This window comes from Siphateles boraxobius, unplaced genomic scaffold, assembly GCF_051911475.1.
Source record: "Siphateles boraxobius isolate OS27281-9 unplaced genomic scaffold, OSU_SipBor_1 9, whole genome shotgun sequence".
Classification (NCBI taxonomy): domain Eukaryota; kingdom Metazoa; phylum Chordata; class Actinopteri; order Cypriniformes; family Leuciscidae; genus Siphateles; species Siphateles boraxobius.
The window spans coordinates 7503513-7610524 of record NW_027509219.1 but is presented as its reverse complement, the minus strand read 5'-3'; the positions used below and the strand labels follow the sequence as shown (position 1 = coordinate 7610524).

The 107012-nt window shown below is 40.4% G+C and overlaps 2 protein-coding genes and 1 long non-coding RNA gene across 10 annotated transcripts; 2 read left to right on the top strand and 1 right to left on the bottom strand.

Annotated features, from left to right (window-relative positions):
• Window positions 1–371: 371 nt before the first annotated feature.
• On the bottom strand, window positions 372–7822 carry LOC143732315 (uncharacterized). The gene is made up of 4 exons (XR_013201091.1): window positions 7672–7822; window positions 7358–7468; window positions 7088–7172; window positions 372–1421 (listed from the first exon to the last, which is right to left on the bottom strand). It is a non-coding gene; the product is annotated as an uncharacterized LOC143732315 (long non-coding RNA).
• Window positions 7823–10857: 3035 nt separating this feature from the next.
• slc18a1 (solute carrier family 18 member A1) lies at window positions 10858–62502 on the top strand. Its single transcript, XM_077223247.1, has 16 exons — window positions 10858–10970; window positions 20960–21089; window positions 21482–21821; window positions 21944–22002; window positions 50001–50084; window positions 56048–56140; window positions 56611–56700; window positions 56791–56834; window positions 56944–57004; window positions 57241–57336; window positions 57681–57759; window positions 57844–57895; window positions 58696–58759; window positions 59408–59527; window positions 61937–62070; window positions 62160–62502. The coding sequence occupies exons 2-16, from the start codon at window positions 20975–20977 to the stop codon at window positions 62265–62267; spliced, it is 1539 nt and encodes a 512-aa protein (XP_077079362.1). The 5' UTR covers window positions 10858–10970; window positions 20960–20974; the 3' UTR covers window positions 62268–62502.
• Window positions 62503–71018: 8516 nt separating this feature from the next.
• On the top strand, window positions 71019–82662 carry LOC143732989 (uncharacterized). Of its 8 annotated transcripts, none has more exons than XM_077224496.1 (23): window positions 71030–71347; window positions 72208–72540; window positions 74332–74799; window positions 74899–75038; window positions 75260–75464; window positions 75572–75676; window positions 76203–76393; window positions 76559–76700; window positions 76890–77537; window positions 77631–77720; window positions 77808–77926; window positions 78006–78125; window positions 78214–78261; window positions 78649–78732; window positions 78819–78881; window positions 79429–79489; window positions 79585–79635; window positions 79725–79769; window positions 79837–79898; window positions 80182–80234; window positions 80319–80359; window positions 80459–80612; window positions 81703–82662. In XM_077224496.1, exons 14-23 carry the CDS (start codon window positions 78656–78658, stop codon window positions 81930–81932), a joined length of 837 nt encoding a protein of 278 aa, XP_077080611.1. In that variant the 5' UTR covers window positions 71030–71347; window positions 72208–72540; window positions 74332–74799; window positions 74899–75038; window positions 75260–75464; window positions 75572–75676; window positions 76203–76393; window positions 76559–76700; window positions 76890–77537; window positions 77631–77720; window positions 77808–77926; window positions 78006–78125; window positions 78214–78261; window positions 78649–78655; the 3' UTR covers window positions 81933–82662. The 8 variants fall into 8 exon arrangements, with proteins under 8 accessions (XP_077080609.1, XP_077080611.1, XP_077080610.1 ...); XM_077224495.1 differs by having other exon boundaries at window positions 75556–75676; XM_077224492.1 differs by having other exon boundaries at window positions 71036–71347; window positions 75623–75676.
• Window positions 82663–107012: the final 24350 nt, after the last annotated feature.

Genomic DNA, 107012 nt, shown 5'->3' with positions numbered 1-107012 from the left:
ATAGTCTCTTTTGATTTCATGATGACTTTATGGATGTAACCTGATCCTTTATTTCTTATAAAGATATAATAACATTATGCTGAATGACATTTAATAAGTATTGATGACGGCTGGCAAATGTGAAATCTTAGCAGTGAACATCCAATGCCAAATTAAAGTAACCTCAATGAACATGTAACAATCACCAGAGCTTGCTTGGCCATATCAAGGCAAATGCATATTTGTCATTGTGTTGCATTATTTGTCTTTGTGCAAATGTTCAGATTTTTAGTTAGATGGATACAAAACGACATTATTAAGGACCTTCAAAATGTTTTGACTTCATCTGCTTATTCAAATAGCAAAGGTGTAAGGACTACTGTATCGTTGAATTATGTTTAAGTACAGTAGGAATTTATTAAAAATCAATAGGAGTGGGTTAGATTTGTACATTTCTCAATAAACCTGCTCATGGAGGCCATTCAACAATCTACAATCTGTCTCCCTTATGTTTAACAGCTCATTCGGTGAGTGCTACATGGCTTAAAATGAGCTGCTCTGTATTGTCTAGTATTGAATACTCTCTGTATTATCTAGTATTGAATACTCTCAATATTCAAGCAAGCAATGGTTTCAGGTCCAACTCACCTCAACACCAGTAACAAAAATATAGTTTGTAATTGCTGTAAAAATGCTTTTATGCCACCTCTGAACAACAATAAACATTGTATAAAAACATCTAAATGACACTTCAGAAGTACTTTAGAGTAAATTTGACAAAAGACACAGGAGAGGTGCAGTACTGATAGACTTCCAGGAGGAGTGTTTGGAAACGCCATAGACGAAGACAAGGATCAGCAAACCTATTCACCCTACAGAGGGCGCCCGAATAAAACTTTTGTACAGATTTCAAGGCACAGGAAAAGAAAACCATAAAGCCATTGTGCACTGTGCACTTCAGCATGTTTGCGTTATTTATTTATTTATTTTACTTCAACACATTTTAAAAGCAAATTAACTATAGTAGTAACCCTAATAATTTGACCTCGTAATTATTACTTCAAAAATACTGACCATATCCCCGTGTCCGTTATATCTGGCTAAATTCTCATTCAGAACACGTAACAGTTAATATTAAAAAGTTCAGAAAAGTAATATTTCACGTTCCGTTCCATATATGTCTGTGAAGAACCAGTCCCTTTAGGACCTCTGATCGGGATGGCACAATCCCTGTCCGCGAGGGCCGTCGGGTTGCGCGCGGCAGGACAAGCTCTTCTCGCAGTCGCAGCGGTCCAGTCTCCGGCGGATTTTGGCGCGTCCCCGCAGCAGGCAGACCTCGCCCAGAGCGGGCACGCGCTGACATCTCCTGCCAGTCAAATACAAGGCGCAGCACAGACCCTCCTGACAGTCGCGCGAGCGCAAACACGGGGACATCTCGGGCACTGCAGGCAAAATAATATATATATATATATATATATATATATATATATATATATATATATATATATATATATAATTAGGGGTAGTAAGGAAACTACATGAACTATACATTTAAATTATATGTTTATCTATGTTTAATTGCCATTGTAGCAGAACTTCACCTGCTGTTAGCATTCCATTGACTCCCATCAAAGAGTATAGAAGACTATATTCTTCTATACGCTTTGCTCCCATTAATTTTGGCGTTACTTTGACAGCGAATAACTTTACATCTGAGGCGTTCAAAGACTTCATTTGTCCATTATTTATTTCTAAATAATCACGACAATGTATAAAAGGCTCCATTACTTTGTGTCTTACGTTATGGCCCCGTAGAAGCCGTTTTTGTTAAAAACAGGCTAACGATTGCGTCATAACCACAAGACTTTATGTCGCACAATAGAGACATTACCGTATAGACAGGAGGAGAAGCTCGCAGGCAATCTTTTACTGTCTATGAGGCAATCGGGGGGACATAGAGGCATAAAGTCATGGGAGAAGCCCATAGATAGAGAGTCCATAAAAACAACGGGACAAAATATTTCAACAACGTTTCTGAGAAATTAGGTGATTCAGATTTGTTTTGGCACAGCTACTAGAAGATGTACAACTGTCAGACTGTCAGTTCTGCTCAGTTTGAGCCTGCTCAGTCGCTCAGCCATCAGACAGAAAGTGCAATAATCGGGCTCCAGTCTTCCCCGTTGAAATCAATGGGGTCGCTGTGTCCATTTCTTTTACTGTCTATGTCCACTGTACAGCCTATGGTTCCACCAGAAAATGTCTAATATGTTCTGAACTGGTTGCAGTTTCACTCTGGTTCCATATGAGGACGCTCACAGGACGAGTGCAGAATGAATGGTCTACGGAGATATACCCCTAAAATCCACTTTTCTCAGGATGTAATTTTTTGTCTAGTAATTTGAATGTTGTTTTCGAAAGGAGATGCAAAGAAATTACAGATTACTGGGTGTTAGATTTTTAGAGTCACTTATTTGCTTTAAAAAGTCTTTTAAAATGTCAATGACGTCATACACATCGTACGACCAGAGAACTGCTTTACGGCAATCCTTGAGTCACTTTGGTGCTTTCGCGATCTGCACTTTCTTTTCTCTCGAGGCATCGACAACACCGCTGACACAGGTAAATACACGTGCTAGAAGAGTTTTTGGTTTGTTGTTTTAAAAGACCACGCCGAAAATACTTCGGATGCCACGATGCCATCAAGCAGTATCTCTGGACGTAATCAGTCCTTCACTGACCAAAGTCCATTAGCAGAATGCTAGCGTGTTATGGGCAACCACAACTCAACCTGCAAGAAATCGAAAGGACATAAGTACTTGTTCATTCAACTTTCGACCTATAACCCATGTTAAACTTGCAAAACCTACATTCAAATCTGAGATTTCGGTAATCGGGTGAAAGAGACAAATTTAGCCGTCTAGCTCCATAGACTCCCATTCATTTTGCACTCGGACGATCGCCCCCCCAGTGGAACTCTGGTGGAACTACAACCCAAATTCGGTACAACAGTTGACCAACTGACTTCCCACGGGACTTCAGCGCGAGACTAGTTAGCTGTCTAAAACACTATTTAGGTGAATTTAAACAATGGCTAAGTTGCTAAACGCACCTTGTTCACATGTAAGGGCCCTGCTCATGTTGGACAGACATTTTAATTGCATTTTGTGTCTGTTTAGTGGCACAAAGACACTCTTTATGTATATGCCCCCATAACTGCCGTTTTAGCTGAGTTGGAGCTAGGGCATTTGTGGGAACAGCTCCGTGTTGCAAGCACCAATCCGGTTCGTTTTTTTTCCTATAGACAGTACTCACAAAGATATAACGAACAAGATTAACTTAAAAATTGCCCGGAGTTCTCCTTTAATAGGGAGTGGTCAGGCTTTCCTTTTAGACGGCTTTGGTCCCACTCAGTGCCATAGAGAGAAAGAGTTGCGACACTCCCATGGACCGCCATAGGAACTTTGGAATGCGGAAGTAACGCGTGTCGTGGAGCAGCCAATAGTTCCAAACACTGATAGTTCCAGCATTGAACCCCATTCATTTTCAGTGTTTCCGAATTACGCTCGCTGGTAATTTAATGAAATTACTTTATTTTTTTACTTTTAAAAACATTAGCCGACCTCTCGTGAATCTAGTCAGTAGTTATATTTTATGTAGCCAGTTTTAGATAATGTTTATTGGAAGATAATAGGTTAATTGCAGCTATAGCTTACGTGACACTAATGTTAGCTAACTTACGGTAACCTGATGTATATAATATATAATATTATTAATAATCATAAATATATATATATGTATATATATATATATATATATATATATATATGAATGCATGTGTATTTATGTAGGCCTAAATGTATTACACAAACACACATTGACAAATATGCATATATACACACATAAACCTAACCCATTTAAATAAATGAATTGTGTGTGTGTGTATATATATATATATATATATATATATATATATATACACACACAATTCATACTGAAATGAATCTTGTTAACAGTTATTTAGCTACATATTTAGGAACATAGTTAATTCACTCATTAACTATCTCTCTGGTTTCATTTTATGAAGTTAATATTTACCGAACATTGCTGCAAATATAGTCGTTGCTTTCTACCTTATGGGAGCAGTCCATTTCCCTCCTAAATCATTCATTTGTACATGCACAGCGTAATTATTTATATTTTATGTTGGTTGGAATTCTGAACGGACCGCCACTGCAGACCTCTTTCCGGGGTCACGAAGGTAGGCTAATGGCTGAATTGGAATTTATAAGCAAGATCACGATCAATAGCCTAATACAGCCCAGTTGTGCTAAAACAAATATCATGAGACGTCCATCATCAGATGAAAGCCGCTAAAGCCAGTGCTACTACCCATGCGAACATGAACACTAAGCTTTTCCCTCCAAAAAACCCATAAAACTTATCTAAGTAATATATAGTATTTCGTTGTCACCTTGCCTCTCCAAACGCGAAACTGACATTAACTAAATGCAATAATGCAGTAACAGCTGAAAAAGTTCTTGGGTGTGTGTTTTATTTTATATTTACCGTTCAATAATGTAATCGCTGCTGTCTGTGCCATAGAAGAACATGACAGCCAGCGTATGTTTTGGAACTATTGGGGCTTACATGAACCACGTGACAGCCATAGCGGCGACATCAAAGCGTGTCGCAACTCTTTCTCTCTATGGCTCTGGTTCCACTCAAGCGGCAACCTCCCCGTCTCTCTCTTGAAACCAACACGGAAATGAATTAAACTGCAATTCATCGACTGGCCGCTTGAGGCAGGCTGCAGTGAAGGGGGTGAATTTTTTTACAACTCATCCGTTTAAATTATATTAAGCCTTAAAGTTCTGCATAATTAAGGGCGTGGCCACTTGAGTGACGTGGGTGGAGCTGAGGTGCTAATGCTATGCTACTGGCCTCATGCTAAAGTGACAGCAGAATGTAGAAGTAAACCTGTTTTTGCCCTTCGAAATACTATAATAATTAAAAGACGTAACTACAAGTGAGACTGTGTATCATAATGCATTATTATTCTGCTAGTTAAAAATGTATTATCATGCAGTAACTTACAATATTGCTCTGAGCTTGTGCGTTTGACAGTGATTCATGCGCATACATGTCAGTCAGCACGGCATCGCACGTCAAGTTCGTAAAGAGCTTTATTCAGTTCAGTCGATTTTAAAATCTGATTTTGGCCACCGATCAATTTCTCAAATGGGTTAAACCAAAAATATTACCTCAGAAGTTCAAGTAAATGCCCTAGAGATCCGCGCTCATTCAAGGGTGGTCATCTATTGCATGGACGGAGAGAAAGCACTGACACCTGCAGGATTTCATCTCACGGTACTTTTTATTCAACACAGTTAAATAAACATATCTGTTCCGTGAGAGCAACGGTACCGCATAACGAGTGTAGCCTGTATACTCCAAAAAGCAACGAAATTGTCAGACATCCATTAGTGCATGCGAGGAAACAGCGCTGGTTGTTCTCTCCATACTCGACAACGACGGATTCCAACGGCTTGGGCAAAGGTATAATGCGTGTATTAAATTGTATGAAATAATCCTGAAAAAAGCACAAAAACTGCAGAGATGGTAAGTACAGCAGCTGCTGGAATTAGCTGAGGGTGACATTAACAGATTGACAAACGTCGGCTAGCAGTTACAGCAGCCTCAATCCACTCAAGTGGATTTCGAAAAAGGGCAAAAACATGAACTTTAACTATTGGCTTTACTTCTACATTCAGCTGTCACTTTAGCGCGAGGCCAGTAGCCAGGGGCGTGGTAGCGGGGGGGAAAAGGGTACAGAGTACCCAGGGCCCGAGGCAGGGGGGGGGGGCCCTTAGAAGTCGCCGAGCTCAAGTCAAAAGTTTTGTTTGTTTGTTTGTAAAGAATGTCACTTTTATTTATTTTTATTTTGTATATATTTTTATTTTTTGTGTTTTGAATAGGGATTCAATTTAAAGGATTTAGAGTGAGGGGAAGTAAAATACATGTTTACAGTGTTTAGAGTTAGGTTAACGTTTCATTTTATTTACCAGTAGGGGCCTATTTTACATTATTTCTGAATCTAATAAAATGCGACTTACACCTATGCAACTTATTTTCTGGAAAATACATTAAATAATGAAATTGAACTGTTGCCTTTTATTAAAAAGTAGGCTACATTTACAATGGGGAATGTTTGCACCAATAAATCCTTAACTTTGGGTTTAATCACGGTTATAATTATGAAGGGGTCCTTGGAAAAAATTTTACCCAAGGGTTCCTCCCTGATTCCAAAAAGTTTGAAAACCCCTGCTCACTGGACACGCACATTGACAAACTTTGAATCCTTGATTTAAAGCTATGCTGCCTATATCCAGTTGGTCGCTCCATGTTGTATGTCCGGAAAATTAGCGCTACTTTGTCTTTATTTGAAATAATATTATTCCCAGTGCATACAGACTTACCGTCAGATGAACTGTTGCTTACAATGTTTACTAATAGCATGTAATAGGATATATATATATATATATATATATATATATATATATATATATATATGGGCCTATTATATATTTTTTATCAAGTTCAAATATTTTTTTCATATTCATGTTCAAATGATGATTAATTTCCAATTGAGTAAATATTATGTAAAATAAAATATACATTTAATTTCAGCAATTGTTGTGCGTGCTTGTAGGCTACTATCTTTAATATATTGTGATAATGGCCATCATCCAATTTTATTAGGCTAAATGTCAAACTTAATATGAAAATTGATAACCAGCCATAGCATTGTCCTAGTTTATAAATGCACTCTTCGGAACTGTTCATTTTGAGTTAACAGTTTAATAATTTGTCTTTTTAACCTTTGTTGTTCTGTAGATATATACTGTAGATATATCCTATTGTTGACACAGCAATGTTCACCCGTGAAGAGTTTTTACAGAAATATTATGTCTGTCCCCGCTTGCAAGAATGGGGAAAATGTCTAATAGTAGGCTAATCAATACCTGACCAAAAGTATATAATCAAAAACATGACTTTAAGTTATCACGCACACCAAAAAAAGCAAGAATAAATAAATCTCTCTCCTCACCTTTTTGACTTCCTCGCCCATCCAACTGAATCTTTGTCTTGGCAGCATTTTGCTGTTTTTTCTTGGAGCTTTTGCATTCAGGTGCCTTGTGAAGACAATAATTTTAATCAGCCTTTAATTTCTGAAAGAATGTCCATTTAATGAACTTGAATATACTGACAGAGAAATTGGGATTGTAAATTTGATATCAATGATATTAAGCTATCCAATGAGGCACGGTCAGACATAACTTCAATATAGTGCTGAATCAAATTGGAATGAATATCTTACTTGTGAATCGGTGCATTCTTGTAAAGCTTCTCTGATTCCTTGGAGGCCTGAGGTTCTTCTAACAGAATTATGGGAATTTGCAACTGTGTCACTGCGTAAATGCAATATTGACTGGAAGAGATTGTTGAGCTCATGTCAAATAGACTTTAAAAAAAGCAATTCAAAGTTTTGAAAATGCAAACAAGTAATGACAATAAGCATATAAATCTTCTTTTATGACACTAATAGCTTTGTGTGTTCATTAGTTGTATGATATTGTTCCAACATAAAAGCACATAAAAACATTTTGAGGGTTTGAGAATGTATATTCTTACCTCTTGAGAGTTTGTCATTTCTCTGGAGGAGTGGATAATGTTGGAATCCAGGCACTGTACTGCAGAAATAACAGACAGCCAAAACATAGCAATAATTGTCTGCATTGTTGAATCAAAACTGTCCTGACCACAATGAGCCTGTGTGTAAGAGCAAGACCTTGAGCTCTAGTGTGGAAGAGCAACATCACCCGTGTTTTAATGGACCTGTGGCAATTACCCAAATTAAACGTTGAGGGGAAAAAAAGAAGAGAAGAAAGAAAGGGTCTTTCATTAGTGGTTACTTTCTGAGTGTTCTAATGTTTATAGTCTCAGCTCATGTAGGAAGTGTGTAGTGCATTGCAGTGGCAATTAAGGCAAATTATGGCCTGTACGCATAACAAACATGAAAGCTTGGATGTACCTTTCATGGCACGTGAATCCACATAGACCCTTTACACATGTAACACCTTTGAAACTTGTTATGATGAAAAATTTGACATCCTTTAAATGACAGCCATCATGTAACCGCATCAGTAGACTCGGATGTAAGTTGCTTCCTGCAACGGAACAGGTGATTATCTACGCCTTGAATGCTGGCTTAGAGGGGGAAACTCAAAATCCATGTTTCTCACCGGACTAGGAGCTAGATGATAATAACAGTGCCGATCTGAATATGTTTAGTCACTAAATAAAAATGTTGTCTTGTTCAGCTAAAACATTTATGTCATGTCAACTACAGATTTATTGTTCAACAAATTATCAATTAGTAACAAGTTGCTTTAATTTGTTATAACCTAATTCTTACATACAGCTTTACATGACTCACCTATGTGTTTATCTATCCATCTGTGTCTGCCCGTCTTTCTCTCTGTCTGTCTATCTGTGTATGTCTTTCTGTCTGTCTGGTGACTCGAAACAAAAAAAAACAACTATGACCAAATTTATTAAACACACAAAATAGAACTAAACATTATTCATTCCGAATAACAAATATGTACTCATACAAATATGTCCTCATAATGGTTTTACTAAAGGACATTTTTCTGTAGTTCAATGAACAAAATACAACTTGTCTGAATTTGTTGGATTTTTGTTTCACATTGTATGTCTTTTTTTTTTTTTTACTTTTCCAAGAAACGTCACCTATATTCCTACACTATTACTGCTATCTATACGAAGCCTTCCATTCTAAACCAATAATACAATTCCCTTTCAGTACGTTAAATGATTCCTGTCAAAACTGGTTGTATGTTATGGGGACCAAATGTCCCCACAAGGATAGTAATACCATTCATTTTTGACCTTGTGGTGTGGGGACATCTTTTAGTTTTTTGGTCACCATGAGAAAAAAGGCTTAACATTTGAAAATGTCACAATGCTGAATGTTTTCTGTGAGGGTTGTGTTTAGGGGTAGGACTAGGGGATAGAATATACAGTTTGTACAGTATAAAAGCCATTATGTTAATGGAAGGTCCCCATAAAAGATGGAAACCAAACATGTGTGTGTGTGCATGTGTGTGCGTGTTTGTGCGTGCATGTGTGTGTGTGTGCATGCATGTGTGTCTGTGTGTGTGTGTGTGTGTGTGCGTGTGTATTTGTGCTGAACATAGGACAGGTGATGGAAGATCACCCACCAGTCTTCAAACCCTCAGGCTGATTTATAAAAGCCAGCCATGTTCAGATGGACAGAGCAGAAGCAGACTCCAAGCCCTTTGGCATAAGCACATTCTTCAAGCTCATATTCATCTCAGTGTTATTTTAGTATCATAAATATACTATTATAGTTTTTGTTAATATTTTGAATTATTTATTTTTACATTTTCTGTTATTTTTAATTTTAGTAAAAGTTGAATTAATTTAGTTGTGTGTTTTTTGTCATTAGTTTAAAAAAAAAAAAATATGCCTGTATAGTTTTTATTAAGTTTTAGTTTTTAGTTTATTTATACATTTTCTGTTATTTTTAATTTTAGTAAAAGTTGAATTAATTTAGGTGTGTGTTATTTGTCATTAGTTTTTTTTAAAAAATATGCCTGTATAGTTTTTATTAAGTTTTAGTTTTTAGTTTATTTAGTTTGAGTTATTTTAGTACTTCAACGTAAACTAAATGAAAATGAAAAATGCAACTATAGCTGAAAAAGGTTATATTTTATTACAGTTCAGTTAATGTTCTTTTTATTTCAAGTCATGACATTTTTTTTATGGTTTTAGTTCAATTAAAAACCTGATTATGTGTGTGTGATCTTGTTTTAACCTACATTGTGAGGACCAAATGTCCCCTCAAAGATAGTACAACGTGACATTTATTATCCTGTTGGTAAGGCCCTGCAAGGAAAACAGCTTATAAAACATAGTAGTGGTTTTTGAAAATGTAAAAATGCAGAAAGATTTTCTTTGTGATGGGTAGGTTTAGGGGTAGAATTAGGGGATATACAGTTTGTACAGAATACAAATAATTATGTCTGTGTAAAGTCTACATAATGATATAAAAACAAGTTTGTGTGTGTGTGTGTGTGTGTGTACCTGCTTAACTATATTTTGAGTGACAAATTTGTACCCAGAAGTGACCTGACGAAATCTCCAAAAACCTCCCTTTAGGGACGTTTTTGTAAATCTGGTATAAAGTAATTAGTTTTTTTTTTTTAAATGTAAAAATGCAGAATGTTTTGTGTGATGGCTAGGTTTAGGATAGTGTTATAGGGGGATCAAATCTATGGAATGTCCCCATTTAGATATCTAAGTAAACGTGTGTGTGTGCGTGCGTGCGTTTACAGGGCAGAGGTAAAATCTGTTGAGTCATTTAACATTTTCCATAGATGTTCTGTGGCTGAGCGAACGTTACACAGGAATGAAACTGACACAGGTTACGATGGATCTGTAATCTGCAATTGTCACTGACTCTTGATATTATTGGTAAGACTTTTGTGTGGCAAATATACTGAACAATCACCGTTGGTTTCATATTCCAACAATTAGGTTTCTGTTTATACCTGACTGTATTCACAAGTGAAAAGTAGCAGCTGATTGTGTGGGTTGTGGCTGGATGAGAGATCACAGATAAAAGCTCATTGTGATGAAAAGAAGCCTGCAGGTCATTCACCTACCCAATAAAGAGCAGCAGATGCACACAATTACTCTTGGTATGACGCAGTGTTTGTTTGTGTGTGCGTGTACAAGTCTGTATATTTCCCTCAACAAATCCCATGCAACAGTGGACACAGCCTCCACCCTTCCTTTAGCAACACCCACAAATCCAACAACTGACCCCTGCATCACGCACACCTGAATACACTCCTGCACTGGAGAAGAGAATGCATCCAAAGGTAAAACTAACTTTAAAAGTAATGATTAAGATATTAATTTATATAAGGCAGTGACCAGAGACTGATTATGGATTACATTTTGTTTTATGATGTCAGAAAAGTATTATTTTTGTGTTTTATGATGGATTTTCTTGTATTTCTTTTCAGCCTCGTACCAAAAAACATGATTCGTAGTTACCAAAATACTAATGGTTAAGTAAAAAAAACACAAAAAAAACAGAAACCCCTCTCTTTAATAACTTGAATGTTTTGGAACACAAAATGGTAATGTGGAGAGGTTGAGTGATAGCTGGATAAAACATCAATGTTGCAAGCATGGTCTCAGTTAACAAGTATTGACATAGGTGTTGACTTTTGGATCTGCTCTTTGTTGTATGTGCGTATGGCTGTGAACAGGAGTCTTATGTTCACCAAGGATGCATTTGTTTGACCAAAAACTACTATAAAAACAGCAATATTGTGAAATAGTATTGCAATTTAATTTATTTTATTTTATAATGTAATTTATTCTTGTGATGGCAAAGCTAAATTTTTAGCATCAGTACTCCAGTTTTCACTGTGTAATGCTGATTTGCTGCACAAGAAACATTTATTATTATTATAAATATTGAAAACAGTTGCGCTGCTTAACATTTTTGAATGGTCTTTAGGTCTTTACAAATTCTCTAATGAATGGAAAGTTCCAAAGAAAATCATTTATTTGAAATATAATTTTTTGTAATAATATTTTTTTACAGTCACTTTTGCGCAATTTATTGTATCCTCCTTTCTGAATAAAAGGATTACATTACTTAAATATATAAATGTTTTATTTTTGAAGTATAGTGAATACAATGGGATAAAGCTATAGATGTAGTATTCATCACAGCATATGACAGAGGCATATTATCTTTGAGTTATGCATGTACACAAGACAAGAAAAAGTCAAAAACACAAAATACTGTCCATTTTTCAAAGGGCAATATTGATAAGACATTGAAAGATAAAAGGAGTGTTTTAGAAACACTGAGTCTGTTCCTCATGTGCCCTACAGCAGCTGTAATCATATTGTTGAAACTCAATCACACAGCACGTAATTCCTGCCCTGGCTCTATCTTTTGGCTGTACAGCAGCTCTTGAAGAAAGTCATTGTCTAGCTTAAGTTTTTAATTGAGTCATTTCCATTGTAAAAATCATTATATATTAACTTAATTAAAAACTATAAATTCAGTAATTGCTCCATATACTATGTTTCATCTGTTTGTCCAATTTGACAGGGATCTGCAAAAACAATTGGTTTCAGCATGTTCTGCAGATTTAAAGTTTTTTTTTAATCTATTAATGAAATTTGTACATATTCTAATATTCAGGCCCTCAATCATACTGTTCTCTATGATAGGATATAATGGAGTTCCATGCTCAAAGCATTCAGCATTCATATTCGAAAAGCAAAATACCTAAATTGTTGGAAAATATGAGAAATGTATCAGTTTTCACAAAAAAATATAAAGCAACACAACTGTTTCATTGAAAATAATAAGAAATCAGCATATCAGAATAACTTCCATTTCAAACATTAAAATAGAAAACTTGTTTAGAGGGAGTTCAACTGCTGTTCCGTTACACCCCATACAGTGGAACTCTTTGATAACACTGGGAAAGCGTGCCTTTCCACGGGAGAGGGACGATGTGGAAGCCACATCCTGTGGAGAATACACATATGGACTGGCCGGAAGGGGCAGTGCAACATATGGAATGTCACTGGGGTGGCTCCAGCCTGAGAAGGGGGAGGCTACACCAGACAGTGACGACAAAGCGGACTCTGCCAAGGGAAAGACACTGGCTCACCACAGGGAGCTGGTCGTGAAAGAATATGCATATGGGATCACCGCAGGGAACACAATATATAGAACCCAGCCTAGCACAAGTTACACTAGCATACTAGCACTAGGCCTGGCGTCGAACGCTCCGCAACGTCCGACTGCCGAAGGGGTTCCCTTTCGAGAGGTCTCTCCTATTGCTTACGCTATGGGAAAACTCCTTTTCTCGAGAATATTGAAGTCTTTATGTAAAACGCATTGCAGCTGCACAGCTGACAGCAATGAACGAAGGCAGCTCGGTCATTGGCTGTGCTGCGGCAACTTGCTCGAACCAATGACGGGGCGACTCTGAATGCGCGACCAATGAGCGCGCTTCGCGCCCGCGCGCGTCAGAGCCCGCCAAGATGGGCGTGGCCAAGAGCTATATATTGGGCGCCCCGTCATGAGAGTTCTTTAGATTTAATCTCCTTCAGCGAACACCTTCTTCGCTGGATCCTCCGGATTATTGAAGCTTTGCCGTCGAAAAGCATACCAGCGGGATTTGCTACGAGGACGTCGGCACCTTCAGCCGCCTTCTAACGCGATCCTACTGAGCCATCCGGCGTACTGCTCACGCAAGTATTTACATCTGTTCGCTCTGCGACACTTGTAAAAGAGCAATTTTTCCAAGGCGTTGTTTCAAATGCCTTCCTGCGCGTCGTGCAGAGACCTTCTCCCGGACGGGGATCGTCACATCATCTGCGCTCGCTGCCTGGGCCGGGACCACGCAGAAGCTGCTTTGACCAAGGGCGGATGCCCCGAATGTGACGACCTGGGTCTCTCCGCACTGCGGGCTCGCCTCGCCGCTTTCGCCGTGAGCGAGCCCATCGCCGCCATCCCTCTGTTCGAGCCGCGCACTAAGAAAAAGCGCCGCTCACAGAGGCTTCCTGAACCTGAGCTCAGTGACGTCACGCCGAGCCAGTCTCCGCGTGCTTCACCGCCGCTCTTGCCTTCCCCACCGCCGGTTCAGTTCACCCAGCCGGACCCACACCCCTCTAGCAGAGCGGTGGGCCTTGTGACTTTCAGCGCGTCCGAGGACTACGGGGGAAGGGATGACAGCTTGTCAATCGACGCTGCATCGGACGACTGGCCGGGCTCCACTCTCGACCCCGCCCCGTCGACGCTAGCTAGCGCGAGCGGGGGCTCCACCATGGATAGCGAGATTATCCGTGTTCTCTCTAAGGCCGTGGAAGACCTCGGGCTCGATTGGTCTTCTCCCGAAGAACCAACACGGAGCCGACTGGATGAGTGGTTTCTGCAGGGGCGCCAGCAGGCCCCTCGGCAAAGGCCTTCTCCCTTCTTCCCGGAAGTTCACGACGAACTCACCAAGTCGTGGAAAGCCCCCCACTCTGCGCGCCTAAAGCCTTCTTTTTCTTCCTCGCTCTCCTCTGTGGACGGCGCGAAGGAAAGAGGCTACGAGGGAACACCGCCCCTCGAGGAGGCCGTGGCCAATCATCTCTGCCCGCCCTCCACCACCGGATGGAAAGCCAAAGCTTCCCACCCCTCAAAGCCCTGCCGCACTACTTCAGCTCTCGCCGGTCGCGCCTACGCCGCCGCCGGCCAAGCTGCATCAGCGCTTCACTCTATGGCGGTACTTCAAGTGTTCCAAGCCAAGCTTCTCCGCTCTATGGACGAGTCTGGCCCCGAACCCGAAGCCTTTAAGGACCTACGACTGACATAGCCCTGCGAGCCACGAAGGCCACCGCCCAGTCTATCGGCCGTGCCATGGCTAATTTGACTGTTCTCGAGCGCCATCTGTGGTTGACTCTGACTGAGATGAAGGACGCGGATAAGGCGCCATTTCTCGACGCGCCTATCTCCACCAGCGGGCTGTTTGGACCGGCGGTTAAGGGTTTCGCCGAACGCTTCACTGAGGCCCAGAATGCTTCACAAGCTATGCGGCATTTCCTGCCCAAGCGCTCCAGCTCATCGCAGAGCAGACAGAGGCCGCCGCAGCCGCAGCGGGCTAGAACAGCCCCCACCGCCTCTCAGCCCGCGCCTCAGGCTGACGCTCGACGCCGCTCGCGCTCTCACAACCGCAAGCCGCCTTCTGAGCGACGGGGTCCTCGGCCCAAGATTGTGCTGAACCCCGAGCCTCGAAAGCCGTCCTAGCCACAAGAATGAAAAGAGAGAGTGCGTGTCTCGCAAAAGCCGGACCACTCTCTCTGCAAAAGCTCAAGCATTACCCAGTCCCCTTACAGGCGGCTGGATATGTTCATACAGCAGTCAATGGGCCAGTCACAGAGCTCGCTCACCTGCAAACAAACGCCGTTTTTACGGCGACGCACAGAAAACACAAAAAGAGTCTTTTTCTGCCTGTGTCACTAAGGGTTCACATGTCCACAAAGTGTGGATTCCCAGATACTGTCAAAACAGTGCCAAATTCATTCCCAGCTCAAGCTGCGCACCCCATGAATGTAGATCACGTGCCTACGGTCATGTACGCACCACTACACACAAGCACTGTTCACACAGTTATAAATTCATCCCCAGTAAAAGCGGGAAACATTATAAAAGTGACGCGTGTGCCTACCACTGTTTATGCACCCCCACTTATAAACACTGTCCTTACAGTGTCAAACACAACCCCAGCCCAGGCTGCGAGTTTTACAGACACAGCGCGCGATGCTGTAATCACACACGCGCCCATTCACTCAGCTGCTCAGCGCGCGCCCGCGCCTCTGAGAGCTATGAGCTCAGGCGATTCGCTGGCCGGGTCCCTGCGTCACAGCGGCCCGCCCCTAGCCTGTATTCAGCCCATATCTGTACACGCAGCGGCATGGGAAAATATTCCAGATATGCCGAAATGGGTATTGAATATAGTAAAGCACGGATACTCGCTCCAGTTCGCTCGCAGACCACCACGTTTTACGACTGTGGTCGAGACGAAAGTGAGAAAAGAGTGCTCACATGTTCTACGCACCGAGGTGTGCAAACTAATAGAAAAGGGCGCTGTGGAAACTGTTCCCCCCTCTCTGAGCGAGGCAGGTTTTTACAGCCGCTATTTTCTCGTCCCGAAAAAGGATGGCGGTCTCCGCCCCATCCTAGATCTCAGACACCTGAACAAAGCACTAATGATTCGCTCGTTCAGAATGTTAACAACCAAGCATATCCTCGCGCAAGTACGCCCAGGAGATTGGTTTCTCTCAGTGGATCTGAAAGATGCTTACTTTCACATTCCAATAGCGCCTCATCACAGGCCGTTTCTGAGATTCGCTTTCGAGGGACAGTCGTACCAGTACACAGTACTTCCGTTCGGCCTGTCCCTGGCTCCCCGTACATTCACGAAATGTATGGATGCAGCACTTTCCCCCCTAAGGCGAAGGGGAGTGCGAATACTGAATTATCTCGACGATTGGCTGATTCTAGCACAATCAGAGAGTCAGTTAATAACACACAGATCTTGGATTATCAGCCATTTAGAATGCCTGGGTCTAAGAATCAATTTTGCAAAAAGCATACTATCTCCCAGCCAGAGGATTTCTTTCCTGGGAATAGTTCTAGAGTCGATGCAAATGACAGCGCGTCTCTCATCAGAGCGCGCGCTCACCATCCGGCGCCTTGCAACATCATTCAGGGCGGGCGCGCTCGCCCCCGTCAAGCGGTTTCAGAGGATGCTCGGTCTCATGGCCTCAGCATCGGCCGTACTCCAGCTAGGATTGTTGCATATGCGCCCTCTCCAACGCTGGCTCAAGAGCCGCGTCCCTACTCACGCGTGGCGTTCGGGCCACCTTTTAATCAGAGCGAACCACGGCTGTATAAAAGCCCTGACGCACTGGAAAGCCGCCGACTGGTACCAGTCAGGCGTGAGTCTGGGTGTGAACACAAGGAGAAAGATGATAACGACAGATGCCTCCAAAATAGGTTGGGGGGCCCTTTACGAGGGCAGGCCTGTCTCCGGCTTTTGGTCAAACCCGGAGAAGCGCCTACACATAAACTGTCTGGAAATGAAAGCGGTCGCTTTGGCTCTCAGAGCCCTGCTCCCACAGCTGAGAAACGAACACGTCTTGGTCCGAACGGACAACATGACGGTAGTATCGTACATAAATCGCCAGGGTGGACTCAGGTCGAGCTCCATGCATTCAATGGCCAGGAGACTCATTTTATGGTCCCAGCACAACTTGCGCTCGCTGAGAGCAGCGCATGTGCCAGGTGCCCTGAACCAGGGGGCGGACATGCTATCCAGAGACAAAATTCTCCCAGGAGAATGGGCTCTCAACCCGCTGACGATTCACTGGTTATGGAAAACCTTTGGCAAAGCGGAGATCGACCTCTTCGCCTCCAAGGAGAACGCGCACTGCCCTCTTTTCTTCACGAAAAGCATGGATGCGCTCGCCCAGAGCTGGCCGAGCCGTCCCTTATATGCCTTTCCCCCGATCGCGATGCTACCGCAGGTCATCAGTCGGGTCAGAGAGGAGAAAAACGCAGTGCTGCTGATAGCCCCACTCTGGAAGAACCAAACATGGTTTCCAGATCTGATGCAAATGCAATCTGCACCACGGCCGATTCCACTGAGGCCAGACCTCCTCAGTCAGGCCAACGGGATGATATTTCATCCCCGCCCCGATCTGTGGGCCCTTCATGCATGGCCCCTCAACGGGTTCCCAGGAACCTCACGAGCGGAGCACTAAAAACCATCGCTGAGGCGCGGGCGCCCTACACGAGACGCTTATATGCCCAGAAATGGAAAGTGTTCAGTGTCTGGTGTAATGCCAAGGGCCTGAACCCTGAAACATGCGAGATTACGAACGTACTCGTTTTTCTACAAGGGCTTCTGGAGGCGGGCCGCGCCCCCTCCACGCTCAAAGTATATGTGGCGGCCATCACAGCATCACACGACCCTGTAATGGAACGTCCATTGGGAAGAAACGACCTAATTATTCGTTTCCTAAGGGGCGCTAGGAGGATGAACCCTTCATGCCCCCCCTCAGTGCCGATCTGGGACCTAGCTACTGTCCTAGACGCTCTTAAAGGGCCTCCGTTCGAACCACTCCGAACCGTGCACCTTAAACAGCTCTCGCTCAAGACTGCGCTCTTGCTGGCACTCGCCTCGGTCAAGAGAGTGGGCGACCTGCACGCGCTTTCGACAAGCGCTGCCTGCCTAGAATTCGGACCTAACGACTGCAGGGTCGTCCTTAGACCGAAACATGGGTATATTCCTAAAGTGCTCACCACTCCCTTCAGAGCACAGGTTATCTCCCTAACTGCGCTATCGTCCCCAGCAGACGAACACGACGCTAATCTACTCTGCCCCGTTAGGGCTCTCAGAGTGTATTTGGAGCGTTCTGCCCTATTCAGACAGACAGAACAACTGTTTGTATGCTTTGGCGGCCGTACGAAAGGTTCCGCCGTTTCAAAGCAGAGAATCTCTCACTGGATAGTTGAAGCTATAGCGCTGGCTTATGAAGCTAAGGGACTTCAATGCCCCTGGGGAGTCAAAGCACACTCCACCAGGAGTGTGGCTTCTTCCTGGGCATGGTCGAGCGGGATACCGATCGAGGATATTTGTGCGGCGGCAGGCTGGGCCTCACCGTCCACATTTATCAGGTTCTACAACCTACAGGTCCCGACACTGCATTCCAATGTACTATCAGCATGATGCTAGTTGAACTACGAGTTCGTATCTAGATTATGTATGTGCTTGTGTCACACTGAGCGCCTTCTAGCCGCTCTGTATTCTTTCCCACATATAAAGCTCGCCTCTGCCGGCTAGTTGGATGATAACTTTGCTTTTTTAGCTCAGGCACCTGCCTCTGGCTATCATAAGGCGAAGTTCAGCACGCACGGCGTTTTGCATGGTGTTCCCATAGCGTAAGCTACTTACGCAATAGGAGAAACCTCTCGAAAGGGAACGACTCGGTTACTAACGTAACCTCGGTTCCCTGAGAGGAGGGAACGAGTATTGCGTAAGCTGCCGTGCTTGTGCTTGGTTAGTTCGCTTCAGTCGTTTTAACCTAAATAACTCTCATGACGGGGCGCCCAATATATAGCTCTTGGCCACGCCCATCTTGGCGGGCTCTGACGCGCGCGGGCGCGAAGCGCGCTCATTGGTCGCGCATTCAGAGTCGCCCCGTCATTGGTTCGAGCAAGTTGCCGCAGCACAGCCAATGACCGAGCTGCCTTCGTTCATTGCTGTCAGCTGTGCAGCTGCAATGCGTTTTACATAAAGACTTCAATATTCTCGAGAAAAGGAGTTTTCCCATAGCGTAAGCTACTTACGCAATACTCGTTCCCTCCTCTCAGGGAACCGAGGTTACGTTAGTAACCGAGTCGTTCTCTAGGGTTCGCCTGAGTGGGGAACTCGACTGGAGCAAAAAAACGCACACGTATCCGCTCCATGTGGAGGGGAGTGGCGCAGCAAGCCGACACTACAGCGCGGAACTTCAGGGTTACTGGCTGGTTGAAGCGAGCACACAGGAAGAAACTGGCCCAACACATAGGCTATAAAACCTAGCAAAAGTGTTAGGTGTCGCCCGGCCCGCAGCTCTACAGATATCTGTCAACGAGGCGCCGTGTGCCAGCGCCCAAGAAGAATTGACACTCCTAGTGGAGTGGGCTGTGAACCCGGGCAGGCAAGGCATGCCTTGGGCTTAGTAAGCCAAGGCGATGGCATCCACTATCCAGTGGGCCATCCTCTGCTTGGAGACAGCCTTTCCCTTCTGCTGGCCTCCATTACAGACGAAGAGCTGATCTGAGGTCCTGAGGCTTTGCGTTCTGTCCACGTCTTTACGTGAAATATAAAGACACAGAGCACGAAAGGGACAGAGAAAAGCAAGGGCTGGGTCTGCCTCCTCCGAAGGCAGCGCTTGCAGGTTCACCACTTGGTCCCGGAAGGGAGTGGTGGAAACCTTGGGCACGTATCCGGGCCAGGGTCTCAGGATCACGTGAGAGTTAGCCAGGCTGAATTCTAGGCATGATTCGTCGACCAAAAATGCATGCAGGTCCCCTGCCCTCTTAATGGAGGCCAATGCAACCAGGAGTACTGTTTTACAGGACAGAATTTTTAATTCAGCTGAATGAAAATGCTCAAAGGGTGGTCTCTTAAGTGGCGAAAGGACCAGAGACAAATCCAAAGAGGGTATTGAGAGAGGGCGAGGCGGATTTATTCTCCTCGCCCCCCTCAGGAGCCTGACGATCAGGTTGTGCTTTCCCAGCGACTTACCTTCAACTGCATCGTGATGTGCAGTGATAATGGCAACATACACTTTAAGGGTGGAGGGAGACAGCCTTCACTCCAACCCATCTTGCAGGAAGGAAAGCACAGCTCTGATCGAGCAAATTCGGGGTTCTCCTCGTGAGAAGAACGCCACTCAACGAACAGGTTCCACTTAAACGCATAGAGACGCCTCGTAGAGGGGGCTCTAGCGGAAGTGATGGTGTCAACTACCACTGGGGGTGGGTCACCTAGAACCTCTGCGTCCCGTCCAGGGACTAGACGTGGAGTTTCCAGAGGTATGGACACACGTGCCATAGGGTGCCCCGTCTCTGAGAGGCAACTATTGTGGCCATCTGCTAGCGCCAGGGAATGACTGCATCCAGAAACGCACAAGCGGAATGACATCCTGCAAAGGACGCAGTGTCACGCCTGTGTTGCTCTCTTAGTAGAAAATAAAAAACAGAATAAAAAACTGTTTCAGTGCTGAGGCACCCAGGGATAGCCATGGTGTAACGAGGTTTACACAGTCAGTATGAACACCCACCGAAACTGACACACACACACAGACACACAATGCAGGGCTGTGAAAACAGCAGTTGTGAGCTGTAATGCCAACACTGAGGGAGAGAATCTGTAGAGTCTTCAACGTTGTTAGAGTCTTGTAGATCTGAAGTCAAACAGTAAGCTCGGCTCCGAGGTGAAAGACAATGTGCGCGTGCGTCCGCTTCCTGTTTATACCCTCGCTGTGGGGCGGGGCGCGTGACATGATTCATGCACGTTCATTGGCTTGTTCTGTAGACACTCGAAGTTGATAGGGCTCCCTGAAGTGATCCCAATTACGTTGTCACGTCGACGTTATGTCGAATGTGAGCAACTGATAGGGAACATACTTATATTACATGTTGTCTCTAAATTAATTTGAGGTTATTGCAAGTATGATAATTAACAAACGTGAAAATACACACTGTTAATTCGACCAATAATTGTGTTTCCAGTGACAGAGGTCAATTATGGCTATGCTGAACCCTATGGACTGGATCAGTGAGAGCAGGGGCTCTCCTCGTCTGGTGCTTGTAGTTGTGTGTGTAGCCCTACTACTGGATAACATGCTACTAACAGTTGTTGGTAAGTAAACCGCAATGTTAAACAAATGATAGATGGATGAAGGGTTTTGCTGCCATTTAATGTAGCCTACATATTTTATGTACCTGTTTGTGTAGCTGACCTTTCTGATTACAAGAAGGTGTCCATAGTTTTGACCATTTGTTTCCCTTTGAGTCTAATCTGTATCTGCAAAAAGTCAAAACATTAGAGGAAATGTAAAGCAGGATGAGTGTATGCTGGACAAGCGACTCTGCTCTCAACAAGCCCATGACATTTACCAGCTTGCATCGGTTTGACCTCTGCCGCATACAAGACCGCAGCAGGCAGAGGGGAAGGGCTATTCGCAAACACACGCTCGGGCACATACCAGCTGTTCCTCTTCCCATCCTCATGTCACCTCTCATTCTCCCCAGTTCCCATCATCCCAACCTACCTGTATGCCACAGAGCACCAGACACAAGAGAGCCCGTCTGCCACCCCGTCTGAGGCTCAGCCCACCTATACCTCCATCATATCTCTGTACGACAACACCACCTACACCATCACAGTCACCACTGCCAACCTCACCATCTCCTCCAGTGCATTGAGCACTAATGGAAGTTCAGGGGTCAACAGAAGTCCTGCTGACCGACATGGGTGTAAAGAGGACAGTGAGTTTTTGGAAGAGGAGAATGTGAGGGTTGGGCTGCTGTTTGCTTCCAAAGCCCTGGTGCAACTCATGGTCAACCCGTTTGTAGGCCCACTCACTAACAGGTATACACAACATGCTTAGATCAGAAAATCTAAAATGACTGTTATTTATCTTAAGTTAGTATATTATGAAAATAGAGGACTGAATGAATTAAACTGACATCTGACGCTTACCTTTTTTATAGGATTGGATATCACATACCAATGTTTGCTGGGTTTGTCATCGTGTTTGTCTCCACAATAAGTAAGTTATATGATGTGAGCAATAAATGATGACAGGTGGTACAGTGGTTCTCAGGGCCACGATCATGAACAGTTCAGTGTGCTTGCCGAACCTAGCCAAAGTGATTCCACTGGCTGAAAAAACTTTTAATTGGCACTCTAGTCAGTGCCTGTTTATATTATATTAAGTCCTGCAAATTGCCTTATGTGTATCATCTGAACTATGTTATTTTGACAGTTAAAGTCAGCTTGAAATGGAAATTCGTCTATTTCTATCTATTTATCTAAAATCCATTTTCAAAATGCATTTTTTTTGAGTTTGTCTATTTCTATCTATTTATCTAAAATCCATTTTCACAATGCATTTTTTTTTAGCTCGTAAAATTTCATATAAATGCATAAATTCCTGTGAAATTACAGAACTCAGGATCAAAAACAGAACAACCGACCTAACCGTTGTCGTCGTGTCCATGTGATGGTCCTTCATCAGATCTGGATATGGCCTGGATCCGGCGGTTTGCGGTAAACCACGGGATAAACAGAGAGACTAATATTAGCGTAGACGCCATCCTTCATATGATGTACAAAGTACATCAGGATTTATGGGAAGTGTTCTTGGTTCCGCTGATCTAAACTATGCAGCCTAACATTGAATTATAGCAATCTATAATGTGTTATGTGTATGCTAAACCAAAGAGATGTGTTTTTAGTCTAGATTTGAACTGACAGACTGTGTCTGCTTCCCGTACAATGTAAGGAAGATTGTTCCAAAGTTTTGGTGCCAAGTAGGAAAAGGATCTACTGCCAGCAGTTGATTTTGATATTCTAGGTATTATCAACTGGCCAGAATTTTGAGTTTGCAATAGACGTGAAGGACTATAATGGGTTAAGAGCTCGCTCAAGTACTGCGGAGCTAAACCATTTAGTGCTTTGTAAGCAGCAATATTTTAAAATGTATACAATGTTTAATAGGGAGCCAATGCAGTGTTGACAGAACCAGGCTAATATGGTCATACTTCCTGGTTCTGGTAAGAACTCTAGCAGCTGCGTTTTGGACCAGCTGTAGTTTGTTTATTAATTGTGCAGGGCAACCACCCAGTAGACCATTAATCTAGCCTTGAGGTCATGAACGCATGAACTAATTGTTCTGCATTTGTCAATGAGAGCATATGACGTCATTTAGATATATTTTTAAGATGGAAAAATGCACTTTTACAGATACTAGACACGTGACTTTCAAATGAGAGATTGGTATCAAAGAGCACACCCAGGTTCCTAACTGACGACGAAGACTTGACAGAGCAGCCAACAAGTGTTAAACAGTATTCTAGGTTATTGCGTGTGGAAGTTTTTTGTCCAATAATTAGAAACTCTGTTTTTTCAGAATTTAGTAGTAGGAAATTACTAGTCATCCAATTTTTTATATCAGCTATGCATTCCGTTAATTTTGTGAATTGGTAAGTTTCGTTAGGTTTTGAGGAAATATAGGGCTGAGTATCATCAGCATAACAGTGAAAACTAATTCCATGTTTCCTAATGATATCTCCTAATGGTAGCATGTACAGAGTGAACAGCAGCGGTCCTAGTACTGAGCCTTGTGGTAGGCCATACTGAACTTTTGACCGATAAGACATCTCTTAATTTACTGCTACAAACTGATAACGGTCAGATAAGTATGATTTAAACCATGCTAGTGCAATTCCACTACTGCCAACATAGTTTTCTAGTCTATTTAATAGAATGTTGTGGTCAATGGTGTCAAATGCAGCACTAAGATCAAGTAACACTAATAGAGAGATACAACCACGATTGGATGATAAGAGCAAATCATTTGTGACTTTAATGAGAGCAGTCTCAGTACTATGGTACGGTCTAAATCCGGACTGAAAATCCTCGCAGATAGCCTTTCCTTCAAGAAAGGAACACAGTTGTGAGGATACTGCCTTTTCTAATATCTTTGAAAAAAAAGGTAAATTCGAGATCGTCCTGCAATTGACTAATTCTGTAGGATCAAGTTGCGTTTCTTTAATAAGCGGTTTATGGGTGGGAGACATATAAGACTGAAAAAAGTTTTTATTTTTTACTTCAAATATTAGGCATAAAAAATATTGAGTTGTGTTGTACTGACTCTTGCATTTCCCAAAATATATGTGGTCTTATAGATTTTGTATTTGAAATTGGATTTATTCACCAATTTGTTACATTCGTGCCTAAAATTGTCATATGGTGTGACATAAGTTATTTTATATAAAATGAAAATTGGATATACTCTCCCTAAGTAACTAACTTCAACATAAATCGTTATTATTACTATTTTAAGATTTAACGTTTCTTTTGTGCAGATTCATTAGATTTTGTATAGTTTTTCTAAATCATCATGCAAAGTAAGTCCTCTCTCCTCAGCCTTTCCAAATATTTTAGATTAATTATGTTAAACCCGGTTTTAAATCTATGAAAATGCTTGTGACTCTTGCTGATACTATTTCTCTTGTGTTCCGTTGACTTTTTTATGATTTATAAATAAGAAAGTATTTTTACTGGCACAATTCTCAGTGTCACACCAAATTATATAGTGTCACGCTATATGATGAACTGCACCACTCCACAATTTGTCAATGCAAAAAACTGTATTCATCAGCATTATCTTCATTTAGTGATGCTTTAAGAGATGGAGGGGTCAGGTTCATAATGCCATTCACTTCTTTTTTCCTTTTTCTGTATTTCTTTGGTGCATCTCTCCACATCTCTCTCATTTTTTTCTTGTCTTGAAGGAGGAACAGACTGAATGCCTTGAGTTTTCACTTTTGTTTCTTCTCTTTACACCTGGTAATGATAAATATGTAATTAAAATATTTTCGTTCCTTTCAGTTTCACCATCTTGATAATACAGGTGCTGGTCATATAATTAGAATATCATCAAAAAGTTGATTTATTTCAGCAAATCCATTCAAAAAGTGAAATTTGGATATTATATTCATTCATTACACACAGACTAATATATTTCAAGTGTTTATTTCATTTAATTGTGATGATTAAAATTGACAACTAATGAAAATCCCAAATTCAGTATCTCCGAAAATTAGAATATTACTTAAGACCAATACAAAAAAAGGATTTTTAGAAATGTTGGCCAACTGAAAAGTATGAGCATGAAAAGTATGAGCATGTAAGGCACTCAATACTTAGTTGGTTCTCCTTTTGCCTGAATTACTGCAGCAATGCGGCGTGGCATGGAGTCGGTCAGTCTGTGCCACTGCTCAGGTGTAATGAGAGCCCAGGTTGCTCTGATAGTGGCCTTCAGCTCTTCTACATTGTTGGGTCTGGCGTATCGCATTTTCCTCTTCACAATACCCCCTAGATTTTCTATAGGGTTAAGGTCAGGCGAGTTTGCTGGCCAATTAAGAACAGGGATACCATGGTCCTTAAACCAGGTACTTGTAGCTTTGGCACTGTGTGCAGGTGCCAAGTGCTGTTGGAAAATGAAATCTGCATCTCCATAAAGTTGGTCAGCAGCAGGAAGTATGAAGTGCTCTAAAACTTCCTGGTAGACGGCTGTGTTGACCTTAGACCTCAGAAAACACAGTGGACCAACACCAGCAGATGACATGGCACCCCAAACCATCACTGACTGTGGAAACTTTACATTGGACTTCAAGCAACGTGGATTCTGTGCCTCTCCTCTCTTCCTCCAGAGTCTGTGACCTTGATTTCCAAAGGAATTGCAAAATTTACTTTCATTAGAGAACATAACTTTGGATCACTCAGCAGCAGTCCAGTCCTTTTTGTCTTTAGACGTTTCTGACGCTGTGTCTTGTTCAAGAGTGGCTTGACACAAGGAATGCGACAGCTGAAACCCATGTCTTGCGTACGTCTGTGGGTGGTGGTTCTTGAAGCACTGACTCCAGCTGCAGTCCACTCTCGGTGAATCTCCCCAACATTTTTGAATGGGTTTTGTTTCACAATCCTCTCCAGGGTGCGGTTATCCCTATTGCTTGTACACTTTTTTCTTACACATCCTTTCCTTCCCTGCGCCTCTCTATTAATGTGCTTGGACACAAAGCTGTCTGAAAAGCCAGCCTCTTTAGCAATGACCTTTTGTCAGTTTTGTCAGTGCCACAGACTGATCGACTGCATGCCACGCCGCATTGCTGCAGTAATTCAGGCAAAAGGAGCCCCAACTAAGTATTGAGTGCTGTACATGCTCATACTTTTCATGTTCATACTTTTCAGTTGGCCAACATTTCAAAAAATCCTTTTTTTGTATTGGTCTTAAGTAGGCTAATATTCTAATTTGGGATTTTCATTAGTTGTCCGTTTTAATCATCACAATTAAATGAAATAAACATTTGAAATATATCACTGTGTGTAATGAATGAATATAATGTCCAAATTTCACTTTTTGAATTACTGAAATAAATCAACTTTTTGATGATATTCTAATTATATGACCAGCACCTGTAGTATCATGTGTTTAAGTTACACTATCTTGTGGCCTAGACTTTCATCCCTATAGTAGGTGTCTGTTCTGTGTGAACTGGCATGATCTCTTTACTTTTTCATCCTTTCCCCCAGTACCTCCTCTCTCCTTGCATGGTCAGCATTGAGTCTTTCCCTGTATTTTTGTGTCATCTCTTTACTTAAAATTTCTGCCTGACAGACAAAACATTGCATCTTTTAATAGGTAAAGCATTGCAAATATGGTGAAACATGGTTAAATTAAGTATAAATTTGAAAAGAAGTACATTAATTGTATAGGTAATTTAATGTTCACTATTAAATTCATTGAATATGTTTTGAATAGTTATTTATTTATCATTAAAAAGGTGTATGTAATATTGTGTGACAAATATATCATATGGTGTGACTTAGAAAAACAGTCACACCATATGATACAGTGTGTCACACCATATGACGTTTTGTTCAGTTAAGCTAATCTCTTGGTTAACTAAAAACAGCTAGCTTATACTTAGCATGTAAATTGCCACATGGCAGGAATGATTTTTAAGAATTAATAAGTACAATTCGTAAAAAAAAGTGTTTAATTTGTATGTAAATAATGTCACACCATAAGACACAAAACATTGACCACCAGGGAGCATATCAGATACAGAGCTTTTTAATTAAAAATTAAAAAGCCAGAACTCACATCTTGACCTTGCAAACCACTCCAGAGATGACACTGCAACTTCCTGGTTGAGTGTGGACCTCTTCATCATAATGATGTCCAAATTATTGCTCGTTCAAAATATAAATTGCAGTGTCACACCATATGATGCCCATTTTACGGACAAAATGCATTTGGCCAGAACTTGCTTTAAAATCATACACAGACATCAACACTTTCTGTGTCTGTTGAAATAGCCTAATTCTGTTACTTAAACTGTAAATCTATCAATTATTTATACTTTGCTGATATATATTGTCATATTAGTAAGGTCACACATATCCCGGACAATCACACCACATGACAATTTTGATGTTTAGATAAAAATTTGATGTAGAGGTCTTTATACACCAACTACAGCTGTGGTATGCTGTAATAATGTCTTGTCAGAGGAACAACATGAAGATATATATTTTTAACAAATACCCATTTTTATCAGGCTATGACATCATGGACGGGTAGAATTGCATGTCATGTCTCCCACCCTTAATCATAGCCAGCTTAAAGGGTTTTGGTACGTATCCAAAGACGAATTAATGGTATTGAGAAGAGGATCTATGACCTCTTGGAAGCATCTCTTTCAATAGTTTAGTCGGTATAGGGTCTATCATACAAGTTGTCGATTTAGATGAGTTAACGATTTTGCTAGATTCTACTTCTCCTATAACAACAAATGAATCAAATTTTTCCTCAGGGAGACAACAAAGCACTCCCTGATGCGATACTGTAGTAGACGGTTGCATATTTATAATTTTGTCCCTGATATTATCGATCTTATAAGTGAAGAAGTTCATAAAGTCATTACTGCTGTGTTTCTTGGAAACTTCTAAGCTTTAAGCTTTCTTTTTCGTTAGTTTAGCCACTTTTTCAAATAAATACCTAGGATTATGTTTATTTTCTTCTAATAGGGTTGAAAAATAAGCAGATCTAGCAGCTTTTAAAGCCTCTCTGTAAGCAATCGAGCTCTCCTTCCACGAAATCCGAAATACCTCTAGTTTTGTTGTCTTCCAGTTGCGTCTATTTTTCTGGCTGCTCTCTTAAGGGCCTGAGTGTGCTCGTTGTAACACGGCGTTGGACTATTTTCTTTAATCTTCTTTAAGCGGAGCGGAGAAACTGTGTCTAAAGTGCTGGAAAAGAGAGAGTTAAAAGTTTCTGTTGCAATATCGAGTTCTTCTAAGCTATCTGGGATGCTGAGATGATGAAACTGATCAGGAAGATTATTGATAAAGCAATCTTTTGTGGCAGAAGTGATAGGTCTAACATATTTATAACACGGAATCAGCTTTGCAGCCTTGGCTAAATGTAATTTACATGAGACTGGATAATGATCTGAGATGTCGTCGCTCCGCTGCAGTATTTCAACGGCATCAACATCTATTCCATGTGATAATATTAGATCTAGAGTATGATTACGACAATGAGTAGGTCTTGACACGTGTTGTCTAACTCCAATTCAGTTTACAATGTCTTTAAATGTCAATCCCAATGCATCTTTTTCATTATCTACATGTATATTAAAATCACCAACAATTAGTACTTTATCTGCAGCCAATACTAATTCTGATAGAAAGTCAGCAAATTCTTTGATAAAGTCTTTATGGTGCCCTGGTGGCCTGTATACAGTAGCCAGCAGACATCTGAAACGTGATTTATCGTTTACACTATATATTTTTACATTAAGCACCAACACTTCAAAAGAAGTATATTTAAAACTAGATTTTTTTAGTGGTTTTGAAAATATTACTATAAACTACAGCAACACCTCCCCCTTTGCCTTTCGGACGAGGTTCATGTTTATAACAGTAATCTTGCGGGGTGGACTCATTTAAAGTAATGAAATCGTTTGGTTTTAGCCAGGTTTCTGTCAAACACATCACATCTAGGTTATAATCTGAAATCATATCATTAACAATAAGTGCTTTTGAAGTAAGGGATCGAATATTCAGCAACCCAAGCTTTATCTTTTGCTCATCTGTATTATATCTGTTTTTTATTTGTTGAACATCAATTAAATTTTTAACCTTAGATCGGTTTGGAAGTTTTTTGTATTTCCAAATTCGGGGAACAGACACAGGATAGTCTCTATATGATGATATCTAGGTGAAAGAGCCTCTATGTGATGGGATTTATCTGACCTTGGTGACGCGAGGCCGCTAGCAGACGGTCGGTTTAGCCAGTCTGTCTGCTTCCTGACCTGAGCCCGAGATTGTCATTTTTTATTTCTAAGACTATGAGCCAAATTACTAGAGAGAAGAGCAGCACCATCCCAGGAGGGATGAGTACCATCTCTTTTCAACAGGCCAGGTTTGCCCCAAAAACTTTTCCAATTGTCTACGAATTCTATATTATTTTGCAGACACCACTTAGACAGCCAGCCATTGAGTGAACACAATCTACTAACTATCTCATCACTCCTTTGAACAGGAAGGGGGACAGAGCAAATTACAGTGCCTGACATCGTACTTGCGAGTTCAAACACCTCTTTAATGTTAATTTTGGTGATCGCCGACTGGCGAAGTTGAACATCATTAGTGCCGACGTGAATAATAATCTTAGAGAATTTACGATTAGCATTTTAGCAAAAAAAAAAAACGTACAATGGCTGCAGAATTTCACATAGGCCTAGATACATTTTTTATTTATTTATTTTTTAAATTCGCAAAGCCTCATTCACTTCCATTCGTGCACCGAACGTGAAAGTCAATAAGGAAAGGGCAAACTGTTTACGTGGCTGCAGCGCTGCACGCGACCGGTGCGTAAGACCCCACAAATTACTTAAGGCCCCGCCTCCATCTCGTGTCATAGCGTGTCAGTAATGTGTACAACATCCATGACAAAATGAAGCGAAACTATCCTTCTGGTCACGAAAAGAGGAAGAAGAAAAAACCCATGAGAGTGAATTGCGGGAACAACAATCAGGTAAACTTGTGTTCTCTCCTCTCTAAGTTTGATGTCAGCAAAGTTTGATGTTTTTCGGTCTTGCTAACCTAGCTGGGCAGGCAGTGCATCTCTAGCATCACTTTGTGCCTGACAAAAGTGAGAGTAAAATAAAAAAAATTATTACGTTTGTTTTTGATAAACGACAAAGTGCAACGGTGTTTGTTTACTGCAGCTCGGAAAACATAACCGCGTCGCGTGTGTTATCGTGCGTTCATATGCGCGTGCACGAAATGAAACTCGCATTTTTCAAGCAGAAATATGTGGAGACCAGACATACTGTACAATACATGCACGTGAATGATGGCACTCCCAATCAAAGACACATTTATAAAACAAGAAACTGATTATCTAGTCTCAGTGTAGTTAAAAACTCTAAACAACTGCAATAATTATGCAAGATAGAAAGCAATGTATTGACAATTTGACATTGATTGACTATTGATTTATAGGCTATATTGAATTTAAAATGTTGATTAGCTGGACATACTGGTCAATATGGATGCACATCCCTCGGTAAATAATAACCATAAATCAAGAATTGCTTCAACATGCATAATAATAAATAAAAAAAATCATACTGATGCCGAAAATACCCAGGCTGTAGAGAGAACCAAAGTTAATCCCAAAAGCCAAAGCTCAGGGTTATAATTTATTATTTTCTTCTTATTTATGTTTACGTTAATATTCACTTGTTATGTTTAAGGGGACATATCATGCTAAATCCACTTTTTTAGCCTGTAAATGCAGTTTTTTGTATATTTGGAGTGTTTATAAGTACAGATAATGTGAAATTAGTCTCTTCAGGTGCTTCATTGATATCTTTATATTCAGTTTTGGTCATATTTTTCAACCTGTTCCGATTTTTCTATTATCTATGACGTTTTTTGAACTATTACGTCACAGTATTTGCAGCGGAACTGCCAAATAAGGACATCGACTTCCGGTCAAACACTTCGAGCAATCCGCCATTTGTATTTCTCGCTGCGATTTTGTAGTCCAAGCTCAAGGATGCAGAAGTTACGAGAGAGTAATTCAAAATGTTAGGTTGTTGGATGTAAGTTAGTAACCCACACGCTTCATTACACCATAATAGCTGTACCTTTGTCTTTTCTTTTTTTTAAGTACACGTCTGTAGCAGTATTACTGTTGTTGAGTATAATTATATGGTCATTTAGCTGCTGTGTTTTCTGATGCTTTTCTAAACGTAGCATATTATCAATACAGATTTTTAGTGGTAAAATTAGGCCGTAGTCATTTGTCTTGTTAGTGTGCTTGTTTTAACAAGAGAAATAATCGACTTTGACTTTATTTAGAGGGCTAAACCAACAAGGCACAGACCAACATTTGCTGACAAAGGCTGTTAAACAAAACCCCAGATGTGCTCATTTGCTTTCTTTGAAAACTCTATGTTACCTCATGTCAAAAGTGCAGATTCGTCGTCTTCATTTCCATTTCGCTCCGGGTCCGACTCTGGCTCGAACATGTAAGGCTTGATGGACAAGTCTTCCGTTGTTGACATTTTGTTAATAACATGTGAATAAAAAGTTTCTGTGCCGCTAGATAATCATATCTCTGCTATCAAACTACAAAAATGGCCGAACAGGGTGGAGTTGAACCGAGTGTCACCTCTGCAGCCTGGAGAGGGGGCGGGGTATGAAGTGTCTCATTTGCATTTAAAGAGACCGCACCAAAACGAGTTGCTCTCAGACGCACATAAGAAAAGGGGTAGAAAAGGGGCCTGTGGAGCTATAATAATGAGGAATTCAGACCCAAGCATTGCATTTCTGCTTTATATAGACCACAAATGTATGATTTATATGTAAAAAGGAACGATTTAAAAGCATGATATGGCCCCTTTAACATTCGAAAATACTCTATTCAATAAATATTGTTTGTTTGAACCTCATTCTGTTCTATATTGTTGTACTTATTCTTTGACTGTTTTGTTTAAAGGAGGGAGGATTGTATTGGGAGCACTGAAGTGTCAGGTGTGATTGTGTGGCAATGGCAAATGGTTTACATAGCTCACGGCGTCACAGGTCAGGTAGAGGGCCCCTTTTGCTTAGGGCCCCAGGGGGAGTTCAGGATCGGCCCTGGGTTTAGCAGTCGATTCTGTTGCCTACCGGAATTCCTGTTCCCTTTACGCAATCATACCTCAAATCATGCGTAGTTGCCCGTAGCCTACCATCAGAACTGAATACGAGCAAGAAGCACAACTGAATGTAGGGGAAGCCCTTTTTTCAGGTCAGAGCAACTGCCCCTCATAATTCCTGTGCACGTCCCTGATATGTAGAATATATTTAGTTGCTCAAGCAAGTGGTAAAATATTTAACCATGTATTTATATTTAAATCTGATTCGCAAACATTTTAGATTAAAACTTAAAATTGACAAAAACAGCAGACTCATACCTTTTCTTTTGCATTTAAATTTTAATACAATAAATCCTGCATTTCACAAAGAACTTGTTTTTCCACCTCCACGAATGAGACTAGTATCGTTCATTATGTCGCCTTGTTGAGGTAAATTGTAGTCTTCCTTGCTTTACCCCGGTCTTAAAGTAAAAAGATGACTGTGAAAAATATAAGTATGCAATTAAATACATCTATCTAAGTCTATTTTGACTATAGATCTCAAAACTCCTCCAGTAAAAAAAAAAACAGCCCTTAAAGGGTAACTAAACACTAAAACAACTTTTTTTAGTTAATTATCTGTAAGAATGGAGCTTCATAAATGCTGTTCATTGATTCGAGTACATTTTTTGACATTTGGGTATAAAGTGTTTTAATTTTCAAATATATGGTGTAAAAACGTCTGAGTGCTGCCCTCTTCAGGTTAAACGGAAAGCTCCTGCAGTAGGGGTACTCTCTGACGTAGAATACTCTCTGACGTCACTCGGTCACGCCCTTGGTGCGAGCTCACCACGCCCTGGTATAAAATCATCTGGTTCCGTCAAAACTACTGTAGCGAGTCAGGAGTTGGAATTACAAGTATTGAAAACGATCAGGATAGATACTGTATATATTAGCATCTAGTTAGCATAGCATTTATATAGTTATTTATATTATTTCGTGTAGCCTAGGTAGTTAATCTCGCCTATCGCTCCAGTGTGCAACCTGCATTTTACGTGGGGTTGCTTCTCCAACGCAATGGCTCGCGCTGCCAAACGCTGCTCTTCTTGCATGGACTCCACCACCGCAGCGGCGTCATGATGTGAGTGAGCATATATTTTTAATCACAATTTATGTTCCTTCTTACTAGGCTAAAGTTAATCCTCTGGTGTCGACAAACGCGCCGGCGCGATTTGCTGGTTATTTTTTTCACATAGCAGCAAAATATTGAACGTAATAGTAATAATAATCCTGTAAAAAATTACCTCAAATTGACTGAATATAAGAATAATCGGATGCCGATTGCGATGCGGGAGTCAAGACCGCAGTTTGAGCTGGTGTCCACAGACAATTCATTCTTCACCCTCCTCCACTTCAGGTGAACGTGGGGGAGAAAAGTTCTCGACTTCAAATGACCGCTCTGTTGCAAAGCTACTTGCGTCACTCCATTTTAGCTAGTTTGACAGCAGCTGTCACTGCGGGTCTCAGGTGCACGCCCCCCCCGCGCAGCCCGCCCTCGGTTCGTCGCCTCTATCTCCGCTGGGCTCTGCCCACTTTTCCAGCATTTTTCAAATATTGTCAGTGGGTGGAGTCAGGCTTTGACCAGGGTTTTAGTTACCCTTTAAATAACAGAGCAAATAAATAAGTCACAGCTTGTTCTTGTGTTATAACTTAAATCTAGACTGTCACACTATATTTCACACACGGGTTGGCCAAAAATATAACATTAGCTCTATTGAACACACACATCTGCAAAAAAAACACCCTCAAGTCTTCAGTCCAGAAAATAGCATTCCATGGCGGTGTAACGAGTGGAAATAAGGTGTGGCCCCTTTAAGAGCTGCGCGCGCGCCCTCTTCAACTGTCTGCACTCTGCACTCTTAACTTGGTTTGCAGGCTGCTAAGCTAGCTAGTACAGTGTAGTTCGAATTTTTCAGTTTTCCTACACATTCAGAGGGAACTACTATATAACTAAACATTAAATTACCATACCTCTCAATCTACAGATTCCAGCGTTTTTATCATTGTTGCTGTTGTAACTGTGACAGACCGTCCTCCTGTTTCACGGAGCAGCAGCAGCAGCCAGCGCGCTCATCTCATGGGTCACCTGACCTGCATGGCCAAACGTCCGCTGAGCAGAAATAAGCTCTCACAGCCTCAGTACGACCATTACGGTGTTAGTTAAAAATGTAAAACTGGCCCTAAATCAGTTGATCAGCTGTCATCATTGATTGACAGCATTTCTCTAGTTTCTTGTGTTGACGAACTTGACCAACTACCTATCAGATCTGGGGTGGCCACAGGGGTGGCCAATGAGCTTTCAGGGCTTATACGCTGAGTTTCGTTGATTAATAAGACGCGCTCCAGTTCACGCGCCCGCGCCTCCGTGTCCTGTATGTCTACTATTTGTGCTTCTTATTTATTATTCCAGGCAATTTCTTGATAAAACATTGATAAAAATGAAGATACAATTTATACTAAACGAAATTCACTTTAAAGAAAGGCTTTCTACAAAACAAAACTTGATAAGTGGTCAAAATCATGTCTGAGCCATTCCAAATGTTTTCCGATATAGGCTATTGGGCATCTTATGATCATATCTGACTCATCTTTTGCGGTTCCCTTTTCATATAATCAACATAGATGAAATAAATTAAAAAAAAACATTATATTGTGAAACTTAAATATAAAACGTATGTTTAGTTGTTTTTTGTTTAACTTATATTTAAGCGTCACACTGCTCCGCTTTGCTCATGTGCTCTGGTGTGTAGCCTATGCATGTGTGCGTGATGTGATGGAGGGGTGCGATTCTCGAATATTAATTGCATAATACCCAGCGATCTTCGAATATTATTTCTGCTTGAAATGCCCATCCCTACTGGTAACGTATAACACCTTTTTCGTTGGATGCTTCAGTTTTAGCGCAGCTAACCAAAAACGTCTACTCTCTGGTATTGAATGTAGCTGATACGAACCGGACATAGGCATTCTCTCCTTTTTATCTTATGCTCAAAGCACCCAGTTTCTAAAAAGTTTTTTATCTTCTTTGAATTGTTAAAACAACCAACAACAGCACATGTAGAGCCTGAACTCATTCTCTCACTGCTAATACAGTACGAACCGGAAGTAGGCAACCGGAGTCGTCGTCATGGCGGCGCCCATTGTTTAGAGCAGAATAAGGTGGATATGTAGGCTAGTTAAATTTTTCACATTTATTGTATGTCATTATGTCAGTATCAGTATTTGCTTTCAACCATGCACAAATAAAAATGTCACTGAACTTTTGCTGTGTAATTGAAACAATGACCACTCAAACACACCAAACCAACAATTACTAAAAACACAAGCAAAAACTGATTTTGCACATACATACTGTCAAATCGATTAATCGCGATTAAAAATATACAAAACACACACACACACACATATATATAATATACAGTATATATAAATACAATATAGCCTATACACAGACACGCATCTATTTATAAATTACATAACATCTGTCTGTGTGTCTGTTATTCGGATATCTCAGTAAAAGAAGCACACATTGAAGATGTTTAGATGATGTTTAGAAGGTTGTGATTTAAAAATAAACATTCGGACATTTGGAGTTTTGGTTTAAAAATATCTGAATATTATATTTTATTCAAGGCCATCTTTTGTAGCAGCCTATTCACAAACTGTTTGCTCAAGCGTAGCTTTTTCTCGAAGTTCACTGTGTAGCTGCTACCTGAATCGTCACGCTTATTCATTTGTGGATGTTAACGGAATCTGTAAGTCAGCTACACTGTTTAATTCTGAATATTATATTTTATTCTGGTGCGCTTAACATTATCGCTAATGTGTAATAGTAGCCTATGCTATTCACCAACTAAACATAAAAGACGCTAACTGCCTTTCATTGTCTCTATAATTGTAATCTGCACAATGACAACAAAGTTGACACTAATGTAAATCTAATCTAATTTAAACTCCTGCTACCTGTACACAGATACCCAAATACATGTCACCTAATATCACCATTATAAATTGTTTTGCAACCATGAAGTTCAATCTTCCATATTTATTGTATGTTATTATGTCAGTATCAGTATTTGCTTTCTACCATGCTCAAATAAAATTGTCACTGAACTTTTGCTGTGTAATTGTAACAATAAGCACTCAAACACACCAAACCAACAATTACTAAAAACACGCACAAAAACTGATTTTGAACATGCATATATGTTATTTGCATATCTCTCGAACCGTTTGTCCGATGGATTTCAAACTTGACGGGTGTCTTGCTACGGGTACGAGTAAGTGCAGTGCCAAGTTTGGCGTTGTTTGGACTAGAAATGCAAAATATATCGTTAAATAATATCTAGCCGCTGGCCACTCTGGCTCACACTGCACACTCAGTGGCCACTCCACAAAATAAACATTCTTACATTAGAGGGTTGTGGTTTAAAAATATCTGAATATTATATTTTATTCACGGCCATCATTTGTAGTAGCCTATTCACAAACTGTTTGCTCAAGCGTAGCGTTTTCTCTGAGTTCACTGTGTAGCTGCTCCCTGAATCGTTGCGCTTATTCATTTGTGGATGTTAACTGAATCTTTAAGTCAGCTACACTGTTTAATTCTGAATATTATATTTTATTCTGGTGCGCTTAACGTTATCATTTTCTCAGAGTTTAGGCCAGCAACTCAAACATACCAAACCAACAATTACTAAAAACAGACACAAAAACACGGGCATTGCACTAGTTGATTAAATTCATCATCATGCATTTAATTTTCATTTCACTTCAGTTCATTTGAAGTGCATTTCTTCTTTTTTAAATTTTTAGTTTGAACGCACTGCTCACACTATTTATACTACAAAATGGCATAGAATAGTACATAAGTACACAAATTGAGGACCCGCTCTCTTTCTGTGATCCTAAAGAATATTTTTATGCACCCACTGTACTTACCTTTTAAATCAGTTTTCCTTTTATTTCCACTCAACATAACTAAATATCTTACACAACATAACATTAACTGTCAGAACATAAATCTGCCTGCTTGACTTGACCTCTATGGCCGTGACGAGGAAGCTTGACTCGGCCACTGTGGCTGGGGACTGTGGCCCCTTCCCCCAAATTTTCTTGGGAGGAGCTACGGAGGTGTGTGCTGCCCAATGGCTGTAGCCATCAAGGACAGCGTTGCATGCTCTGGGCTTAGTTCTGGAGCTTTAGCGGCCTCCTGGCCAAGCTCTGGAACTTAAGCGGGCTCCGGTGCAGACTCAGGGGCTGGAGTGGGCTCGTGGACTGGAGTTGACTCAGGAGAGAAGAGATGTGTGGCCCAGATGCACATATTAACAGCAACATCAAGTGCAAAAACCACCTCTTCGATCTCGCCAGAGCCGACAGGAAGAGCAGGCACTAGAATTTAACTCACTGGAACCTACTCTGAGATTTTACTCTCCTGAATGGACTCAGGAATTTCAGTCTCTGAAACAGACTTTGAAATTTGCTCAGGGGCTTGAACAACAGTTAGAAGCTTGGAACTGCTTTCTCAAGAGCGGGCTAGAGAATTTTTGTCCCTGGAACTGACTTGGGAATTAATTTCTCTGGACTTGGGAGTGTCGAACCATTAGCAGAAAACACAAATTTAACAAAATTAATAAAGCTCTCTGGAGGATCATTAGCAGAATTAGAAATCCTGTTTCTTAACTGTTCATTTAGCCCAGCATCATAAAAGGAAATTAAATCATCGTCAGACGGTCAGAATAATATGTCTTAGAAGCAAGTTCCAAAAAGTCTGCAGTATGGGCCTCGAGGAGACAGTCATCTTGGGTGAGGAGTATTAAATTATATTGTAAATTACATATTTACATATTTTAATTATATTAAAAAACGTGCAATTGTTAAATGGAGAATTTGATGAGTAACTGAGGTTCCAGCTGGTCCATTTTAGTTGGTCCTGTATTCTGTCTCGGTATGGTGACTGTAGTGAAAGCGCAAGACAAAGGGATCAACTAAATATTCTTTAATTATAACTTCCAAAACAATAAATAGGAGAATAACATGAAGGAACACAACTACGCATACATAGACAATACAGGGAAAAGAACTGATTACATTTTATGCATTTGACAGAAGCTTTTTTCCAAAGCGACTTACATTGCATTTCATTCTTATCAGTTCTTGCTTTCCCTGGGAAACGAACCCATGACCTTGGCGTTGCAAGCGCCAATGATCTACTGTTTGAGGTACAGGAAAGGAAATTGAAAATGAGGGCTTAAATACACAGGGCAAACAAAGGAGCTAATGATACAAATAACAGGAACATAGTTGCAATGGGATCAATCAACGGAACACACTGGAAAAATAGGTCAAAGGCAAACAGCAACTGAACACAATGAAAACTAAGACAAAACAGAATATAACCCTGACACTCATAGAACTCGTAATTTCAACTCGTAAACTCAAAATTTTATGAGAGATCAGTCTTTTACCACGATTAGTCTTTTACATGACAACTCAGAATATTTTTGATAGTGTTGCCATATAGAAGCCTGAGGACGTGAAAAGCTCTGAGTTGAACTTCACTGATTGTCATCTCATAATTACAGTAATAATTACCACATGGTGTGAATGCAGCATATGACTCCATTCTGTTTTAAAAGTTTTCTATTCTGTTTAGTTTAATAATTAGGTCAAAAAGAAGAGTGACAGTTTTTTTTACCTTTGCGAGTATATGACACTGCTTTCACAGTTTGCTGGCTTGTGGTTTAGCAGATTCAATATTATGAACCAAGCCGCTTTGAAAAACGGTATGCTGCTGCACCTGTAAATGATCACAGTGGCGCTCTTAACTCCGAAAACATGCTGCACAACTGGTTATATACCAGTGGCGAGTGGTGAATTATTTTACTGGGTATGCTGAGATTAATATATAGAATTGTTGTATTATACTATAAGTATTATACTACTGACATTATAATATAATAAATATATTATAGGGCTGTGCAAATAATAAATGCATTATACTTATGTAATAAATATTGTATAATATCATACATACAAGTAACCTATTATAAATAAAAAATCTAAGTTTAATATAATTAATTATAATAAATATAATTATTTTAAGTAAATAATATTTTTTAAGTATTATTTAAAAAATAATTGGAAATAACACAAATTGTTGACTTTAAGAAACACATACTTTATACTATCGATCATATGGAGAAAATGAAATACTATAAAAACAGTTTCAGTTATAACTTTATCCTCCTGTCTGCCTGTCTGCCTGCTGCTGCTGCTGAGTTTGTTTGCGTCTGTAATATCTTTGTATATCTTTCTGTTTTGAATCATTATTTACTATCATTTCCTATTGTTTATACTGCTTAAAGGGGTCATATAATGCCATTTTTGTACAAGCTAATATGATTCTTTAGGGTCTAAATTAAAAGTTTGTAATATACTTTATTTAAAAAATCTCATTAGTATTGTAAGAAAACACTTATTTTACCTGGTCAAAAACAGCTCTGTTGTAGCACGCCGTTTCAGTGCATATGCCTTTAAATGATAATGAGCTTTGCTCACTCCGCCCCTCTGTTCTGTGCGTACACCGTTTGTAACACAATAACCATAACTCGTTGTTGGATCGGATTTAGGAACATTAAAATGATTGCTGTGTTCCTTATTGCACCCAAGAACAGAACACCACTTCGCTTAGACTCCATTCTGCTCTGTGACAGTGCTCAGGCGTACGTTGAGGCACAACACCGGTCCGCGCGCACTATGATTGACAGCTCGATCACGAGCGAGGGCGGGTCTGTGTTGAAACGCTGCTGTCAATCAACAATCGTGGGAGGGGCGTGCGAGCCTGTGACGTCACAAAAACGAACGGCTCGATTTGAGGCAGGGGAAAACATATAAGGAGATTAAAACAAAATCACTGGATGGATTTTTATCATTATATGATGGATGTGTACAGGCACTGCCAACACACATTTTACTACAATCAACTTGTAAAAGTGCATGTACCATTATATGACCCCTTTAATATAAGTTCCTCAACATCACATATTAACCTTAAGCCTGGTTCACACGGGACGATTTTGAAATCGTCGGCCGATTTTCCAAACCTGACAGACCCCACACACGGTGATAAAAAATCACGGGTCTAACAGTTTTGGTCGTACAGTGTGTGGTGCGCAGCCACACGGCAAAATCAGCACATCATACACAGACCGATTTGACTCCCGAGCATTCCCAGGTCAGACGAAAAATCTCGCAAAATCCCTCAAGATCAAACGTGACTTCAGAGTAAACAATCATGGCGGACGAAGAGGATGCAGTGGCGATAGTTTGTAGTTTGTTTTTAATTGAATCCATCTCCGACGTCCCCCGGACTTTCTGGTGCGCCATGCCGCCGGCTGTTTTGATTTTGTTTCCCGGTGCTTCCTCTGCGCCTCGTCACCTCGCTTTCTGATTGGCTACACGCCAAAGTCCACAGGCTGCGTGCTCGTTTGTCCCCGGGGGACACCACACACGAGGAGAAATCGGGCCAAAAAAATCCAACATGTTGGATATCCCCGATTTGAGATCGGAGCGGCCCCGACGTCCTTCCGAGCAGACGAGAGCAGTCTTAACACACCACACACGGCAGGAATATCTGATCAGATTATTTTACGATAATCGGAGCATCCTTAAGATTGTCGGAAGGGGTAAATCGGGGCTAAAATCGGCCTAATTATCCTGCCGTGTGAACCAGGCTTTACATCACTAGCTTCAATCTAAATCGCTGCTGCTAGCACAACACACTAGAAATTCACTAGCCTGTTAGCGTGACATCAGTGTGCTCTTTATTTATTTATTTTGCTCGTGCATTAGCGCCTTTTAGAAATCCGTCAAACAACTGTGGTGAGTATCAGTCAGTCAAACAAACACGGTGAGTCATGTCATCTCCTCTTATTGTCACTTTCACTTCATGTAACATGTATAGCATAGCCTTCTCTGTCAGCACAGGATTTACATGTGATAAATGCAGGGAGATAATCAGGCTGACGTAGAAGATTTTAGAACTAGAGACACGCATCCAAACTTTAATTGAGGTTAATTGTACGAGTGCAAGGGCTTTAGATACTACTTTGGAATCAATTAGCTTAGAGAACACTGTACATTGTTCAGTTCCGGCTGTAGTAGAGCCCGTGCAGCAGGGCAACTGGGTGGCGGTGAGACGCTGTAGTCGCGGGACAAAACACCGCTCTTCCGTTCCTATTACAACATCAAATAGATTCTCCTCACTCAGTGAAACAACTACGGAGAATCCTGTTGAAAGTGCCCTAGTTATTGGTGATTCTATTACACGGAACTTGAAAATAGAGACACCAGCCACCATAGTCACATGTTTGCCGGGAGCCAGAGCGCCTGACATCAAAGCAAATTTAAAAGTGCTGGCTAATGCTAATCATAAATTGTCTAAGATTATTATTCACGTTGGCACTAATGATGTTCGACTTCGCCAGTCGGAGATCACTAAAATTAACGTTAAAGAGGTGTGTGAACTCGCAAGTACGATATCAGGCATTGTAATAACCTAGATGTGCTGTATTTGACAGAAACCTGGCTAAAACCAAACAATTACATTACTTTAAATGAATCAACCCCCGAGATTACGGTTATAAACATAAACCTCGTATGAAAGGCAAAGGGGGAGGAGTTGCTGTGATTTATAGTACTATTTTCAGAATTACTAAGGAGTCTAGATTCAAATATAATTATTTTGAAGTGTTGGTGCTTAATGTAACAATATCTAGTGTAAATGATAAATCACATTTGAGATGTGTGCTGGCTACTGTGGCCACCAGGGCACCATACAGACTTTATCAAAGAATTTGCTGACTTTCTATCAGAGTTAGTACTGGCTGCAGATAAAGTCCTAATTGTTGGTGATTTTAATATACATGTAGATAACGAAAAAGATGCATTGTTTTTTACTTACAAGATTGATAATATCAGGGAGAAAATGATAACTATGCAACCGGCTACTACAGTATCGCATCAGACAGTGCATTGTAGTCTCCCTGACGAAAAATTTGATTCATTCAGTGCTATAGGCGAGGGTGAATTTTATAAACTCGTTAAATCATTTAAATCAACAACATGTATGTTAGACCCTATACCGACTAAACTATTGAAAGTGATGCTTCCAGAGTTCATAGATCCTGTTTTTAGTATCATTAATTCATCTTTGTTATTAGGGATACGTACCAAAAAAACTTAAGCTGGCTATGATTAAATTGCTTGTTTAAAAAACGCAACTTGATCCTACAGAATTAGTCAATTACAGGGCGATCTCATCAACTATGTTCATTTTTAGAAAGAAATGGTATCTGCAAGGATATTCAAACAGGATTCAGACCGTATCATAGTACTGAGACAGCTCTCATTAGAGTCACAAATGATTTGCTCTTATCATCCGATCGTGGTTGTGTCTCTCTATTAGTGTTACTCGATCTTAGTGCTGAATTTGACTCTATCAACCACAACATTCTTTTGAATAGACTCGAAAATTATGTTGCCATTAGTGGAATAGGTTGGTTTCACGTGACGTCACGCTGCTGCATCGCGAGAGCGCGAAAATTCAGATGGAGGGCAGGAAGTGAAATAGCTGAGGATCTGCCATCAATGTTTTGTGTAGTTTACGACTGCTCCAATCGCTCTGATCGAGAAAAGGGAAAGGGTTTTTATAGAGTACCAAATATTGTCATTCATAAAGGTGAGAAATGTAAAAAGCTCACAGAACAACTCCGTAAAAAGTGGATTTTTAACGTAACGTTACGTCTGCGGTTTGGGAGGAGCAGAGTCTGTTAATGCTGTGTCTGCAGCGACGGTATGTTAGCTAGCCAACGTGTTTTTTTTTGTGTCTGTGTTTATATAGCATTAGGTTGTCGTTCAGGGGATCAGTGGGAATGGGACATTAAATGATCAGTGTTTGTGGCCGGCCGTCTGGTGCAGAGCAAATTATTCGTGATTTTATTGCTTGTGTCACTGTTTATGCAATGTATTGACTCTCTGCTGGTTTATGATCGTCAAACGCTGATCGATTTCCGCCTCGCGTTGGAGAAGTCGCCTAAGTGTGACTGGGATGGTCAGAAACCTTTTCTCCCTCCCCCCTTGCTAAACATACCTGCTCATCTTGTACGCAATCCGGCTTCCCTTGTCCGGAGTGGACGCTCGAGACGCCGTGGGAAGCGCAGCGGCCAGCTGGTGAAGTTGAAAGCTTACCTTGCGGACTATTCTGCCTGTGGAGCCCGGCGTCACTTTGCTTTGCCTTTGGCTTACTATGTATCCTGGCGTGCTATGGATCCTACCGGGACCTGGTTGATACCAATTGCCTGCTCAGACATGGAGTATTCTCGCCAACACTCACCTCGTCCCAGGAAAGGCGGTGTTAACCATGGAAACCTTCGGTCTTTGAGTTATGTAACTCGTATGGCCAGATCCCCTGCTCCTGTCAGAGCTGCCCTGGTCAACGCTAGATCGCTGGTGAATAAGACCTTTATTTTAAAGGAGTTTTTTTCCCAGCATAACTTGGATTTTCCATTTGTGACTGAAACTTGGTTAAATGTTGGTGAGTCGAGCCCTTTTTCTGAACTTCTACCGCTGGACTGCACATATTTTAACTCCCCGAGGACTACTGGTCGAGGAGGAGGTCTTGCTGTTATTTTTAAGGAAAAATACAACTGCAGGCAGTTGTCAATGATAGCATTTTCGAGCTTTGAGTTAACAATGTTTGAATTGGGCAAATTTCAGCCCGTTCTGTGTGCTCTTATCTATCTACCTCCTAACTATAACAAGCATTTTATCAGGGACTTTACTGAATTATTGTCTGAAATTATGCCAAAATATGACCGGATCTTAATTATAGGAGATATGAATATTCATGTATGCTGTCCCACGAATCTGTTGGCTAAAGATTTTTTAAAACTAATCGATTCTTTTAACCTTACACAGTTTGTAAGTGGTCCAACACAGATTCATGGCCACACATTAGATCTTGTCTTGTCATGCAGTTTGCCTATTTTAAATATTGAGATACAAAAGGCTGTTTTTTCTGACCATGCACCAATTTTATTTGATGTTTCCCTTCCAAACAATACTGTTAAGCAATCTGCTCCACCTCGTATCCGCAGGATGATTAAACCTGCTACTGCTGCACAATTTTCCGAAGCATTTAGTAATGTTACAGAGACTATAGAGTCATCTGCTTTCCTATGTACAGATGAGCTCATTTCCTGTTTTTCATCCACCTGTATAAATATTCTTGATAAAATTGCACCACTAAAGCCCAGGCGCTCCAAACCTAATTCTGAACCATGGATTAATGACTTAACTCGAGCGGCTAGGCAAAAGTGTAGGAAAGCTGAACGCCAATGGAAAAAACATAAATTGCAAGTTTTTTATGATATCCTAAAGGATTGTTGGCGTAATTATCAGAGAATTGTTAAAACTGAAAAGGCTAAATACCTCTCTGATGTTATCGATAAAAATGGCCATAAACCTCATTTTCTTTTTAGAACAATTAATTCTGTTCTTCATACCCCCCAATATATAATGCAGGAAGAATCTACTTTGGCCTGTGAAAAATTCCTCCACTTTTTTGTGGAAAAGATTACCACTATTAGAGCCAGCATTTCACCTCCAACCTTTGATCCTTCCATTTCCATAGAGTGTGCTGCAGTCCTCATTGAGTTTGAGCCTGTTTCCGTCTTGGCCCTTAATGATATTGTTACACATTTAAAACCTTCAAGCTGTCCCAGTGATATCATCCCACCATGTATTTTTAAAGAGGTTTGGAACACTATTGGACCAAACATTCAAGCAATCATAAACAGTAGTCTTACTTCTGGTTATGTGCCACTTTGTTTTAAAGAGGCTGTGGGGCAGCCCCTTATCAAAAAACAAAATCTGGACATTTCAGTTCTTTCAAATTATCGCCTGATTTCTAAACTTCCTTTTGTGTCCAAAATTTTAGAGAAGGCAGTCCTACTGCAGTTACAAGCCTATTTAGATCTGCATGGTATTCTTGAGGTGTTCCAGTCTGGTTTTAGTGCACTTCATAGCACAGAGACTGCACTTATAAAAGTTTTTAACGATCTTTTGATTTCAACAGATTCTGGAGATTCCGCAATTCTGATGCTTTTAGATCTCACAGCAGCATTTGATATGGTTGACCACAGTATTCTTTTCTCGCGTCTCGAGCACAGCGTGGGAATGAAAGGTACTGTATTAAAATGGTTTAGATCATATCTCTCAGAGAGAGTGTTTAAAGTTGGATACGGGGGCTCTACTTCACCAGCAGCACCAGTGACGTGGAGTACCGCAGGGCTCTATTTTGGGACCGATTCTCTTCTCCCTTTACTTGCTTCCTTTAGGATCCATCTTAAAGAAGCATAATATTAGTTTCCATCTGTACGCAGATGATCTACAAATCTATCTGCCTATAAAAAGTAACGGTGAGGATTCGATAAAAAGGCTGTTAGATTGTTTTTATGACATTAAAGCATGGATGGCTTTAAACGCTTTACATTTTAATGAAAGTAAAACTGAAATTATGATTTTTAACCTAGTAGTTCTACTAGCACCTCCAAATTAGACTTGGGACCCCTGACGCCCTACGTAAAGTCTATGGTAACGAACCTTGGTGTAAAGTTGGATAGTGATCTACACCTAGAGAAACAGATAAACTCTGTTGTTAAGGCTAGTTTCTTTCAACTTAGGCTACTTACAAAATTGAAGCCATTTTTATCTTTCAAAAATTTGGAGAGGGTTATACATGCGTTTATCACCACTCGCCTGGATTATTGTAATGCTTTATATATAGGAGTAAACCAGGCCTCTCTCTCTAGATTGCAAATAGTTCAGAATGCTGCCGCTCGACTCCTTACAGGAACCCGTAAACGAGAGCACATTATGCCTGTTCTTGCCTCTCTTCATTGGCTACCAGTTTGTTTCAGAATACAGTTTAAGATTTTATTGTTTGTTTTTAAATCTCTTCATGGTCAAGCACCATCTTACATAAATGATCTACTGAAGATGCATGCTCCTTTGAGGTCATTGAGGTCCGCTGACCAACTACTCTTATCTGTTCCTAGAACACGACTTAAAAATAGGGGAGATCGAGCATTTTCAGTCGTGGCACCGAGACTTTGGAATGATCTGCCTATGCGTATCAGAGTAGCTCCCAGCCTTGACATTTTTAAATCACAACTTAAAACTCACTATTATTCATTGGCTTTTAAACCAGCCTGAGAGTTAATTAATGCATTTTATATATTCTTTAGTTTGTCACTTGTTTAACTGTGCTTTGTGCTCATGTTATGTGTTTATAATTTGTCTGAAATTATGTTCAGCACTTTGGCTAACCTCGGTTGTTTTAAATGTGCTTTACAAATAAAATTGTATTGTATTGTATGATCAAGGTAAATTAGACTCAATACGGACTCTTCGCAATGGTTTCCTCCATAGACGGATTCTCCATGTTTACTTCCTGCCCTCCATCTGAAATCGCCCCGCCTTCCCGCGTCATCATAATCGTCATCATAATCATGTGACTGAAACCCAGCTATTGCACTAGCATGGTTTAAATCATACTTATCTGACCGTTATCAGTTTGTTTAGCAGTAAATGAAGAGATGTCTTATCGATCAAAAGTTCAGTATGGCGTACCACAGGGCTCAGTACTAGGGCCGTTGCTGTTCACTCTGTACATGCTACCCTTAGGAGATATCATTAGGAAGCATGGCATTAGTTTTCACTGTTATGCTGATGATACTCACTTCTATATTTCTTCACGCCCTGACAAAACTTATCAATCCACAAAAATAATGCATAGCTGATATAAAAAACTGGATGACTAGTTATTTCCTACTACTTAATTCTGAAAAAACAGAGATTCTAATTATTGGACAAAAAACTTCCTCACGTAATAACCTAGAATACTGTCTAACACTTGATAGCTGCTCTGTCAAGTCCTCGTCGTCGGTTAGGAACCTGGGTGTGCTCACCAATCTTTCATTTGAAAGTCATGTGTCTAGTATCTGTAAAACCACATTTTTCCATCTTCAAAATATATCTAAATTACGTCATATGCTCTCAATTAAAAATGCAGAACAATTAGTTCATGCGTTCATGACATCAAGGCTAGATTATTGTTATGTTCTACTGGGTGGTTGCCCTGCACGTTTAAAACTACAGCTGGTCCAAAATGCAGCCGCTAAAGTTCTTACCAGAACCAGGAAGTATGACCATATTAGTCCTGTTCTGTCAACACTGCATTGGCTACCTATTAAATATTGTATACATTTTTAAATATTGCTGATTACTTACAAAGCACTAAACGGTTTAGCTCCCCAGTACTTGAGCGAGCTCTTAACGCATTATAGTCCTTCACGTCTATTGCGATCTCAAAATTCTGGCCAGTTGATAATTCCTAGAATATCAAAATCGACTGCTGGCGGTAGATTCTTTTCCTATTTAGCACCAAAACTTTGGAACAATCTTCCTAACATTGTCCAGGAAGCATACACAGTCTGTCAGTTCAAATCTAGACTAAAAACACATCTCTTTTAGCCTAGAAATCTAGACGCACCCTAGTGGCAGCAAATTTTATTTTGCAGCCAGTGTCGTCTAGCAACTCTCCGTTGGCTTGCGAGCTGGAAAAACCAAACTCTAGTCAGGTCAATCATATCGTGTATAGAGTCGGTGGGCAGGCTTACGGCAAAGTTGCGATGGTTCGGTGTGAATTCCCTGCTTGAAAACAAGTTTTGAATCGGCTTTGGCCGCGACTCTGGAAGACTTGAAGTTAAGCTTTTCTTTCTTTTCGCACCGACTATGTCACCTTCTTTGTTGTAGCGCTATCCTATTGTGTGCAGAGGGAATTTGAAAGACAACCGTTTATCCAGCCCCTCGGATTGAGCCCTGCCAATGGTGTGTTCCCAGACCCAATATCTTGATGTGGGTCTGGCTTGTCAGGCTCCATCTGTTTGGCTTAGCATACACATAACACATTATAGACTTTTATAATTCAATGTTAGGCTGCATAGTTTAGATCAGCCGGAACCAGGAACACTTCCCATAAATCCTGATGTACTTGGTACATCATAAGAAGGATGGCGTCTACGCTAATAGTGTCTCTGTTTATCCTGAGGTTTACGGATACAGGCCATATCCAGATCGGATGAGGGACCATCGCAAGGACATGACGACAACGCATCCCTGAAGTGCCAGCCTCATCAGCCCTGTGAAGGCCTCATGGACACCTCAACAAACCCGTCTAAATACCAGCGTGATTACTCCGACCCCCAACTAGATGGAACTGGATACATATTGTGAAAGTTCTGATCCAATCTGAATTCTGACCTATAATGTTGCCTTAATCATAATCATACACTGTTCGTTCATTGGCCAGAGGAGAACTGGCCCCATGACCCAGCCTGGGTTCTCCAAAGGTTTTTTCCTCCATTCTGTCACCTGATGGAGTTTTAGTTCCTTGTCACTGTCGCCTTTGTCGCCATTGGCTTTTGGCTTGCTTAGTTGGGGACATTTCATTTTTTATATTTAACAATATTATTACAACATTATTTTCCTGTTATCTCTGTAAAGCTGCTTTGAAACAGTCTGTATTATAAAAAGCGCTATATAAATAAAGGTGACTTGACTTGACTTTTTTCCCATGAAATCACAGCCTTTTAAAAATTAAATTAAGCAATAAGCCCTGCGAAGCCGTGATTTACAGTGAATTTAGAACAGCTAAGGAGCATTGTTGGGCACGACGCGGAGTGGAGTGCCTAAAACCCCCTTAGCTATTCTAAATTAATTGTAAAACACGGCTTCAAGGGGCTTATTGCTTTTATAAAACGGTTACTCCATAAAAATATTCATTTTAATATTTATTTTATTCATAAAATAAACACCAGCAACAAAAAATTTAATGTTATAACACATTTATTCCTCCGCCAAGCAATGTAGTTTCAAAGAGGTTGCCAAGCAACACATGCAGCAACAGAGATTAAGATTTAAGATAATACACTCAGCTGAAAATTGCATTTTTAAGTTCACTTATCTGTTCTAAAAATCCGTTCAAAAATGTGATGACGTCACATAATAGCAGAATGCTAGCGTGTTCCAGCCAACAACGACCTAACCTGTAAGAAATCGAAAGGACATAAGTTCTCGTTCATTCCACTTTTGGACTATAATCTATATTGAACTTGCGGAATCAACAATAAAATCTACATTGATTCAACGACAAGCAGGAGAAAGGGATACATTTAGCCGTCTAGCTCCATAGACTCCCATTCATTCTGCACTCGCCCACGATCACCTCCAGTGGAATTCTAATGGAACTGCAACCAAGATGATATACAATGGGGGTAATAGGAAGTGCCAAGGCTCTCCGTTAGACGGGCTCTGGTAATACTAATTTAATGCGGTCACAGGTGTATGTTTGTTGAGTAATTTACAATGGCTTTGAACGCGGCTCAACCAATCAGAATCAAGAACTGGAACTCTCCGTTTTATAATATTAAACATATCTAAGATCAAACATTGACACTGAAATTTTTGTGAAATTTTGTAACAATATAAAAATGATTGCTCATAAAGATGTTTGAATTAGGCTACACTACTGTGAGCCACTGAGTGAGATTTTCCATGTTGTTTGTTGACGTGGTTTATATGGTTTCTCTTTACAGTATATGTCTAGTGCAAACTACAAATGAAATGAGGTAGACTCTGACTTTGAATGCTTTCTTCACAGTGTTTGCCTTCTCAGGGACATATACACTGCTGTTTTTCGCCCGCTCATTGCAGGGAATTGGATCATCTTTTTCCTCTGTCGCAGGTATAATGGTTTATGTGGGATATAATGTACCAAATATGTGAAAGTTTGCAAAGACATGCAAAGTTTGGGGTCCGTAAGATTTTTGATTTTTGATTTTCCGCAAGATTTTTGAAAGGCTACATTTATTTGATCAAAAATACAGCAAAACAGTAATATTGTAAAATATCATTACTGTTTAAAATAACAGTTTTCTATTGTAATATATTTTAAATGTAATTTATTCATGTAATGCAAAGCTGAATTTTTCAGTATTGTTTGATGAATAAGATCTAAAGATCTGATTCAGATTCATCTGAAATAAAAATCTTTTATAATATTATAAATGTCTGTACTGTCACTTTTGATCATTTTAATACATCCTTGCTGAATAAAAGTATTAACTTCTTTAAAAAAAAATCTTACTGACCTAAATCTTTGAAACGGTAGTGTGCAGTGGAACTAAAAAGTCTACACACCCCTGTTAAAACAGTTATTTTTTGTGATGTAAAAAATGAAACCAACATAAATCATAGCAGAAGTTTTGCACCTTTAATGTAAAAATTACAACCTATGCAATGCCACCGAAAACCAATGTGACATTTCAGAGAAAAATAAAAACATAATAAATAATAATAACTAACTGCATATGTGTGCACAGTCCTGGACTAGTTGAAACACCCCTTGATTTTATTACAGCACACAGTCTGTTTGTTTAGGAGTCTAGGCACAGCTTGGCACATCTTGACTTGGCAATATTTTCACTCTTCTGAAAAGGTCTTTTTATTTTCAGTTCCCTTTCGAGAGCGGTAACTCTACATTGCGTAGCTACGCTGCGGGAACTCCTCCCTTCTACACTTTTGTTAAAATCTCATGGGCAACGTCAGCTTGGAACGGCTGACCAATTGTCACGTAGTATGCAAATACTGACAGGCTCGCAGGCAGTATAAAATGCATGGATGCAACAATTGTGTCAGAATCTCTTTCTTTAAGCTGTCATCATTGAAGTTGCACCTTAGGACTAGTTACCTTTTCTTCCTCGCATCCGATGGCTAACCTTTTCAGGATTTGTGCCAGCGCGGAGTCACAGTCCATGCCTATATTGGCCTCCCGATGGAAAAACGCGAGAGTGCCAATGTTCCCCATCGTGCACGATACCGCTTGTGCCCCATCGGCAGCCAGCCTGGCTGGGGCAGGACTCCAGTCTACAAACTGGCAACAGTGGCCATAGAACTATATGGCCGGTGTCATTTTCTAGACCCGTGGACAGTTATTCCAGGCGTTTCACCTTGGCTACTGGGGATAATTCAAAACAGGAATTCTCTTCAGTCCAGACCCTGTGTCAGGTGTGGGTCCGTCACTGACTTCGCCTAAAAACGCCCAATTCTAAGAATGAAAGAGCTATTTTGTGGTGCCCAAGAGGGATGGAGGATTCCGTCTGATACTGGACCCGGGACCCATCAACCGAGCACTTCACTAGCGCACGTTCAGGAGGAAAGACCCCCCTTAACATGTGAGCTCACTCGTCGAGGTCTATCACTTCTTCATAATCCATGTAGGCGCGTCTTTAGGGTTGTATGTTTTGCAACCGGCTGATCTTCACAGAACAGTGCTTTCGGTGAGTGATTATCCTCAATTATATTCTATCCTTGATATCCTTATATATATCCTTGAGTTGCGCTGGTGTCAGGCAGATCAGACAACAGCACGAGAAAGTAGCCACTATGTCTGATTTAGAATAAATTGATGGCAAAATTTTGGAAGAAACCGTACAGCAACTAAAAACATCAACCTGCGCCCCCTTGATGCACTTCCCACATCTTTTTTCAAAAATGTGTTACACAGCTTAGAAGCAGATCTCCTAGAAGTGGTAAATGCCTCACTTCTCTCTGGGAGTTTTCCGACCTCCCTGAAAACTGCTGTTGTCAAGCCCCTCCTGAAAAAGAGCAATCTGGATAAGACCATATTAAACAACTATAGACCGATCTCAAATCTTCCTTTCATAGGCAAGATCATTGAAAAAGTTGTCTTCAATCAGCTGAACAAATTCTTAAGCTCGAATGGATACTTTGACCATTTTCAATCTGGTTTCCGACCGCACCACAGTACAGAGACCGCGCTCATAAAGATAATAAATGATATTCGCTTAAATACTGATACAGGCAAATTATCAGTGCTGGTACTACTCGACCTCAGTGCTGCATTTGACACTGTCGATCACAAAATACTTCTTGACAGGCTGGAAAACTGGGTCGGGCTTTCTGGGATAGTCCTAAAATGGTTCAGGTCATACTTAGGAGGCAGAGGTTATTATGTGAGTATAGGAGACCATAAGTCTGAGTGGACATCCATGACATGCGGAGTCCCTCAAGGCTCAATTCTTGCGCCACTCCTATTCAACCTGTACATGCTCCCAATGAGCCAAATAATGAGAAAGAACCAAATCGCTTACCATAGCTATGCAGACGACACACAGCTCTACTCAGCCCTATCGCCTAACGATTACAGCCCCATTGACTCCCTTTGCCAATGCATTGATGAAGTAAACAATTGGATGTGCCAAAACTTTCTTCAGTTAAACAAAGACAAAACTGAAGTCATTGCATTTGGAAACAAAGATGAAGTTCTCAAGGTGAACGCATACCTTCAGTCTAGGGGTCAAACAACTAAAAATCAAGTCAGGAATCTGGGTGTGTCTCTGGAGTCAGACCTTAGTTTCAGTAGTCATGTCAAAGCAATAACTAAATCAGCACATTATCACCTGAAAAATATTGCAAGAATTAGATGCTTTGTTTCCAGTCAAGACTTAGAAAAACTTGTGCATGCTTTCATCACCAGTAGGGTGGATTATTGTAATGGACTCCTCACTGGCCTTCCCAAAAAGACCATAAGACAGTTGTAGCTCATACAGAACGCTGCTACTAGGATTCTGAGCAGAACCAGAAAATATGAACACATCACACCAGTCCTCAGGTCTTTACACTGGCTGCCAGTTACATTTAGGATTGATTTTAAAGTATTATTACTGGTATATAAATCATTCAATGGCCTAGGACCTCAATACATTGCAGATATGCTCAGTGAATATAAACCCAACAGATCACTCAGATCATTAGGATCACATCGGCTAGAAATACCAAGGGTTCACTCTAAGCATGGCGAGTCTGCTTTTAGCTACTATGCCAGCCGCAGCTGGAACCAGCTTCCAGAAGAGATCAGATGTGCTCCTACAGTAGTCACATTCAAATCCAGACTCAAAACACATCTGTTTAGCTGTGCATTTACTGAATGAGCACTGTGCCACTGTTCGTCCGACTGTTTGCACTGTATTTTATTTTATGTTTTAATTATTCTGATTTCTGTATTTTATCTTTTATTCTAAACTGTTTTAATTATTCTGATTTCTTTTGATTATTTTAATTTCTTCTATGTAAAGCACTTTGAATTACCATTGTGTATGAAATGTGCTATATAAATAAACTTGCCTTGCCTTGCCTCTAGTCTTGAGTTTTGACTACGGGTTTGCTCAGTTGTTGCCGCTTCGGCCGCTGAGTCTGTGCTAATGTACATACTGATATGTGATTATGCTGTCGTGGTGTTATACTGTATTATGTATTGTTCAGTACAGCCTAAGATTCTAGCTTATTTGCAATTCTGGTGTACTTGAGCTGAGCAGCTCATTGGTCCGGCCCTGCCTATCACCTGTGAGCACTCCCAAAGGAGCTAGGTACTGGCTGTTGTTCTACTCTGTGATTGGTGTAAATGGTTCCAGGATACTGACGTTGACACGGTGGTTCCCCCCGTCTCGGATGTTTGGCGCTTCTGCAGCACAGACTGGAAAATAATGTGAGTTCACCCACGCTGAAGGAATATGTGGCTGCTACTGCTTCGTTTCGTTCCCCGGTTACGGGCAGTCGATCGGAAGGCATGCTCTGGTGGTCAGATTCTCAGGGGAGCAAGGAGATTATGTCCTTCATGGCCGTCTTCAGTGCCACCGTGGGATCTAGCTCTATTTTGTATGTTAATCGCGTGGCCGCCTTTCTACAGTCGGGCCAGCTTTTCGTGTGCTTTGGTTGCTGTAATAAGGGAAAGACATCAACTGTCTCAAAACAGAGACTTTCTCACTGGATTGTGGATGCTGTCACGCTGGCTTACCAGGGGAAAGTTCTCCCCCCTAACATATGAGCTCATTCGACGAGGGCTGTTGCCTCTTTGTAAGCCTGGGTTTATGTTTTGCTGCTGGCTGGTCTTTTCAGAACACCTTCGCCAGATTTTACAAGCTGGATGTATCATCTGTGGTGTCTCAAGTGTTTCCTTACTCATGTATTGTGAACTGTTCTAGTTGTACGCAGTGGTTACCGCTATGCTGTTGGCTACTAGTGTTCAATACAGTTGTTACTGCTAACGCCATTGACACTGTGTCTACTTTCATGCTTGAGTGCTTATTGTGTTGTGTCTGCCCTGGATCAGTGCATCCTTCGCTTTCATTGCATTTGTATATCAAATTTTGATAAGGTCGGGGATGATGTCTCATTGGTCTACTTCCGCCTATCAGATGCGAGCACTCCTAGCGGCGCGGCTATTGGCTGACTGACTGCCTGTCTCTTCCGTGGCTGGTGTAGCTTGGCCCCGTTTTCCCCGGGCTTATCTTCTACACTACTCTCACGGCGGGATTTAATAAAGGTCCCTCTGCGTAGCTACGCAATGTAGAGTTACCGCTCTTGAAAGGGAATGTCTCTGGTTACTATTGTAACCTTGGTTCCCTGAGTGGCGGGAACGATACATTGCGTCAGCCGCCGTGTTTGCTGTTCGATCAGCTGTGCAGCGTTCAGTCGTGATTCTGGCAGAATTGTCGCGAAACTCACGCCCATGCCATTTATACTGCCCGCGAGCCTGTCAGAATTTGCATACTTCACAACAATTGGCCAGCTGTTCCAAGCTGGCATTAGCCCATAAGATGTTAAGAAAAGTGGAGAAGGGAGGAGTTCCCGCAGGGAACTGTTCCCACCTCCTAGGGAACCGAGGTTACGATAGTAACCGGAGATGTTTTCTAGTCGACTCAAGAAGGTTCTATGCCAAAATCGACCGATACTTGGAGCTATTAATGATTCCCTCCAACTTACCTTACCTTCACCATGGGTATGGTTATGGTTTTTGTTTTTGTTTTGCTGTTGTTGTTTTTTCCTCAAACAAATCTGTAAACAATTTTGGCCAAAAAGTTCAATCTTGGTCTCATCAGACCAGAACCCATTTTACAAATGGTTTTGGGAAACTGAATGTTTTTGCCAAATTTTGCCGGGCTTGGTTGATTTTTTTTAGTCAGAAAAAGCTTGCCACCCTGCCCCATACAGATGGAGAATACGTGAGATTGTTTTCATATGTAGGGAGCAACCAGTACTTGCCAGAAAGATCTGTAACTCTTGTTGCTGTAGGCCTCCCTAGGTAGTTTTCTCTTTTTGTCTTTCAATCAATTTTGGATGGATGCTTTTTTCTTAATAATGTCACTGTTGTGCCATACTTTCTCCACTTGTTTAAGACTGTCTTCACTGTGCTTCATGGTGTATCTAATGCCTTGGAAATTATACATTAGACCCCATTAATACTTTGTAAGCTCTTTGTGGCCCATGGCTCTTGTAGCATGCAATCAAGATGTCAGAATTTTTTTTACAAGAACAGCTGAGGTTTATTTGGAGTTTATCAAAGTCACTTAAGGTAAATACAGGTGTGTACTATTTCACATAAGCCTGATGATTAGTTAATTTAGAACACAGCCACATACCCAATTATAAAAGGGATTGCACACTTGTGTAGTTAGTGTCACTTTGGTTTTCAGGGGCATTACATAGGTTATAATTTTTACATTTAAGCTACAAAAGTGATTTATTTTAGTTTCATTTTTATACATCACAAAAACTGCCTGTTTTAAAAGTGTTGTGTAGACTTTTATGTCCACTGTATTTATGATCAAAATGACTGTTCTTTCGTAGGTCTGGGAATGTTAGCAAGTGTTTACACAGATGACAATGAGAGAGGAATTGCCATGGGATTTGCACTGGGAGGACTTGCCATGGGAGTGCTCAGTAAGTTGTATGTAGTACTGTATTTTTTTCTATATTGTGCTTCACAGTCACCTTTATTTAAATAGTGCTTTTTACAATACAGATTTTTTCAAAGGAGCTTTACAGTGATAACAGTAAAATAATGCAACAAAGTTTCGGCTGTACAGCAGATCTAGAAGAAAATAGTGTCATAGTCCAGCTTAAGAAAGTTCAGTGATGGTTCATTTCTGTAGTAAATTTTTTTTATTGATTTAGTTAATCTATCTATACAGCCGCTCTGGAGAAAACAGTGAGGTCATCTTCCAGCTCAGTTCAGGTCTTATATAATGGTGCCAATGTAGGACACTATATAACAATGTAAAGTAATATCATGTAATGCACCAAATTACAACAACTGAAAATGATCAGCAATTATAATGCACCTAAATGAAGGTGACAGAATTTGTGCCACAAATGACAATTTTTAACAATGCGAAATGTACTCGTTTCAGTTGGAGCGCCATTTGGCAGTGTTATGTACGAGTTTGTTGGTAAAAGTTCTCCCTTCCTCGTCCTTGCCTTTCTGGCTCTGTTTGATGGAGGTAAGACATTAGTAAAACTAATAATGAATATGCTCCTTTGGCCTTTTACATTCAATTAAGTTGATTTATCGAATTGTTTTCGATACCCAGCCCTCCAGCTCTGCATCCTTCAGCCCTCAAAAATATCTCCAGGGGTGAGTAGCATTCATTCATTAAAATGAGAGTTATGAAAGTTGATAGATGATAAAAGTTTGCATTACTGTTACTATAAGTTGGAGTGATTTTTATGTGTCTTCTGTTCAGAGTGTGGAAGGAACACCATTACTTACCCTGTTGAAGGATCCCTACATACTCATTAGTGCAGGTGTGTGTGTAAATAAAACCAAATCAAATACTTCCTCAAATACTGCCCACAGTCAAACCAGTTTAAAAAGTTGTTGTGGAGGTGTACTAGCTTTTTCTGTAATTACATGTGTGCCTCCATAAAATCATGGCTATATGTTTGGATGTGAGCAGCTAAAACGATTTGTAAATGAAGCTGATGAAGAGCTATGTTGAGTGAATGATGAGTAAGATTATGGTTCCTGTATATAATTACAGGATCTTTGTGCTTTGCAAACATGGGGGTGGCTATTTTAGAGCCCACTCTTCCCATCTGGATGATGCAAACAATGTGCTCGCCAAAATGGCAGCTTGGTAAGAAACTCTATTATTCCAACTCATTAAAATGTGATTGAAACTACTTTACTTCCTGCTTATTTAGATAATTTTGTTTGTTTCCTCTCTGACAAATTTAATGTTAAAGTAATTTACTTGAAAGAGTTCAGAACCATTATATCATTAGCAACTTACTTAGTGAGAAATAAGTGAAACATGTGACTTTTTGAGAAGATCTGTGGTTTCTTTGTGTAGTTCAATCAACTGGTAAGAGTTAAACGAAGCTATCCAGTAAGAGGATTCTGATGAATTTGTGAAGTATTCTGTCTGTGTTTTGTCTGTCTGTCTGTTGACTGAATTAACTGTAGCCACTGAAATTGCAGGTATGGCTTTCTTACCAGCTAGTGTTTTTTACCTCATTGGAACCAATCTATTTGGTGTACTGGCCAATAAAATGGGAAGGTAATAGCTAAGGGGGGAGGGGGCCGGGGGGAATTATTATGCAAAATTATTTGCATAATTTAGAAATGTGTCTCTTTGATTTAGGTGGTTGTGCTCCATGATTGGCATGCTTATAGTTGGCATCAGTCTGCTCTGTGTGAGTATCACAAATCATGTTGCATTACACTTCAAGAACAGCAAGGCCCATGCGTGCTTGAACTATGTATAAAACAACTACACTACCCTTCAAAAGTCAGTGCATTTTTTTAAAAGGAAATTAATACTTTTATTCAGCAAGGATTCATTAAATTAATCAAAAGTGACAGTAAAACAATGTATAATGTTACAAAAGATTTCTATTTTAAATAACAGCTGTTCTTTTGAATGTTCTATTCATAAAAAAAATGCTGACAAATTTTATCTTGGTTGCCACAAAAACATATAAAAATATTATGATAATTAAAAACGCACCAAATTAGCTTTATATAATGATTTCTGAACATGTAACACTGAAGACTGGAGTAATGCTGCTGAAAATTTAGCTTTGCCATCAAGGGAATTTAATATTTAATTTCAAAATATATTTAAATAGAAAATAGTTGTAATTGTAATAATATTTCTGTTTTACTGTATTTTTGATCAAATAAATTGAGCAGTTGTGCAAATGAGTGACTTCTTTCAGTAACATTTAAAAATCTTACTGACCCCAATCTTTTAAACAGTTCTGTATATATAAAAGGACTGTGGTGATTGTAATAATCAACAGAATAATGAACAGACAGAATTAAGGATTTTAATACACAGGGAGAGTAAACGAGGTAAAACAGAACAGGGGCAGGAACTTAATAACAACCAGGAAAATGACTGGTAACTGAGGCAAAACGGTACATAGTACTGACTGAAAAAACTACACCAAAACACAACACGTTACAGTAACATTACATGAATTTGTTGTAGGTTCCCTTTGCCAAAAACATCTATGGTCTTATTGGTCCCAATGGAGGGTTGGGATTTGCTATTGGTGAATATTTTTAATTATTTCTCATTCAGTATTAAAGAGTGTTAACCAAAAAATGCAAATTCTGTCATTTACTCATGACTTTCTTCTGTGGAGCACAAATTTCAAGTCAAGACACGTTTTTTTAAACGTTTTTTTCCTGATTCACCTCCGTTGTAAAAATTATTAATTTAGGGGCCGCTTACACGACACCATTTTAACTGAAAACAGAAAACTTTGAATTTGGCCGTTCATTTGCACAACAACAGTGTTTGCTGGCTCGAGGACGCAAACTTTGGGTTCCAAGATGCAAGTTTTGTAAAGTTTAGAAAAACGTGTAAACTTCAGAAACGTGAATCTGTGAAAACGGTGACGACGTGCACATGCATATTACGTGTTTAGTCTATAGGTATGCGCATTTGAATATATGCGCAAAAGTAGCTGCAGTTTTTAAAAAATATCTCTGTGTTGTTGCCCATACAATGGAAGTCAGTGGGGTCTAATTTTTTTTGGACCCCATTGACTTTCACTGTATAAGCAAAAACATTCTTTATCTTTTGTGTTCCACAGAAAGAAAACATAACATTGTTGTGTGAACAATGCTTTTAACATAGATAACTCTATTACTTTGCATGACATATGGAAATATACATACATTTTTTGTGCTTCCAGGAATGGTTGATTCTTCTATGATCGCAATAATGGCTTACCTAGTGGATATCCGACATGCCTCTGTGTATGGAAGCGTGTATGCTATTGCTGATGTGGCACTCTGCATGGGATTTGCTGTTGGTAATTGCACCTCAATGCAGATGTACTTGAATATATTTTTACTAATAGACATGTTTTGTGCAATTTATTCCTATAGGGAGCTGTTTACACAACACTGTTTCCAACTGAAAACTTTTTATGCATTTTGGCCGTTTATTTACACAACAGTGTTTTGGGGCCCTGAAAATGCGAATTTTTGAAACAAGTTTTCAAAAAGTATTAGTTTTTGAAAACAATATTGTTATCATCTCCTTTTAAACTACAAAATTTAAAGGGCATCTTGCAGGTTAAACACCACTGTCGATTAATGGGTACATAAAGCAGTCAAGATATGTATATAAAGTTAGAAATGTCTCCAAAATGGTGTTAAAGTCCAGTTTTTGTAGTTTTTGGTAAGCGACGGTTATTTTTTACGCAACACGGCGATGACGTCACATGAGGTAGACGTGGTGGATAGCCTCAGCCTTTCTCAGCTACTAGAACTAGTTCTACCACTGACTATGGCGTCTAACTGGGATGAGGAAGAGGTGGCAAGACCCACAGTTAACATTTATGATGGCCCACAGCCATATAATTAATAAATAAATGCATGGTCAGAGGAGAATGACTGGAGAGTTGGTGGAGTGTCCTGGTGAGTTGCTACCATTTAGAAACACAGCAATGACCGCTGGAGCTAGTAGTCTATGAACAGCAGTGCATACAATAACAAGTTTTTTTTACTGTCAGTGAATAGCATCGAGTGAAAGTCAACGTTTTCTTTATATCTAGTGACAGTGATTATGTCGTTGTGCTAGCTATGGGCTAGCTTGACAATCCCACCTGTGAACCCCTAGAGTTTATTACTAAGCTTTTACCTTTTTCTCCGGTGAAAATGTTGTTTGCAAACGTAGCCAACGCCGAGTAGGCTGGTCATGTCTTCAGTGTGATTATTGTTGATTGTGCCAACTAGTTTTCCTCGTGATTGATTGTCATTGACACCGTCTGGCTTACCGGGAGAGGGAATGAGTAGTAAGCGTCTGTGTCGCTGTGTTTGGCAGGTGTCTGTGTGGGCGGTGTCGTCCGATGGAAACTGTGGTGGAGAGCTTGTGCTGTAGGGAGGTGAGCGCGTTTTTGTCGCTGGTCGAGGACCTCGCCCCGCGGCCAGCAGATGTAACGTGCCTAACGCAGCATCCTGGATTTGAGGCATGCTGCCTGAATCCGTTTGTGCTACACATAGCATACTCACACTTCAGGCAGGAATTTACCATGACGATGATAAATTAAAATACAAAAACTACCGAAAACACTGACTCACGACCGCTCTTACTGAATACCAACCTACTCAGCACAGAGCTGATGCAGAGCACACATACCCCTTTTCCACCAAAGCATTTTGAGAGCCGGTTCGGAGCCGGTGCCTACTCGCGAACCGGTTCTTTGTGTTTCGACAGCCAAAGAACCGGTTCTCGGCCAGGAAAACTGGTTCCAAAGCGGCACCAACTCTTTGCTGGACTAGAACCAGAGAACCGTTCTTTTACCACCGTGTCATGCTTACGGCGGGGCTGGAGGCGGGTTTAGATGTGTCCTAAACATATTTTATGACCGCAAAGCCAGGAGAAACATTTGCAGAAACACGATGTAGTCCACCATTGTAATTATTATGCTTGAAGTTGGCGCAAGCGTTTCTAGCTTTTTGTAAATTTTATTTTTTTATTGAAAACATTATGTAAGCAAAGAAGAAAACTGTCAAAATATAGAACAAATAAACGGAAAGAAAAAAAGACACAAGACAGAGGTACATAACTAATCAGAAATGATTACATATCAAAGGAAAAGATTAAAAGACTTACTTATTTCAATTGTTTTTAAAGCCTTCATGGTACACAAGTTAGACATAATCCCAAAATAATGTACTTGCTAGCGTTTCTGTATGGCGACGTACACAGTGACGTAACGACGTCGTTCGCCGGGCGCTCTAGTCAGTGGGAAAACAAACCGGTTCTGAGAAGGTTCGCAAGTTGAACCAACTCCGAACTAACTTTGAACCAGCACCAGTTCCGAACCAGTTCTTTTTTGGTGGAAAAGGGGTAACATACAACTCCCTCGTGTGACGTAAAATGACGCGATACTGAAAAAAAGCGTTTTTTTCGAGCAGTCAAAGAAACACTCACTTTATCTACTAAATTGGTGCCCTTATGTTGTTTTAAAACATTTTAATTCCTGCGTTAACTTTTCATATGGTATTTTCATACAAGGATATGTATTAATTTAGATTTTTTTTACCCTCTAAGATGCCCTTTAAACGGTGATAACTCCGTTACCTAGTTACAAAAATAAAAATAAACATCCCATTTAGAACTATTTTCAAAACTTCTGTTGTGTCGTGTTTGCTCACCCTAAGAGCTCTGGGAGCCAAATTGACTCTTCCTCCTTTGTGCGTTCATGCTGTAGGTCCATCTGCCGGAGGGGCAATTGTAAGAGCTATCGGCTTCCCTAATCTCATGGTGATCATCGGCGTAGTCAACATCCTGTATGCACCCCTTTGCTTCTTCCTCAAAAATCCTGCTGTTCGGGAAGAGAAGATGGTGAGACTCACACATGTACCTGTTCCTGCATGTCTTTATCAATATGCTTACAAATGTTTCATAATGAAGGCAGATGCTTGTTTCTAAAGGCTATTATAAATCAGGAGTGTCCAATGCATGTGAAGAGCTACAATACACAGCGTGGGTACAGAGAATTCCCCCTGAGTGATGACAGTGAGGAGGACACTGAAGAGTGATGTACACATACTCATAAAGGAACTTGCAAACGAATCATCAATCTTTACAGGTTTAAAACAATATTTGAACAATAACTTTCCCCATCCTTCAATATATGATTACATTTTTGAGTACAAATAGTTAGTGCAACATAAATATTGTTTTCTTAGCTGTACACTTGTGTAATTGTTGTTTATCATGTCTTTTGTCAGTTGGTTTGAATGAAATAAATGGGCCAATACTTTGTCAACTTGATTTGATTGTTTTCATTGTGATGTGTCATACCCTTTAGTAGGGTGATCACAAGTCCCGAAATTGGGAGCTTTGTCCAAGACATAAGCAGTGTCCCGCATTTCAATTATGTCTGTATTGTTTCCCTCCCAGAAATTACAATACCACAATAAAAATATTATAATAAAAAATGTGATTGGTGTTTAAAAATCCATTTGCGCAGCTGTCATGTTCTAGATAGAGCAGGGGAAATAACCAACCTCCTGTGCCAGGATTTCCTCAGATACCTGGAAAAGAACTGATCAAAACCTGCCAGATCCAATAAAAAAATACAAGTTCAAGATGCACTGAATCAGGCAAAATGCATTTAATAAAATGCAGTCCCATAGAAATGGAATTCTGTCTATGAATTAATTGACAAATCTGTCCAATGAATAAACATACATTTCCCCAGTACATTTTGTTTATTATTACTGTTTGTAAATTGTCTTTTTATATTTTATAGTGTTATGCATGCCTGATGATAGAACTACTAGTTAATGTAACCAGGTGCTGCTTCCCATCAAAATATTCCTCTGTAATGACTTACACTTTGGTGGACATCACCTCCTCATAGAAATATGAGTGTTTGTTATATTTATCAGAGTATAAATGGACACAAACTGCCAGCTTACTCCAACCATGCAAATGAGTCAGCTTTTCAAACAAAGGAACTTTCCCCCCTTGAGAATTGCACCTTTGTCATTGGTCAAGCAAAAACGTCCTGATTGCGTATGCAACCCACCGTTCCCTATACAGTCTATAGGAGGGGAATGGCGCAGCAAGCCGACACTTTGAACCGGGCTCACGGTGGAACTGGCTTCATGAGAGGGGAGCCCATGGGAAGCAGCGGTTCAAATCTAGGTGTCGCCCATCCCCCAAGTCTAGAGAATCTGTCATCAAAGCACTCTGTCGATGCCCAGGTGGAGCACACTTTTTTTTTCGTCCGCCATATCAACCAGGCTGAGCCAACAATGGCGCTCCTGGACCTCTAAGGTGGACATCGCCAGACTGATCACGCATGCCATGAAACTCGTGCCCCGGAGGGCCAGGTCGGATGCAGTGCGGTGCTCACCTATGAGTTCAGGTCATGCTATCGACATCTTATCCTCTGGGGGAACCCCAATTGAAACAGCTGATCGGTCCATTACAGAGGGACCAGCACGCTCAACAGGATTTCCATTGGCTGATGCAGACACGTGATGCAACAATTGTGACCGTCAGAGAGGAAAAGGGAACGACCGTATCCAGAAACGCACAGGTGGAATGACATCTTGAAAAAGAAGCAAACGCACCCGTGTTGCTCTTTCAGGAAATAGGACCCGTCACCAGTGCCGGAGCACACAGGGGATTGACCGTGAACAGTGAACTGAAACAGTGAAGCTCTCACTTTTCCGCCCTCTAACCAGTCGTCAACACATACAAACATTTAGAATTTGCTGTTAAAACAGCAGTTCAAAGCTCGCGATCACCGCAGCACCCACGCTGTAGAAACGACCAGCACTGGGAGAGTCTTCTAGAAGAACACCGACACACTCGCTCGTTGTAAACAACAGCACTCTTCAGAGCCATCAAACGATCGGCTCCGAAGCAAAAGGCAACTAGTGCATGCATCCACTTCCATATTTATACCCACGCCGCGGGGGCGGAGTGTGTGATATAATCACGCAGGCCAATTACATTGGCTCGTTCAATAGTACTCGAAGACGATTGGCTCCCTCCCTGGCGTGATCCCCATTCAGTTGACGTCGACTACGTCCGATGTTATCAACTGAAAGGGAACTCAAAGGTGTGACCTCTGTGGAACATAAAAACCACAGAAGTTCCCTCCGCATGCTCGTGGCTTCTGCTCCTGATTGCTGTTAACGTGAGACTTCATGCGGCTGCCAGGCTCCACACACATTAAGTGTAACTTCCACGACCATAACAGAATCAACTAACTCCACAAGTTCACCATTGCTTCTACAATCAAGACGGAAGAAATCGATTGCAACTTCAGCTCCATCGGACCGAATTTCTGGTCTGATTCTGGTCTGCTTATAAATCAATATCAATTTAACGATTATGTTCACTTTTTATGTCTTTTGGCCGTTTATTTACACAACAACAGTGTTTTGGGGCCCTGAAAATGCAAACTTTTGAAAACAAGTTTCAAATTGCTAGTTTTTGAAAACAAAATTATTATCATCTCCTTTTAATCTACAAATATTTAAACGGTGATAACACCATTACCTAGTTACAATCAACCTACATGCTAAGAAAGAAGTTTTCTGTGGCCATGGAAAATACCCTTTCTGAAGAGTTGAAAGATGAACAATACTGTTGGACAAACAGATTAATAGATGGCAATATTAACTCAGCTCCATGAAGTTAATTTAATTAACTGATCCAAATATTTATAATTAATTATAACAAGCTATGATTAATTATTCATACCGTATTTCCCTTTTGAGCTAATTTGCTACACTGGTCTGTCACTCAGTTCATCATATTAAGCAGACTGAAAATGTTTTGTAGAGTAAATTATTGTATCACTAGAATATGGGCGAACTGAGTGCCAGTCACAGAGCCGGTCACAATTAACAAAGCTTATTGGCGATTTAAAACATGTTATCATCCAACTTAAAGGGGCTATGTGTAGTTTTTAGTGATGTTTCAGATTGTAACCAATTTTTACAAGAGCGCTCGTGTGCGTACGCGTGCTCGAACTCAAGAGCGAGCACTCATGGTACCTAGCCGGACTACTTCAGAATTCGTTCTTCCGCTCAATTACATTCCGCTTCTGTACTTAGTCTGAGACATCGACATGTCTCTTAGTTTTCCTCCGGCCTGAAAACAGCCGGCCAATCAACGAACAGAGGGCGGGCTGAGAGCTGTGACGTAGACGCCAAGCGCCAAGTTTAAGATTGGGGAAATCGAAAACGACCGCGGATATGGAGACACAGTACGCAATTCGCTCTGTTGTGGAGAATATTCCTGGCATTTCCAAACTGAAGGCCGAACAAGAAGAGTGTTTGGTAAACATTTTGAATGGAGGTGATGTCGTGGCCCTAATCCCGACAGGTTTTGGTAAAAGTTTAATTTATCAAGTATTACCGATCGTCAGCGAGAAACTGGGGAGGTCAAAGGCCGGCAAGGCGATAGTGCCCCCCTTGGTTGCACTCATAGAGGATCAGGTTAAGGAGGCAGCAAAACTCAGTCAGCCATGTTCACTCCGGTATTTCGCTCGATTGTTTTGTTTTCGCATCATACATGTGTTTACAGTGGAAGTTGATGCGGCTGAGCTGGCGAATAACACATGTCATAACCAAACGTTATGTGATTGGCTTACGGGTAACCAATGATTTTATACTTCAGACAATGATATCACACTGTCTCAAAAAACATAGCGAGCGAGCGTCTATGTGTGTGTGTGTGTGTCAAAGCAGCAATTTCCCCTCCCTCCGCATTGCTGAGGACCTTGGAAGTTTATCTCACACAGAAGTTGAAAAAGCATTATGTTCATTTAAATGAAATGATTATAAAATTTACATTTAGTCATTCACAAATATTTGACACTGACTCAAGCTGAAAAACCATGCTGTTCAATTAAAAGTATATAAATTAAACAAAAATAAAATCATCTTACTGTTTCACCATGGTTGAAAAAACCCCCCACAAGTGTTTCCCCTGAAGTCTTTTCTCTCTGTCACACCAGCGTGTGGCTGGCCTGGTATCTGTTTTTGTGACACGTTCCTGAGCCCATTGAAAAGCATTGTGTTCCTTTAAAAGTGTATAATTTAAAATAATAATCATATATAAAATAAATAGTTTACTAATTGTTGTTCATTTAAAATCTTACTAAATTACTGAAGTTGAAAATCATGCTGTTCATTAAAAAATCTTACTAAATTACTGAATATTTTACAAATTTACTGTACCAATTTTGTTAGATTTAGATAAAAATCATCTTACATTTTCACCAGGGTTGAAGTAGCTCCTATCACATAGATGTCCATATTGACCATTTAAAGTTGAAAAGAACTATTTCCAAGTATTTCCCTCTCACACCAGCGTTTGACAGTCAGAGGGGTGTGTTCAGTGATCAGAATGAGACTGTGAATGTTTTGCTAAATTTATTTCATAATGTATAAGCATTAAAAGTTTGAAATAGTTTCAAACTTATTCAATGAATTCATAAAAAACAAATATGCTATATTGATGGTCTCTGGGGAAAACTTGACTATATTTTTTTATTTATCAGGGTGCATGTAAAGAACTTTGAAATTTGTGACTCTCACAAGTTATCTCACACATTGTGTGAAATGTTTAATAATTCCACAAGTAGTATCTGTGAGAAAATCCCCACATAGGCCTATCTGTAGTGAGAGAGCAACAATGAAGACTTTTAGAATCTGTGATGCCTCAGGCCGAGCCCCATTGATAGCCTGCTTATAAGCTCCTTCCGATCACCAGCACATCTTCAGAGAAATACGTTACTTTACAATAACCTCTGTGCATCATGTAATGTTAGTCTGCTAACGCCTTTCCAGAGCCAAAGTTTTGTTCGTACTAAATTTATTTCAAAGCATAATCGTAAAAGTTTAAATATGATTTTTTAAAAATGAAAAGATTGTTTAAATGAAATCTTTACAGTTTTAATACATTCATATCTTTTAGAAGATTACTGTAATGATTTTTGTTTAACGGTGACCTAAAGTATAATTGTTATTAATATAGCCATAATCATTTTTGTACTGTAACAGCATATTCTACCCCGTACACCTAAACACGACCATCACAGACAACTGCATTTTTACATTGTTTTTTACATACTGTTCTGCACTCTCACACACTAAGTTGGTTCCATAAAATCAAATAAAGTATATAACTCAATGTATAATGACAAATTTTTTTCAAACAATTTAACCTTAGTTTTAGCTAAATTAATATATATAAAATGATATATATAAATATAAAATATAAAAACTCCTTACATTTTCATAGAACTGAAGAAGTAGTAGAAACTAACAATAAAAAAAAAACAAATAGTTTAAGATGTCATAAACAAAAACCCTCCCAGATCCTTCAGGGATAAACTATAGGGTGAGATGAAGCTTCACACCCTCACAGAGACGAGAGGAGTCACAGGCCAGATGAGCCTCTGGGGTCACAATGCCCCAGCATATGCAAAGTTAGTCTGCTTTCCACTGTTTTATTCATATTAAACTCATTTAAAAGCATAATCTTAAAATTTTAAATGAGATCTTTTCAAATTAAAAGACCGTTAAAATCAAATCTGTAAAGTTTTATTAAAATCGTATCTTCTATTTATCTTCTACTTCTGTATGATATAAATGAATTTCATAAATTTAACCTAAGGTATTATTTTTTTACTAAACATTGTTTGTTCAAAAAATAAAATAATTTTTTTTATAAATCAAGAACTGTGCTTTGGCGTCTTAGATCTTATTTCAAACAGTATTTTTGTCCATGCGACATGAAACATGGTGTCACAATGTTTTTGTTGTTTTAAAAGAAATCCCAGGACTCTACATTGCTCTTATTTAGATTAAGTTGTATCATTTAGAAAATCACCACACATGTTCAGAGACGCGATGTGCCTCTGTGGTCCATGAGTAATAAGTAAAGTTTGTCTTGAGCGAATATTTAATTTTACTCGTCTTAATTCAAAGCATGATCTTACTTTTTCTACGGTAGCTATGATCTATTGTACGTATAAGATAATTTTTACTTGTCTTGTATCTCCCGAACTATCCTTATTCATTGTGGAAACACACAGGGTGAACCCCTTTACTGAGAGTATACTATCAGTTATCTACCCAAAATATATGTAGAATTTTAAAATGTTAGCCTTGTTGATGCGACAGGCCACATGAACAGACTTTGGAGAGAGATGATGATACTAAACCGGGAAGCATGCCCTTTGACCTCCTCGATTTTCTAGGCTTTTTGTCAAATACCCTACAACTTAGTCCTTAATGGTACGCTGTGTAGGAATTTCTCCCAGCTAGCGTTGATATTGTATTTTGCATTCAAACGCATAGTGCTCTCTAGCGTCTCGCTTTTTCAAATGCGTGTTGCACCTACGGTAGCCGTTATGTGCCAAGAAGCTATGACAACACGTCTTCCAATAGCACTTAATCGAGTTTAACTATACATGTTCTACTGTTATGCTGCCTATATAATGAATTACACAACCACGGAATGAAAAAGCTTGTAATTTAGACCGTAACATCGACTTACCTGTCGAGAAGAAAGCAGACAACTTATCCTTCATTAGCTCTATCCACCTGGGAAAAGCTATCCCCATATTTACCCTCGTTTTTAATTTGCCGGACACGTCCCCCCTTTAAATGAATTTGTATGCTTTATCACGGCTACGAGGATTGCATTAAGAAGTACTGAGTAGTGCAACCTTTCAAGCGCCTCTCACTGACCGCTTCAGATGGTTTCAGTCAGCCGGCTCTGAACGAAAAGGTTGGCTAGTTGAGCTAGGCTAGTGCTTTTTGTCCCTCTCTGCTATTATAGTTTTTCAAGATGGTGGAACGACATGGAGGCCTCCATGGACTTACCCGTATCATGTAAATAAAGATAAGAAATTCTTTGCTTACGAGGATAAGTCAGTTCGTTGGCAAAGGTAATTTTACACCAATGAGAAAATATTTATGAAGAAAGACATTGATTTTAGCTAATAAAATACTTTATAAAAAACTACCATAAGTTTAATTTCAGATGTGTAAATTACAAAACCCAATTTTTCAACCGAGTGAATCTACGCATGAGAGATCTTCAGAAGTCATAACTTCAAACCAAAAGATTAAAAACCAAAGATTAAGCTACATGACACTAGGTTCCAGCGTACCCCCCAAAATCAATACTGTTTTACACTTTTCAAAGTATAATCTAGCTTTAAAGTTAGAATAAAAAAGTTAAAATCATGCATATCTACATACGTGTTGTGTTCTGACACAAGGCCATTAGCTGATTCTTTTTGTTTTATAAATTTACTTTACTTATTTCTACAAATATCAGTCTGATATGTACTTAATACACGATGAAAGATAATCATGCTACCAATTACCTCTGACACAATGTTTTTTAAGAAAAGTAGTGTTTTAAAATGCAACTAAACCAGATGATTTTTCTTTTGACAAACCGACAGAAATGCATGTCGATTACTAAGTTTCAGGCATAGTGCAAACATGCAATGTTCGAGAAAGTGTAATCTTTGCGAGGTCTCACCCACAAACGCAAAACTGAGTGTTGGGTGATACGGGCATATGTAACAGGTAGCGCTATGTAGTGTACCGTAGCTACTCCGTTTCTGTGTGTATCATCTGTATATCAGGATACACGCTATGGACCAGAACTCTAAGTTCGTTACAGAGGGCAAAATGAGGTAAAACACATTAACACAAAAACCAGACAGACCAGGAAAATTACTTTTACCGAGATGGTTTCCTTTTACTTTGCAGGAAAATGTAAAATGAATGTAAAATAAAATGAAATAACAATAAACAATAAAATTGTATAAAACAATGGAATGGTCTCTTTCCCTTTAAGATATGTAGGTTTTGAGCTCCTTTGTGGTTACTTGATCTAATTAAATCTATTTGTATTATATTTATTTACTTTGGTATTTAAATCGTGTTCTTTTGTATATCAATTTGTTTTTAATAGACTTAAATTCAATTTTAGTTTTATGTAATTTCTCGTGTTCTAATTTATTATAGTTTTTTGGAGCTTTGTTTCTTATTAATTTGGCTGAATTAGAACCTTTAACCCAGAATAGAAAATACAATTCACATAACAGATTACTTCCAAGAAAAATAACAATTCAACTGAAAATAATACAAAACTTAACAGCAATTCACTGTAGATAAACAGTTCTCAGTCCATGGAACAATTGTATATGCAAACACAATTAGTCCTTTGAATCCAACGATGAAATCAACAAATATGAAAGTCTCTTGGTATGGTGTAGTGCAAAAATGTCTGTAGTGCAACAATCAGTTCTGTATGATACTCAGTGTTGAGGTAATTGCTGAGAAATACCACTAAGGATGAATTCCACTTGTGACATCAGATAAGGCACGGATCACTCGATGAATCACAGGATTTCTTGTCTCTTTTAGGACTTTTCAGCTGGGAGGCTCGCCATCTCAGGATCACAGCTTTTTTCCGAATCTCAAAAAAATCTGACCTGTTTATACAAACAGTGCCATAAACATCATAGGCCATTAGTATGACTTTTAAACTCAATATATCTTTCATATATTAACTCAACTAGGTGAAAAATACTATTTGAGCACTTTTGTTACTCAATGCATTACAAATCACTTTCATAAATGATATTACCCTGCTTATTTGAGAAGCACCTGGCTGCAGCCTGCAGATTTGGGCGGGGGTGCACCTGGGGTGGGGCTGCACGTGCAGCCCCGCCCACAATGCTTCTCATTGGTTAGTTGCAAAGTGGTGACGTAGAACGAGGCGGGGCCGCACCTGGGGTGGGGCTGCACATCTCTGCCCATAGACATCATATGATGTCTATAGGCTTGTTCGACTTGAACCGGCGCTGCACAGACCGATCGGTTTATGACATCAAAGTACCGCGAGAGCGATTAGAGAGCAGACGGCTCCTTATGCTTTTGAATCGCTCTCGCGGTACTTTGATGTCATCAACCGATCGGTCTTTGCAGCGCCGGTTCAAGTCGAACAAGCCTTATGTCTCTACCCACCAACATCTCTTCTCATTGGTTAGTGGCGTGAACTCAACTCATGACGTCGGATCTATCATGGTTTCATTTCCGCTGTTCATCGCTGCATGGTGAGTACAGGCAAGCTACTCTTTTTTTGTTCTAATTTTATGTACAATTTTTAATTCTGATGTGGCGTTTAGTGTGATGTTAAAATGAAGTGGTGTAAAAATAAGATCGTGTAACTTTATTCACCATATCACACAAATAACTAGGGCAGTGTTTCCCAAAAGCATCGTAGGCGTGCGTGTGTGTGTGTGTGTGTGTGTGTGTGTGGTGTGTGTGTGTGTGTGTGTGTGTGTGTGTGTATGTGTGAATATGTGTGTGTGTGGTTTTGAAGGGATTAGGATAAAGTGTTAAAACAAGGCCCTTAAAAAGAAATACAGTGGCGAAACTGAACCAGGAGAAGAAAAATAGGATTTACTAGTAACACTAGGTTATATTATTATATACTTATATACTAAGTTATATTGTTGGACTTTTTTTTCTATGAATAAATTGATTAAATGTAAGCTATTTTGATATTACTGTTACTAATAAGTATACATTTATTTAATTGAACATTAAACTACATTCAATAGTAATACAAATTCAACAAAACTCCTTGAAAGTAGGGCTTGTTTTATATATTGCATACTGTTACTTATACTTTTGCTGCTATACAGTATATGCACTGTCCAATCCTTCTGCTGGAGGGCCACTGTCCTGTAGAGTTTAAATCCAACCCCAGTTAAACACACTTGAACCAGCCAATCAAGGTCTTACTAGACATACTAGAAGATTCCAGGCAGGAGTGTGGAGTCAAGCTGGAGCTAAACTCTGCAGGACAGTGGCCCTCCAGGAGAGACTTTGGACACCCCTGCACTAGAGTAATAAAATAATAAAACATTTAATGCTATTTCTGATGCTCTATACTTCTTTCTCTTTGCAGATCCTTGGCATTGTCATCCCCATTTATATTCCCTGTGTACCATTTTTGCTATTTACTTTATATTATTTTTGTTTTGCTGTGTAAATTATTCTCTTACTCTAATCCTCCATCTCTCTCACCTATTTTTTGTTGTTGTTTACTTTATAACCCAAAGGCTCTTTTAAGAGCCATTCCCCCCTGCAAAAATGCACACAACTGTGTTAAGCAAGGGGGAGTGTGAGCAGTATTTAAAAGACTGCAGTAGTAAGTGCCCATTCTGCCTGTACACCAGCATGCCACAGCTGATGTATTACCACATCAAAAATCATTTTCAGTGGGCAGTGCAACATCATGGTGAGTTTAACAGTCTTTTGCTTATGACACTTTATTTAGTTTAAGTATACTATAGTGCAGAACCAGCCAATAATGCACTGTGCATGCATGCTTCTGATTTCATTGCTTTTGAATTTGTAATATAATTTTAAATGAATTTGTAATTGAATTTTAAGGCTTAGGTAAACTTCATTTTCTGCATTCCGCACATTCACAGTTTGAGTGTGCAAACATCCAAAAGCATATTCCATTTACCATGGGTCTTTGTTGCTCAAATCACAAAAACATGTGCTTGCACGTGGATGGTGCTAATGACAGAAAATCTGTCTTGCGACTGTCCACCGTCCAGAGCAAAATGCAAACAAGTGAAGTTTAATTTCATCAAACCTTTTTTCCCCCCTCTTTCAGATTTCACCATTATAAAATGCAGTTTAAAATGTCGGGCAAAGTCCCATTTTCACTGCTGCTATTGTTCAGCAACTGTGATAACTAGGGGAAATTTGCTGAAGCACATTGCCAGCCATCCTTCACCACCAACCCGGCCTCAGTGCTCCTCCTCTGTCCCGCAGCCTCAGTGTTCCTCCTCTGTCCCGCAGCCTCAGTGCTCCTCCTCTGTCCCGCAGCCTCAGTGCTCCTCCTCTGTCCCGCAGCCTCAGTGCTCCTCCTCTGTCCCGCAGCCTCAGTGTTCCTCCTCTGCCCCGCAGCCTCAGTGCTCCTCCTCTGTCCCGCAGCCTCAGTGTTCCTCCTCTGTCCCGCAGCCTCAGTGCTCCTCCTCTGTCCCGCAGCCTCAGTGCTCCTCCTCTGTCCCGCAGCCTCAGTGCTCCTCCTCTGTCCCGCAGCCTCAGTGCTCCTCCTCTGTCCCGCAGCCTCAGTGCTCCTCCTCTGTCCCGCAGCCTCAGTGCTCCTCCTCTGTCCCGGAGCCTCAGTTCTCCTCCTCTGTCTCGCAGCCTCAGTGCTCCTCCTCTGTCCCGCAGCCTCAGTGTTCCTCCTCTGTCCCGCAGCCTCAGTGTTCCTCCTCTGTCCCGCAGCCTCAGTGTTCCTCCTCTGTCCCGCAGCCTCAGTGTTCCTCCTCTGCCCCGCAGCCTCAGTGTTCCTCCTCTGTCCCGCAGCCTCAGTGTTCCTCCTCTGTCCCGCAGCCTCAGTGTTCCTCCTCTGTCCCGCAGCCTCAGTGTTCCTCCTCTGTCCCGCAGCCTCAGTGTTCCTCCTCTGTCCCGCAGCCTCAGTGTTCCTCCTCTCTCCAGCTGCCTCAGTCACCTGCCATCCTCCCAAAATGCTCAGTAAAGAGGACTGTAACTTGCAGCCAATGTGATTTGACCTTGCTTGCCAAAAATCTACGAACTCACATTAGAAGACATCACACTGAAAAGGAAAATGCAATTACTCCTGAGAGGCACTTTCAATCTCAGTGCATTGATGAAAAAATTGGAATATTTGCCATTGAAAAGGCTTTTCACGGTCAAGCAACACCCATACATGTAATAAAAAATACTTGGGGCCCAAACTATCGCTCAGCATGTGAACTTGACCAGTGTATTTTGAATTCAGAGTTTGCCCATAACACTGGGATACTGCCTTTTGAGTGTTGCCATGTCAAATCACTGTCTTTTTGTAAACAAGTTTTCAACCTCAATGATGCACTGACAGAGAACAGTCTCTCTCAGCTGGTGCTGCAGAAGTGGTTTGGTGAGGCAAGAAAAGCCCAGCTGTTAAAGTTGCAGCAAGAGGCAAATACTGCAGAGACACCTTTGTCTTTTCATGTCACTGTTGGAGGTCCATCAACAAAGCATTTCATTTCTGTATTTGAACCAACAGTGTCCTATTACAGCAGGATGGGAAGAGTTATGGTGGCTTATGATAAAAAGAAAAATAACTGGCATTGTCCTTGTGCCCGACCTCGCCAATCATGCATTCACAAGGCTACAGCAAAGTGGCATCTTTTCCAGATGATACCACAACTCTTCAAGAGGGTCAAGAGTTCAGAGGAGGTTTTCAACACTGCTCATACATGTAATGATGATGCCAGCGGTCAAGATCTTTCATATCCCCCCAACTCTACCACTATTAAAAGGATGATGAAATATATGCTGGAAAATAAGAAGATTCCAGTGGAAATTCCACAGACCATTATGCAAAAGTCAAAACATGGAAAGGCTTTTAATAATTTCCCAAAACATCTTGTGCCTGAGGAAGTTGAATGCGGAATATGCAAGGGAGTTTTGAGTGAGCCAATGATGATAACTTGCCGGGCAAAGATCGTTACATTCAATGGAGTGATTCAGGGTATGACATTTGTTTAATTCATATTGCTTTGATCAATATTTTTTATGTTGTTGCTTTGATAGATATTTATTTGTCAGTAAATAGTCTTTGCTTTCTCAGGTGTATCTACTTACTACAAGCTGTGCCATAAATGCAACCTCACATACAGATACCAAGAATGGAGTGACGGTTTGCACAACTTCAACGATAATGTAATCGTCTCGTTACATTTGTGTGTGGTTTTGCGAAACTCTCTACAGGTACAATATTAGAAAATAATACCTGCTATTTTACTTGTGACTAGCAGGACTCTTTAACTTTTTTTTTAAACACTTGTAGTATTATTATTGCTAATGACTCAGATAGGACATACATTTGATATTCACTAGGGCTTTAAATGACTAGAACGTCTTTTATAAGTTGAGGGCTCTTATTTTTATTTTATTTTAACCATTTCCCCTCCTTTTTGTTGTCCTTCCAGAATCACACAGCTGTAGGTAGGGTTGTGCAGACAATTGAAGCCACAGAGGGAGAGTCCTTGCCCAAAGGTGACCTAATCATGCAGGCGTATCTTCACTTTGAATCCTTATGTGATCTGGACTACATTTACTCCTGTGTGTCCTGTGGATACAATCCATCTACTGTGATTATGGACCTTCATAAAAAAGGAGTGTTCAGCATCCCAGGTAAGTAAAGTTATTGTAGTTGCATTGGTTCCTATCATAGATTTATGTTTCGGTTTAAATAAATAATTCACATATTTGGCTTTGAATTAAGTTTCTTTATATCAAAGTGAGTGAAATTCAGTCTCCACCTGCGACCTATGATGGTCATGTTGACATAGAAGAATTTTGGGATGCAGTGGCAATGGACATGATAAGCAGAGGGTTTTACCCAAGTAAGTTTCTTATTTGTCTCTCACATAGGGCTGCATGATATTGTGATATGGTTTAGTGTGATTAATTTATTAATTTATTAAATTATTTAAATTATTTGGAATTATATTATGGAAATATTTCCATATAACAATGCAATATTTGCAACAATTTTCCAAATTTCCAAATATACAAAAATTTTCACATGAGGATGCATTTACTGGAGAAGCAAAATCACTTGTTTTCTCTTTGAAATAAGTTATTTTTTCTTATCCCACTGCCAAATATTTAGCTTGTTTTAATCATAAACGCACTTAATTTTGGAATTAGTTTTAGAAAACAAGACTTGCTGTTTTGCTTTTCTACCAAATGCGTTTGAATGTAAGATTTATTTTAATATTTAAACTGGAAAACAAGATAAAAAAATACTATATATTATATATACAGAAAAACTAAATATTGCACTTTCGTTTTTTTCCAATATCATGCATTGCTAGTCTCATTTTGTATGGTTTGCGTGTTGCAATAAATAGCTGTATTTTTCTCAAGGTGGCAAAGAAAACCCATTTACAGTTTCACCTAGTTACCACAACTGGTCCCCATGGATAGGTCCAAAAACAAGGGAATCGGCCATGGTATTAAACACAGAGAGTGCAAAGGTTAAGTCCTCAAATGATGGAAGTGACATTGATGTGCCTTTTACTGAGGAAAGACTTGGTGATGAGCTGCTCCACCTCAAGGTAAATAGTTGTTTAAATTGTTCAGAAGGGTTTTACCACATTAAGCTATTATTACACTGTTGGCTGCATAGCACAGTGGTATGTATAGGGTCTCTTCATAAATATTATAATTTTATAGTAATTTATTTTTGCTGAACCTAATCACAAATTTGCATATTTGATCAGGTTTTCGATTTGAAAAAGCTGTGTCGACAGTGTGGGGTCGATGATGTTGGATCCAAAATGGATCTCATTCTCAGGCTTCGTAATAAAATGTCAAACAGAGTGACTTACAACAAGGTGTTTGAACAGGTGTGGGGTGCTTCTGGTGAGTGATGTTTTTTGTTACTCAATGAAGTTAACAATACAGTACTACAAACATTAATGAAATATGATATGACAAACTGCCTAAAGCAGCAATTACTCGTACCTATATCATTTCATATGTGTTATTGGAATGGTTTCACTGATCTTTCAGAAAATGTAGTTTTCATTCAATTGTTTTGTATGCTTTTAGGTGGCCTGGGTGTAATAATGTGTCCTTGTGGTGTTGTGTACTCTATTAAATTTAACTTGAGAGCAGAGAGTCCCCGTGACTTTGCAGACCTTCTCTTGTCTTGGAAACACTTTCCAAATATCACAATTTACGATTACCCTAGAGGATTAGTGGCACACACTAATAATCGAAAACCACTTCACCCACCTTTCCATCCCTTTGAGGGCAGAGTACAAGACCCCTCCTCTGAAAACATACAAAAAGCAAAAGAAGGAAAGCTAAAGGTTCATCTTCCCTGGTTGACTCACAAGAAAAAACCTATGGATCCTGACTGCCACCCATTGACAGCGTCCTCAGAGCACTATTGCCTGTGTGATGTTTTCCACCAAAGCAATAGTAAAGACAAGAGAGATGTGCTGCGCACTATTGGTCTTGTACCAGAGCTGGCTGGAAAGATCAATAGTCAGTGTGCCGAGCAGCTGTTTTCTGAAGTAAAGAGAAACAATTACTTCATGAATATGATAAGACCTTCTGCACACATTTTTCTTGCTCGAAACATCCTTCACCACCGGAATCTCACACGGAACAGGAAGAAGTTGGAACAATTCAAGAAATTGTTCAGTGGCAGTCCTAATTTGCAATTAGACTCCAATGGAAAGGTCATACTTGGTAATGTATAAATATTCTATTAATGTGCTGCATGTGAATAGGTCATTCCAGTCAATTAATTGTACTAACTATATCTTTATAACACCTGAGTAGGAGCAGAACCAGAACCAAATGTGGGACCAAATTATTCAAAGACAACCCAAACTTTGAATACAACTCTGAATGAGAAGGAAATGCATACAGGTTGAGGTTGTTCTTTAACTCATTGAAGATTTGCTAACATTTTAAGTGAATTATTATTTTTTTTTTTTATCTTTTACTTATGTACAGCTGTCCAGTCGCAGTGTGACCCTAAACTTTGTCGAAGTCCTGTGGTAACAAGCCTGAACATTGTTAAATCAAGCAAAACATTTTGGGGGACCATGTCAAATGAGGGGCAACAGCAGTTGGTAAGTGATTTTCAAGGATTTTATCTTTACAAAATACTGTTCATCAGCCTGAGCATTTATGTATTTATCTGAATGTTAGATAAACAATGCTTTGGATGTCAGAAAGTGCAAAGATGAGCTATTGGCAACTGTATACAACACAACGCTAAACCGATCAGACCTGTGCTGCCTGGGACTGGAAAGAGACGTTGAGGGAACGGTACACAGTTCAAAGACATTATATTTTAATATAGCAATTAATGGTGAAAGTTGTTTATATTGAGTTTCTATATTTTATTTAAACGCAGATTCTCAACTGTTGCCTGAAAGTGGTAGAGACCATAGCAAAATCACAGGTGAAATAGTCAAAATAATATTTTGTGCTCAATTTACTTTAGCTGCTTAAAGGGATAGTTTACCCAAAAATGAAAATTGTCATCATTTGAGTTTATTTCTTCTGTTGAACACAAAAGATGATGACGACTGTTAACCAAAGAGTTGCTGGTCCCCATTGTCTTCCATTGTATTGTAAAAAAATATATATATATGGAAGTATGTACAGGTATAATCATACACCAAAATTTAAATTTATTGGTGAACTATACATTTAAGCAGCCCCTTAGCAGAAATATACATACTTTTGTTGATGTGCTTACAGCGGTCAGAATGTTAATACTCCCAGATGTTGTATTTAAAATTCTCAATTTTGCCTTAAATTAAAGTATGTTCAATTTTCCATACAGAATGTGAATGTTTTTTCGGCCAGTTCACATCAAATTGAAACATGGCCAAACAGGACTCTTGAAGAGCAACTTCTACACCTGCCTGTATGTATTATAGTCAGTTCTGTTTAATATGAAACCCAGTCAAAGTTTCTAAATTTCAGTGATGACCAATATTATTTGTTTTCAAGCTGGATGAAAACATCGACTGGTTTATCTTCCCAACATGGATACCAGGGCATTGGATGGTTTGTGTAAGTCATTCTGAATCTGTAGTGTTTACCTGGGATAACTTATGTCTGCATAATTTTTAGATACTATTTGATATATTAACTGCAATTGTCTTTCGGTATATATATTGTGACATATCAACAGATTATGAAGCCTGGAGAGCATGACATTTTTTTCCTTGATCCTCTGCACGGCAAAACATTCAATAAGGAAGAATACATGCTCATCTACAGGTTTTTTAGTGCACTATTCGGAGTTCAGACATTGTGGTCGTTCCTCCTAACCACATTTTTGATATGATTGTGGTCGTTCTTAACCACTTTTTGATAAGATTGTGGTCGTTCTTAACCACATTTGAATAAAATTGTGGCCATTAACATTAAAGGTTTTTATGTGACTTGTTCATCTGACTTAGGATCTAATTTTTTTACAGATCACTTTTTTTGTAAAGTGTCAATGAAAATGATCATATAATACTCATGCCAAGTTCTGGTTCTGCCTCACATTTCAGTTCTCTTGTATTGTTTTGTTTGATGCTGTGCAGTAACTGTTTTGTCTTTGTCATCACAGAAACATTGCACAAATCATGTCTCCTGGGCCTTGGCATGAATACTGTGTCGATGATATTACGGTACCAATATTCATTTAAATAAATAACTGTAAAAGCATTGGAAATTGTTTTATTTTTTCAAGGTGGATTGACTCTGTGCATGGCAACATTAACAGGGCCTTCCACGACAACATCAAAGCAACAGCTGTGGTGTCTTTGTCCTAATGGTAAGTTTATAAAGCTGATGTGTTGCTTACTATGTGTTTATCCAGTATATGTATCTGAGCAAATTTATTTGTAATGTTTACCATTTCAGTATTCACTGAGCTTTGTGACAGCAGGGGCTTTTGATTTTACAGAGGTAAGTGAAAAATGCAATGGAAACCCCCCATGTTATTAACCTAACTGATTATTTATTTTTAACTTAGCCTGACATGCCTTGCATCAGGAGGTGGTGGTGTCTGCTGCTTTTGGAGAATTTCCCCTTGAGGTTTGTTTTCTTCCTTTTTTTGAATCCACATTTGAACTTGCACTCTAATTTTTGCTGTTCTGTCACACTATACGTACTGTTCATTGAAGTTTCAATTACCAAATGCTTAAATTTAGCAGTTTAAAATAAATAATTGTTTTTAACCATAGATTGCTAATAAATTCATTACATGTATCAATCTAAACAAGTGGATTTCAATTATGGTCCTGGGGATGTCATTAAGAACAAACTGTCTAAAATTGTTTAAATTGAACAAAATGTTTAAAAATTTTAACATTTAAAGGTCAGACGCTGAAAGAAAGCAACTCCGGAAAAAGAGGAGAGTAGAGAGAGCAGGTATTGGTTCCCACCTTAAATCTTGAACCGTAAATAACAGGGATTTGAAAATGATGCTACTCTTGTTCTTACCCTCCAATTTAGAGGTGATGGAAACCCCCCTGCCCATTGATTCTTTGACCAAGGTAAGCGCAGTATAAACTCCTGTCAATCTATCAGTTACCCTTTTTAATAAGTCATATTTAAATTTACATTTTGGACTGACTGTTGGCTACTTTGAACAGATGCCACCTGACATCCTGTGGCGGATCCTGATGGGAGTCGTCACAGATGACGGCGATGTGGCTTTCTGGAGACTTTCACTGACATGTAAGGTTTTCAGGGACGTTGTCAGCGATCCCAAATTCAGAGAAGAGGCCCACTTTGTATGGCTGGACAGTAAGTTTTTTTAAACCTAAGTTGTGAGTACTGTAAAAGGTACTTGAGAAAGTCTGTCCGTCCATCTATTTCTGTCTGTCTGTGGAATCTATCCATCTATCTGTCTGTTCTTCCTATCTATCTGTCTGTCTGTCTGTTCTTCCTATCTATCTATCTGTCTGTCTGTTCTTCCTATCTATCTATCTGTCTGTTCTTCCTATCTATCTATCTGTCTGTTCTTCCTATCTATCTATCTGTCTGTTCTTCCTATCTATCTATCTGTCTGTCTGTCTGTTCTTCCTATCTATCTGTCTGTCTGTTCTTCCTATCTATCTATCTATCTGTTCTTCCTATCTGTCTGTTCTTCCTATCTATCTGTCTATCTGTTCTTCCTATCTATCTATCTGTTCTTCCTATCTGTCTGTCTGTCTGTTCTTCCTATCTATCTGTTCTTCCTTTCTGTCTGTCTGTTCTTCCTATCTATCTATCTGTTCTTCCTATCTATCTATCTGTTCTTCCTATCTATCTGTCTGTCTGTTCTTCCTATCTATCTATCTGTCTGTCTGTCTGTTCTTCCTATCTATCTGTCTATCTATCTGTCTGTTCTTTCTATCTATCTATCTATCTATCTATCTATCTATCTATCTGTTCTTCCTATCTGTCTGTCTGTCTGTTCTTCCTATCTATCTATCTATCTGTCTGTCTGTTCTTCCTATCTGCCTATCTGTCTGTCTGTTCTATCTGTCTGTCTCTATCTATCTGTCTGTCTGTCTGTCTGTCTGTCTGATAAACTGTATTGCCTTCAAAACTTTCAGCTTAAACTATTTTGATCTTCAAACTGAAAACCTTCAAACTTCAAGCTTTCAAACTTTTAGGATAGGCTTTCTCAAGGCAAATTAAAGTTTGTTGACAAACCTTTTTTTTAAACAAAGTAAGTCTCTTAGGTACTTTACAGACAAAGCCAATAACACTCAAGCATATCTTGTCTAACATTTTCCTATAATATGTTTAAAATGTATAAAAAAGAAATTCCTTGTATGACTCTGTACTATGTTAATGCCTTTCTTCAAAATGATTCAATATTGTTTGTTCTGTATTTTATCTAAATTAGGTGTTGTGAACTGGAGTGCCTTTTCCAGAGAATATAGGCAAGAGTTCCGGGTGCCGTACTCGTTGACTCTGTGCTTGCACTGCACTGAAGTATACAAGGACTGCCCACCTGGGTATGTTGGTGATGGCAGAAGAGGAGTCCTGCGTGCATTTTATTCTGAGAAGGAAGTTGAGGGCTATTGCTCGGTTGATTGTTTTTTCAATGATGGAGGGGAATTTCAGGCTGAGTAGATTGTGAGTGTACGTGTGAGTGTACGTGTGAGTACGTGTGTGTGTGTGTGTGTGTGTGTGTGTGTGTGTACGTGTGAGTACGAGTGTACGTGTGTGTGTGAGTGTACGTGTGAGTGTACGTCTGTGTGTGAGTGTACGTCTGTGTGTGAGTGTACGTGCACCTGTGAGTGTACGTGCACCTGTGAGTGTACGTGCACCTGTGAGTGTACGTGCACCTGTGAGTGTGCGTACGTGCACCTGTGAGCGTGCGTACGTGCGTGAGCGTGCGTACGTGCGTGAGTGTACGTGTGCGTGCGTGTGTGTGTGTGTGTATGTACGTACGTGTGTGTACGTACGTGTGTGTACGTACGTGTGTGTACGTACGTGTGTGTGTACGTACGTGTGTGTGTACGTACGTGTGTGTGTGTATGTACGTGTGTGTGTGTACGTACGTGTGTGTGTGTACGTACGTACGTGTGTGTACGTACGTACGTGTGTGTACGTACGTACGTGTGTGTACGTACGTACGTGTGTGTGTACGTACGTACGTGTGTGTGTGTACGTACGTGTGTGTACGTACGTGTGTGTACGTACGTGTGTGTACGTACGTACGTGTGTCTGTGTGTACGTGTTTTCCCTTTGAGTGTGTACGTACTTGTGTGTGTGTATGGTTGATGTACGTGATTATCTGTATGTGTGCATATCTCTTTACACAATTATTCTTGTTTTGAAATAAAAGTTATCACTGGTATGAGTTTGGTTTTTTGAGTTGGCATGCATAATATGGGATACAGAGATTGACAATGTTTAAAGATTGTTTAACTACAAACTACTTTACTGGCATAAATGCACAAAAATAAACAAGAACTATTACAGAGGAATGATTAAAATAAGAAATATAAGGTGCCATTAATGTTTACAGTAATTTTGTAATTTACATAGTGAAGTGCAACAGAATGTGAAAAACTTTTAAAATACTGCACAGATATTACACAATATATACTCTGTGATTCCTTATAAGTTTACCTTAGATCAGGCATAGTTATGACTATGGATTTGTGCTCTACTCCTTTTTGCTACTTTCATTATTACTTTAGAGTTTAATACCTTAAACCAGTATCATTTTATTAAAGTATTATTTCAAATTTGCGCATGCGTTTTGAAGACGCGTGACGTCAATCAACGCAAAATAGCGATTGAGTTTTCAAAGACCGCATTGTTTTCAACAGTATTTCCTGTTTACCGTGGCGTCGACGTCATTACTGTGCCACTAACCAATGAGAAGCGTTATGGGTGCAGCCCCGCCCCAGGTGCGGCCCCGCCTCGATCGACGTCATCACTTTGCCACTAACCAATGAGAAGCGTTATGGGTGGGGCTGCACGTGCAGCCCCGCCCCAGATGCAGCCCCACCCCGATCTGCAGGCTGCAGCCAGGTGTACTTGGCTTATTTAGCATTTGTGAGGTCTTCAGAAATACAATACATACAGTTACAACACATTACACATACCATCTGAACAATAAATGCATATAAACCCATATAAAACACTTCAGAACGTGAATATAACCCATTAACACTTCATTTCAGAGAATTGAATATTATATTATCATGAAACTCACCAAATCCGGGGATTTCAATACACAATTAATCAGTCACATCGGATTCTACAGGGCTCGCAATCGGCTATCATCCACTCCAAAATCAATCATTTATCACACTAGAATGACCCAAATAAGATTATTTTAAGGGTTACAACATCATACAACTTAGTATTTATGTATATTAAACAAGGATGAATGTTATATTTGCCTTTTGATCCACTTTGATTTCACTCGCGATCTGTGAAGCTCGTGCTCTCTGCAATTATGCGTCTCGTTTCAGTGACGTCATATACAGCGCCTGTCTAATGACAAACGTCACGCTTTAATTATTCAAGTTAATTTAATTATTTTAATGTTCATGGCACAGCAGAATGACTTTGGCAACACATTATGTTACTTATTTAAGCATTTTGAGTGACAATATAATTATTACAAATTATATTTATTTTTCTGATCAGCTCAATTTTGACCTGGGTTACACCCTCCCCTCTTAAGTCTATGCAAGTCCCTTTGCATGGCTGTAACCTAAGTATTAGGGTTTGGAGTGTCTAATTGATCTGGGTTGTTCTGCAAGTGACTCGACAAAGGCAGTGTTCAAACCCTGAAGCAAGGATTGAATTATGGATATCATTGGGTTTCCCAACTCTGGGTAAGTCAATCTTTTTGACTTCTGCTTTACTCTTCTAGACTTTCTTAGATGACTTTCATCCTCACTTTCATCTTGATCTGTTGCTTCCTCAGATTCAGCTGACTCCAGTCTGCTTCTCTGCAATGGAACATCAGGTACAGTTTCCTCAATTTGCACAGCATGCGTGTCATCGTCTTTTCCCTTTTTGTTTCCACCAGGTACATCTAGTGTCTGCTGTTCTACTTGAGGTGAGTGGTTTCTTTCTTTCAAGTTTTCCCTCACAGGTTCTGCATGACCGGATGAAGATTCAGCTTCGGGTAAGTACTGTGTATCAGCTGAGGTTTCGGTACCAGGTAAGTACTCTGCTTCAGGCGGAATCATCGTCTCGGAATCATCATTTGGGACTGATGGTATGTCAGGTGAGATTTCGTTTGCAGGATTAGAGTTAAGAGGAGCCTCTACATGCTTCCTTATGACATTGTATTCCCGGATGAACCTTTCTGAGGTAATAGCTGGCACTTCAGAGATCTGGGGTACATAGTCATCCTCATCAGAACTTTGGTAGTTCTCAGAACATTCCTCAGCTTCCTCATCTCTGCTTTGTCTGGTTACCCGTTTTTTCAGAGGTTTTATCACATCAACCTCATCCTCAGCAAGTGAAGACAAAAATCCACAAGGTAGCAACAAATCTCTATGCAGTGTTCGTAAGGGACCTTCTTGTCTCTCAGGTCTCACTGTGTAGACAGGTAGTTCACCCGCACGTCCTACTACAACATGTACCACAGGATCCCACCTGTCGGCCAGTTTATGTTTCCCACGTAACCTCACGTTTCTGACCAGCACACGGTCACCTTCTTCCAGAGACGACTCAGTCACTCTGCGGTCGAAATGGACTTTGTTCCTTTCGGCAGTTTTGGCTGCATTCTTCTGAGCTAGCTTGTAGCTTTCCTGAAGATGAGTTTTCAATGACTGCACATACTGTGAATGAAACTTGGGACTTTCATGATTCACTGAGGTGTTATAAATTAAGTCTACGGGCAATCTTGGCTGTCGTCCGAACATAAGTTCGTACGGTGTGAATCCTGTAGTCTCGTGTTTTGTACAATTGTAAGCATGTACCAATGGTTTCACAAAGTCTTTCCAACGTGTCTTCTCCTGAGCTTCCAAAGTACCAAGCATTCCTAGTAGAGTGCGGTTGAAACGCTCAACCGGGTTCCCTCTAGGATGGTAAGGTGTGGTTCTGACCTTTTTGATGCCAGCGATTTCACAGAGTTCTTTTATTGTCCTGGACTCAAAATCAGGTCCTTGATCGCTGTGGAGCTTTTCAGGCACACCATAATTAACTATAAAGTTCTCCCAGAGACTCTTGGCGACTGTTCTGGCTTTTTGGTTTGGGGTGGGAACTGCGACCGCATACTTGGTGAAGAAGTCTGTTATCACCAAGATATCTTTGGTGTTGCTACGGTCGGGTTCCAATGACAAAAAGTCCATGCACACTAACTCTAGTGGCCGGGTGACTTGTATGTTCACTAGAGGTGCTGCTCTTTCTGGCAAGGTCTTTCTACACACACAGCGACTGCAGGTCTTGACTTTGTTTTCAACATCAGCAGCCATCCTGGGCCAATAGAATCGGGACCGGATGAGATCAAGAGTCCGTTCTATTCCCATGTGACCCATGTTGTCATGCAGACTCTCCATGGTCATGGCTCTTAAGTCAGGTGGAAGGACAAGTTGGTAAGTCGTGCAGTCTCCAACAGTTCTTTTGCGATAGAGAACACCATCCCTTAGCTCAAGTTTTCTCCATTCCCTTAACAGGAAAGGAAGTTCTGGAAGCTCACGTCTCAGTGCAGGTAAGACAGTGTCTCCTGATTCTAATTGAATAATTACTTCTCGCATGGCTGGGTCTTTTCTCTGTTTTTCTTTTAACTCCTGTTCTGACATACAGGGAACAACTGAAGATCCTTCCATCTGCTCGTAATCTTCTGGAATCGCTTCCGGGCACATAGAGAGTGACTCAACTAGAGTGATACAACTGCTGTCACCAGCTTGACATAATGAATGCTTGTCACAGATTGCTTGTATTACATCAGTGGAAACAAGGGTGGAATTGGCCGCTTCAGGTGAGTGATACAAGGTAAACTGGCGTATTCGATCTTGTTCTTTCTGAGATGGTAAATCATTCACCAGATCACCATGAGGCCGTCTTGAGAGTGCATCTGCGTCGAGATTGCTCTTCCCAGGTCGATACTGGAGCGTAAAGGAGAAAGTAGACAAGGCAGACAACCACCTATAGCTAGTCGCATCCAACTTGGCTGAGGTTAAAACATAAGTGAGGGGGTTGCTGTCTGTGATCACCTTGAAACTACTCCCATACAGATAGTCGCAAAACTTTTCAGTAACCACCCATTTCAGGGCTAGGAATTCCAGCTTGTGGGCAGGATACCTGGCCTCGCTCTTTGACAATCCTCGACTGGCATATGCAATTACTCGTAGCACGCCCTCTTGCTCTTGATAGAGCGCTGCACCTAGTCCGGTAGTGCTCGCATCTGTATGGAGCACATACGGCAACCCAGGGTCTGCAAATCCTAATACTGGTGCTTCAGTGAGTTTTTCGATGAGTGTTTCAAATACTTGCTGGCAGTCATTGGTCCATCGCCCTCCAAAAGGCACTTTGGGATCAAGGTAGGCTTTTTCCTTACTTTTCATCTTGCAACTTTTCTGAAGAGGAGGATATCCCATGGTTAGTTCATTCAATGGCTTCACTATTTTCGCATAGTCCTTAATAAATCGTCGGTAATAACCGGAGAAACCCAGAAAGGAACGCAACTCTTTCAGATTTCTTGGACTTGGCCAGGTCTTAATGGCTTCTATCTTTTGGGGATCCGTCTCCACACCGTTTTCTGAGACGATGTGACCGAGGTATTTCACTGACGTCTGAAAAAACTTGCATTTCTCCAATGAAAGCTTTAAACCATAATCTTTCAAGCGTCCCAAAACCTGAAGAAGGCGTCTCTCATGCTCTTCTAAAGTATCTGAGAAGACAATCAAATCGTCCAAGAACACTAGGACTTCTGAAAGGTTGATGTCACCCATGCACTTCTCCATCAGCCTTTGGAAGGTGCTGGGAGCGTTAGTGATGCCCTGAGGCATCCTATTAAACTCCCAAAAACCCAATGGGCATACGAAGGCGGTCTTGGGTTTGTCTTTCTCTTCTACTTCGATCTGGTAATACCCAGATTTGAGATCGAGCACTGAGAACCATTTCGAACCTCGAAGTGCTGAAAAGGTTTCCTCCAAGTTGGGTAAGGCATATGCATCCTTGATAGTCTGAATATTCAACTTGCGGTTGAAAGGACTGTAAAGAGGGGGTTTACAGTTCTTGACCCAGGACCAGAGAAGAGATGATGAAAGAAGACCAGGAGTCGTGATGTTCAATCAAAGAGTAAAATTTACTGAAGAATAGTTTGCAGTTAAATTGGTAGAGCCAGCGTCAAAGTCTCACGAGGAGGTCGCAAGCTAACTCTACCTTACATGAAAATCGTACACCAGTTATACTGTTACCAAGGGCATACATTCCATAAACATTCACTTCTGATTGGCTCAGAGGACATAAAATTTAAACAATGACACATAGATAGACGGGTACGTTGACAACAATCAAGATAGCTGTCATCCAAGTCACGAAGATCCAGTAATGACCTCGGAGGGCCCATCGAAAAGCGTCATGAGACCAGCCACCCCGTGTCATGAGACCTGCAACATACTGATAAAACCTTCCATTCTCAGAGAGAGGAAATAACAATTACTTTACTTCTTGAGAGATATAGGTATGAAAGAAGTAAAACAAATCATAGAATTGTACAGAAATTGCCCCTGTCCGTTAATAGGGTCAGCAGAGAAACATGATCATATGATGAGGGTTTTCTTTAAGTTTAACACACTCATTAATATACATACAGACAAAAAGCCTGTGTTTAATGTTCTCACTCAGGGACACAGAAGATTAGTCATAGACATCAGGAGACATTCATGAAAGATAGGCATTCAACCAACATTCAGGAAAGATGTGCATTCAGCAAAAGTATGAATAAGAAACATATGGGAATGATTATATAACTTGATTAGTGCTCATTATAGTAATAACGTAATCATGAAATGATTATATAACTTTATTAGTGCTTATAGTCATAATGTAATCATAAAACAAAGGATATGCATATAGTTGAATTGAAGAGGCAAGGGATTCTGACCCCAACCCTTCAGTCCCCCGTTTTAGACCGATGTGTGGTCCAATACCGCCACGTCTGGTCTATCAAGTGAGGCCACTACGGAGAGGTGGAGTGGTGACGCATGCTTCCCTGACGGGTCACACTTGTCTCTTCACCTCGTCACGGACATGCTGGACACTAAAAAGTCCAGTCCCCGTTAAGAGGCTCTCCCACCTTCCACTCACATCAGGGCTTCAATGTTGTCTTGATCCAATTTGTCCCTCAGGTGGGTCGTGAGCATCAGCAGTCTTCTTTCCTCCTCAACAGGATTCAGATTTCTGCATGCAGTCCTGCACAGATAGGAGAAACAAAAACGAACACACAACCAAATACACAGAGGAATAACAACCCCACAAGGGCTCCAACAGCATACAGCGCGTAGTGCACAAATCCCATGACTATATCCTCCGATGCTGTCACAAAATCCTCCCAAGCTTCTTCCACATATTCTTCTACAGTTTCTGCCATATCTGTGAATATAGCACCAACCGAAAAAGCCAAAACAAAAGCCACTGCAATAGCAGATGGTGCTTCAGAGTCCGACAGAAGAGGAGTTCCCTTGGACTTAAACCAGGCAGAGTTCAAATACTCATAACCTGCAAATGGATCAGTCGTCTTTACTTGCTCAAGGAAAGCTGTAATGTATTCCTGCTGAGCTTCCTGGGCCTTTACCTGGGGAAAATATTCAGTTTCTTGCTTCAATTCAGTAACACAAAGGGAACCCTCCGCTCCATTACCACCTTGACTCTGATCCACTGGACGCCACGCGGGACCCAAGGGATGCGTCCACCTATGTCTAGCACAATTCTTGGGAGAAATGTTATACTCGTCATGCAACCGGATCGGACCCAAAAACTGCCGAAATTGTTTTTCCCTATCAAACCACTCATCCCCTATGGCTACATCCTTTAACTGAGGCCACATCCTCACCTGGAATGATTGATAATTATCCCATAATAACTCCTCATATTTCACCGGTACCAGACGAGTCCTTATTCTAGTATACATCAATTCAATAGTCAATTTAAGCACATGAAGGTGCATCCAGGCAGTCACATTATAAGCCATGGAGGTAGGGCTGTAACATTTTCCTTCTAAATAATCATGCAATTGGTCCATTTTAAGAGCCGTTTTATTAGCAATACTCCTAACGAGCTCGTACTGATGCAACACGTCATACAAACTAGTCCAAGTGTATCCTGTCTTAACAAAAGAGGAATTACATACTTCCATAGGAACTTCCATCACCTTTACACCTGTGAGTTTCTCCGACATCGTTTTACATTTCTTAACATCACCTGGAGGAAAGGTTTTAACAAACCATTGTTGAATGTTTTCACCTAAACAACGTTCCACCTGTACTGTCCCCTTCCACGGATCATCAAACCTAGTATACTTGGGCCAAGAGAGAGAAAAAGCATTGACAAAAGGCAAACCATTTTTACTGCCATTAAGGTCGAAATTCTTTTTATCAGTCTTATCGATTCGTCCGAATCGGTCACAAACAGCACCATAAGACCTGTCTACGTCCCATCGGACCATGTGAACCCTCGTGGGAACTAACACTTTCCATCTCATTGAATCCTTATCCTTCAGGATCTGTTGATACAAGTCTGAACCTGGTTCTTCTCTCACAACAACGTTACTATGTATGTAACTTTGGACCACATCTTTGACAACCTGATTGGAACCTAATTCAGCTTTAGCTTTGGGCAGGTAATATGACATTATGTGTCGAGGGTCAGGTGCACTAGGATAAAGGGGAAGTTTCACTGGTTTCCCTCCTAGAATCATGTGGGAATCCCCTAATGCTACTGTCTGACGCTTCTTCCGCCCTGCTCTATTCTCATTCTTCATGGGTTTCAACAGATAACTATTAGCCATATTCATCCGTTTGGAGCAGGCAGTGTGGTTTTCATGGGCTATGCTGTCTGGAATCCAACTCATGGAGCTAAAATGCGGTTCATAAACATAAACACCTTCATCTCTCACCCAACGACCTTTTTGCATAATGAGGGTATTACCGGGATAATTTGGGGAGTGACCAAGCCAATAGGTCACTGACTCATTTCCGTCCAACCGATAGCATCTATCGTTTACCTTCTGATACATAGTCGAAATCAAATTTAGACCCTCAGTTGAATTTAGGCATGGGTATTGTACCCAGGATGGACGGTTGTCAGTTTCTTCACAATCCCAATTAGTCGCGAAAGCATGGAATCGACCGGTCCAAATGGAAATCTGTATCCACAGTAGAAATGACAAAGCTATTAAGATTAAACATACAAAAGAGAGCGGGAGTACTAATCTAATAAAAGCCCGTCTCATTTTCCGTCGCTTCTCATTACGCACTTCTTGCAGAATTAGCAGCTTCAATAAGTCGTCTGGCTCAGCCATCTGTAAATGATAAAACAGTAATGCCAGAATTTAGAAAACTCACATACGACAGATATTGAAGAGGTATGATTTATCATGTTATTATGTGGTGGTATTCTGGTTGCAACACCTTTCACATGGTTTCACCTGTGACCAATGTCTCCATACTGTACCCAACACACCTCTGTCGAGTAACACAGATGTATTAGTAGTCAACAGAACTTGGTAAGGTCCATCAAATTTCGGACCCAGAGGAGAGATTATCTCCATTTGCAACATTACACTGTCACCTATCTCAGGCAACGCAGGCATGTCTTTTTGCTCAGTGTTATCTTTCTCTGCTTGTCGGATACTGACACTAACCCTGGTGTCCTTTAAACAGTTATCCAAAGCCTTCAGATAATTTTGCAGAGCATCTTTCAAAGGCCCTGACGGTCCCTCATGTTGCAGAGGAGCGTCCCAGGGCAGTCGCATGTAGCGACCTGTCATTATCTCAAAGGGACTGATCTGAGTAGTTTTGTTCGGGCTGGCTCGCATACTTAAAAGAATGGTTGGGATAGCAGAGTGCCATCCCTTCCCCCACTCCAACAATCTCTTTCTCAATGAAGTTTTAATCGTCCGATTAGAACGTTCGACAGAGCCACTAGACTGAGGACGAAACGGTATGTGGAAGTGTTGTTTTACTCCCATCAATTTCATCACATTCTTCATTACCTTCCCCGTGAAGTGTGTACCCTGATCTGAGTCAATGTGCAATGGTAACCCCCATCTGGGGAAAACTTCATTCAACAGAATTTTTGCAGTTGCGTCTGCTGTGCAGTTTTTCAAAGGGAACGCCTCCACCCATCTGGAAAACAAATCAACAATCATCAGAATGTATGAAAAGCCTCCACTAGGGGGCAGGGGACCTATGAAATCAATTTGAAGGTGGGTCAATGGCCCCTGAGGTCGAGGGGCATGTCCTAAAGGAATCTTTAGCTTTGCTGGGGAATTCACTTTAAGACATACTAAGCATCTTTTACAAAAGTCATTGCAAGAAGCTCTCAGCTTTGGCCACCACCAGGTTTTTGAAATCATTGCATGTAAATTCTCAGGACCAGCATGTGCCAAACCATGATACAGAGACATTAGTTCAGTTCGAGCAGAAACAGGACAAACAAAACGGTCATTGAATTTCCATAACCCTTCTGTATTTTTCTTTGCCCCTAATTTTGTCCATTGCTCCATCTCTTCAGGGTCATCCTCTGAATAAAGTTCAAAAATGTCTCTAGAGGGTTCACTCTCCTGGGGAGCAAAAGCCAGCACACTCACGCATGTCTCAGTCAATTTTGCAGCCTCTTTGGCAGCAGTATCAGCCGCTTGATTCCCTTTGGCCTCTGGAGAACTGTCAGTGGAGTGTCCCGTGATTTTGATAACGGCTCCTGCTGCGGGGAGATCACATGCAGCCATCAATTCTTTTACCTGGTGCTGATGAGAGATGGGGAGACCAGCCGTGGTTAGAAATCCCCTGCGTTTCCACACCGGGCCGAAGTCATGAACCGTGCCGAAAGCATAACGACTGTCAGTGTAGATATTGACGCGTCTCCCTTTGCTGTGCTGTAATGCTCGGGTTAAAGCAACCAGCTCTGCCACTTGAGCCCCTCCCCCTGAAAGAGAACCACAGTCAACAGTTTCACCATGTTCATTCACGACAGCCCAGCCTGTGAATCGTTTTCCATGTTCATGAAAGCTGGAACCATCCACAAACAAACTCATGGCATCGGAAAGTGGCTCAGACTGGAGTGGGCTTTGGCTGTCTGTGTCAATCAGCCGTGCGCAGTTATGGACAGTTCCTTCGTCTGGAAGCAAGGAGGCAGGGTTTATAGCAGTCTCAATGTCAATTTGTATCTCCACATTTTTACTCAAAAGAGTGGCTTCCCATTTAGCTCTTCTTTGGTTAGAAATAGATCCTAAACGAGTGTTTGTTAGCAGTTTCAAAATCTGGTGTCTGGTGTGCAGAATCACCTTTTGATGTGTCACAATGTTCTCTGTGGTTTTCACTGCCCACTCGGCACAATCACATATCCGCAGACATGGATGCTGTCCTGCCATGGAAACAGGAATAGGAGTAGAATAGTAGCCTACCATTCCATACGAACTTCTTCCTGGAACCTTTTGACCCAGGGCAGCAGAGTAGGATCTGTTTCCCACCCAGGTCCATAGATGGAACGGTCTGGTTGCATCAGCATGTCGCAGTGCTGGGGAGGAAGCAAGAGTTTCTTTGATACTCACAAAAGCCTCCTCCATCTCCTCGGTCCACTCGATCAGATCTGGTCCAGGTTTTCCTCCTTTCAGTGCCTCTGTGAGTGGTTTAGAAAGTTCAGTGTATTCACAGACATACTGGCGGCAGTAATTCAAAAGACCCATTACTTGCCTTAGACCAGTGACAGTGTGTGGCTTTGGAAGTTCAATGATAGCTTTAACTCGTTCAGGGGTGATGCGCCTGCCATGCACCCCAACAATCTGTCCAAGATAAGTCACTTCAGGCAAAGCTAGTTGTGCTTTCTTCAAATTCACTTTGAATCCCCCGTTTTGGAGGGCATTCAACACAGTTTGGACAGCAGTCAAATGTTTGAACTTAGTTGGACTAGCAATTAAAATGTCATCCACATATTGCAGGACAACCGATCCGTTATTTTCAATTTGTTTTCTTACCGGATCGATGAAGGATGCTAGTACCTGATGAAACAAGGTGGGGCTGTTGCAGAAGCCTTGTGGAAACCGAGTCCAGGTCCATTGGCGACCCCTGCTGGTAAAAGCAAATTTCCCTTGGTCCTCCTTGGCTAAGGGACAAGTCCAAAAACCGTTAGAAATATCAAGAGCAGTAAAATAACAATGTTCAGCTCCTATTTCATGAAGGATAGTTGCGGGGTTGGCCACCAGAGGGTGTACTTTCTCAGAAATAGAATTCAAAGAAGTATAGTCAATCGTCAAACGCCAAGATCCGTCCGCTTTTCTGACAGGCCACATTGGAGAATTAGTGGGAGAGGAACATGGAATAATTATTCCCCGCTCACTTAACTCATCCACAACAATGTCAGCTCCTTCCCTAGCTTCATTTTTCAAAGGATATTGTCGTTTGGCTACATGCATAGGACCTGGGATGTTCAGTGGCTGGATCTGTGCAAGACCACAATCATATTTGTCCTTGGCCCATACCTCTGGGAATTTTGAAATTATGAACTTCCACTCAGGACGAGTTTCAGTTAGACCAACAGGTTCAGCCACTGCACATCTCTCATGGTGGGGGCCAGAGGGAGATAAGCGAATTGTTTCATTGCAGCCAAGCACGAGCTTATCCCTTGAAAGCAAAACATCAGCTTCGAGTTCTTTTAGAATGTCAACACCGATAATAGTCCCCACAGTATTCTTCCCCACCCAAAACTCAGTCCAGTACACTTTGTCAGAATCAGACAGGGTTAGAGGAACAGAAACAGATTTGTGAAATACCTTTTTGCCATTTAGGCCTTCTATATACAAAGTTTCAGAAGTGATCTCAAGATCGAGATCAGTAATCGATACTGTAGCACCCGTATCAATTAAAGCAATGCATTGCCGGCCTCCTAACAACGCGTTTATGAATGGACGGGTGTCAGCATAATTACTATTACCGGAGGCCGCTGACCCCTAGTCCCCACCTATCAGCTGTTTCAGTTTTGCAAGATCAGCTTGAGACAGAGTGACAGATGGGGAAGCTTCTGGTTTGTAATTATGATTAGAAGCATTATTTTTGTTACCTCCCTTTTTCCCGTTTCCTTTATTCTTCGGTCTACGGCAATGTTTCGCAATGTGACCTTCCCTACCACAATTTCTACATTTAGCAACTGACTTGGGACAGGTTCGGGAAGTGTGGCCTAACTCATCACAGTTATAGCATGTCACCTCATTGCGAGGAGGGGCTTCCCCTTCAACTGAAACAGCAGCCGCTTTCACAGTGCTCACATTATCAGCATCGCATGCTTGCATACGGCTCCAGCTCATGGAGCACCATCGGAGCAAATCTGACCACATTTGGATATCAACAGCACTGTTCATCAACATATCTTTGTATTGCTTATTCAGACCGCCTGTGGCTGATTCGATTACTATAGCAGAATCAAAATCTTCATCATTGTTATTAGCAGCACAGTAAGTCTCATAAGCAATACGAAACCGGTCCACATATTCTATAGGGCTTTCGCCGGTTCTCTGTTTGATCTGGGTCACACTACTCCACGGAAAGGAACCCCGACCCAGCAATTCCTTCACAGCTGTTTTATAATCAGAATAAGCCACACAAAACTCACCCCAATTTGCAGGGACCCGAGGGAAAAAGTTCACACCCTGGACAGCCCTTAATTTGGAGGAAGGAACTAACCCCTCCACCAGCGACTGGATATCAGCAATGCCTAGATTTTGTTGCCTAGCAACAGCCTCTAGCTTGTCCCATAGACTTTTGTTTGGGTTATACAACTTAAAAGGTTCCAACCCTGCAAGCAAACTGTTTTTCTCAGTGGGTGTGAGTCTGACCCATTGACCATCCTCACATCCTGCACCCATTTCAATATTCAACCCGGCCCAGTTCGTGTGTCGAATCGGGGCGGCGGATGCAGTAACATTAGGTTTAAGTGCCTCCATGGGAGTCAGATTAAGATTTTTGACCCCAGAGTTATATTTAGTTTGTTTTGCTTGCACGGAAGGAATCTCTGAACTGTAGGGAGGGGGAGTTGCAACAGACACATTCAACAGCTCGCATACCTCAGCGTAGGGCCCACTATTTTGGTTATCCGTCTGTCTGGCAGAGCCTAAAGCAGCAGCCGCCTGGACAGAGTGAGAAGAGAAAGCGGGGGCGGAGGGAGGAGAAACCTCCCCCTCTCTCACAGCCTTTTCTGCCATTTCACACAATGCCTCAAGCCCTTTGCTCAAACTACACAGATCACTGCCTATTTCATTCCCAATGATTTTCGCCATCCTATCACGTTGGGAAATTAAACTCTTCCAACCATTAATCATGTTCGGGATTGCCTTTTCAGGGGTTAAGGGGATTCCACCCATTTTACAAATCCATGAATAGGCAAACACGGACAAAAACTTTACTCTGTCAGCCTCTTTCTTTTTTTGCAGCCAGTCAATCTGTTCTGTGACTCCCCAATTAGCATCAAAACCCTGGCTGACCATTTTCTTAATCAGTTCTGCGTACTTTTTTGATTTGAGCGCATCAGAGAAGAGCTGTTTACAGCATGCATTCTCTTCAGCCTCATCACTTTGGTCAGAACAAATTGAGATAACATTTTTATCTGTCATTGTTGGTCACAGGTGAAACTCACCACAGAGAATGTTTTTAAGCAGCGAATTTGAAAAATACGTTTTAAATGACAAGTCTGGACTTCTACACAAAGAAACCACAAAGTATTCTTCACTCACGACTCCCAATCATACATTCTGATCCATGCCAATTTGGGTCATTCTTTATTTAAGGGGATCGTTCTTGATGCATCCCTGGCAAGCAACCCTGTCTCTGTTACTATATATATATATATATATATATATATATTTTTTTTTTTTTTTTTTTCTAACTAATTTCTCAGTCCCTAACTGCCTAATCCACTAAATTCGGGGATCCCCTTTCTGAGATGGAAGAGATATAGTAGGATCGCGGCGCCCTGGACCTTCAATCCAGGGACGAACTCTGCTGGGGTGTTGCTATATCAACAATGCCCAGTGGGGCACCCACAGAGCACGCCTCGCTTGCGCTGTCTGCTCTTGTTAAATTTTAAACAATGCTATCAGCGACTTCCTTTTATACTTTAACCTTCAGTATAATTAATCTTCACTCTCCTCATCGAAGTGAAGCTCTTCCGTTCCCCTTCACAATCTCTTCCATTCAGACAGACCTATAGCCTATAATATAATAAATCTTCCTACCTTGTTTTTTGGTTTGCCAGGGTGTCACCTCAGAATGATTGCCCGCTGATCCTCCACCACTGAAAGGACTGTAAAGAGGGGGTTTACAGTTCTTGACCCAGGACCAGAGATGATGAAAGAAGACCAGGAGTCGTGATGTTCAATCAAAGAGTAAAATTTACTGAAGAATAGTTTGCAGTTAAATTGGTAGAGCCAGCGTCAAAGTCTCACGAGGAGGTCGCAAGCTAACTCTACCTTACATGAAAATCGTACACCAGTTATACTGTTACCAAGGGCATACATTCCATAAACATTCACTTCTGATTGGCTCAGAGGACATAAAATTTAAACAATGACACATAGATAGACGGGTACGTTGACAACAATCAAGATAGCTGTCATCCAAGTCACGAAGATCCAGTAATGACCTCGGAGGGCCCATCGAAAAGCGTCATGAGACCACCCACCCCGTGTCATGAGACCTGCAACATACTGATAAAACCTTCCATTCTCAGAGAGAGGAAATAACAATTACTTTACTTCTTGAGAGATATAGGTATTAAGGAATTAAAACAAATCATAGAATTGTACAGAAATTGCCCCTGTCCGTTAATAGGGTCAGCAGAGAAACATGATCATATGATGAGGGTTTTCTTTAAGTTTAACACACTCATTAATATACATACAGACAAAAAGCCTGTGTTTAATGTTCTCACTCAGGGACACAGAAGATTAGTCACAGACATCAGGAGACATTCATGAAAGATAGGCATTCAACCAACATTCAGGAAAGATGTGCATTCAGCAAAAGTATGAATAAGAAACATATGGGAATGATTATATAACTTGATTAGTGCTCATTATAGTAATAACGTAATCATGAAATGATTATATAACTTTATTAGTGCTTATAGTCATAATGTAATCATAAAACAAAGGATATGCATATAGTTGAATTGAAGAGGCAAGGGATTCTGACCCCAACCCTTCACGGTAATCAATGCAAAGTCTTATATCGCCATTCTTCTTCCTTACTACGACGATAGGAGAAGAAAAAGATGATTCTGACTCACGAATGATTCCTGCTTCAAGCAATTCCTCTAGATGTCGCCGGACAGCTTCAAGATCGTTGGGATGGATTGGTCTTGCTTTCTGCTTGAAGGGAGTTTCGTTGTGTAGCTTGATATTGTGTTTCACTTTGTCTGTTTGACCAACATCCATGTCATGCAACGCAAAGACTTCGGGCATGGCACGCAGTTTCTGAGTGATTCTCTTCCTCCACTCCTCTGGCAGACAGGAATCACCGAAGTCGAAGCAGAGTTCTTTGTCAGATTTTGCATGGACACTGGACACTGAGCAAACAGATTGCACGACATTGTGTGACATTACTTTTTGCAAAGCATGAATATCTGCAATCACACTCTTGCCAGGGATGATAATGTCATGTTCTGTTTCGTTTTTTAACACCACTGGAACCTTGCGTGATGGATACTGAGGTAAGTTTAATAAGCAACTGGCAACTAGCAGTCCTCCAGGAAAGGGTGAACATGAAGGAGGCTCCATCACAGCCCATTTTTCTGTTACTTGTCCACTTACACTCACCACTCCTTCCAGAACGACATTTTGACCCGCAGGAACAACAGTAGGAGTAACATCAGGGAGCCTAACGAATCCTATGCGACTGTTTACTTTCTGCTGGCGTCTGTGTTCGATGGTCTGAATCACGGCTCTGTAGCCATATGGAACAGCTTGACACACTGAATCATTCGTTTCAAGGTACTCTTCATATGCAAGATCCAAAGTGTTTGTGCCTATTAACACCTTTGGCTGGGCAGTGCCACCAGTTTCTGGGATCACCAAAGCAAGAGTTGAAACTTCAACGTCGGACCCAAGGAAGTCTCTGGGAAATGCGATTTTCACCTCAATATAACCCAGGTAAGGTACTGCTTGACCATTTGCTGCTTCTATTTCCAGCAGGTTATCCAAAGAAGTTATGCTTAATCCAGGCAGATTTTGCTCATAAAAAGACTGGGAAATGGTGGTCACTTGAGACCCTGTGTCAAGTAAACAAGGACAAGGTTTTCCCTCGATGTTCACTTGAGCAGTGCACTTCGTGCCGATTAATCCTTTGGGTAGGCCAACTGGACGCCATTTTCCATGGGACTTCAAATTGCTCATGTTCACTGACTTCTTGAGACTAGTTTGACAAGTGACAGCCCTTGTACGTCTCGCTACAAGGACTGGGCGGTGTTTAAAGCTCCTGAGGCTCTTGAACAATATTGACTATCCCATAGGGCTTGGCGCTCTTTCAATATCTTCCTCTTATCGGTCACTAGGGACGGGTTTGGATCATTTTCACAGATTGAAGCAACATGCCCATCCTCACCACATTGAAAACAATAGCCTGGCCTGGGCCGGTGAGGTGGCTTGTGGTCAGCTGTAGGAGGGTTCTCTTTCGGAAATTGCATGCTTGTCTGCTTCATTTTGCCTTGATTGTTCTTTGGCTCTGGGTTCTTTTGGACTCTGAGCTTTGTCATCTGACTCTGGAGCTCTGTGACTTGTTGCTTTAGCTCAAGAACAGCGTCAGTCGAAGGCAACACACTTCTTCCAGTCTGTTTATTCTTTTGCTTGACAAGCTGACTCTGGAGCTTAGCGACTTGTCTTTTTAATTCATCAACCTGAGATCCTTCTGACATTTCGTTTTGACCTAGATCAAGAGGATTAGCAGTGACAATATGGGAACTGGCTCTTTGTCTCTGTGCGCCTAGGTGCTGTCTCAGGCGGCTTTCTTTGGAAAAGTGTTTGTTCTCCTCACTGCGCAACTGTAAGAGTAGCTCAGGGAATGGGGGTGGTCTGTTCCTTTTATGCTCAAGCTGAAGGTTTGCTATTAGTGTGTCGTCCCAACAACCCCGACAGAATTGTTTCAGAAGTTGTCGGTCAGCTTCATCAGCAGGAATACCGCCTCTTTTCATCACTTTGAGAAGGTTAGTGTGCAACCGTTGCAAGTACAAGGAAGGCTTTTCACCTGCATTTTGCAGCGTATTCAGAAACTTTGCGAAAAGGTCATCACCATCCTCTACGGTATCGAAAGCGGAGTCCAAGATATCGAGGTAAGCAACAGGCAAGGCTTTTGGACCTAACTGCTTGACAATTTCAGATGCTGGCGGCAGTAGGCTGTCTAAGATCCTCCTAGATCGATGTATGTCAGACAAAGAAGGGTCTTGAAGAATTAACTCTACACTGTTCCGCCAGGTGTCATAATCAACTTCGCCAGTAGGACGAGGAACTTTGCCTGAGAACACTCGTAGCCTGAACGATACACTAGAGGATGAACCTCCCTCACTTTTCACAATGTGCTCAACGACCATTCTTTGGACTTCAGGTGGGTTCACATCCTTTGCCTCGAGTGTGGGTGAAAGGCTTCCTGTAACCACTCTGTGGACTGTATCAGAATTTCGGCTTCCTTCTGAATTTTCAGTTCGCTTGGGTGGAAAAGGAATGTCAGATGAAGAATCAGTCATTTGGGACGACTCAAGATGATCGTTTGCATAAGTCAGATTGTCAGCAACGGAGGCAGCACTTGAGTGAAGCTGCTCTTTCAAGAGATCGTCGAAAGATCTGCCACTGAGCTTTGCTATCCTCTTCAGTTCGGCAAAGTAATGGTTTGTTGCATTCTCAGTTACTGCTGACGTATAGACACTTGACAGTAGCCTTATGAGATAAGCAACATTGTGCGGGCTCCTAAAAGTGTAAGGCAACATGGGTTTAAGAGCCACTACTGCAGAACAACTGCTGTTCTCTACTATGACTTCCCTATGGTAAGACGATTTGGGATTGTCTATGGAAAGGTGTCTATGGACATGACCATACTTGTTTAGAAAATCAGTCAGATCTTCATCAAGTTCTGTGTTTGTGAACCCACTAATTATCACTGAGTTTTCAATTATGATGTTTTCAAGCTCAACTACCTCCATATTGACACTATTCGCACCACTTCAAATTTTAAAGTTATTCTCCTGGTCTCTTGTGCCTTTAAAGGTTTTTTTTATTTATTTATTTTTTACACTACAATGCCCTCCTGGCTGGCTCGCCACTTACTGTAACAGGTAGCGCTATGTAGTGTACCGTAGCTACTCCGTTTCTGTGTGTATCATCTGTATATCAGGATACACGCTATGGACCAGAACTCTAAGTTCGTTACAGAGGGCAAAATGAGGTAAAACACATTAACACAAAAACCAGACAGACCAGGAAAATTACTTTTACCGAGATGGTTTCCTTTTACTTTGCAGGAAAATGTAAAATGAATGTAAAATAAAATGAAATAACAAACAATAAAATTGTATAAAACAATGGAATGGTCTCTTTCTCTTTCCCTTTAAGATATGTAGGTTTTGAGCTCCTTTGTGGTTACTTGATCTAATTAAATCTATTTGTATTATATTTATTTACTTTGGTATTTAAATCGTGTTCTTTTGTATATCAATTTGTTTTTAATAGACTTAAATTCAATTTTAGTTTTATGTAATTTCTCGTGTTCTAATTTATTATAGTTTTTTGGAGCTTTGTTTCTTATTAATTTGGCTGAATTAGAACCTTTAACCCAGAATAGAAAATACAATTCACATAACAGATTACTTCCAAGAAAAATAACAATTCAACTGAAAATAATACAAAACTTAACAGCAATTCACTGTAGATAAACAGTTCTCAGTCCATGGAACAATTGTGTATGCAAACACAATTAGTCCTTTGAATCCAACGATGAAATCAACAAATATGAAAGTCTCTTGGTATGGTGTAGTGCAAAAATGTCTGTAGTGCAACAATCAGTTCTGTATGATACTCAGTGTTGAGGTAATTGCTGAGAAATACCACTAAGGATGAATTCCACTTGTGACATCAGATAAGGCACGGATCACTCGATGAATCACAGGATTTCTTGTCTCTTTTAGGACTTTTCAGCTGGGAGGCTCGCCATCTCAGGATCACAGCTTTTTTCCGAATCTCAAAAAAACCTGACCTGTTTATACAAACAGTGCCATAAACATCATAGGCCATTAGTATGACTTTTAAACTCAATATATCTTTCATATATTAACTCAACTAGGTGAAAAATACTATTTGAGCACTTTTGTTACTCAATGCATTACAAATCACTTTCATAAATGATATTACCCTGCTTATTTAGCATTTGTGAGGTCTTCAGAAATACAATACATACAGTTACAACACATTACACATACCATCTGAACAATAAATGCATATAAACCCATATAAAACACTTCAGAACGTGAATATAACTCATTAACACTTCATTTCAGAGAATTGAATATTATATTATCATGAAACTCACCAAATCCGGGGATTTCAATACACAATTAATCAGTCACATCGGATTCTACAGGGCTCGCAATCGGCTATCATCCACTCCAAAATCAATCATTTATCACACTAGAATGACCCAAATAAGATTATTTTAAGGGTTACAACATCATACAACTTAGTATTTATGTATATTAAACAAGGATGAATGTTATATTTGCCTTTTGATCCCCTTTGATTTCACTCGCGATCTGTGAAGCTCGTGCTCTCTGCAATTATGCGTCTCGTTTCAGTGACGTCATACACAGCGCCCGTCTAATGACAAACGTCACGCTTTAATTATTCAAGTTAATTTAATTATTTTAATGTTCATGGCACAGCAGAATGACTTTGGCAACACATTATGTTACTTATTTAAGCATTTTGAGTGACAATATAATTATTACAAATTATATTTATTTTTCTGATCAGCTCAATTTTGACCTGGGTTACACATAGCTTTACTAAAGGAAAATATTATGGAAGTAATTTTCAAACCGTAATCATATTACATTTATATTTTATTAATATTATGGTTTCATGTTGATTTAAAGTTGCAGTAGGGAGTTTTGAGAAAATGTTGACTTAGCCTGAAAATTTTAACAAGCACAACTTACAGGTCCAACCCCCTTGCTCTCTGCTGCGCTACAGTCCTCCCTCCACAGCTCCTCCCCCACAGCGGAGCCTGCCGTGAACGCGCAGGCTAGTAAGCAGGACCACCGATGACGGCGGATTATAAACAGTTATGGAACATTCACTAATAGGGACGAAACATCAGCAATATGCTTTACATTGACTATGGCCTGCCCATACTTTGACTACAAACTTGGTCCTCAAATCATTATGTATTTTGCAATACATGTAACTTTATAACGTTGCACTCTTTCTATAAGTTATAAATAGCTAGTAAGATAACGTTAAAGGATTAGTTCACTTTAAAAAAAACTTTTGCTGATAATTTACTCACCCCCATGTCATCCAAGATGTCCATGTCTTTCTTTCTTCAGTCGAAAAGAAATGAAGGTTTTGATGAAAACATTCCAGGCTTTTTCTCCATATAATGGACTTCAATAGGACACAAACGTTTCAAGGACCAAATGACAGTTTCAGTGCAGCTTCAAAGGGCTTTAAACGATACCAGACGATGAATAAGGGTCTTATCTAGCGAAACGATCGGTCATTTCAAAAATAAATACAAAACTTTAAGTTTTATAAGCACAAATGCTCGCCTTACTCTGTTCTGTGATGCACGTTCGTAATCCTGTTCGAACTCGTTCATCAAAATGAACAAATCTTTTTTCGAGTCATTTCGTTCGTTGAATGAACGAAATGACTCCGAAAAAGAGTCGTTCAAAATGAACAAATCTTTTTTCGAGTCATTTCGTTCGTTGAATGAACGAAATGACTCGAAAAAAGATTCTTCATTTGGATGAACGAGTTTGAACAGGAGAGTCACGAACGACGGTACGCGCTCGCGCTGTGCAAGAGAGGGGTGATCAGCGCGTACACGAGCGTGATTGACACTGCTAAGACATTCCTCCTGGCTCTGATTGGTTGTTTCTGACCGGGAGCGGTGTATTTCTGCAAATTTTGATAGGACCACAGGGAGGAGCCAGAGGAGCTTGATTTTTTCCACAGATTATCTGTCTCATATTCTACTGTCAGGACATAATGACAGTTTTAACAAATATTTGTTTACAAAAGTGACCTACTGGAGCTTTAAGTAAGTAATACTTGCAGCATGTTAATACTTTGTGTGATTCCACAACATAGATAGAGGGAATGTTGCACTAAACAAAGTATAAATTTAGTTCTCAAACAGAAATAGTGTCACTTAAATTATTAACGGTCATTTATTCCTATAAACACTGAATGTTGACAGCTCTCAAAGAAGTCTTCACCTAAAACACATACGGTCCAACATGTGAAACAGCGACATCGGCTAGCTATCTGAATAGTGATAAAACCATAATTTGCAAACTTTTTACTATTTATAATAAACAGTGCTTTTCAACCCTCCTTTCTTAGTGATTTGGTCTTTTGCAAATTATCGGAATGCATAGTTGATATCAAAAATTGGATGACTAGTAATTTCCTACTACTAAATTCTGAAAAAACAGAGATTCTAATTATTGGACAAAAAACTTCCACACGTAATAACCTAGAATACCGTCTAACACTTGATGGCTGGTCTGTTAAGTCTTCATCGTCAGTTAGGAACCTGGGTGTGCTCTTTGATACTGTAGGGAACTTTTTCCTTCTAGAAAAGTTAGAAGCTCAGACCAGGAGACGGAGGAAGTTTTCCAAGCAGAAGTTCTTTTATTGCTTGTCGCTGCAGTCATACCAACATCGTCTGACTTCTTGAGTCAAACATTGTAATATATATACATTATAAGAGGGAGGGATTACATTGTGATGGTGGAAACTCATATACAGATTTAGGAAGCTGTATTAAAAGAGAGAGGGAAAAAAACCTATTCAAACCCTGAGACTCCAGAACAGAAATGACAGGACTCTCTCTTGCTAAGACAAAAGCTCGCGAGAGTCTCCAAGAGTTTCACTAACATGTTTCATTTAACTTACAATAGAAAGAAAACCCGTCTGACAGCTGTATATAGAGACACAGAATAAGACAGGACTTTCGTGCTCCACAGCTGAATGCTAAATTCAAATTACAGAACTTTCTCAGTTTATATATGATAGTATTAGAAGTTAAATTAAACATTTGACAAAGTTGTATTCCTTCAATACCAATCTTTCATTTGAAAGTCACGTGTCTAGTGTCTGTAAAACCGCATTTTTCCATCTTAAAAATATATCTAAATTACGTCATATGCTCTCATTGACAAATGCGGAACAACTAGTTCATGCGTTCATGACATCAAGGCTAGATTATTGTAATGCTCTACTGGGTGGTTGCCCTGCACGCTTAATAAACAAACTACAGCTAGTTCAAAACGCAGCCGCTAGAGTTCTTACCAGAACCAGGAAGTACGATCATATTAGCCCGGTTCTGTCAACACTGCATTGGCTCCCAATTAAACATCGTTAAAATGTTAAAATATTGCTGATTACTTACAAAGCACTAAATGGTTTAGCTCCCCAGTACTTGAGCGAGCTCTTAACGCATTATAGTCCTTCACGTCTATTGCAATCTCAAAACTCCTGCCAGTTGATAATACCTAGTATGTATAAATCGACTGCTGGCGGTAAATCCTTTTCCTATTTAGCACCAAAACTTTGGAACAATCTTCCTAACATTGTCCGGGAAGTAGACACAGTCTGTCAGTTCAAAGCTAGACTAAAAACACATCTCTTTGACCTAGCATTCACATAACACTCTATAGCCTTCTATAATTCAATATTAGGCTGCTTAGATTAGGTCAGCCGGAACTGGGAACACTTCCCTCATATCCTGATGTACTCGTTACATCATAAGAAGAATGGCATCTACGCTAATTTTAGTGTCTTTGTTTATCCCGAGGTTTTCCTGCAGCCTGCTGGATCCAGGCCGTTTCCAGATCTGACGAAGGACTTTCGCCTGGACCTGATGACAATGCAGTGCTGAAGTGCCAACTAGTCTCTCCCTATGGAGGATCCCTATACCACTCTACAGATAAAGCGTTGTGGAATTTTTCGGTTCGCGTACCTACCCAAAGTGATAAGATAAAATAAAAATTCTGCATCAATTTACAGACAAGTAGTTTGTTTAGGCATGGTTTGTAAGGAATTACAAACCTGCGCACATATATTCAAACGCACATAACTATAGAATCAATTCTTAATGCGCATGTGAATGCCATAAGCGTCTATCACAGGTTCACGTTTAAAGTCTGTTTAGAGAGAACGGTGTCGTCTTAGCGGCCCCTAATTTAATAACAAATGATCATTTAGACGGAAGTGAATCAATCAAAACTAACTTTAGCTGGAAAAAACATTTTTCAAGAGCCACAATAAAACCAAACCAATCTCTGTTACCTTAAATTATATGTTTATCTCTGTAAAGCTGCTTTGAAACAATCTACATTGTTAAAAGCGCTATATAAATGAGGATGACAGTCCATAGGCTAGAGTATGGTACTTTGTATCGCTACGGTGTGACAAAATAGAGCCAAAGATTTAAGCACTACTATTTACACATATACTATGCAGGAGAATATCTAACTGTAGCTTGTGAACATTACATTATCTAATTATTTGGGGTCAGAGAGCAATTTTTGAACAAAATTTTGTGCTGGATATTGAAGTGTTAGATAATAATAAAGGTATTAATAACAAATACTTTAAATCAACATGAAACCATAATATTAATAAAATATAAATGTAATATGATTACGGTTTGAAAATTACTTCCATAATATTTTCCTTTAGTAAAGCTATGCCCGTATCACCCAACACTCAGTTTTGCGTTTTTGGGTGAGACCTCGCAAAGATTACACTTTCTCGAACATTGCATGTTTGCACTATGCCTGAAACTTAGTAATCGACATGCATTTCTGTCGGTTTGTCAAAAGAAAAATCATCTGGTTTAGTTGCATTTTAAAACACTACTTTTGTTAAAAAACATTGTGTCAGACGTAATTGGTAGCATGATTATCTTGTTTCATCGTGTATTGAGTACATATATGTATCAGGCTGATATTTGTAGAAATAAGTAAAGTAAATTTATAAAACAAAAAGAATCAGCTAATGGCCTTGTGTCAGAACACAACACGTATGTAGATATGCATGATTTTAACTTTTTTATTCTAACTTTAAAGCTAGATTATACTTTGAAAAGTGTAAAACAGTATTTGAGTTTGGGGGGTACGCTGGAACCTAGTGTCATTTAGCATAATCTTTGGTTTTTAATCTTTTGGTTTGAAGTTCCAACTTCTGAAGATCTCTCATGCGTAGATTCACTCGGTTGAAAAATTGGGTTTTGTAATTTACACATCTGAAAT

Excerpts from the sequence above, each read along its gene's own strand:
- slc18a1 (XM_077223247.1), top strand. The coding sequence starts at position 20,975 with ATGGCTATGCTGAACCCTATGGACTGGATCAGTGAGAGCAGGGGCTCT. Across the intron at positions 56,141-56,610 it reads ACTTGCCATGGGAGTGCTCA|TTGGAGCGCCATTTGGCAGT; the intron begins GTAAGTTGTATG and ends TACTCGTTTCAG. Across the intron at positions 62,071-62,159 it reads CTGTTCGGGAAGAGAAGATG|GCTATTATAAATCAGGAGTG; the intron begins GTGAGACTCACA and ends TTGTTTCTAAAG.
- LOC143732989 (XM_077224490.1), top strand. The coding sequence starts at position 72,393 with ATGCACACAACTGTGTTAAGCAAGGGGGAGTGTGAGCAGTATTTAAAA. Across the intron at positions 75,677-76,202 it reads AAGCAGAGGGTTTTACCCAA|GTGGCAAAGAAAACCCATTT; the intron begins GTAAGTTTCTTA and ends ATTTTTCTCAAG. Across the intron at positions 77,538-77,630 it reads CAATGGAAAGGTCATACTTG|GAGCAGAACCAGAACCAAAT; the intron begins GTAATGTATAAA and ends ACACCTGAGTAG.